At 34.0% G+C, this 144,179-nt stretch overlaps 11 protein-coding genes and 2 pseudogenes across 19 annotated transcripts; 6 read left to right on the forward strand and 7 right to left on the reverse strand.

Annotated features, from left to right (window-relative positions):
- Nucleotides 1–10,429: 10,429 nt before the first annotated feature.
- LOC133301302 (pentatricopeptide repeat-containing protein At2g20710, mitochondrial-like) lies at nt 10,430–12,695 on the reverse strand. Its single transcript, XM_061500928.1, has 2 exons — nt 12,461–12,695; nt 10,430–11,819 (listed from the first exon to the last, which is right to left on the reverse strand). Exons 1-2 carry the CDS (start codon nt 12,572–12,574, stop codon nt 10,599–10,601), a joined length of 1,335 nt encoding a protein of 444 aa, XP_061356912.1. The 5' UTR covers nt 12,575–12,695; the 3' UTR covers nt 10,430–10,598.
- Nucleotides 12,696–28,373: 15,678 nt separating this feature from the next.
- On the reverse strand, nt 28,374–35,682 carry LOC133301293 (protein ENHANCED DOWNY MILDEW 2-like). The gene is made up of 12 exons (XM_061500919.1): nt 35,264–35,682; nt 35,060–35,156; nt 34,001–34,054; nt 33,723–33,868; nt 32,830–32,926; nt 32,632–32,730; nt 31,071–31,324; nt 30,895–30,978; nt 30,458–30,811; nt 30,168–30,309; nt 29,986–30,087; nt 28,374–29,900 (listed from the first exon to the last, which is right to left on the reverse strand). Exons 1-12 carry the CDS (start codon nt 35,680–35,682, stop codon nt 29,208–29,210), a joined length of 2,541 nt encoding a protein of 846 aa, XP_061356903.1. The 3' UTR covers nt 28,374–29,207.
- Nucleotides 35,683–39,902: 4,220 nt separating this feature from the next.
- On the forward strand, nt 39,903–41,534 carry LOC133301304 (uncharacterized). Of its 2 annotated transcripts, none has more exons than XM_061500931.1 (2): nt 39,903–40,443; nt 41,182–41,534. In XM_061500931.1, exons 1-2 carry the CDS (start codon nt 40,209–40,211, stop codon nt 41,448–41,450), a joined length of 504 nt encoding a protein of 167 aa, XP_061356915.1. In that variant the 5' UTR covers nt 39,903–40,208; the 3' UTR covers nt 41,451–41,534. The 2 variants fall into 2 exon arrangements, with proteins under 2 accessions (XP_061356915.1, XP_061356916.1); XM_061500932.1 differs by having other exon boundaries at nt 41,221–41,534.
- An 8,501-nt stretch (nt 41,535–50,035) lies between these two features.
- Nucleotides 50,036–54,795, forward strand: LOC133301298 (tetraspanin-19). The gene is made up of 6 exons (XM_061500923.1): nt 50,036–50,484; nt 51,089–51,188; nt 52,622–52,702; nt 52,832–52,936; nt 53,835–54,015; nt 54,454–54,795. The coding sequence occupies exons 1-6, from the start codon at nt 50,315–50,317 to the stop codon at nt 54,459–54,461; spliced, it is 645 nt and encodes a 214-aa protein (XP_061356907.1). The 5' UTR covers nt 50,036–50,314; the 3' UTR covers nt 54,462–54,795.
- Nucleotides 54,796–64,945: 10,150 nt separating this feature from the next.
- LOC133301301 (expansin-B3-like) lies at nt 64,946–67,865 on the forward strand. Its single transcript, XM_061500927.1, has 4 exons — nt 64,946–65,123; nt 65,280–65,580; nt 66,475–66,604; nt 67,599–67,865. Exons 1-4 carry the CDS (start codon nt 64,946–64,948, stop codon nt 67,791–67,793), a joined length of 804 nt encoding a protein of 267 aa, XP_061356911.1. The 3' UTR covers nt 67,794–67,865.
- Nucleotides 67,866–72,509: 4,644 nt separating this feature from the next.
- Nucleotides 72,510–73,469, forward strand: LOC133301306 (expansin-A20). The gene is made up of 3 exons (XM_061500933.1): nt 72,510–72,648; nt 72,745–73,063; nt 73,166–73,469. The coding sequence occupies exons 1-3, from the start codon at nt 72,516–72,518 to the stop codon at nt 73,467–73,469; spliced, it is 756 nt and encodes a 251-aa protein (XP_061356917.1). The 5' UTR covers nt 72,510–72,515.
- Nucleotides 73,470–74,441: 972 nt separating this feature from the next.
- LOC133301294 (clathrin light chain 1-like) lies at nt 74,442–76,714 on the reverse strand. Its single transcript, XM_061500921.1, has 3 exons — nt 76,368–76,714; nt 75,025–75,178; nt 74,442–74,882 (listed from the first exon to the last, which is right to left on the reverse strand). The coding sequence occupies exons 1-3, from the start codon at nt 76,712–76,714 to the stop codon at nt 74,442–74,444; spliced, it is 942 nt and encodes a 313-aa protein (XP_061356905.1).
- An 18,902-nt stretch (nt 76,715–95,616) lies between these two features.
- Nucleotides 95,617–99,831, reverse strand: LOC133301296 (coatomer subunit beta'-2-like; annotated as a pseudogene).
- A 1,390-nt stretch (nt 99,832–101,221) lies between these two features.
- LOC133301299 (lanC-like protein GCL2) lies at nt 101,222–103,928 on the forward strand. The gene is made up of 6 exons (XM_061500925.1): nt 101,222–101,556; nt 101,649–101,827; nt 101,935–102,046; nt 102,338–102,454; nt 102,562–102,879; nt 103,370–103,928. Exons 1-6 carry the CDS (start codon nt 101,371–101,373, stop codon nt 103,706–103,708), a joined length of 1,251 nt encoding a protein of 416 aa, XP_061356909.1. The 5' UTR covers nt 101,222–101,370; the 3' UTR covers nt 103,709–103,928.
- A 4,862-nt stretch (nt 103,929–108,790) lies between these two features.
- Nucleotides 108,791–111,830, forward strand: LOC133301289 (uncharacterized). Of its 4 annotated transcripts, none has more exons than XM_061500914.1 (3): nt 108,791–109,003; nt 109,168–109,848; nt 111,696–111,830. In XM_061500914.1, the coding sequence occupies exons 1-2, from the start codon at nt 108,814–108,816 to the stop codon at nt 109,836–109,838; spliced, it is 861 nt and encodes a 286-aa protein (XP_061356898.1). In that variant the 5' UTR covers nt 108,791–108,813; the 3' UTR covers nt 109,839–109,848; nt 111,696–111,830. The 4 variants fall into 4 exon arrangements, with proteins under 4 accessions (XP_061356898.1, XP_061356896.1, XP_061356897.1 ...); XM_061500912.1 differs by lacking the exon at nt 111,696–111,830 and adding an exon at nt 110,420–111,238; XM_061500913.1 differs by lacking the exon at nt 111,696–111,830 and adding an exon at nt 110,748–111,235.
- LOC133301288 (uncharacterized) lies at nt 110,811–112,464 on the reverse strand (annotated as a pseudogene).
- A 2,684-nt stretch (nt 112,465–115,148) lies between these two features.
- On the reverse strand, nt 115,149–117,694 carry LOC133301300 (probable polyol transporter 4). The gene is made up of 2 exons (XM_061500926.1): nt 117,224–117,694; nt 115,149–116,835 (listed from the first exon to the last, which is right to left on the reverse strand). The coding sequence occupies exons 1-2, from the start codon at nt 117,432–117,434 to the stop codon at nt 115,466–115,468; spliced, it is 1,581 nt and encodes a 526-aa protein (XP_061356910.1). The 5' UTR covers nt 117,435–117,694; the 3' UTR covers nt 115,149–115,465.
- Nucleotides 117,695–120,552: 2,858 nt separating this feature from the next.
- On the reverse strand, nt 120,553–131,296 carry LOC133301303 (pyrroline-5-carboxylate reductase-like). Of its 5 annotated transcripts, none has more exons than XM_061500930.1 (7): nt 131,015–131,296; nt 130,614–130,663; nt 130,260–130,371; nt 128,976–129,085; nt 128,289–128,361; nt 127,554–127,674; nt 120,553–120,855 (listed from the first exon to the last, which is right to left on the reverse strand). In XM_061500930.1, exons 4-7 carry the CDS (start codon nt 129,072–129,074, stop codon nt 120,759–120,761), a joined length of 390 nt encoding a protein of 129 aa, XP_061356914.1. In that variant the 5' UTR covers nt 129,075–129,085; nt 130,260–130,371; nt 130,614–130,663; nt 131,015–131,296; the 3' UTR covers nt 120,553–120,758. The 5 variants fall into 5 exon arrangements, 2 of the variants coding, with proteins under 2 accessions (XP_061356914.1, XP_061356913.1); XM_061500929.1 differs by lacking the exon at nt 120,553–120,855 and adding an exon at nt 126,605–126,856; XR_009750168.1 differs by lacking the exon at nt 120,553–120,855 and having other exon boundaries at nt 127,164–127,699.
- Nucleotides 131,297–144,179: the final 12,883 nt, after the last annotated feature.

Consider the following 144,179-nt stretch of genomic DNA (forward strand, 5'->3'; position numbering starts at 1 on the left):
AAGTGGATCAATAGTAAAAAAGAGGAGAGAGAAAAAAATGATAAAATAGGTAATTACGAAATCATAACCGTTGATTTACCTTTATATGGTTGTGATCTTCCCACATTACCATATCATGTTTTTTTGGCACATTAGAGGATCAATTTCCTAAAATTAATAACACCCTTGTCTATTTACCAATATAAATGTTTCTAAATATTAAAAATGTTGGTCCCAGATGAACTCAAGAGGTTATAAATCAAGATAAGGGTAGAGAGATATTAACACAATAGTTTTTACGTGGAAAACCCAAAAGGGAAGAAAAACCACGGGCCCTAAAATCGAATACTGAAATTCGACGGGCAACTCCACTATGAAACTTGTACTTGTGTACAAAGAGTTCTCTAGTATCCTAGTTTCCTAGTCTACCCCTTACACAAATTCCCAAACTGGTATCCTAGTTTCCCAGTACGAAACCCTAAACCTTTAGGATTCTGAAACCCTATCACACAAGGGTTCTCAACTTACTCTCAATTTCCAAGAAAAAGAGACATGCTGCTATCCCAGTTTCCCAGCACAAGAACTGATATCCAAGTTTCCCAGTACAGACCTTCAAAAAGATCAAGAAGAAATTTACAATTAAATGACTTCCTATGGAGAAATATTCACTTTGCCAAAGGATGAATATATGAATGAATGTTCTTGAGAAAGCTCTTCAATTGATGCACAAGAAAGAATCATAATCTTGAAAAACTAACTCTCTCTTTTCTTTCTTGTATATTCTTCTCTCTTTTCTCTCTTGTACTTTTTCCTCTCTTCTCTCTCTTGTTTTTTCTCCACACTGAAATAATATGCAATGAGCCCTATTTATAATAATAACATCTTAATCTATTATCCAATGCAATCCTAATCAAATCTTTGGCAAAGAATATTTTATTTCTCTTACATGAAATCTAAAAAGATAAAATCTTTCCTAATCTATACTTGATTCCATGCTTTTATATATCTTCATGATATCTTCCATATCTTCTTCGATCTGCATGCAATCTTTAATTATCTTGAATATTGATACCATGTTTTTTTCTCTCTTCATGATATCTTCCATATCTTTTTCAATCTTCATGCAATCTTCAATTATCTTGAATACTATTTCAAATCAGAATAAATATTATTCTGAAATCTCAAACAATCAGCTCATTAGTAATTTCAAGACAATAAAATATTATCAATTAAATTAACATTAAATTGATTGTAATCATCAAAACATATTTTAAATCAATTAAACAATTGGGGTATAAGAAATATCCAACAAAAAAGGCTAAGCATCATATAAGCATGAAATGTCTTGTCATGGCACTGCAGAAAGAGGACACGGTAATGTAATCTAAACGTGTAGAAGACTGATAAAAGAGTGGTAAGAGCTTGGTTTGAACATATAACTAGTATATTACCCGTGTGATGCACGGGGAAAAAAGATCAAAATTTTTGTCATCTGCCGTGGTTGGTTAATCGCATTGCAAATCTTATATTTACAAAAAAATTGTGTTGTTATTTTGTTCTATATTTCAGGTGAAAAAATTACAGCATTGACATAGAGCTTTGCAAATATCAACTACAAACAAAAATCTGTTATTCAGAGCGATAATTAATTTTGCATACAACTACATCATAATAAACCATAAAACGTTATAATACACCATGTTAACATGAGAAAGTGATATAAAAAGAAAAATGCGTACAAATCATTGCTAACTATAACATTCATCAACAAAATCAAGGTAACAATAACACCAAGCAAATATGGATTTAAAATATCAGTTTTTACCTATAATATGAAAACGCTATTCATTCAGTGTCATTTCTTAGCAATCATTGGAGGGATGAGTTCAACACTTACTAAATATGTCATTTCTTGTGTGATTTTCATTCCTTGTGCCTACGATACAGAAGGCAAAAACTCATTAAATAAGTAACACTAATATTTTAACACCCAAAAGTCATAGTATCAGCAAAAAAAAAAGATTGGATTAAATTTTTTTAAGGACAAAAAAAAATGTTGTCTGAACGGGATTTGAATGCAACTTAATCAAATAAGTATGTATAAGTCATATTTTTTGCTTACAATGCAACAAATGCATATGAACAAAATAAAAGCAACTACACTAATTTTGAGATAGACTTTCATTTATTGCAATCACATTTAGAAATTAATAATAAATAATTATTATTGCAAGGATTTGTATAGTTAGTATTTGGAATTTAACAAATTTGTATTTACAAAAATAAAAATCAGATTTAGGAATTTAATTATAAAAGAAGAAGGATGAAATTTTAATTTAATTATAAAAATGTGTTTGTGGGTCGGCCCTCCGGTCGAGTCCAGTTTGCCACCTCTAACTATCAGCATGTAAAAAGTTTTTATATTTATCCACAAAAAAAGATTTTTAAAGATGCATCTAGGTTTTTATATTTTATCTCAGAGATGAACTTTCATTTACTACAATAAGATTTATAAAATAATAATAAATAATTATTTTTTGCAAGAATTTGTGTCGTTAGTATTTGAAATTTCACAAATTTATATTTCCAAAAATTGAAATCAAATTTAGCAATTTAATTATAAAAGAAGAAGGATAAAATTTTAGTTGAATTATAAAAATATATTAGCGGCTAACTCCAGCATTTTATATAATTTTTTTTTTTGCAAGGATTAGTGCCATTAGACTTTGAAATTTCATAAATTTGTATTTACAAAAATTGAAATCAGATTTAGAAATTTAATTATAAAAGAAGAAGGATAAAATTTTAGTTGAATTATAAAAATATATTAGCGAGCCGGCCCTCCGGGCCGAGCCCAGATTTTCACCTCTAACTGTCAGCATTTTATATAAATAATTATTTTTTGCAAGGATTAGTGTCGTTAGTCTTTGGAATTTCACAAATTTGTATTTACAAAAATTGAAATCAGATTTAGTAATTTAATTATAAAAGAAGAAAAATAAAATTTCAATTGAATTATAAAAATATATTGGCGGGCCGGCCCTCCAAGTCGAGCCTAGTTTTTCACCTCTAACTGTCAGCATTTTATATAAGTAATTATTTTTTGCAATTATTTGTGTTAATTACACTCTTGCAATAAAAATTTGAAAGTTTAATTTCTTTCTTATATACTAAATTAAAATTTTCATTTTTATAGTTCTTAAATTTTTATAATTTTTTTTTACAGAATGGCAGACATAGTTTTTTTATTAAAATTTAAAATTTAAAACATTTTATATTAATTATACATAATTTTTATATAATTGTTTTCTATTTAAATTTATGATTTTTATATATTTTTTTAATTGGTTATACATGTATATTTAAAAAATTTATGTTATATATTTTTTAAAAAAATACATGTATATTATTTTAATTGGTTATACATATATATTTAAAAAATTATGTTAGAAAACATTTAAAAGAGCTGAGTAATTCTAATGTACAAATAAGTGGGACATTGAATGAGTTGTCTGTCACCATAAATGACTAACTTAGTTTTCTATTGATTTTTTATTTCGATTTTTAAAAGAAATTATTATTTATTTAATTTTTTATTTCCAAATCATTTCTCACCATTACAATTTAAAATTTAAAATTGAAATCCAAAATTTGAAATCAATTCAGAATTCGAATTTTAAAATAGTGAGGAAATACACAGAAGAATTAGCATTAAAAATCTTGTTCCTCTATCATTTCAACTTTCAAGGAATGAGAAGAAAATCGAAATGGAAAGTAAATGCGCATTTCCCCTTTTATTTCATTTGATAGTGGCTATCTCCTAATAACTTTTGGGAAGAACACTATCTTAGTGTGTGTGTGTGCATATATATAAGTGTGCATATATATATATATATATATATATATATATATATATATATACATATATATATATATATTCTATTAATTAATATGATAAATATTATTATTAATAAGTTAAGTTAGGCTATATACGTATACATTTGGTCTTAGCCAATTTCTCTATCGCTTTTTTATTTTTCGTATCCTCTTCAAATTTTGAGCGAAATATTTTGAATTATCTCTTTGGCTTTTGCACAATAATTCCCTATTTCTATTTTCATATTAATTGTTATCTTTTCATTGCTATCTTCATTCATTCATTAACATCATTTCTTAGGCTATGCGTGGATCATTGTAAAATGATGCAATTATTACAATACGCATACTTCATTCCATGCGTTGTTTAGTGTGTGTGCTTATAATAAATAGATTATATTTTCCATAGAAATAATGGTATCGTAATCTTCACGGAATTATTACATTATCTTTTATTTTTATTTTGTAGAAAAATTAAAAGATGGCCTTTCAATTTATGATTGAGAAAATAGTGGGAGTTACTAATGCAAGTTGATCATGAAAACGGTATACTTCAACAAATCTATGATTTATTACTGATATCATTATATTTTACGAGAATCTAAATAGTTTTTAAGTAAACTATGCATTTTATAAATTTTTAGTCTAAATATTTATAGGCTTCAATGTGTCTAAAGTGAATGTAGATAAGTTATCTACATTCACTCCCAAAACGACGTCGTTTTGAGTTGAAAAATTAAAAAATTATAATGAAAAAAACTATTATAACCCTAAAATAAATTACAATTACAAAAATACCTTAATTTTTGCCTTAAAACGACGTCGTTTTGGACTCACTGTAGATAAGTTATCTACCTTGACTGTAGAAAAAGCGAACCCATATTTATATGTGCTAATAGAGGGAAGTTTTTAAAAGTAGAGAAATTATCCCATGATTATTTATAGAAGTTTCAATTCAAGGTGGCCTTCTTTTTCATCAAGCAAATGTCAAATCAGCTATGATCAAATTAAAGTGTTGCCATGTTGGCTTTAATTATTTTTATTTTTTTATGTTTGAATATTTTTACACTTCACTGTTATTTTTTTTTTCCATTTTGCGTGGTTTAAATCACCATAAATATCAAGTACAAATATTGAATGGCAAATATCTTTTTTGCAATGCAGGAGCTGGATGGTCATTCATTTTTATAGTTATTAAATTTTAATAATTTATTTTTATAGAATCATAGATGTAAATTTTTAATTTTTTAATAAATTTTAAATTTTAAATTCTTTTATATTAATTATACATTTTTTTTTAAAGTAAGTTTTTTCTCTTTTAATTTAAAATTTTATATTTTTTAAATTGGTTATACATATAAATTAAAAATGTTTATATTACTTTTTTTTTTAAAAATACTCATACAAATTTTTTTCTGTTTTTGAATTATTTTTTAAGTTAAATTTTTAATTTATTTTCTTTTAAATTATAAATATGTCATTTCTTATTTTTTTCATTTAATTTCCAAATTTAAATTATTTTGTATCAACTATATTTAAATTTTTATAATTTTAAACATTTTTTTGTTTAATCTATAATTTTCTCTTTTAAATTTTAATTGTGTTTTGGTGAGAAATTGATTTAGTAATAAATGGCAGTTAATGGTGTGTTGTTATGTCTGGTTCTTTAATCAGTCTTTTAAAATTCCTTTCACGGTATGATTTATGACATTTGCAGAGAATTTTAAGTTACCATTCCTTTTATTATTACTTAAAGTTGGTGATTGTCAAAAAAATTTCGTTTCTTTAATCAGTCTTTTTTTTGTGGTAATCAATCAGTCTTTTAATATTTTTATGGATGTTAATATTGAGCTTTTATAAAAATTAAATGATATTTATTAGGCTTGACGTTTCCAATGCAAAAAGTTGTGTTTCTGTTCATGCAACACAATTCCAAGATTCATAATAATTGTATTTTAATAAAAATCATTTCTGCTTTCAGTTTAAACAAAAATCGAAAAAACTTGAAAACTTTTAACTTCTTCTGATATTGAAATCACGAATAAACAACTGAAAGATGAAGCGTTATATACTGGACAACGATTGAAATTTTATCTTATCTTACATCGTTTAAGTGCAGCCTTTATATTTATATTAATTAAACCTCAACGAAAATACCTAATACATGATTGTTAAGCATCAAAAAGATGTTCCATCCCAACGTTTAATTATAACACAGCCATCGTCCATAAAATTATGCAACTTATTCCAAAGCATCATTTATTCCTTCCAACAAATGGCTTTACAACAACATCAACAAATTCTAATATTTAGATTATAACAAATTCAAACATCATGCACCATAACTGAACACCACACAGATGCAGCATAATATCACACAAATTAAAAATATTCAAGAACAGCTTCAACGATTAATTTCTAAATATAGTTCAACAACAGCAAAAAATAATAATCTCAAATCGTCATCACAGACATTCTTAAATTATCAAGCACGAAGAAAATATATCTACAACTCGCAGAATACAAAAAATATCCCCAGGAAGCCTTAAAAAATCCTTGCAACTTTTGCAGTAGTATTGCAAAGATCGACAAACCCTTTCTTCCATCCTGGCACGTTTGCAGAAGAAGGACCCTCGATGCAGATAAATTTTAAACTCTTCACCCATTGACATTTTATTCCATTGATTACCATTCAATTTTTGTATCGGGTAGCAAAAAAAACGTAGGAAAGCAGTACGCAACATTGAGGGAGTTTACTACGTAAATAACTAATCACAGTAGTATGAAACCTTCAGCCTTGGAAAACGAAAAATAATAATAATATAACATTAGCTACACATATGAACGAAGAAAAAAAAATGTAGACAAGAACCACACAGCATGAAATACAATGAAACCTTCTGCCCTACAAAACGAAAAAAAGAGAATTAATATACAAAAAATGGAAACTAATTTATAGCAACTTGTTTATAAAGTAAACAAAAATAATAATAATATAACATTAGCTAAAAAATGTAGGCAAGAACCACACAACATAAAATTCAACGAAACCTTCCGCCCTACAAAACGAAAATAAGGGAATTAGTACACAAAAAACATAACACGAATTCATAGCAACTTGTTTATAAGGTAAACAAAAATAATAATCATACAACATCCGCTACACATACGAACGAAGGAAAAAAAACGTAGGCAAGAACCACACAGAATGAAATACGTTGAAAACTTCCGCCCTACAAAATGAAAAAAAGATAATTAGTATAAAAAAAAAAAAAAACGATTCGTAAAGATTATTTACGTCTTGTTTATAAGAAGATAGCATTGCAAAGATCAACAAACACTTTCCTCAATCCTGGCACGTTTGCAGAAGGACCTTCCATTAAAATATAAAACGAATCGGAGAAAGCCAAAGAAAACAAAAAATAATACCAACACAACAACCCCTACAAACAGAAATGAAGAAAGAAATCGTAGGCAAACTAAAAAAAAAATAAGAAACACAACTTCTCTATTTATACAAAATGAATGCCACCCAAAACTCTCCAAATCTTCTTCCACCATCCATATTTTAAATTCAAAATTTGAAACCATTTCAAAATTCGAATTTTAGATCAGATGAGCAATTCCAATGTAAAAAGCAATTAAAACAGCTGAGTCATTCCATTTCAAAATTTGAAATTTTTAGATCAGATGAGCAATTAAAACAGCTGAGTCATTCCATTTAAAAATTCAAATTTTAGATCAGATGAGTCATTCCAATTAAATGAAAAATCAAAATTTGAATTTCAAAATTCTAATGTAAAAAACAATTAAATCAGCTGACCAATTCCAATGTGATGGGCAGTGGGACATTCAATGCCTTGTCTGCCACAAATGGTCATTTATTTTTCGATTTAAAAAAAATTGATTTTTAAAAGAAATTCTTTTTCCAATTTACCAAAGAAGGAAAGTTCTTATATGCCATGTAACGTGAACACAATTTTCAGAATTAAGCAGGGAGTGACACATCAGCGAAGTTTCCAACATTGAACTCTCCTTTATTATATATATATATATATATATATATATATATATATATATATATATATATATATATATATATATATATATAGACACACACACACGATATGAGGAGCATACTCTTTTTCAATTACCCGAATTTCCTTTTTTTAAATCTTTTAATGATATATGTTACATTTACATTGCATAATATTCTGCATTGAGTATTGGATCTTTATTAATCTTATCTTCAGGAAAAAACAAAATTACATAAGAAGAAAAGAACAGAAACAAGAACAAAAACACTAACATAATGATTTTCTGTTTGAATCTCCTGCATGTTATTTTTCTGTTTGAATACATGGATCCTGCTTTCTTTTGCAGACTGCTCTATTGGGATAGATTCCTTACTAGTGTTGCATATGTAACCTCTCCATGGTTCCATTCATTTCCTATAAGTGCTGAATCAGATTATCTTCCCATTTTATTGGCAGATAAAAAGATATGCATGATCCAGCGTGCCATGTGGTTCATCATGTGCCTCTAAAAGGCTCAACTGAATTCGATAACTCTAAATTCTAATCCCTACCAAAAAAATGCTGCAAGGAAACATGCATAGATAGTTTTTTCTGCTTGCCAACTTCTGTTACAAGTTTCAATTTCTTTCCTTCAGTTACTTTCTTATAAAAAAACAGACAGCTGGGAAATCGAAAAAAAAAAATTACAGAAGCACAAAACAAGTTAAATCACCAAGTGTACAAAACCAACAACTGGTAAAAAAAAAAAAACCAAAATTTATCTTAACTTGGTCCGTTTTGGCATTCTACTACTTAGACTGGATTGTTTCCTTCTTGTCCTATATTTTTTGCTTTGCTGTCAGGCTCATTATCATCCATTGTTTGCATCTCTCTCCGGTTCTTCACGTCTTTCCCTTCTCTTCCTCTTAATCTTACTTCTCCTCATCCTGAGACTCAACAAGTGATTCTCCTCATCCTCTGTAAATAAGCCAAGATGGCCAAGTCTTATCACTGAGGTTTTTACAACTCCATCAAGTATGTTCAAGAGTAACACATATCCAAGAATCAGTATGATGCCAGGCTTTCTAATAAGCCAGCAACTTTTAGAAATTAAGCCAAGATGGGCAAGTCTTACACAAAGTGAAGAATGAAGATTAGTGCAGGATAAAGTCTCAAAACAGCGCTTTTTAATTTGACATTAATGTGCTAATTTTCTCAATCAACCAGGGCCCAATGTCAAGCTTAAAATGGGATCAGTCCTAGGCTAAGGTTTAGTGAAAAAGAAATTAAAAATTCCCTTCACCATCCCCAAACTCCAATCAAACCACAAGATAATACAATTAATGCACCCAACAACAATGAATAAGAACATTGCCAACACAAGCAAACAGAATTCTAGCAATGCAAATAAAAAGAAAAGATAAAATATGATGTTGATGTTATAGCACGAAAAAATTTCCAAAGAAATAGACAAACCAAAGATACATTCTCAATGTTTGTTCATGTATTGTAAGATGCGATTGAGTTATAGGTGTCTATTACCTTGTTTGAATAGTTGCATAAGATATTATGGTTTGGTTTAATTTCTCAAATTGAGAATTAGTGGAGTTTGGTTTAGTCTGAGTTTATACTCAAACCAGCCACCGAGTACCTACATCTGCTGAATATTACAAAATCAGTATCGAGTGGGATACCTTCATTCTGTCTAGGCTAAACACTGAATCGAAAGTTCATCTTTTTTGGTTTTGCTATTAATATTAGGAAGTGGAAAAAATCATAAAGGGCAACCTCAGAACACGAAGATCCATTTCTGGGCATAGATCGATTCTCAGTTAAACCACTTTTTCTTGCAGGAAAATGACTGGAAAGCCAAAAAAAAAAAATGTTTGAAGATAAGGAGAAAGAAAGATAAAGAGAACAAACCGAGAAGAAGTAGCACGGACAGAGAAGCGAAGAAAGCAGCGTGGGTTGGGTGAGAAAGAGAGTGAGCAGTGATTGGCACAAGACTATGAAGGGAGACTTTGTTCGTTTTTCAAAGAAGAAAACGAGTAGAAGGGAGATGTGAAGGATATACCTAATACATCATTTTCTTATTGGTCCTAATCTCACCCCTCTAGTCCTGATTAAGTTATACATCATTTTGATGTATAAAGGGATTCTGCTATATAAATTTATATTATACAATGATCACACCAAACAACTAAAACTGTCATAATGTATAGTATAAACTTATACTATCAGGTCTTATATATCATACCAAACATCCCTAAAGGTATTTTTGTCTATTAGGTAAAACTAATAGCACTTACCTCTAAATAAGTTTTCTACACTCCTCCTTAATACTCTAAACTTTTTATGTACCTTAGGAAAAAGAATTCCTCTTGACCGATGTTGACATTAATTTCCCCATTTTTCTATATGCCTTTCAACCCTACAAGCATCATCAAATCACTAAAAACAAGTCTTTCAGCATTCACACACATTTTATCATGCAGAGAATATCAGTATAAAGATAAAGATGATGCAAAGTTGCATTGACAATTGTGCTCGTACAGAAAACTTAAAATAAAAGGATAAAGATACTGCAAACTGCTAAGATATAACAGTATTTACAAATTGAACTAGACATCAAGAGCTTCATTTTTTATTTTTTTGGGAGAGGGGGGAAGGAGAATGAAATTTCATGTTAATCCGGTAGCTGACCTCTCCCTGGAGCTACATTTCATGCTACTTCTCTCCATCTGGAACTTCATCAGACTTCAGATCATAATCTCCTTTCATCAGATCTAAAGCTTTTGGTTCTGAGATTTCACCATTCACGTAACTTAATAATCTATCATAGGTAGCAGCAGAGAAATGACCTCGTTCCATACACATCCTAAGAAACTCCAGTGCCAACTCCAAATCTCCCTTGCCTTTCAAGTGCTCAATACATGCAGCCAAAGTAAACGGGTAAGGCTTCCATCCTGAACCACCCGTCAAGATTGCTTTCTTCATTGTTTGAACTGCTTTATCCATGTCACTACACTTGGAATAGCCACGTGCCAAACAATCCCATATTCTTCCGTCTAATTTTTTGTCATTTTTCTCAAGCCTCTCAATATATGCTTCAGCCTTTTCCAAAAGACCATTCTTACAATAAGCACTCACAATCACATTTGGAATTCTGAGGTCAAAGCATGTATTTCCAGATTCCCATTCCTCCAGAATCCTCTCAGCTCCTTCAATGTCATCCAGCTTCGCTAATGCGGTTAACATACAGATGTAACTTGAGTTGCGGGAATTATTTAAGTTTTTGCACATATTCCAAATGTGATACACATCATCTTTTTTCCCAATAGCAGCATACAGAGATAGAAGAGATTCATATGCAACCCTCCTCATGTTGCCTTTTATTAATTGCTCTGATTTCTTCAACATTGCCAATGACTTCTCAAATTGGCCAGCTTTAATATAGCCATTTGCTGCAGTAGAGAATGTTAACCAGTCCACATTTACCCGTGGATCAGCTTCCATCTGCGCTAGTAATTTCTCCATCCCATCTATGTCTTCAGTGGTCACATAAGCATTCAGCCGATTATTGAAAGTAACACTGTCATATATGTCCTTCTCTTTCATTTCTTGCATCAGAGCATCCATTTTCTCATATTCACCTACCCGAACATAGAGTTTCAACAAAGTATTATAACTCACTACTAGGTCTGTTGGATGCTTGGAAGCATACTCAATCATTTTCTTCATGATAGCCTCAGCTTTCTCCACATAGTTATGTTGTGCATAGCAATTCAAAAGAGCACCATAGACCTTGAAATCTCTTGAAGTGTCTGATATGCTGCCATAATATTTCTCTGCTTCATTGAGACCGTGGACTTTTGCTATCAAGTCGAGACGTACAGCAATGTCTCCAGTCGTTAAATGAAGGTTTTCCTTGCTCATCCATTCTGATACCTGACAACAAGCCAAACAATGATCCAATAATTATTGATCTTAAAAACTATCATATCAACCGAAATTTCTAGACTAAGCACAACTTGAACACATAGCCAAAACAGAAACAGTGCAGTTATAGTAGAGCAATTTTACACCTTTAATTATTTGCTAAATCACTAGTCTTAATACTTCTTCTTTTTTAATTAAAAAAGATCATACTTACTAATAAAATAGTTTAACAATGATATTGACCATTCAATCAAACAAAAAACAGGGCAACCTGGTACTATAGGGCTCCAACTGTGCACAGGTCTGTGGAAGATCTACGTGTCAAGGCTCACCTTACATAAATGAGGAAAATTATATCGAACTAAAATCTAATATTAAATCATTCATATAACATTAAATGGTCAAAATTAGCTCACTCACCTCTCAGTCTCACACCATATTCACACATTATTTAAAAAATATAAAATAAAATAATCCATAATCAAAATCAAGCACTTAACACATTCATCAAATTCAAATCCATCTCACTTTCAAAAATAAAAATATCAGAAATATAAAAATATTCACAAATGAACTCAGATTGAAACTGGAAACAATTTCTCTATATTGACCGAAACTTTAATTAGAAAAGAGAAAGAGAAGCATTGGACCTGAAGGGCGTGGTTGAAGCGACTATAGGCTCTGAGTTGTTTGACGAAAAACTGGAGTTGGGGATGCTTGATGTCTCTTCCCTCTTCAACCCATTGATCAAGGAGACGATTCATGAGAATGGTGGGTTCACCAGACCTCGAAATTCGAAGGAAGAGGGAATCGCTTGGAGTTGAATAACAACGAAAAAGACGTTGGGTGTTGATGTTGATGTTGATGTTGATGTTGTGAAGGTTCCATTTTGAGCCAATGAGCTTCAACATTTTGTTCGTTGCTGCTCCAAATGAAAAAGCAAAACCCAGCCTAGGGTAGTAGGGTTTAAGGGTTTGCAAACTTCAGAGTTTCAAGAAATGCCTTCTTTTTTCTTCTTCTTTTTCTATTTTCTTTTTCTCAATTACGCAGCACTGCACACTGCAATGACCAAAAGAAAAACAATGAATAATATTTGGTTTAATGTTTATAATATTGTAAGAAAAAAAATTTATCTATCTATATATATAAAAGTATGTGATTTATATTTTTTTTATTCTCTTTTTTCTCATCACATTTTTTATATCATTTTCCAATCTTATCGATGTCCCCAAAGGGACTTTTCTCATCACGTTAACTTATAGGTTTTATAAGAGTTATGTTGTAGGAAAGATGAGTGTGTTATGTTATAAAAATTCGTTTTGCGTGCCACAAAATATTGTGTGTGTAGAAAAAAATTTGTGATCATGTTAAATGATAGATGTAAACCCTTAACTTATATATGATTGTACACACTTTTATAATTTTTATATGTAGATAGAAAATAAATTTATCTCTTGTATCATAAAAAATATTAAACCTTTAGGGGGCGTTTGGTAGAAGAGAAATTTTTATTTATTCAGAAATCTCGATTTTAAAAAATATGATGAAAATATTCATTTTACAATAATATTCGAAAAATTAAAAATTTAAAAAAATTCAGTTTCTCAAAAATTCTACAAAAAGCCACTTACCAAACGCCCCTTAACATTTTATATAAAATTTGTATTCATTTATGCTCTTTATAGTTTATATAAAAAAAGGGGTATCATTTTCTCTCGGATAAGATTGATTTTTGCCGTTGACCCTCAAAATGCATAATTCTATTTTATTTTATTTTAAAAAAATGAGACCCACCATTACCTTCAATCTAAAGCATTTGTCTATTTTATTTTTAAAAAAATAATAATTCCGAAAAGATAGTTATACACACCCTAAAGCAATAAAAGAAAAACACATAATTTACGTTAAGCGCTAAAAAAGTTATTTCATAACTAATTATTTAACAAAAACAGTAAATAGTTTTCATTTTTCAACGAATATATCTCTTTCAAAAAATATTTATCATTTTAAAAAATATAATATATAATTTTAAGTAAAACAATCGTATTTTTGTATATATTTAATTTGTTGACATTCTCTTTCTTTAATCTTTTTTCTGTCATCCTAATTTTACAAAAAAGTAAGAATATAGAACATTATTAAATTTGTATCAAAACATAATTATTTCACTTAACATAACTTAAAATTGTATTTTTAAAATGAGAACCTTTTTTTATATCTTTAACACAGACGTTCAATAAGTTACTTTTATACTATTTTCATTATATTATCAATGAAGTATGTGAAGTAATACTTATTTAAAACTAGCGTTTATTTTTTGTTATTAGTAAAAAAATAACAACGTTTGGTTGAATTTTTAATTTATCTTCATATGTTTGAATGGATAAAAAAAATTGTATTTTTTAATATAGATTAGAAATAAGATATATTAAGATTTTATTTATTTTATATGTATATTTCAGTTTTAAAATAAGAAAAACATAATAAATTTAAAAATAATATTTTTAAAAGTGAACAAAAAAAATTAGATACATAGTGAACAATATATTTTTAATTTAAAAATTAAAATTTCTTCCATATTAAAGGTATCAAAATAGACGTTAGTCGTACAAACTTGACAAAATTTGTTGACTTGACTAATAAAATTGATGAAAAAAAATATTTTTTTTACTAAGATTTTGTTTTTATCTAATTTAAAGCAAGAGAACTCGCACACTAGGCAGATTCATTTGTTTAAAATTATTATAAGGTTTTATTGTTTTTCCTATTATAGATTTTAAAACGATGTTGTTTAAGGATTACGAATTTTTTTTAGGGAAATATTACTCTCCTTTTGCATAAGATTACTTCTCTCCTACTCTCTTACTCCGATTTCCGCACCTCACCTTTTTCTTTTTTTTTTCTTTTTTCTTGTAATGGTGGGACCCACCCATTTTATCTCTACAACATAAGATACCTATCTTATGTTGAAGGAGAATAATAAAACCCTTTTTTTTATAATTTTAATTTATGTTATATTTTTTTCTTCAACTTCAAAAGGATGATATTTTGAGATTATGAGAGATAAAATTATTTCAAAAAACAATAAATCTTTATTATAATTTTTCTAAGTTTATTTAATTTCTATTTTATGACGAGTATTTACTTATTTTAAATCTTGTTTGATTTTAAATATTTTAATCTAAATTAATTTAAGTATTATAATATAAAGTATTTAAATTTAATTTTTGTAGACTATAGTTATATAAAAAATGGGTTCATTTTTTCTGCAATAAATATAGATAAGTTATCTGTACTGAGTCTAAAATAATGCCGTTTTGGAGCGGAAATGAAAGTGTTTTTATAATTTTAATTTATTTCAAGATTATAATAGTCTTTATAATTATAATTTTTTAATATTTCAACACCAAAACAACGTCGTTTTAAGAGTAAATATAAATAACTTATCTGCAGTAACTGCAGAAATATTTTTCTATAAATAATTCAAAAATATAATGTGAGACAACGAATTACTTAATAATCAGGAGCTCGTGTAGGGCTGGGTTGGATAGATTACATCAGCCATTAACCAACTCAATACTTGATCCGTTACACTATTAGGCCCGACCCAAAAAGATTATACTAGCTCACACTCAAATTAGGGTTTTCAAGTTTGAATTTATTTATGAGTTTGTTTTTTCTGATGTTACTTTAGATAATTTTATCTAATGTTCATTAAAACGACGTCGTTTTGGGACGAAAATCATGATATTTTTGTAATTTTAATTTATTTCAGGGTTATAACAGTCTTTATCACTTTAATTTTTTAATTTTTCAACTCTAAAATGACGTCGTTTCGATGAACATTAGATAAAGTTATCTAAAGTAACATCGGAAACTTTTTTCCCTTTATTTATTTATTTATTTTGGGGGCTTTGAATTTTTCGAGGAGGGTCATTGAGAAATCTTAGATCTATTCAAACATTTGTCTTCTAAAGATTTTTATAGCTAAATTAGTCCCTTATCATATTGTTTTCGAACAAAAATTGCATTGAATTAATCCATAACAAGTTTAAAATAACCATCAAATTCATCTTTTTATATCACCATTAAAAAAGGGACAAATTTAAACACTATTTTGAATCTTTCAAACACAACATTAATGAAATTTTTTTAAAAAAATGAAATTACATTTTTTTAAGGAATAGTTCGTTAAGAAAATAAAACAATTTTAAAAACTAATTCGTGACTTTAAAAATTGAAACAAAAAATTTTAAAAATGAAATTAAAGGTTTATTCTAAAATATTTGCACTTATATCTTTTTACGTCAAACTAAAAACTGGATTTAAAAAAAAAAAATTAAGCCACGTGTTAGGTAAATTCAATCTTTTTTAAGTGAGTTTTGAAAGAGTTTAAAAATTTGGAAGTTGAGTTGAGTAATGAACTTTGTCATTTTGTACTCGGGTCCTTTCACGGGATATGATTTTGTGTCTATTTTTTTCATATCTATTCTATATATTTATCTCCACCACCATCATAATCTCAAGGAAGAGAGAAATGATGAATGTTAGTTGATATTTTAATCTAATGGTGCTAAAGAAAAATAGATAGAGTAGACATGAATAAGAATAGGTATAATCTTGGGGGTTTTTTATCCTTTTACTCCTCATTAATTAATTAATAATCATTTTGTCCTTTACTCAGAACTATCTACTAATCTGCCCTTCTTTAATCGATTAACTTGAATGTTTAATCGATTAAAGGGTAAAAATAGGCAAAAATGATTGAGTCGCGATTAAATCGATTAAATCACCCTATGCTTGAAGTTTGTATTGGTAACTTTCATAAATATTCTCAATTTGTGTTTTCCTCTCTCTCTCTCTCTCTCTCTCATATTACTAAAGGTTGTGATGCTTTACATGACAGGTGATGGTAATTCACTAAATGGCATGAAAGATGAATTGGCCATGGCATCTGTTGCTACAACTGATACACAGTCAAGTGGGAATGCTCCTACAAAGAATTTGGGATTTGATCTAGTTGGGTCAAGGAAAAGAACAGTTGTCCCTTCTTTTTTCCATGAAGAGGATGATGATGATGCACACAAGGACAAAAAAATGAGGCCTTTGGTTCCAATTGGTTATTCAACCGAGGAATTGCAGGCTGTTCAACCTACTACTTCTGGGCCAACTGCCCCAAATTTGGCTGCAGCTGCAGAATTTGCAAAGCGTATATCCGATACCAATTTGAAAGATATTGAAATATTAAAGAGAAAGAAAGAACTGTTGAATCTGAATGAATTGCATTGATTATTGCTTGACTAATTACGATAACACAATGACAGTATTTATACTGATATAGTCACTAACAGAAAGGCTAACTTATGACTAACTAACAGATTGGGCTTTTGGGCTTAGTTGGCCCAATAGGATATATATCCTTTCATCCCCCCACAAGCTGAGAAGGCTTGAATTCTAAGACTCGAAGCTTGAACTTAAAATCCAAATATTTGGTAGATGCAACAGCTTTGGTGAGCCCATCGGCTATTTGTTCAGAAGCTGGTATATGGTGAATGGAAACAGTGTTAGTGTTGACTTTTTCTCGGACAAAATGAAGATTGAGCTCAAAGTGTTTGGTCCTTGAGTGAAAAACTGGATTTGCTGAGAGCATCACAGCTGAGAGATTGTCACAATAAACAGTTGGAGATCGAGGTATGCGAACACTGAGCTCAAAGAGAAGTGATTGGATCCATGTAAGTTCAGCTATGGTTGCAGCTAAGCACCTGTACTCTGCTTCTGTGTTGGATCTGCTTACAACTGGTTGTTTCTTTGAAGACCAGAAGATGAGGTTGTTGCCAAAGAAGATGCAAAAGCCACTAGTGGAGCGACGATCATCGATATCAGAACCCCAGTCTGAATCACAATAAGCTGCAAGATGAAAATGCTTTGAAGGTTGAATAGTGAGTCCATATGATGCAGTTCCACTGAGGTAACGAAGGATCCTTTTGACAGCTTTTCAGTGAGTATCTAAGGGATGATGCATGTACTGACAAACCTTGTTGACAGATAAGGTGATGTATGGTCTGGTTATTGTTGCATATTGGAGAGCACTCATTACTGAGCGATATTGAGTAGGATCTGGATGTGGTGAGCCATGATGAGCTGAAAGTTTGCATGTTGATACCATTGGTGTGGGCATTGGCTTACATCCTTGCATGTTTGCTTTTTGGAGAAGATCCAGAATATATTTGGATTGACTAAGATGATATCCTCCTGTGGAAGTCTTCTGAGCTTCAATGCCTAAGAAGTAGTGTAGGTGGCCAAGATCTTTCAAAGGAAATTTCTGATTGAGAGTACGAATGAGAGTTGTAACTGTAGTTGGAGAGGAACCAGTGACTAAGATGTCATCTACATAGACTAGAACATAGAGGGTAGTGGTGTTGGTGGTTTGGATGAACAGGGAGCTGTCACGCTTGGCAGAAGTAAATCCAAGATGATGGAGAGTAGTGGAAAGCTTATCAAACCAAGCATGTGGAGCTTGTTTCAGGCCATAAATTGCCTTGCGGAGATGACAGACAAGAGCTTTATCTGTATGATGAAAGCCATGGGGTTGTTGCATAAATACTTCCTATGTGAGATCACCATTCAAAAAGGCATTGTTAATGTCTAATTGGTGAATTGGCCAATTTCTGGAGAGAGCTAGAGTTAGAATGATTCGGATGGTGGTAGATTTCACCACTGGACTGAAGGTTTCTTGGTAATCGAAGCCTTCTTGTTGATGATAGCCTTTTGCAACAAGGCGAGCTTTATGCTTCAGAATGGTGCCATCCAGATTGTACTTGGTTCTATAGACCCATTTGCAACCAATAGGGGTCCTTCCTGGTGGTAAAGGTACAAGCTTCTAAGTTTTGTTGTTGATCAGTGCCTGATGTTCTTGTTGCATAGCCTTGAACCAGTGAGGTTGAGCAAGAGCTTGTGAAACACTGCTGGGTTCAACAGTTGTATTGAGAGCCTTAGGTTTGTAAATGCTTGCTTTGCCTCTGGTTATCATGGAATGAGCATTTTGCAGTGGTGTTGCCCGAACAGTAGAAGAGTTGCTTGTGTGAGTTGGTAAAGGAGTGGTGGACCTGCAATCTGTGTTAGGAGAACTAGCAGTAGAGGAAACAGTAGAAACAGGTACAACAGTGCTAGGTGGAGTGTGACCAGCATGAGAGGGGTTAGAAATAATAGGAATATTGGGAGGTGGTGGAGGAGTGGTGTCAGGATCAATATGGGAGAGTCTTTCTTTGTAAGGGAAGTGTGTTTCATCAAAAAGAACATGCCTAGCAATAATAACTTGGTTGGTTGAGCTAAGGCATTTGTAACCTTTGTGTCTTGGACTATAACCAATAAAGATACATTGTGCAGATCGAAAATTGATTTTGTTTTTATTATAGGGTCTAAGATAAGGATAACAAGCACACCCAAATTTCTTGAGGAAGGTATAATCAGGAGTTTTATGATGGAGAACTTCAAAAGGTGATTTGTTGAGTAGGGTTGATGTAGGCAATTGATTGATGACATAGGCTGCTGTATGAAAAGCATTATCCCAAAATTCAGTAGGTAGATGAGAGCTAGCTAGAAGAGCTAATCCACATTCTACAATGTGCCTATGCTTTCTTTCAGGTTTTCCGTTCTGTTGGTGTGTGTAAGGACATGTAAGTCTATGTATGATGCCTTGTTCCTGCAAGTAGGTAGTAAACTTAAGAAATTCTTTGGCATTGTCAGTTTGTAAAGCTTTAATTTTGGTATTGAGTTGCAGTTCTGCCATAGATTTAAAGGCAAGAAATATATCAAAGGCTTGTGATTTGGCTGTCATGGGATAAAACCAAGTGAAATTGGAGAAGGCATCTACAAAGATAATATAGTATTTAGATCCAGTTCGACTATCCATGGGTGCTGGTCCCCAAATGTCAGTAAGAATAAGTTCAAGAGGAGATGTATACACAGTATCAGTAGCAGGTAAATGTAATTGATGCATTTTGGCCATACAGCAAGCACAACAAAGACTTTGATTATTTTTGTATACAAAGGGAATGTTACATTGCCTAAGTACCTTTGTAACAGTTGGAAAGGAAGCATGAGCAAGTCTAGAATGCCAAAGATTTAAGGTATTATTTTTGGAGAGAGTATTACATGAAATAATATTGCTAGAATATTGAGATGCAGTATCAACGTGTGATGGAGCTATATGAGTGTTGCAATTGGAGATTGGTGCTCCATCAAAAACATACAAGCCATTCCTAAGTGTCCCTTGGAGAAGGATCTCCTTGGTAACCTGAGATTTGACTTAGCAAGCATTAGCATCAAATTCAAATATAACATTGTATTCTCTAGCAAATTGTGAAACACTTAGTAAATTCTTGGATAGACCTGGAACATGTAAAATATTAGAAAGAGTAAAAGATAAAGATGATAATGATGAGTGTAGAGTGGAGTGTCCTGTGTTTGCAATTGGAAGACTAGTACCATTTCCAATTTGAACTGCTTCTGGACCATAATATGGTGTCTTGTGAATCAGGTTGTTGGAGTCAGGAGTGAAGTGATGAGTGGCTCCAGAATCTGGGTACCAACTTGAATCAATAGTGGAAAGATAGTCACTAGTTGCATCAGTAGGCTGTGAAGAGGCTCGAGTATTTCTGATGGCCATGTGCAGTTGTGGAGCATTAGCTGGAGAGGCAGTGCTGTTGGTGGTGGGATTATAGGGGCTTTGAAAGTTTTGTTAAACCTGTGATAACACTCCCAGCCCATGTGACCAAATTTGCCACAGACTTGGCATTGTTGTCTATTGCCATTGCTTCTTCCACCCCCTCTTTGTGATCTGCCTCCTCTGTAAGTATTAAATCTGCCTCTATTGTAGTTGAAGTTGCCTCTATTTGGGCCTGCAAAATTGGTGTTCTGCCTTCTGAAATTGGACTGTGTCATGTTGGCTTGTAGGGCAACAAATTTCGTAGTCTTTTTGTGTTTATCTAGCCTTTGTTCTTGAGCCATAAGCAAGGCTTCGATTTCCCCCACAGTATAGGGGTCTGTTCTGGAAAGAACTGATGTGACAAATGGATCATAATCCTTATTTAAGCCATCGAGGATTGCATCAATATGATCTTCGGAGCTAATAGGAGAACCTGATGCAACCAAGGAATCAATAATCTTCTTGATGTGCAACAGGTATTGGGAAACATTTGTTTCTTTCTTGATGTTCTTGAGTTGAATCTTTAATTGCTTGATTCTTGCTCTTGTTTGAGAGGCAAAGAATTCTTCAAGCTTCTGCCAAACTTGGAAGAAATTGGAACAACCTACCATGCGAGTATAGATGGTTTCTGACATTGATGAGAGAAGCCATGAAAGGAGAAGTTGATCTTGCTGAATGTTAGTGGAGACTTCTTCTGGTGCAGCTTTTGGATCTGTTTTTGCAGATGTGCCTGTCTTTTCTGCATCCTTTGAGGAGTCTTGGTTTGCTTCGTTAGAAGGATTTTCAGTGGAGGCTTGAGTTTCTTGGTTGATAAATCTGATCAAGTTGTATCCTTTGATCGTTGCCAGTGCTTGCTGCTTCCATGGCAAGAAATTGTCTTCATCAAGCTTAAAAAGATACTGGGTTGTTAAAGGATTGAACTGAGTTGCGCTTATCGGTCTCCATGGATCATAAGCTCTTGATACCATGAAAGATATTGAAATATTAAAGAGAAAGAAAGAACTGTTGAATCTGAATGAATTGCATTGATTATTCCTTGACTAATTACGATAACACAATGACAGTATTTATACTGATATAGTCACTAACATAATTAACAGATTGGCTAACTTATAACTCACTAACAGATTGGGCTTTTGGGCTTAGTTGGCCAATAGGATATATATCCTTTCACAATTTCGAGGAAGAGAAGTTGGATGGGGAATAGGATAGGAATAGGCGTTCAAATGAGACGTCTAACCACCGGGACAGGGACAGGGACAAGATTGACGAAGATGGCACTCACAAAAGAGATGAAAACAAGGAGAAAATTCCTGACCGTGACCGGGATCAGGATCATGGGTCTGAGAGACTTAAGACTTCTGATGAGGGATGGGATACCCATTAGCCTGTAAATTTTGAACAAATTTATGTGTAGAAGATTTAATCAATTAATTTGAATATTTAATTGATTAAATCGCAAGTCAATCATTTTTGTTTATTATGCTCATTTAATCAATTAAATATTTAAGTTAATCGATTAAAGAGAGGCAGATTGATAGATAGTTCTGGATAAGGGACAAAATAATTATTAATTAATTAATGAGGGGACAAAAAGCCTAAAGTCTTATCTCATCTTTTCCACTGTGATTCTTACAACTTTGATTTTGACAGTTGGATTGGTTAGTGCTTGTTTAGATCGGCTTTTTCTTTTAAAAAGTGTATTAAAAAAAAATTCCTTTTGAGAAATTATAAATGTTTGGATAACAATTTTTTTTTAAATCAGAATTTAAAATAAAAGTTAAAATACTAACTTTTTTTAGTCAACTATTGCTTGCTTTTTTAAAAAATAGAAACCAAAAGATAATACAATTTTTGAAAATATAATTTTAACCATATAATAATTTGAGTTCTCATAACAAGAAGGTCATCTAATAAAAATAATTAAGGGAAATTTAAAAAAAGAAGAAGAAGTCAAAACCCTAAACTCCACGCAACAGTGACATTGAAATATTATTATTGTTTCTATACATACATAAGTAACTGACTTTCAGTATCTTGTATAATAGAAATATATCGAAATCATGGTTCTACTATTTGAAATATTGCATTACGCATTAATATTTATAATGGTCTCAAATCACATTTACATAAATCCTAAATATTATGTTGAAAAAAAAAATTACATATCCTTTTTAATAATTTTATATGCAAAAATTACTTTTTTATTTTAACATCCAAATGAATTTTTTATCATATAAAAGTATTTTTTTTTTTATATATCCAGATGAAAAATAATTTTACCTTCAAAAAAAATTTCCAAACAGATCCTTAATAGATGAACACAAATATTTGAAATTGACAATTAATCCAGGAGAAAAATTTCTATGTTTCAAGACCATAGAGTATTTGGTGTTCCTTTTACCAAAAATAATATTTTTACACTACTCTTACTTTTATATTTATTTCAACTCATATCTCATTTTTTTTTTTTTTTAGGCAAGGACCATATGGTCCACCACCACATAAACTTTTCTCATAATCCTGAATATGTGCGCCAAAAGAAGGGTCCCCAAAATCAAATGAGAGCATCTAACAATTACCAATAATGTCAAAAGTAACTGAAATTTACTTCCTTTTTGCATTTTATAAGCGGCATAAATCAATCCTATATGCTTCCTATTCCTAGTTCCATCACCGTTACGTTTCTAGCGTGCATGTTTAGTTTAGAAAGCCAAAATTCATGATTTTGGGGGCAAAGCCTTGTCCCTATTCACTTGCCCCATGGTGAACCCCAAAAGGATAATTGCTTCAATAAACTTTCCCATACATCATCAAAATGAATAATTTCTTTGTTAATTGAAAAAGAAAAACAAATGAAGGAAAACAATGTTTACATCACAACCTTCAAAAACTTTTATATGATGTGGATTCAATCTAGAGTTGGTAAAAAAAAATTCTTCAATAAGTGGAATAAAATTTTAGTTCATCAGATACACCAATGCGTCTACCCATTATTGGCCGAATACACATAAAAAAAAATATTACATCATCTAAAAAAAGCTAACGATATGATATTTTTTGTTCATATATTACAAAATAATTAGGCCAATACACTAAGGAAGCGTTTGATACAAGATATTTTATAAGATTATCAAAAAATTAAATTTTTTTAAATTTTAAATTTTTGAATATCATTGTAAACTGAATATTTTCATCATATTTCTAAAAATCAAAATTCTTAAATAAAAAATAATAATTCCTCTACCAAACATCTCCTAAATTTTACATGATGCACTAAAAATTTATTTCAATACGTGATATAGAACTCGGTGAATAATACATTCAAATTCAAAATGAATCGTAGTAAATTTACAAGCCCATGATCATGGCCCTCTAAAGTTTCTCCTCATATAAGTTTCTCAAATGAACCACACATAAGACCTAACACAAAACGCAATTTGGGGGCTGCGCCTGGATCGTGTACCATATATGTTGTTCAAATTTCAAACGTTGTCCATAAAAAAAATGAAAATAAAAAAGGAACAAGAAGCGAGGGATAAAAATTAACTTGGCTCCTCAGTAAACTTTAAATAACAATCCATAGGAAACACATAAATAATATTAATAAACAAAATTTCAGTCTTAACAAAAAAGAGGACAAACGCAGACACTACATAAAAGGGGAGAGATGGACCAAATAAAACGAACGTAGACTAGGAATTTATTTTTTTGAGAAATATGTCTGCACACAAAAAAAAAGATAAATGAGATTCGTCTTTTTTTTTTTCTTTTTTTTTAAAGTGAATCTCATCTACTTTTTTTTATATTACAAAAAAAACATATTCCCCATTTTTGTATATGTAAACCAAACCTATGAAGAGACTATAATGATACCAAAAAAATCAACTGAATTTGAAAAAAAAAAAAGCCATGAAATTGCCTACAATCAGCGTTTGATATGTTTGACTTTGTTCCATCCCTTCTTGCATGAATCTCCCACAATCTTGACTCCTTTCTTGATCAAAATCTTGAGCTCCTTGGCTCTCTCCTTCATCTGCAGTTCAAAGCCAGCCATAGCAGCCATAGATAAAATAAAACTCTTGGAAGATAGAAATAGAGAGAAAGACAATGAAACTTGAATTTGAAACAAGGTACAAGAACCTATAAGAAGAGAAAAACCACTTTAAACCACGAGGCCCAGTGGGATCCAACGCATCATAGGACAGCTGGCGTTGATTGGTGAGTGTCACTGCCTCAAACTTTGATCTGAGTCGTCCATTCATGCCTACGTTGATTGCGGGATAAGCATAAAGTCCATATCCCAGTATTTGATTGGAATTAGTGTTTGTGGGGGCCACGTGAATGCACAGATACTCGCGTAAGTAAATTTTACTAGTGAAAAATAGTTGTCACATGATGTGAATGTAAAATGTCATCTTTAAAGAAGAGAGTTTTCATTTTCTAAATTAGGAGCCAATAATCTTCATTCACGTACCTAATTACAAGAGAGTGAAAAAAAAAGACAGCATTATGAAATAAACGCTTATTATAAAGCCAGCTATTGACACAAGTGATGTGTAAAGGGGGTGTATAGACTCCAGATTGATTCGCTAGCTGGAATGTGAGGGAACAAACGAATCAGAATGTTAGTGAAGCCAACAAAGGAAACATACATGGGAAAAATATCTAATTTTTTTAAAGGATATAATTATATGTAATTTTAAATTTTAATTGTTGATTTTGTTTATTATGGTTATAATTTATTGGATTAAATTTAATGGTCCAACTTATTATTAATTAATTAATAATTTTGATCCAATCAATTATAACCGTTAATTGACAGAAATCAACGATTAAAATCTAAATGACATATGATTATATCATTTTAAACGATAAATGTTTTTCCAACATATATTAATGTATAATAACAGAGTTGAATGCGGAGCATTCCTCTCAATTTGAATTTAAACAAAAGAAAGAATGATTACATCTCAAATAAAAAAAAATTGAATATTAATTTGAGGAGAATTAAGGATTGTATTTAGATACACAGGAACGTTAATCATCCAAATCATCACTCAAGTTAACATAATTAAGTGCATGCTTACATTTTTATAAACGATATTATAATATAACATTTTAGTTATAATTCGCTTTAAAAATATAATTTTTCGAATTTATGAAAAAATATTAAAATTATTTTTTTGAATTTCAAAATTTTTAATATTTATTTAATTTTTTTGAAATTTATTCTCTATTAAAATTATTAAAAATTACATTGGAAGATTTTTTTTCACTTTTTTCCCTTAATTCTGTATAAATATTAATTAGTATCATAAATAATAAGTAATATTTAATAATTATTATCGTAAATAGTGCAACTATTATTATTTTAAAATTTGGTATTAAATCCATTCATAATTAAGGGTTCACTTTTTCAATACTCACTGTCGAAGTTATCTCCAGTAAACCTAATATGACATTGTTTTGTGATGAAAATCATAATATTTTTTTAATTTTAATTTATTTCAGGGTTATTATAGTATTTATAATTATAATTTTTTTAATCTTTTTGTTCTGTCCTTGAGACAGAGATGTCTAGCCCAATAGGCTAGTATGTTAATCTTGAATCTGGTGCCCTCTTCAAGGTATCTATGGATGAGATACCTTTGAGTCAAGCAGATCACTGTGCACAGAATACTATAACGGTGTTAGCCAATGGGGTGTGTGTGCGCGCACAGTGACAGCGTAACAGTAAGAGAGAGAGAGCGTACGTACCTTTAGAGTTTACCTTTGTATTTATAGAGGTTACCTGTAGGTAGTGTGGATGGGCCTTTGGTTCCTACGGTGAGGGCCCAGGCCTGATAGCTATGTTGTCGCATTAGGATTAATATCCTTGATGGACATCTATCCTTTATTAGTATCAATCCATATCTTGGATTGCCCCTTGTTGGACTTGCTACTTAATGGGCCCATTATACGGGTCCATAACAGTTGCCCCCCAGCTCGGCTACCGGGGTGTCCGGGTAGTCGGGGTGAACTTATGTGTGTCTTCCAGGTTTGTGCCCCTGAATGGGTTTGCGTTTGTTGTAAATTTGCATGTTCTGCTTATGAGAGAATGTTCTTCTCGCGAGGTGTCCCTTGCCCCCTTGTGTCGACGGGTTGAGCATCAACTCGGTGAGATATTTTGCCTACCCCAGTGTTCGGGTCGAGGGCGATCTCGTTCTTTCGGGTTGCATCCTAATGTCAGCATGCGTGTTGATTTCGAGTTCTTGGCTTATGGTATGTGTTTCGCCATTTCCCTCTTGTTGCTTTATTGGTTGAGCATCAACCATATTGCGCGTCCGGGTTAGGAATACACTTGAGTTGTTTTGGTCCCACTTGCGGGTTACCCTCGAGCGGCATTCCTTATCTCGGACTTTATCTACATGTTTATATGGTGGACGGGTCGTTCATGAACCCGTCAATACTTTCATGGAGTAACCGGGTAGATGACGCGCGATTTAACTGCTTAATCTGCCCCCATTGTCGTCAAGTATCCGGGTTACTGGGCTATGCATGTATGACTGGTGATTTGTTGGTCGGGTTGCTGACGAACCCGTTTAAGTTTTTGTTGTGTGACCGGGTAGAAGCTGGGCTTGAATAATCGTGAGTTCACTATTATCCCAAGCATCAAGTTTAAGAGAGAGATAGACACAGAATAAATTTTTTTATTTAAATTTTAAATTAAAAAAAAACACTCACTTTCTCTCTCTCATGATTTTCGTTTTATGTGTCTATCTTTCTCCTAAAATGACATAACTTATGTCATTTAAAATGTCAAACACCCTAAAAACAATAATTGAAGAAATATAAATTTATGTGAATATATAAAAAATTATTTATTTTGCATCGACCTGAATATTTAAGCTTGGTAATTAGACAAAAAAAAATGCAGATCATGTAGTGGTCACATGTGCTCGGTTGGTTGTCTTTCGCGATGTCACGTGATCACAACGCGTGCGCTTTTGCGAAATATCATTCACCCACATGCCGAGTTAGAGCTTTGAGATTTATATTATTTTATTCCGAAGTGCAAAACGAGGGGAAAATAACAAATGTACAACCTTGCATTTAAACCGTAACAAACTAGAACATGATGGTTTACGAATAAAACAGAATAAAAACAGGTGAGATAAAATAAAATGAAATATGATAAATATGGTATAAATTTATTATGTTACTATTTAAATATTCTATGATAATATAAATTTTTATTTAATTATTTCATAAATACAAAAAAAGATAGTGAAATAAAATGAAAATAAATAGAATAAATTCTATCAAGTTTATTTTTTTTCAAAAATTTTAATTACATAACCCAATTTTATCACGGTTCAAAACAAACAAGTCACACCTAATCATTTCCAAAATAACGTGCCAGAAACATGACATATATGATGCGCTAAACCAATTTTTACAAGTTAAAACTCAATTGTCGCAATTTTGGTTTTTAGGTGCTCATTGTAGAGGCTTCTATAGCCTTTTGCTGTTATCTACGCCATTCCTCAAAAATTGAGGAAAGGCTAAATATCCATCAACTGTAATAATACTATAACCTCGTGCATCACTCCGGACTCAACCACAATTTTACCCTTACTTAAAGATGCTGTTTTGAGATTATGATCACAAAGAAGCAGATTTATCATGTTGCACAATAAAAATTATTTCAGTACTACTACCAAACATCATAAACTATTTATTTACCCTGTCAATTCAAAGGCTTCTTTCCTTTCCTTGATCAGATTACTATAATCAATGGTGAGATGCTCAGAACATTTAAGCCAGGACAAAGAAGCAATCTAATCATACCAAATCTGAAATGATAACTACAGGGTCCTGCATAACTAAATAAACCACCAAATAAACAACCTCCATCTTAAGATCATCTATGTATCATCTATGTACAACATGTAGCATCATTATGCAGAAGTAAAGGAAAAACAAAATTAATAAAACAATAGACGTTTTAACTACTCTTCGAGCCAACCAGTTGAATGCCTGCGTGAATACTCAATGTGAGGATCGGAAGCAAAACCCTTCAGCACACAACGATGTCCAGGTTAGGGCACAATACGTTCAAAAGTGCCACTTCTATTATTTGTAATCCCACTATTAGTTTTTACAACATCTGAGACGGGCATCAACTAGTAATTGTCATCACCAACCTCAACTTGTCATCCCACTATTGGCTATGGTCAGGTACTTCAATTCAAAGGCTTCTTTCCTTTCCTTGATCAGATTACTATAATCAATGGTGAGATGCTCAGAACATTTAAGCCAGGACAAAGAAGCAATCTAATCATACCAAATCTGAAATGATAACTACAGGGTCCTGCATAACTAAATAAACCACCAAATAAACAACCTCCATCTTAAGATCATCTATGTACAACATGTAGCATCATTATGCAGAAGTAAAGGAAAAAAAAATTAATAAAACAATAGACGTTTTAACCACTCTTCGAGCCAACCAGCTGAATGCCTGCGTGAATACTCAATGTGAGGATCGGAAGCAAAACCCTTCAGCACACAACGATGTCCAGGTTGGGGCACAATACGTTCAAAAGTGCCACTTCTATTATTTGTAATCCCACTATTAGTTTTTACAACATCTGAGACGGGCATCAACTAGTAATTGTCATCACCAACCTCAACTTGTCATCCCACTATTGGCTATGGTCAGGTACTTCTTCAGTCATTTCATTTACAGCCTGCCTTTTAGCTGGTGGGCCCACACCCTGTCCTCTTGTATCATTTTCCCTAATATGTTTTCTCTTTTGTGATGTCTTGTGAGACTTGCTCATCACCAACTGGTAACTGTCATCACCAACCTTGACTTGTGGAGAGGCCATATCGGATTTAGGCTGAAAACCTTCAACTGGGGATCTCTCATCAATAGGAATGGGTTGGCTATGGTCAGGTACCCCTTCAGTCATTTCATTTACAGCCTGCCTTTTGGCTGGTGAGCCCACACCCTGTCCTCTTGTATCATTTTCCCTAATATGTTTTCTCTTCCGTGATGTCTTGTCAGACTTGCTCATCCTACATTTTTGTCCCTGTTGACTCTCTTGGTTAACATTCCAATGATGTGAACTTCTTTTCTGACCTTCATTCATAATATCAATAGGAATGGGTTGGCTATGGTCAGGTACCCCTTCAGTCATTTCATTTACAGCCTGCCTCTTGGCTGGTGAGCCCACACCCTGTCCTCTTGTATCATTTTCCCTAATATGTTTTCTCTTCCGTGATGTCTTGTGAGACTTGCTCATCCTACATTTCTGTCCCTGTTGTCTCTCTTGGTTAACATTACCATGATGTGAACTTCTTTTCTGACCTTCATTTATAGATGCTTGAACTTCCTGATCATTAGTTGACTTTAAGAGATCATGACTTTAAGCAGCAATAATTAAAATTCTCAGAAGTAATCCGAAAATAGGTATGTACCTTGCACATAAATATCTGTTTCAGAACATCGGGGTCACAAACAGCTTCTACATCCTGAATGCTGCACTCACTCTCTAGCTTCCTTAGAGCTGTTTGAGCAGCCTGTATATACACAAGACAGAACACATAATCGTTCAAGAAAATCCACAAAGAGACACACATTAATAAAAATAGGTACATACATCGACTGATCCTTCCAGCTTCCCCATTGTAATGGTCTCCTCCAGAACATTTCTGAATGCGTGAGTATGAGTAGAAGCAAGCTTGCGCTTTACACTCTCCAACGTAACTGATGATCTAGCTTCTTTAAACAAAGCCAACAAACTGCATGGGAGGAAATAATGTCAGCATTCAAGTTTCAGACAAGAATCAAAGGAATTACATCATAATGCCAACCATTAAAGAAATACTCTGAAAGAACAAAAAGAATCAATAGCAAGAAAATAAGCAACTCAGAAGTCAGATTAGACACCTCTTCTTTGAATCAGCATCTGATAGAGGCAGTGAACAACTCAACTTTCTAATGGGCTCAACCAACGGGGTCTCATTATCAACCTGATTGACAGGCTTGATTCGCTCATAACCCTTATTCATTTCATTTGACTTTGGTTTGTTCTTCTTACTAAGTTCCCCAGATGACTGTCTTCCAATCAAATTAGGTCCCTTATCTTTGCCAACATTGTTCTTCTTCAATATAACTCTCCCTTTGTCCGCAGGTTTTGTCCTCTCATCAGCAGCATTAATTTCTGGAACAATGCTTTTAACATTGGGGAATTTTAAATGATCTCTTTTGGGAGTCCCAAGTTCATCATCAATCTCATGATTTCTGTTCCAAGTAACAGTAAAAAAACTTAAGTAGCGGTCTAAAAGGGCTAATTGAAAAAACAAAAACACCCATATAACACTTACAAACAATATATAAGAATGCGATTGTGTGATAGAAGACCTTCCCAAGCCCTTGGTAAATTATCTTCATCATCAAAAGAGATTTGTCTGATAAAAGCAACTTGAGAGTCAATTGTCTGGACAATATCAATTAAAATATTAAAATGAAGACAAGAAACATAGAAAAGGAGAGAAATAACCTTGGCAAACATTTGCGATGATAGGACTTTGGACAACGCCTACAAACAGCCAGTTGCAACTCAGGTTCCATCTTATTTTCCAATTCTTTACAGACACAACAATAATGAACGGGACAAATAAAAGGATGACCATCAGCGATATTTTTCTCAAGTTCCTCTCCAACATGCTTAAACTTAACTACCATGGGAAGTAACTTCGCAACACAACGTGGATGATAAAAACGGCCACAGGTTGCAGAAGAACATTTAGTGACCTGAAAGAGGAATTCCCAAAATAACTTAGTTCCGTACAACAGAAGGAGGCTCCTGAAAAAAGCCTCTTGTTTCCAAAAGCCACTATCTTAACAAATCAATCGAAATCAAGACCAGATATTACAGAGTTTGAAGCAGGAGAACTAAGTCTTCAAATCAATATTTCACAGGAATGCATGATAGGAGAACAAGGATACATAAACAACTTAACTTGGCATGTGGAAGGTAAGCTTGGAAGCACAGCCAATATTACAAGGTTCACCAAAACCTCAATGTTTTCCTAACTTATCAAGGTTGTACGGAAAATAAGTAAAAGAAACTGTTGAGCAAAAATTTAATTTATCTTTTATAAACTAGGCGTTTTCCATTTAAACAGGTTGCCTCGTACTTTTGGATAGGGCTTAAATCATCATAATTCAAAGGAATCAAACAATGTACTACAAAGTCAAACACCAACATCATGGCAACTCAATCCCTGATAAAGGCAGCATGAACTCTTGAAATAAAGATTTAAAGCATCCATAAAGAAGGTTATTTTTGTGGATGTCAATATTTGTTGAAGAGAAAAATACAAAAAGCAAGTGAGAGATTCAAAGCGCATGTTGTGGAAAATATATGGGAATTGCCCTTCCCCTTCTCACATTTCAGGTCATAAGGTCTACAACATACAAGGTATTTCCCCCCAAAATCTGTTCAATAGGTAGGCTTGGGCTGGCTACAGAATGTGTAGCAAAAAAAAATAAAAAAATCAGCTCCAATCCTTTTCAGGGATTCTGTGCAAATCGTTTGACATCCAGCTCATCTGAACTGGAAGGCTTATAAAGAAAATAAAACATTGCATCTATAATATAAAATTAAATAAAAAATAGTATAAATACAGAAACATGTCTTTCAAATGAGGTATAGCTACTTCGTCCAAAACTTTTGAGATCTCTGGTTAGCCATTCCAGCCAGGAAACAACTCATTTACTGAATGATCCATGACTCAATAAACCCCAAAGAAACCAAAATATAAAGCAATAGAGATAATGAATTGCACAAGAGATCTTCAGTGGCCATTAGGACCTTCATTGATGTTTGCGTTTACAACAAGGTGCCACCACATACATCACCAAAACCTTTCATTAAAAGTATAAGCAAAGCCGAATATGCTAAAAGCTCTTTCTCCTCGATTAAAATTGTAACAAAGAATAATTTGTATTAAAAAGACTAACAAGGATTAGGTGGCACATCATCCAGCTATGGAAAAATATATAAATGAACTAATCAACAAGTAAAGAGGAAGCGATTTTATTTGCCATAGCCATACCTCAGCACCCTTAACTTTATCAGAAGATCCCAGCTTGCCACATTCAAAACATTGGTGCTGATTATATTTACAATTCTTACAATAATATCTCTGGATCACCTGCAAATTTTTTCCACAAGAAAACAAATTTCTACATGATTATATGAAGTGGAAAAGGACAGCTAAAATACATATAAAAAGAAAATAACATTATCATACATTGACTTCCTTCCGGGTAAAACCAAGAGAATCACAATTAGAGTCTCTACCATCCTCCTCAGTAGCATGAAATGACCTCATGCACGCTCCATCGCAACTGCATTATCATTCAATAAGTTAAAATTATGAATATAAACAAATACTATTCTACAACAAGGAGGCAAATGAGAAAATCATGTAATTCATTATAAGAAATTTGTTAGAATTTATTTAGAATAAGTTTAGACTCATGTAGAATTTCTTTAGATTATATTATATAATCAATTAGTCATCCAAAATAAATAAATAAATAAAACCACTCCCCATTAAACCTCAACTTGTTAGGGTAGGAGTAAGGGAATTGCCACAAGAATGATAAAGGAAAAGGCATTCATACTGATGAATAAGGTATAGGAGATGATGATAGTAAGACAAGGATTAATTATGTTAGATGATGACTCAACTCATCATTATAGTAATAATGCTAGACTTGATGATTGATAAGTAGGAGGATAACTACTTTTAGACTAGGTTACATATGCAGTTATGTATTATGATTTTTTTATTTATGAGCTTAGATATGTTTTGATGACAAGAATCAACTATATGACCTTATGACTAATGATTTTTTCTTTTATTCACACATTTAGCACCCCACGCGTGTCTTTAAATCTTAAACACACAATCACGATTTGATAACCTTGGTCATATGGTACTAGTACTTAAAGATTAGTATAAATAGAACCATTTTAATAGCATTTCATATATCATTATTACACACCATGTGAATATAATATATTACTATTCAGAGTTACTATTCCTATAATTCTTAGCAAAATTATCTATAGTCACAGATACACAAGACAGAAATAAAACATTATAATAAATTAACCCATATGAAAAAGAATTCATACCACAAAAGTTTATCACCATTGTCACAAAGCGCACAAATAGAATCAAACAAATCCTCCTCTGCTTCTGACTCTTCACTAGGTTCATCTATCATATCATTGTCATTATCATCAACTATACATTGAAGTTGAGCCAAATCTTTAACTTCCTGAAATCAAGCATTAAAATCTTAAGAAAATATTAAAAACAATAAATATGACTTGAATAAAAAGAAAAAAAAAGGAACAAAAATATCAGAGAAGATCATCTTCATGGAAGGAAAAATAAATATTTAACAAACCTCATTCGAAAGTTTCTGAATCCCCAACTTCTTCTCCAAAACCAAGAGCAAAAACTGCTGAAATCATCATGTAATTGTCATTAAAATGAAGCACATATGATGGGAACAACTACAATAAAGCCTTGTGACACCAAGCCTTTTATTGAAAGGAAAGTAGCATTCAAATTTTGTTAGTTGGTATAAGCAAAAATTTTAGCAAAAGAACCAAGTAAAAGGATTTTTAAGCCCTTAATAATAATAAATAATATAGAGTAAAAAATAATTAAACAATTTTGTTATGAGAGGGCACGTATTTTACAAGAGAAAAAAAAAGAGAGTTGCAAAACAAGGAGAAAATTAAAAGAAACAGAGACGTGAATCAACCAACACCCCGTCACATATATAAACTGCTAAAGGTAAGACAGTATCTGAGATCAAACAGCTTGTATAATTCGTGCACAATCCACTTCATGAACTCCATATTCTCAAACTAGAAATCTCAGATCCATCATCTAATTCCAAGTACAAAGAAGGTTTATGTAGCCTCCTTCAAATGAAATTCAAAGGATTCATTATGATACAAGCTATTTATTATTGCATATATTCATCCCCTCCTGCTAACAATGTAAACCTATGCTGTTAACAAGACTATTGACATTCACAAATTCCACCACTTAACATCCTCCTGAGTCTTGACAGACACTGCTCGATTAAAAATCTACTTCAAAATGTAATGCTCGTTTACCTATGAAACTAAAACCATTTAGTTGAACTACTCAAAAAATATGATAAAGTATAATCATATGATCTGTCATTCTAAGACTTGAAACCAAGAAGATAACCCAAAAACAGCTCTAAGTCTTGCATCAACTTACACACACCTCAAGGAAATTTTAATTAAGGAAAATATAAATTTTAGCTTCTAGCAACTAGCAGTTAGTTTAATTAATTTACTGAAAGTATAATGTTAAACTCAAACCATAATTAATCATTAGTTTCCAAAGGGGAGTAGAGGAAGGAGGAAAAAATGCTAGTTTTCTAGTTTAATACCAGAATGTCTTTGAAAAAGGAAATACAAACCTTGGATTTAGATAAGGCGGCATCCCTTTTGGCAGCTTCACCAATTAAAGGCATATGTTCCGATATATCATTTTGAGAAGGCTTAAAACCGTAAGAGCTAGAAATAATTTCCAAAAAAAAAAAATATATATGTCACGAAATGTACTTTGCAGAAATTAGTATCAGAAAATGAAAAAACCAGAAGTTTGGAAAAAAAAAACACACCTCAACTCCTTATTTTTACACAAGTTATCCCAGACAGATTTTGCAGATGTTTGGGGATTCAGCTTTACACGATGCAGGAAGTGAATGGTGACTAAAATGGTCCTTATAGTATCCATAAAGCTCTTCCTTGGTTTCTGAAGCTTGATCCACTTTCTATCCTTTGATAGCAAGGATATCTCGGGTTTCGCATTGGAAAGATCAAATCTCCACCCCATTACTTGCATGAAAATCCTCTGCCGCCCATTATCGGCCAAACCATGCAGGAATACCTGCTCTTTGTTGGCATCATCAGAATTCTCAGAATCACCCCATTGAACTGGCAACACAGAAAAAGATACCGGCATATCCTTTTCATCTTCAAGGTGGTAATTTGACACGCACAAAGACACGGCCTCAGCTTCGTCATCTGAATACGCCATATCCCTTCTCATCCCAAAAGACTTCTTCACACACTAAAAAAAAATCAAATAAAGGAGTGAGTAACCGATAAAATAAATGTACACAACAAAAAACCTTAACGGCTTAGGGTTTAAAATTAAATCCTTCCCAGATATCAACAATCGTAGCCATAGGTGAACGGGTGTAATCAATTGCAACATGCAACGATAGTGGAAATCAACAGAAACATAATTAATTGCAACATGCAACGGTAGTGGAAATCAACAGAAACAGAATAAACTTCGGAAAACAAGTAGAACCCTAAACCCTAAAATCGAAAAAGGAGAACGTTGAATAATTTAAAGAATAAAAAAGAATGACAATGCAGCAGCATCATGGAGTAGTGAAGCAACCTTGAATAGCAAGAAAGGCAGAAAGAAAGAGAGAACAGAGAAGAGAGTATAAGAAAACAATGAGAGAAGAAGAAGAAGAATAAGGATTAAAAGGAGTAACAACGCCTACATACAACTGTAATTGCTGAAATCCCTCACCAGATTTTCGCGCGATTATACATTGCATTGCTTTAGGCCTTTAATATAGGAAATTATCTTCACAGATTGTTTAAAGATTTGTTTTTTTACGAATAGTAATGAAATCTTCATATCAAAACAGAATCTTATACTTACTTTGGAAATTGGAATTGCTGGTCAATGGGCCTAATTGAAAATTTGCTTAGAACAGATATAAGAATCTAATCAAATTTGATTATAGATTTGATTTGGCTTTTATTTTAACGTTTTAACGGTTATTATTCACATCTTAATTGATTAAAACAAATTGTAAATTATAAATGGAACTTTATACTTATTATCTTTTTTTTTTATTTCTCATTATTAAATCTTAGTCATTAATTTTTGTTAATTTTATGGTTATAATTTACTGGGTCATACTTATTAATTAATTAAGGAAATAACATCGGTCATTTTAAAAAATATAAGCTTATATCATTTTAGATCCTAATCATTGATTTTCGTCCATCAACGGTTATAATTTATTAAATCAAAATTATTATTTAATTAATAATAAATTTAGCCCATTAAGTTTGATCCAATTGATTATAATCGTTGATGTACGAAAATTAACGGTTAGGATCTAAAATGATATAAGTTTATATATTTTAAAAGGATATATGTTTTTCTTATTAATTATTTATTAATTTTTAATAAATTATAATCATTCGATTATCAGAAATCAACGATTAAAATTTAACAATTTAACTGTGAAAACAAAAAATCACTATACCATAAAATACAGGACAATTGAAACAACTTTATCTATCAAGAGATCAAGAAGAGGAGAGAGGGAGAATGAACAATGCCTACAGCTATTATACTTCAACGCGTGGCTAAGAATTTACCGCTAATTATATTAACAAAAGAATCCCTTAGTCGTTACGATTGTGCTATTTATAATTATTTAATACTATATATTTTTGTAAAGATATCAATATTATTATCTCATATATTAATTATATTAAATTCATGACATTATTAAATGTTTTATTTCAAAAAGTTAATAGTTTTATAATAATTACAAGATTTTATGAACATATGAACTTTTTAAGTGTAGTAATTTTTTGAATCATTTTATTCTTCACATATTTAAAAAAAAACGAGAAAAGAAAAAGGAAAAACTTCATGTTGTAAAAGAATTGTACAAAAAAAAATTAAGTGAAAATAAAAAAATCTTAAAAAATCATAACATAATCACATTAAACGCTCATAAAAAGAAAATAAAATTTTTGTCTAAAATAAACCTAATTGATTACAAATCAATTGAACATCAAATATATCTAAAGTAATAAATAGCTCTAACAATTAAAATAAATTTTATAAAAGAAAACTTTGCAATTACTCATTAGTTTTAACTCCAAAGCACATCAAATTCATTTCATTTTGATAGCTACGGCCTACAGTTGGGGGTTGAATCCATTTGGGCATTGTGAGGGGAAACTAAGGGCTAGTTCTTCCAAACGAAGATAGCAATGTAAATTTAGAATTATATTCAATAGAGCAAAAGTCAATGTAATTTCTCATATGTGTACTAATTAATATGTTGAATAAACTAGACTGAAAATAGTTTTACTATTTTGTTTATATTATTATTAGAAGAAAATTGATTAGCATTACCTTCCAAAAAAAAAAATTGATCAGCATTCAAGATATAACGGAAAAGTATATGTAACTGCCAAAAACAGAAAAAGGCTCATTAATTTGATAGAAAGAACTTTGCCACTCCTGTGATCTTAGCCGTTAACCATTAATGAAGGCCAACAATTTAAGACTTATTTCACTGATTAATATGGAATTATTTAAGATAGAATAAGACTATTGTCACAATAATAATCCATAACACATTCAATATTACCCTACTATAACTTGAGACGAGAGACATTCCTATGAGCCTAAAGCTTCTTATAATGAAGCATGAACATGAATAAGTAATGAATGAAAAAATACAAAAGACAATAGTGGAAGCTACCTAAAGAAGAACCCAGCAATAAGGGTGAAGTTGATTATATATACCCCTATAGATCAATTTTCATTTCCCTCTCTCTTCTTTATTCTGTTCCCTCTCATTTAGCATTATTCTCCAAAGAACAAGATATTTTTGTACAAACTATTCACATCTATTCTATAACTTTTTTTGGAGGTTGACACCTTGTAGGAGGTGCATCTTGAGCTTTGCTACATTTTGTTGCTCTAACAAAAACATTTCAGACTCATCTCATGTCGTGTAAAGCTTTACAAACTAGACTCATAATAGCTCATCTCTTGCAGGAACACCATCAGACTCAAGTTGTGAAGAGACTGTTGTGTCAGAGGTGGCATCATCAACACTGAAGTTGGAGAATTCACCACCAAGTGAGGAAATTTCATCTTCACCACAAACTGAAGGGGATGGGGATGCTTCAGTTGTGGTGGCAGTAGCAGTATCAGCAGGTGAAGGAAATGAATCTGCATCTTCACTTTGTTGTTGCAAGCACCAATACATTATGCTAGCTGCAAGAGTGAGAATCATCTTCTGATTAACCTGCCATAAGATCAACAAAGTCAACCAGGAATTGTCAACTCAATTTTGACATGTTTTGATATTAAATAATATTTTTAATTTATGTAGCGTATATTATATTTTTTTTTATAAAAGTATATATTATATTTAATATTCAATAATTTAACAAAAAAATGAAGTTAAACTTATAATACTTATCAATTTTGTAAAGAAACATAAGATATTACAAATATTTATATTAAACTCAATAAAATAGTAATCGTAATACAACAAATCTAATAATTGGAACTAAAAATACTACACAACACAATCTTTGTTATTGGATAATGACGTTTCAATTGGATTTTCCATTGTTGGCTGTCATTATTCATTTCTGAAGTTGGTAGAGTGGTATCATGTATTTTGGTGAAATAAGTTGATGTAAGAAAATTATATCTTGGAGTTTATCACTATATAAAGAAAATAACTGATGAGAGGGGGAAATCATTCATGCAACTCTCGAACTTCTTATGTACATTCTGTAGAAAATAATTGATGGCGGGTGACATTCTTCTTTCCCCTGAAGGGTGACAGAGTGGTATGTGCAATAATGCATGAGATCATAATAACAATATAATAATAGGTCATTTTCTATGGACACAAAACACATCATTGCATTTCAAGACATTAATTCTAATTTTTTTTAGATTTTTACACGTTAGTACACGTTTTGATATTAAATAAAAATTTTAATATATATAATATAATTTATATTTAATACATATAAGAGTCCATAATAAGTCATATAACCAATCAAATATTTAAATTTCATATAAATATAAATATAAATAATTATTCGTACTTTGTTAATTTTTCATGTCAAATTTTATAACAAAAAAAATTAATTTATAAATTATTTCTTTTATATTTAGTTAACAAAATAAAATTAAAATTAAAAAAAAAACGTGTCCGAGCTTGTCCGAACGACTGCGTGTCGGAAAAATGTGTCATAACGTGTCGGAGAGTTGACCGCATGTTCCCAAATATTGACTGCGTGTTGGATGCGTGTCAGTGTCGGACACTTGTCCGACATGTAAATTTTTCTAAAATCAACGTGTCTGTGCTTATCAAGAGAGAAAATGTAGTGCTCCCGACTCATTGCTCCTTCAAGAGAGAAAAAAAATAGAGAGAGAAAGAGGAAAGAGGAGAGAGAGGGAGAAAAAAAAGAAAATAAAGACCAGGCAATAAATTTCCGCTCATCAGATCACCAATGTATAGGAATAGAATCAAAATAGGGTTAAATACATCTTTTGTTAGTGCAAAATGACTCTTCTTATGTCGTAGACACAAGAGTGAAGTGGATGAGAAAAGAAAAAAATGTTAGCGAGTCCCACCTACAATTGGAGTCAGCTGCAAAGTCTCTCCTCTCCTATTAAATAAGAGATACAAAGCCCATCAAAATATATAGTTTTTAACTTACAAGGCCATCCGGTAATAGTTGGTTCAGTCACTAGTAATGGCGAATGTGGCGATTGTTGAGCTTGACAAAAACTGTGCTAAGACAGTGGAAGAGATAGTGAAATTGGAGAGAAAGATCTTTCCCAAGCACGAATCACTCGCTTCATTCTTTGAAGATGAACTGAGAAAGAAGAACAGTGGTTTGCTTTATCTTCACGCGGATGGCGAACTTGTTGGCTATGTCATGTATTCTTGGCCTTCTTCCTTGTACGCCTCTATCACCAAGCTCGCAGGTTCCAACCCCACTTCGTTTTCTTGCTTACATCTTAACCACGAACTAAGGGTTGCATTCAAAATTTCAAATTTCGTCTTTCCAATGTTAATTTTTGTGTTGTCGTTCTAAGTTTAAGTTTAAGTTATGACCGCAAGCTGTTTGATGAAATTGTCCAATTAAAAAGATCGAAGCTTTTTTTTTTTTTTTTTTTGATATCATAAAGATCGAAGCTTTTTTACTGCTTGCAAAGATGACACTAATTTCGTCTTTTGGGTCGCCCTCATGACCCCCAGCTACTGAAATGTTTGTATTGAATCTTCAATTTTTTGGTTATTTACAACATGGGTATGTGTTGTGCACCAGCCCAATTGTAAAGAGCCTAAACGCAATAGGATAACTGGGCTTGTAGTTACTTAGGAGTTGTCCCATTTGAAGTTTACTTTTGGGTTTGTTTTATCTACGTCAATGGGGATTTTAGTGTAAAAATAAAAGTATTTTTGTATTTAAGATTTATTCTAAAATTATAATAATTTTTATCATTATAATTTTTTAATCTTTCATCTCAAAACAACGACGTTATTCACTGTATAAACATTAAAGTCAAATTGTTGTTTAGCTGGTCTGTTTTTTCTTGAACGATTGTTGTTGAACTGATGATAGTTAAATAGCCCTTTGAGGCAGAAAAAAAGGTGAGAAAACTGATGAATATTTTCCCTCATCCTTCGTTTCTAAATTCTCCTTCCCCCCTAATTCCCAGAAGCTTCTGCCTCAGTATGTCATATTTTGGTTTTACTAGTGAAGGAGCAATGGAGGAGGCAAGGCCATGGAGAGGCACTTCTAAAAGCGGCAATTCAGAAATGCAGGGCAAGGAAAGTTTCGCGCCTAATGCTTCACGTGGATCCCTTGAGGACCCCTGCACTGAATCTTTACAAGAAACATGGTTTCCAAGTTGACAGTTTGATTGAAGGCTACTACTCCTCAGATAGAAATGCCTATAGAATGTATTTGGACTTCGATTCCAATTGAAGGAGAGATTGAATAAACATTTTATGTATGTTGTATGGCCAATTTAAACGACAATTTTGAGTAATGATTGACAAGCGTTTAATATAAGAGGACTTGTGCTTTTTACTTTTGTTTTTCAAGAAGGGAAGTTGATATGATTCTCAAGAAACAAGTTCTTCGATTGTGTGTACCATTGTTACCTGATTTGTCTTTTGCAAGTCACAATGTGAAAACGTCAAAAGATTAAAAATATGGAAAGACTGATGATTACAGGAAATGCATTGTGATGGAATCAATTCTCCTCAAAGCATAACTATTGGATAAAGGGAGAATTTATATTTATAAATTTTTTTTTTTACAAACTCTTATGAATTATACCATGTATTAGGGGTAGTATATTTTAGCACATAGTATACTACTCCTAGTACATAGTGTAGTTTGTAAAAAAAAAAGTTTGTAAATATACTTCTCTCTTTGATAAAAGTATATGAATTATTTTATATATTATATTATGTTTTTAAGTTTATTGGACTTCAAAAGTGTACAATTTACATGTCCACCAACAAATGTTAATATATTCCACAATATTTATTAAAATGATCATGGGAAAAATGAGATTTCATAGGCTCTGATACTATACAATTAACTCTCATTTAGGTAAAAACTAGGGGTGTTCGAGGGTCTGGATTAGATTGATTTTGGAAAAAAAAATTATCAGATTCAATCTTTTCGGTTTGATCATTAATCATCCATTCAGTTTGAATTTTTTTTCAAATCTGATCTGATCCAATCCAATTTTTTTCGGTTTGAATTGGATCGGCTTTCGAATTTTTGAAATGCCTAAAATTTATTTCATGATTATTGTGCAAATAACATATCTTTTGTATATATTTGCTTTGTAAAGTTTTTTTTTTTTTGAAAAACAGAAGCATCTATAAACGATAATACAGTTTTTTTTGGGGCAATGAGATATGAAGCTCTACACAGATAAAATTTTGCTGATAGAATGTGGCTAGGTTTTTTCTTGGGTTTAGTTTATAGGTTAATGGGTCTTGGGTTTAGAATTTTTTTGGCTATGATTGGGGAAAAGTCCAGGTAGGAAGAGGGGAATTAATGTATTGGATCAGTTTGGATTGGATCGATTTTCATCAACCAATCCGAAAACCGATCCAATCCAATTAAAATTTGTGGTTTTTTTTCGGTTTTCGATTTATTCAGTTATCGATTTTTTGGTTCGACTGTTTGAATCGGTTTGGATTGGTTGATGAACACCCCTAGTAAAAACCAATAAATAATTTTATATATTATGTTATGAGTTTTAATTTTTTTTCATGCAATAGGAGAAATTTTTCTTATGCTATAGACACATTTTGTGTGTGGGATTCACATTTATTAAAAAAATAAAATAAAAAAAATGCTGCACAAAAATTGAAAGATCACTTGTAGAAAAAAAAAATTGCACAGTGGGTGGAAACCCTAGCGCCGATTGACTTCTACCTTTTGTGATTGACTTCTATCTTTTGTGACGGTGCGATCTTCTCCTTTCTGAAGTGCAACCGATTAGTATCATATAAAAAGGCACAGTGGGTGATGGGAGAAAACCCTAGCACCGTAATCCTATAGGAAACACCGAAGGAGCTGTCCAAAGAAGAAGCAGATAACCTGCAACGGAGTAAAAAGAAGCCAAAGTCAATAGATGATGTTTTCAGTAATGATTATTTTTTGGTTCAAAGAGAGGAAGAGTGGATGGGGGAGAAGATGTCCTTTAAAGAAATGCTAATACGGCATAATGGTGAATGGGAGATGCATGTTGCAGACAAGGAGGAAGGCTCAGAGCAAGAGGAGGATCACTTCCAGGATGCGCAAACCGAAACAGAAAAGCCTTCTGAAATCCAGTGTGAAACTGATGAGGAAGGTATGACTAATTTTAAATTGTCAAATTCTTTTAAAAACAAAGCATGGAGACCATGGAGGAAGGCGATTTTTGTGAAGCTATTGGGGAAAAAATTGGCTCTTCCTGTAATGAAAAAGAGGCTTGAAAATATGTGGGCTCGGGAAGGGCAAATTTTTGTTACTGATGTGGAGAATGGATTTTTTCTTGTGAGGTTTGCTATTCAGAAAGATATGGATTTTGCCCTCACGGCAAGCCCGTGGGTTTTGTTTGATCACTATCATGTTATCAGGTTATGGGAACCTGATTTTAATCCCTATTCAAGTTCTATTGGTAGAATCATGGCTTGGGTCAAACTTCCTAGTTTCCCAGTAGAGTATGTGAACACAGATTTGCTCAAGGAGGTAGGTAATTGGCTGGGTAAATTCATAAAGATGGATGGTGCCACAAATTGTTTGGCTAGAGGGAAATTCGCGAGAATATGTGTTGAACTGGACCTGAGTAAACCGCTTCAAGCAGAATACAAAATTAAGAGGAGACTGAAAAAAGTTGAATACGAGGGACTGCATTTGATTTGTTACGGGTGTGGAGTGTAAGGTCATCGCACAAAAAATTGTAATGTGAAGGTTAATTCTATTGTTCAGGTAACCGCGGAGCTAAACATGGAACAGGGACAAGATGACAATGAAACAAAGAAGGAAAATAGGTTTGGACCATGGATGTTGGTGAATAAACAAAGGAGAAATAATAGAAGTGGTTTTGATCAGATGCCGAAGGCAGATTTTTCTAATATGAATTCAAGCAAACAGGGAGATGGGAGTGTATCAAGATTCAGTATTTTGTGGCAAGAAAAGGAAAATGGGGAAATGATCAGATACAAAAAGAGCTGAATGATCATGCTATGGATCAGCAGGAAGTGGGAGAGTATCAATCAAAAATGGAGGTGGAAGCAGTAAAAGAAGTTAGGAAAAGAGGGAAATCTCCAACCAAAGTTATTGAAACCTCCTCTACTTTTATGGTGGTAGGGGACGAACATGAATAGGTTAATGAAGCTGATGTGAGGAATAATATGATTGTTGATAAGCCCACAGGAGAGGTGAACAAGAGTCAAGAGGAGGACCAAACCAGTCAGTTGATAGTTGATGAGTAGTTAAATATGGAGAAAGAGTCTCCAGATGGAGCCCAAGGATCTACTAAAGGAGGCCAAGGTGAGGTCCCTTCAATCCAAAACAAGTTATCTTCTGTGAATATGTCTCACTCTGCTCAAAAAGGACATAGGAGGATTGATTTTTCTAAAATGCCTGCACCAAAGCCTCCTGATGCCCAATTAGCTAGTGGAAAGGTATCGAATGGTCGTCAAAAGGTGAGTGCACTGCATCGAGTTAGAATGGATAATAATCCAGAGTTTAAGAAGAAACAAGGGTATTCTTTGCATGCCCAATCATCTCAATCTTTTTAATGTCTTTGCTATTTTGGATTGTAGAGGGGCGGCTAAGTCTAAATTAGGTCGCACCCTTAAACAATTGGTAGATAAACATGATCTGTGTATGGTTGTTCTCATGGAAACTGGAACAAGGGGAGATATCAGTAGCAAATTGATGAGAAGAATAGGATTTGATAAGGCTATTGTGGAAGAAGCAATTGGTTTTTATGGAGGAATTTGGGTGTTATGGGATTCTAGGAAAGTTAAAGTTCAACTCATAGGGCAATCAAGACAATTTATTCATATGAAAGTGGATATTGGTGACTGCTACAGTTTCTTATGCACAACTGTTTATGCCAATCCTAATGAGGATATAAGACATGCTATGTGGGAGGAAGTTGTTCAAACGAGCCATTCTATTTTTGAGCCTTGGATCTTGGCAGGGGATTTTAATGATATTAGGTGTAGTAGTGAGAAAAAAGGAGGCTCTCCACCTGATATTGCTAAATGCCGTAGATTTCAAGATTTCCTGGACAGTTGTAATGTAGAGGATGTTGGTGGTATGGGGAATAAATTCACTTGGCAGGGCCCCAAATGGAATCATTTGGACAGAGTTTTTAAGAAGTTGGACACAGTCGTGCTAATGTGAATTGGAGAATTTCTTTTGAAGATGCTGAGGTCCAAGCTCTTCCCAGATTCTTATCTGATCATAATCCTATCATTCTTTCGTTGACAAAACGGCAGCAGAATTGGATTGATAGACCTTTCAGATTTTTGGCTACCTGGATGGATCACCCAAACTTTCAGGATCTGATGATGGAGAGATGGAGAGATGAGTCAGATGTTAATAGTATGTTATTTAGATTCATCCCTCATCTGAAGAAGTGGAACAAAGAAGTGTTTGGAGATATTAATAACAGGAAGGGGGTTTTGTTAAAAAAAATTGCTGATGTCCAGGCTCAAAGGGAGTCAATGGACTGTCATAGGTTGCAAGAAATTGAGGAGCATTTGCAGAATCTTCTGAATATAACTCTGCATCAGGAGGAACAAATATGGTTTCAAAAATCTAGACATAAATGGATAGTTGATGGAGACAAGAATACGAGGTTTTATCATCTTAAAACTGTGACTCGAAGGGCGCATAACAGAATTTCTAGACTGCGTAACAGTACGAATACATGGATTGAAGACCCTTTTGAATTAAAAGAGCATGTCTATAGTTTCTTTAAAGATCTTTTCACGGAGGAAGACTCCGATCGAAGATGGTTAGATTCGGAAAGCATGTGGACTAAATTGTCTCAGCAGAATCTTCAAGCTTTGGGGATTATTCCTAATGAGTATGAGATCAGAAAGAATCTTTTCTCAATGGGTGCTTATAAAGTCCCTGGTATTGATGGTTACCCAGCCATTTTCTTTCAAAGACAGTGGAATAGGTTAAAGGCACAAATTTGTAGTGCTATTAAAAGCATGTGGACAAATCCGGGATCAATAGGGGATGTTAATTCAACCTTGCTGGTTCTTATTCCTAAAACAAAGAGACCTGAGTCCATTGTTCAGTTCCGGCCAATATCGTTATGCTCAGTCATCTACAAGCTATTTACGAAAATCATTGTTTGCAGGCTCAAGCATTTGATGGAGAAAATTGTTTCTCCTTTTCAGGTCAGCTTTGTACCGAATAGGCAGATTCAAGACAATATAACTATTGTTCAAGAGCTTACTCATTCGATGACCAAAATGAGAGGTAAAAAGGATTTTATGGCAATTAAAATTGATCTTGTTAAAGCCTATGATAGAGTGAGCTGGCAATTTATGCGTAATACTTTGGAAGAGATTCATTTCCCTACTGCTTTCATTAATATTATAATGCATTGCTTATCTTCTACCCGTATTAATTTTCTCTGGAATGGGGGAAAACAGAGGATTTTTGTCCATCAAGGGGTCTTCGTCAAGGTGATCCACTTTCTCTGTATCTGTTTGTTTTGGCAATAGAAAAACTTTCGCATATCATCACTACTGCTGTCAATGGAGGCTTATGGAAACCAATGCATGCTGGCAAGGGTGGTCCAAAGATTTCACATTTAGCTTTTGCAGATGATCTAATGATGTTTATGGTGGCAAAAGAAGATCAAATTGCTATTTTGCTGAAATGCCTTAAGCTGTTTGAAGATATGTCAGGCCAGAGACTTAGTGTGGATAAAACTTGTGTGTATTTTTCGAAAAATACTGCGGCAGATGTGATGGCTAAAGTAGTTCAAATTAGCGAGTTTAAAGGGGTCAATTTGGGAAGATATCTTGGGGCTATGATGCAGCAAGGTAGAGTTTCTAAAAGCCTTTATGAAGGTCTAGTGGAGAAGGTGAAAGATAAGCTGAGCAGCTGGCAGCAAAATTGTTTATCTCAAGCAGGGAGGATCTCAATCAGTATTGGCTTCCATTCCTTCCTTTCAAATGCAAAGTTGTAAGTTGCCTTTAAGGGTTTGTAAAACAATTGAAAAATTGCAGAGAAATTTTATCTGGGGGGATAAGGATAATGTAAGAATGCACCATGCCATTAGCTAGAATGTCATTACTTATCCTAAGTTATCGGGTGGTTTGGGTTTGCGTAGATTGACTCAAATGAATGATGCCTTTTTAGCCAAAAAAGCTTGGAAAGTTTTCTCGGAACCAAATCATCTTTGGGTCCATGTTACTTCATGCAAAATATAAGAATGGAAATAGGAGGGATTCTCTGTTTGAATATCGAAAGGGAGATTCTAGCTTGTGGAGTAATCTCTGCAAAATTTGGAATGTCATGGAAGATAATTTGGTTTGGGAGCTTGGTGATGATAGGGAAATTTATTTTTGGAAGGACAAATGGCTTCCTTTTTCTTGCAACCTTGAGGAGTTCTTGTCACATGATAGTTGGCATTTGCTAGATAGCATGAAGGTTAATGAGGCTGTTTCTGCTTCAGGTGACTGGGATTTTGATAAGCTGAGAACATGGCTTCCAAGTAATATTCTTGATATAATTTGTGGCATTCCTCCTCCTATGATAGAAGATGGGATTGATAAAAGGGTGTGGATGCTTCCGGGGTCAAATGTTTTATTTGTTAATGCTCTTTATGATTATCTATCTTCTCCTGGAGAGGTAGATGAGTTTGTTAAAAAAAGGTGGAAACGGTTGTGGGAATGGAAGGGACCGCAAAAAATTAAATTTTTTTCCTGGAAGCTGTTTCACCATCGTCTTCTTACTAAAAGCACAATAGCTAGTTGGAATGGAGGAGATAATATTTGCCCTGTGTGTAAAGCTGATATAGAAACGATAGTTCATGCTTTAAGGGACTGCAATGGTGCTAGAGGAGTGGGGGATAGCCTCATTTTTTCTCATAACATTTCTGGGTTTTCTTTTGCAGATTTGAATCAGTGGATTAATATCAATCTGTTTAGTGAGCAGTCTCCATCAATGGTGCAAGGCTGGTTTTCAACTTTCTTGGTGGCTTGCTGTAAGATATGGCATTGGAGAAATATGACTAATTATGGAGAAGAAGTACCATCTACTGCAAATAAAGTAGTTTTCATTAACAATCTTGTGTTGGATATTGATAATGCTTTTAATAGGTCTGATTTATTGCACTAAAGCCGAGCTCTGCATATTTGAATATTATTTGGCAATTTCCAGACCATGGTTTTATGAAGGTGAATACTAATGGGGTTTCTAGAGGGAATCCTGGTTGGGAAGCTTGTGGAGGTGTTATTCGGAACTCGCAAGGAAAATGGTTAGGAGGTTTTGCTTTCAGGTTAGGCATTTGTTCCTCTTTCAAGGCTGAACTTTGGGGTATCTTGAAGGGTTTAGAACGGGCTTGGAGTGAGGGTTATAAAAGTATCATTACGGAGAGTGATTCGCTTTTGGCAATCACGGGGCTCACCAATTGTGGTGTAGCAGTCTGTGAGAGAAAACTTATCTCTCGTATACAGACAATGTTAGACAAGGACTGGCGGGTTTGTTTTCAACATACTTTCAGGGAGGGAAACATGTGTGCTGACTGGTTGGCCAATTTCTTGCTTGACTCTCCTGATCAAGCTGACCAGAGATATTTTCAGGAACCTCCAAGTGGTGTTTTGTTGATTTATCTAGGAGATCTGGCATCTGTGGGAAGGGAATGTTTTGTGTCTCTTGCTGGATAGTTTCTTTGTTTTGCTTTCTCTTTGTTTGGGTTTGTGCCCTTTTTTGTTTACAAAAAAAAAACAAAAAAATGTTTTCCCTTATATTATATCTCTAACATGCATAAAAATTTATGGGTGTTCGCGGTCTGGATTGGATCAGTTTTGAAGCAAAAAAACATCTGATCCAATTCCTTCGGTTTGGTCATTACATCATCCGATCGATTTGAATTTTTTTTCAAATCCGATCCAATCCGATCCAATTTTTTTCGGTTTGGATTGGATCGATTTTCGGTTTTTTGAAAAGCCAAAAAAACAGAACTTATAAGAATTAATTTTAGAAAAATGAGGAGTATTATTTGTCATGGATCCTTGGTAGTTTGTATTTCTACATTTATATTATCCGAGCTATTTAATGTTCTCATATGTAATTCAACTTTGACCTTTATATAACTAGCAATTGAGAAGGATTTCTACCTGAATCTAGTTATGATTAAGAATTGGTTTTAAAATACTTATACAATTATATATGTTGCTAGGCAAATGCCAAAATTTGTCATCACGTAGTGTTTTTGTTCTTTCCTTCTCTATTAGGTTTAGAATTTTTTTTGCCTTTCACTTCAAAGCTCATGGGCTGCTATTATTTGGGATAGGCCCAATTTGGTAGAAAATAAGTTTGGATCGATTTTCAACATCCAAACTGAAAACCGATTCAATTCAGTAAATATTTGCGGTTTTTTTCGGTTTTCGGTTATTTCGATTTTCGATTTTTCGGTTCAGTTTTTGGGGTTTGGATCGGTTTATGAACACTCCTACATAAAATAACTTTTCAATTAATATACATATTTGTCTTATCCTATCAGCTAACCAAATAATTTTTACGAATTCCTTGGATACAATACAAATCATCATTTTCCATTTGGAAAACTCATAAGGTCCTTGAACAAATTTCCAAATAGAGGTTCATGAAATTGGAACACAAAAATTAATTTCCCCGTAAGAGGTTCATACAGTTGGACTTACAAAAATTTCAAATTGATAGTGCTGTAAATACAATTGAAATAGAAATTACGAAACTTCAAAGCAAAAAACTCTGTTGCTGCCCAGGATCGAACCGGGACCTTTTATAACGAAATAGGAGCAGACGTCATAATGGTTTAAAAAATTCGGCCCCCTAATATAGTCAATAGAAGAAACCAATCTCCAATCCCTTCTGTTACCCCAAAAAAGAAAAAAAAGGAAAAAAAAAAAACAATTTCCTTGCTATCTTCGAATTGATTGATACGCGCTCGAGCCCTAGAGTTCAATCTAGGGTTTCTTGCATTTTATTTCTATCTTAAAATTTTGCTTTCATTCAGTTCAGGGGGTTAATTTTTTTTATTTTTTTCACTCAATTTTATTTTTTGTTTTGTGAATTGGAATTTGGTAAAGAAAATGGTGTGGGTGTTGAGAAGCTGCATCCAATCGATATTGAAGCTGGTGAACTCGGTGATTGGGATGGCTGGGTTAGCCATGATTCTATACTCCGCTTGGATGATTAGGGTTTGGCAGAGGCAGATGGGTGAGCTTCCATTTGCTCACGATTCTGATTACCCACCTCCGTGGTAAAAATCCCCTCTCTCTTTTTTTCCTAGCCCCTTTTTTAACCCTTGTGCGGATGGATGAGAAAATTCTGGACTTTGATTGACCCGTGAAAATAAGATGTGAATATCCTGAATGCGAAAGTTGTTAAGTAGAAGAGAAAAAAAAAATGATTTGGTTTTCTAAGATTAATGGATTTTTATTGTTTTTGTTATTAATTTGTTGAATGAAAGATCATATTTTAGAAACTAAAGGAAATAATGGCCTAAAAGAGAATTGTTTATTGGGAATTTATGTTTGACATGATAAAGCTATAAAATTCCTAATTTGCATTCTGTTCACTTCCAAGCTATTGATTGAATTAAGAGAACCGGTTATTTTAATGGAGTTATGTATAAGCTGGATTGTTTGAGCAGGGGTGCTGGTTTAGGATATGTTCATTTTGAGAGTTATACTGCGTTGGCACCTAAAATTTGTATGCTTTCTATGTTTGATCAGAATGGTGTTTGTTTCAAGACTCAGTATTTCCTGCATGTATGCTTCTTTTTTGTAAAATTATCAAGTTCTTCTGATCTGTATGGATAGATTGTGAACGAATTGCTTATTTTTTTATTTTTTTGCAATCAGGTTCATTTACACCTTTCTCGGCCTTGGAGTTACGTTCTGTGTGATCACTTGTTCCGGTCACATTGCTGCTGAAACTGCTAATGGTTGTTGCCTGTATTTGGTATCCTTTTCTTGAGTCTACCATTATATTTTCAATCTGTGCTGCACAAATACAGACACTGGTATGGGATATTACACCCATGCAACATGAGTTTATGACATTTCTTTGAATTTAGGATACTGAGTATAGCAGGATACAACAAAACATATATATTAAGCTATATATGTATCATATAAAATATCAAAATCATATGAACCATTATTATAATACTCTTATGATATCTTTAAGCAATTTTTTGACATCTAAATTAGAGAATTTTGATTTGAAGAGCTAAATGTATATTAGACAAATTTTATTTTTTATAAGCCGAATCTTGCAGCTTGGGGGTTCATGAATGAATCGAATCAACACCGGAAAGAGAGGGATTCCAGAGACTGTGCTGGTATGGGACGGTACAGTTAGGAATGACTTATAAGAATTAATTGGTACTACCTATACTAACAAGATGCATCTACTTTTCGGTAGCCCGGATCGGAAGAACTCCACAATTAAGCGTGCTTGACTTGGAGCAATTCTGGGATGAGTGACCTCCTGGGAAGTTTTCCCGGGAAGTGTGCGAGTGAAGACAAAGCACACTGAAAAGTCTCGTGTTAGTGTGTGGGGACAGTCATTGATTCTTGCTAGTTGTCAGGCGTTACAAGTGGTATCAGAGCAGGGCCTCTCGTCCAGTACGGTGTGGTTCGAGGACGAACCAGGCGGAAGCTGGTGGGCATGTAACATCCCAAGAGCTGGCAAAGGCAGGGAGTGATCGCCGGTGCGAAAGGGCACGGACAATGAGCGGCTCATGCCAAATCTTGTAGCTTGGGGGTTCATGAATGAATCGAATCAACACCGGAAAGAGAGGGATTCCAGAGACTGTGCTGGTATGGGACGGTACAGTTAGGAATGGCTTATAAGAATTAATTGGTACTACCTATACTAACAAGATGCATCTACTTTTCGGTAGCCCGGATCGGAAGAACTCCACAGTTAAGCGTGCTTGACTTGGAGCAATTCTGGGATGGGTGACCTCCTGGGAAGTTTTCCTGGGAAGTGTGCGAGTGAGGACAAAGCACACTGAAAAGTCTCGTGTTAATGTGTGGGGACAGTCATTGATTCTTGCAATTTGTCAGGCGTTACCAATAAAATAAATAATACAATATTTAGGGTAATTAGTATCAGTTAAACTTAAATAGGGAAATGTTTGCTGCTGAATGTATTCAGTGATCCCCTGTATAATGAATGATTTTGGCTCTTTTCACTTAATTTCACTTTTGGTATGTATGAAACAAACAACCACTAATAATTTTCAGTGATGAAAATTTTAATTTGCTGCTCTGAATAGAGCTTTCAAACAGCCCGAAACAGCAGTAGCATTGTTTTCAATTGGAGAAATATATCATTTGGCGGTCATTGTGTCTTTTAGGCACTGTTTATACCTTGACTGCTTAAAGTATATGTTGTTTGTGGTTTTGCTTCTCATGGTGGAGGCTGCAGTATCTGTTGATGTATTTCTAAACCGGGACTGGGAGAAGGTATACTGTATATAAAAACTGTTTCTCAGTAGTGTTTTTGCTAATTCAATGCTTTTGTAGCTTCTCTCTCTGTAAGACATTTGATGTAAGCCATTGTCTGATCCATTTTAACTTGAAAATTGGAATCAGGACTTCCCTAAGGATTCCTCGGGGAATTTCGATCAGTTCAAGAATTTCATCAAGTCAAACTATGAAATGTGCAAATGGATAGGCCTTTCACTTGTTTCTGTACAGGTAAAATCTCCCTCCTTCTTTCTCTGTGTGTGTGTGTGTGTTTGTGGGTGTGCATGTGGCATTTGTATAACAATTTATGAAACAATTACTGTTGAAGCCTAATCACCTAATGTCAAAATTTCTTACTATGGGTTCCAAGATGATTCCAAGTTATCGACTCAAGTAAGTTATTTCATCCAAGGGAACTATGTCTTCAGGTTTGCATCAGTGTCTCAGTAGCTTCGTCCTTCTCTTCTGCTAATAAAACATAGAAAACAGTGTCTTAAAAGATTTGAAAGTGCAAATTTTAAAAAATGTTACTGCTGCACAGGATCAAACTGGGGGACCTGTTGAGCCGAACAGTTCCATGATAAGCACTACACCACAGCAAAAGCAAAAATAAAAGAAGGGGCGGGACACTTTCTTTTAAACTTTTATTCTCCTTTGACCAAACATTCAAAAATGTATTTTATTATTTTTTTCAAGAAACAACACCCCATGCAATTTGTATGTTCTATGATATAAAAACTTAAGACTGTTATCTAATTGGCCTTAGGTCTTTGCTATTCTTAAAGCAAAGCAGCAGCGCGTGAAGAGCTTTTCCTTGAAATACTTTTTCACATTATCAAGATCAGCTTGTAACTTTTATTAAATAAAAAATTAAAAAAATAAGCTTTTATCATTTCTTCCTATCTGCATCTTATTATGTTTGTCTACAATTATCACTGTTTCCTTTATCCATTTCATCTGTCAGAGCAATACGTGATCATCTTGTGCATATTTCTTTTCGTGGTTGGTTACATATTTCTACTGACTACTGTTGGTTTAAAAAATTGAGGTTGAAGTTACTTTTGGAATTTAGAATTTTTGTCGATGAATGATGCATTGATGGATGGTTGCCTTTGCTCTTCACTATCAGGGACTTTCTTTATTATTGTCAATGATACTCAAAGCTCTTGGGCCCCTTCAATATTATGACAGTGATGATGAATATGCTCCAGACAGAGTGCCACTCTTGAAGAATGCCCCACCTCCTTATGTTGTTGTTGATCCAGTATATGGGCATGGGCCTAAAAATGATGCATGGATTAGGCGACAAGGTAAAAATGATTGGAATCATTTAATCGATCATAATTTTCTCTTTCAAGTCATCTTGGATTTTCTTCATCATTTAAAATGTACTTTGATCTATACTATAATTCATGAATTTGAAAATGGTTATTTATTAGATTGAATCCTTAGAATTTATATATTTTCTTCATTCCTTTTTTGTGGAACTAGTTCAGAACATAACTTTTACTAATGGTGCTTTTTTGCATGACTTTGATTTACTGCTTAATATTATTCATTCAGCGGTCAGATAATTTACGGGGTATCTATTTGATTTTATTTAGTTACTATATATGAGTTATGCTATTCCACCTAGTGGGATAAGGTTTGGTGGTGGTTGTTTTATTGTATATTAGTCAGATGTTAAACCTTAACTCTTGCTTGCACTTCCCTCTTTTTAACTGAAAGTTTCGTTCTTTCTTAATCAGAGAAATAGGTAAGGCCATTGCTTTCAGTTGAACCTTGACGTTTGGAAGCATGGAGAGGCAGGCGAGACAATTCTTTTTAATATTAGTTGGCGTAGTTGAGGATCTGTTAGCTGGAGATGGATTAGCTATTGAATTGATGGCATTGAGAGAAACAAGTGCTTATCATGACTGTTGCATCTGTTACACCAAACTCATGCAGTTATGAGCAAATGTTTGCATTACATGTTTGTAGATCGTATATAAAGTTCAGAATCTCTTGATGACCCCCTGCATCTTCTGTTGAAAGTATCTCAGGAAGCTGGATTAACATATATGAATAAATATTCTTTTGGTTAACCCGGTTACTCATCATTCTTCCTTTGTGGATACAAAATGATGTTTTAGTGCAAGGTGCATCCTCTCAAAAACATGATTTTTTTTTTGGTCTTTTTTTTGCCCCCCTCCTTTTTGAATTACTTCTCTCTATGGCAAATTATAAGCAATCTAAAAAAAGGGGCAAACCTAGGTGTATAAGGCTTCCCGCAAGACTTGCAAGGTTAGGTATGAGGATTGGTTGTGCGCAGTCTTATTATTATATTTTTACAAAAAGACTATTTACTAGTTAGAATCTATGACTTTTTGACTATAAGGAACAACCTTATTGCGACCCTAAAACTTGTCTGCAAGTTATACGAAGTCTCCAATATGAATACATTCTAGCATGTGCAGAATGGAAAGCTACGTAGAAAAGTAGTACTCTTGAGTTTTTCTTCCCAAAGGGGAAGGGAAATTATATATTTCCGGAATTTCTAGGTGCTATAAAGCCTGACCAGATCTGTAGCAAATCAAGCTAATCTTCTACACCGTACATGTGGTTTGGGACAACCCGTAAACTCTGTTGACAGCTTCTTTTACCTCACGCTAACAAATGTAGGACAAAAAAAAAATGAAACAAAACAGTACTAGCATTCACCACAATTCTTTCCTTTCCTTTCCTTTCCTTTACAATATTGCTTTTGTGAAAGCACTGTTCTTGTTTAGGTACTCGTGTCTGGGGAGGTCCATCATGTTACTCCATCCTTATCGTATTGAAACTTTTTTATCTTTGTAACTTGTTCAGTTATTTATAATAGGATATAATATAATGTGATTGAGAAAGATTTATGCTATGTGCTGAGTGCTGAATAAAATTCAGCCAATTCACATGGAACCGTAAAGCCTCTTTAACGACCACTTAATCATACTTTATTGAATGTGACCTGAGCCACCTTTTTAGTTGCATTAAGATTTATGCAATATATAATACATCGTGTTTCATGGGCATTTGTTATGTTATCATATTAAAATATTCTTTTGTTAAGAAAATATCTCGATGCACCTTGTCTGAAACCTCAAGAGTACAAGTGAGAATCTTTGACGTGGAGTAGCCTGGGGCCGTTGGGGACTTGGGGTGGCAAAAAGCCAAGTGGGAAGACTGTTTACACTTACGATATTTCACTTGGATGATGATTTTTATATGCTTGGTTTGCAGAACATGCTGTGAATCAAAGATCTTGTTTGCGTAACAGTCAAAAGAGAACATCACCGGTTCCCTTCCCCCTTTGAACTAAACCTTCTATTAAAAGCATTCCAATCCACCCATATCTTTGTTTGATTTGATGCTTTGTTTCTAAAAGCTCTGTGCTCTTACACGTGGTTTGCATATCCCATCATTCTCCGATAATCAAGGAATCAAAGAATTATATCACTACTGATTTTAATTAACTTTATCCGCCCTAACAAAAATTATGGAATACTAACTTTGGTTGTTAATTAATTTCTAGATGGTAAAATGTGCCAATGTGTTCAGGGCATATAGGTAAGGTAAAAAGGAAGAAAGAAAGAAAAAAAAGAAAAAGAACATAGAACTTTACAATATCTGTAATTTCTGTATGGGAAATACTAGTATTATAGGATATTAATATCTCATATCATAGACACAAAATATGTGAGGCGCATTCTTTTAAAAAAATAAAAAAAATAAATAAATGAGTGAATCTCACATACTGTGTCTATGACAGGAGATACTAATATCCTATAACATGATACTAATATTTTTCTTTCTGTATATACTCCAATAATTAATTATTAACTGTGAGTTTAGATTAACTTTTTTTTTTAAAGAAAAAAATTACTTTTTTACTTTTACATATTTTTGAAAGGAACGTTTTAGAAAATTATTTTCCAAAAAAAAAAAAAAGTGAACTCAAATAAACATACACTATATATATAACCAATGTTATAAAAACCGAACCGACCCGGCCGGGTCGACCCGGAAACCGGTGAACCGGTCATGTAATCGGTCTGGTTTTCATATTAGACCGGTCATGTTACAGAACTGATGTGATACGGTGCGACCCGGCCGATTTTCGTAAAAACCGTCAGGCGATTCAACCGGTGACCCAGCTCGGTCTATAAAAAAAAAACTATTTTATTTTCATAAATTAATGTCTTTTTTTTTTACTCTCAAACACAAATGATTTGTTTTCTTTTGAAATATTTGAGTGATTTGTAGCTTATTAACTTACATAGATTATGTACCTACAACACTTATATTATCTTGATTATGCAATATGCAGGAAATTTTAATTTGATTTATAGTTAGATATGTCGTTTACTGAACCTGAAACACTAGTATCACAAATATTACATGTTTGATTGATCTTTTGTTGGACAATGATGTGTAATTTATTATTTTCATATTAAAATATTTGAAATTGATATATTTTTTTACAAGTATTTAAGTATTTTATAGTTTTTTTAATATAAATTATATATTTACATATACTTACAGAGTCATGCAATTGAACCAGTAACTCACTAGTTGAACCAGTGACCCAATACCTTAACCGAGTCTAACCGTGGCGAGTTTAATAAAATTATATATAAGTACACCGATATGTTAATTAGACATAAGTAAAAATAGAATTGGAACCATCTTCAGATAGAGTTAATTGGTCAAGTTTGGAGACAAATGGAAAAGATTCTTATGCACAAATCACAAAAACCTTTTTGAAATTTTGTAGCAGTAGTACTGTAGTAGTAGTACTTGTTTTTAACCTTCCAAAATATCAATATTTTGCTACCTTGGTACTCAGCACCACCTTCCAGAATCCTGTCCTCGGATCTCTCACATTGTAGAAAGCAAACAATCCGCGGATTTGCTGGTAGACTTGAGCTCTTTGACGAATAATTAATGATAATACAATAAGCTAATTATAAGCAAGATAATAAAAGAGAATCATAATGCTAATTAAGTACAAACTACATGTTTCCCTTGCCTTAACTTTACGAATCAAGACTTAGAAACAGGGATTTTGCTCTCATAGTGTTCCAGGCACGTTTGCCAAATCACTCTAGTTTGAATGCTTATGGCGCTTAATTTGCTCCAGTGTAATAACACCTACATTCTACAGAAAATGCATGTGATTTTTTTTTTTTTTGTTTATAATTTATACCACAAGGATGGTCCACCGTTGTGGATAACAAATACAAAGACAATGATAATGATAATGATAATAGTTGCTTGATAGGGCCACAAAGGCCAATCAATCCCTGAACTAGTCCGCAAATTTCTCGACTAGTGACTACACAGACATGGTATCCACTACTCACACACTTCACTACCTACAAAATACAAAGCAAATCTTTCCTATTTTTGTCACCATATAATGAGAACAAATTAAAGAAAAGTAGTAGTCACATTCATCAAAAAAGAAGGGAAGAAAGGTTATATGCACTAATTTATTTTAATGTGAACAATTTCTTAGGTTCAACTTTCATTAACGTTCAAATAATTATAATATATAATATATTTTTTTTCAAGAAAAAATAATTCTTAAAAATTAAAAAATATAATTTAAATATATATTAAGAAAAGAGAGCCTAGTTTAAAGAAATTTCTTCAGTGCTATGGTACCACTGGATTTTCGGTATATCTTTCACGCACAATGTAACAGGCTTTTTAACCATTTTGCCCCTAATTAAATAATTAATAACCAATTTGCCCCTTCTCCAGAACTATCCACCATCCTGCCCCCATTTAGTCGATTAAGTTGCACTTTTAATCAACTAAATGGGCTAAACTCAGAAATTATGAAACGCGAATTTTAGTCGACTAAAAACTCACCTTAATCGACTAAATTGTTTGCACTTTTAGTCGACTAAGAGCATTATTTAGTCGACTAAATGTCGCAGATCAGGTTTTTTAAAAACCCCCCATTTCGCAAAGGGGGTTATTTTCAAACCCTAATTGACTAAATCGCTCAATTCCGTTCCCTCTCTCCAACCAAGTCCGAATCTCAACCCTTGAAGGTGCGATTGAAGCTTCCTTGGTTCACACTTGCGAAATCAACATTTAGGTAACGTATTCTGACTTGCATTTGGTTTTAAGTTTAGTTTTTTTTTTTTGGTTTTCTCCATGCATTTGATTTCTGTTTGTGGTTTAGTGGATTTAGGTTAGGGGTAGGGTGCTAAGTTTGTTGTGAGGGTGAGGGTTAGGGTTGATGTGGTGCCTGAGGCTTAGGGTTAGGGTTATGTTAGGGGTAGGGTTAGGGTTAGGGTTAGGGTTAATGTGTATGTTGCTGTTTTGTTTGGGTTGTAGTGTTTAGGGTTTAAAAATGGGGTTTTGTGTTCTGTTTTAGGGTTAGGGTTAGGGTTTAGGGTTAGGGTTTCTGTTTTAGGGTTAGGGATAGGGTTTCTGATTTATGTTTTATTTTAGGATTAGGTTTTGTTTTTTATATTGAATTTTAAATTTTTTGATATTGTTATTGTTCATTGAATTTTGTTTCCACTTGCATTGTAGGTACAGTTGTTCCCATGGCTGGCCGTAGAAGATCGTCTAGCACTGGAAATGAGAGACGACAGAAGCTACGACAAGACCGTCCGTCTTCGTCAAGGCCACAAGAGGAAGACCCCGCTGCTGTCGACCTCCCATTCGGATACTTGTTCGAGAATGACCCGGTGGTTCATGAATCTTTTGTCCGTGACTTTGTTAACCGACCGATTTGTGGGGCAAAATCACTTGATACAGCCTTTTTTGAACAAGAAGGTTTTAACATTGTGAGGTGGTTGGAGGAATCACATCTTAGGACCTTGGCTGAACTGTCGTGTTCATATTCTGAGCTGCATGTACGGGCCTTCTACCATAACCTCAGCTACCATCAGGGTGAGCTGAGGTCTAGGGTCTGCGGGGTGGACATCATCATGACGGCTCCGGTATGGTTGGAGTTACTGGGGTATGACTTTGATTCTGCGCAGACTGTGGAATATGACGCAGACAGCGGGACCATACTTCCAGGATATACACGCGGTGATGCCGTGCAGGAGCATAGGAGAGTCTGTGGGCAACACATTGCCTATACGGTGGGGTTGCTTACTGTGGAGTCCCGCATACTACACTATGTCATCACCCACATTTTGTTTCCGCGAGCGTTCAATCATTCCAGGGTGTTGGAGCATGACATTCCCATCATGTGGGCTATCCGACATGGTACTTCGGTGAACTGGAGGCACTACATCTGTTGGATGATGTATAAGGCCAAACACAAGGGTGCACTTCCATTTGCTTGTCTTGTTCAGAGGATATTGGAGCATTTTGATGTTCCCATGGGTAATGTGACCTTGAAGAAGACCACATGGTATAATCATAAGTTTGGAAAACGTCTACTGGAGCAGTGCAAGATGACAGAGAACCCCCAAACAGGAGTGTGGCAGTTCACAGGTGCGGCTGATGTTGAGGTTCCTGATGTTGCTCCAGTTGTAGACATGGTTGACCTCGAGGTGGAGGATGATGATGATGATGATGATGAGGGTGACCAGCAGGAGATAGCTGAGCCTGAGGGTGGGTTTTCATTACGTGATGTCATGAAGGGCATAAACGCCACGCTGAAGAAAATAGGAAAAATGGCGCTGAAACACAAAAAATGGAGGAAGAGTCACGTGCAGAAGGGAAATGAAAGATTTAGACATATACAGGGACGGTTTAAGGGTGTTGAAGATAGGCTTGCTCGTCTAGATCTTGGACGAGGACAGCAGATTGAGGATGTTGCAGGGCAGGGGGCTGATGTGTCAGATGAGGATGACGAGGAGACGGCGTCCAAGGAGGATGAGGATTAGATTTAGGGTTTATGTTTCTATTTTACGTTTGTAGTGTATGTTGTTATGTAATTGACTTCGGTCTTCCTATTTGACATTTGTAGTTTATGTAATATTATGGTTATGAAATGAACTATTTGATGTTCCCATCATGTTGTGAACCGTTTACGTAATTATTGCTGTTTTCTTGTTTACCAAATGAAGGAACAAATATCTTTTACCTTCTTGTTTTCAATTTGTGTCTAATCACAGTCCAACGGGTCTAAAATGTCCAATGAAATTCAGAACAGGTGACCTTAACAGAGTTAAAAGAAGAACACAACTTTCGGATACCCTAACTTGGAGCATTTATGCAGTACATGTACATTCGTGGTTTATCTCCTGTACAATACTATTTTGTACCTGAAAGTGTGTTCCCCAAGTCATTATATGCGTGTACATTGATATTCGATCGGTTCTGTGCCAAAAAAATGCGTGCAAAACAGAATGGGGTGTCAAAACCAGTTATTTAGTCGAGCAACCTGTACTGGTTTAGTCGACTAAACTGTGTAGGTTACCTAGTTTCATCAGCGTTTTCTTTAGTTCCACGTCCCTAAACTTAGTGTTGAAGTTGCTTCCAATGTGACAAAGACAAAACACGTGATATGCAAATGGAGGCTGCCAACCGACATGATCCTTCACAGCCCTGATAATGCTGGGGTGACGATCGGATATTAGACAGATACCATGCCTACGTGTGACATGGAAACGCATCTGGCTAAGAAACCACAACCAATCATCCAATCTCTCACCCGGTGGAACAATGGCAAACGCAATAGGCAGAATGAATCCATCACCATCCTGTGACGTAGCAATCAAGAGGGTACCTTTGTATTTCTCGTACAGGTGCGTGCCATCAATTTGGATTATGGGTTTACAATATTTGAAAGCCTCAATGCACTGGTGAAAAGTCCAAAATACCCTGCGAAAGACAGCCTTATCGGTGTAGACTCGTCGTTCGTCACAACACTGATCCGTATCAATCTTGAACACAGAACCAGGATTTATCTGTGTCATGTAGTTCAGCCAACCAGGTAAGATGGCATATGATTTTTCCCAGTCCCCAAACAACTTCACAATGGCCTTCATTTTAGCCTTCCAAGCCTTCCTATAAGATATGTTGTATCCATACAAACTTTGTACCCTCTCCTGAATAAGAACTGGTTTCGTGGATGGATCTTCTTTTAACATACCTATACAAAATTCGAAGTCAACACAATCAATAAATATACCGAAAAATTAAACCATAAACAAAAATGAATGTAATACATACTTATAATGGCTGCACAGATTACATCAGAATCCAGCTGTCTATGGTCCCGAGTAAGGCCTTGGTTTAGGCAAGTGTGTTTTTTACCCCACTTACTAACAACCCAACTATTTCCATTCTTGGGCAACATAGCCCGCACGTACCAGGGACAACCATCATTATGGTGTCGACACTTCATCACAAATCTATGGTCATCACTTTTTGCCACCACAGCAGTACGATGAGACTTCATACAATATAATTTGACAACATGTTGCATTTCAGATTTAGTTCGAAACTCCTGGTACAAATATAATGGATCTCCTAAATGCCAGCCACCGTGGATGTCATCGTCGCCATACAATATCTTCGTCTCATCATTAGGGTGAGCCCAATTAATGAACGAATAGTGTGGGCTGTCGTTCCAAAATGGCTCAATCTCAGACCCTACGTCCAAATTTAAACTTATCCGTCAGTACGAAAGAAAACACAAATATATATATGCAAAATTAAAACTCAGAAATTACAATCTTACCACTGCTATCAGGGTCAACACGGAGCGGTGGCATAACCTGGGAACTCAAATTTCCTGAACTAGTATCAGCGTCAAAATTCCCCTCTACGTCCGTATCTGAGGTGTCACCCAGCGGAATAACACTCTCGGGTTCACCATCGTCTTCACTGTCCATATCCTCGTCATGCCCATCCTCATCCTCGTTTATTTCCCTCAGTGGTATCTGACTTAAGACAGGTGCAGGTGCAGATAAACCGACCACTCTGTCTTCTTGACTTTGACTTCTTCCATGCACAGGTGCAGATGAAGATTGACCACAGTCTATTTCAACATATATCTCAATAAAGTTTTGAAATTTCTGGTCCACAATTGCATCTATGACACAGTCCACATCTTCATCGTCACATATATCATTACCAATGTAGAATATAGCATCATTACCAACTGTAGACTCTACCCTGGCGATCATCCGTTGAACGCCATGGCTGCCGTGTAGCCCCAATTTTTGGTTAATCCTCCCCTTCAGCTCATTGTACGTAGTGCCCCGTTTGATTTTCAACATTTTCGTTTTTCCTTCAAATTGAACACCGTTGGGGCCTTCATAATGCTTTCCATCATAGTAAATCATGGTAACATACATGTTTGGACTTGAGCTCATCTTTCACACGAATTTTGGAGGTAGGAATCAGATTTTAGGGGTTAGGGTTCAGATTTGGGGGAAACAATTGAGAAATAAAGGAAAATGACAATGATTTCACAATTACTATGCCTTAGAGGTGGTGGGATGAAATGGAAGGGTGATTGGAAGGTTCACATCTGACAAACAAGAGAAAGAGACCAAGAGAGGAGTTTTGATTTCGAATATAATGAAAATAAGGCCAAGAGAGGTCTGGATATAGGGTTTTTCGCGACATTTAGTCGACTAAATAATGCTCTTAGTCGACTAAAAGTGCAAACAATTTAGTCGATTAAGGTGAGTTTTTAGTCGACTAAAATTCGCGTTTCATAATTTCTGAGTTTAGCCCATTTAGTCGATTAAAAGTGCAACTTAATCGACTAAATGGGGGCAGGATGGTGGATAGTTCTGGGGGAAGGGCAAATTGGTTATTAATTTTTTAATTAGGGGCAAAAGGGTCAAAAAGCCCAATGTAACACGTGTCTTACTTTTTGTCAAATCACTATCTCACAATAATTTATTTATTAATAATTTGACAAAAATAAGACATATGTCATATTATGAGTGGAAGATGCACCGAAAATTTAGTGTTATCGTAGTACCAAAGATTTGTTCCTATTTTACATGGCAAAAAAAGTAAAAATTAAAAATTATGAAATTGTAGCAATTTGAAACCTATTTATGAATATGTAACAACCAGGTGTGCCCACAACTGATCGCATCTAAATTTAGGCACGATATGGGTGTAGTTGTTTCCAAATTTGACAGCAACTCACCCGAGGATGGCACCTGACACAAAATTTTGGAAGTTTTACCGCCAAATTTCAGAAGGCCGTAACTTTTGACTCAAATGATTTTTTTTATTCTATCCAACTTTTCATGATATAAGCGTTGACAAAAAGTTACGTGGATTAAAACAAAATATTCGATTCAGACAACCGAGTCAAAAGTTACAACTTTTCAAAATTTTGTGCCACGTGTCTTTCTCAGGTGAGTCGTATCCAAATTTGGGCGCGATCTATCATGCCTGAATTTGGGCACTATTGGTCATGTCAAAGATTTTGTGCCATATATAAATTTTGGATGAGTCGCGTTCAAATTTGAACACGATTGCACCCCTTTTGTGCCCAAATTTTAACCTGATGAATTGCACACTATTCTTAACACATCTGGTTGCTACACATTATTGCTAGAATTTCATAATTTTTTATTATATTATAATATTTTAAATTTTTTTTCCGTAACATTTATAATTTAAAACAAGGAAAAATATTTTTTCTTTTTAAAGGAATTTTTTTTTTTACTAGTGATTCATAGCATAAATAGATCTCACCTTGAATTTTTTTTTTCTCTATACTATTTTGTAAGCCACACTTATACTATGAATCTTTATTAGAAGAAAAATTTTCTCGTTTAAAATATTTTCCCTTAAAACAATGTTAGTATTATATAAGTCAACATAATCTCACTTACATAGTGTGAACTCTTCTGCAAACCGTTTGGTACGGCGGCTGAATCTCGGGTCGTAAAAGCAACGTCGTTTTCTAAGAGCGTTAGGACTTATTCACATCATAACCTCGCGTTTGTCATTTTTGTCTTTTCCGCACTGAAATGACCAAAACACCCTCCCTGCATTCTTCGCGCGCACATGTATACGGAATTAACGCCTTAACTACCAGTGGGACCCACCCTCAGTGGCACCATTCCGTAAATAAGTACTAAACCAACGGACAACAACGTAAAAACAGTCACGCCTTGTTGTACTATAAAGAAAACCCAAAAACCCCCATTTTAACGGTCTAACTAAACCCACACGCCAGATCCCCTCTGCCGCCACCAAACTGTCGGCAACGTTCCAAAACCCCCCACCGTATTTTTTCATCCGAACAGCGGTGGCACAATGCAGCGCCGCCGTGTCTCCGCCGTGTCGAATCTGACCCTCTTCTGCTTCTTGGCTTTGACACTCGTAATGTTGTCGGGCGCGGCGGAGGGACAACCTCAGCACCATCTCCCGGACCTACATTGGTATCCTGGAACCGCCACCTGGTACGGCGACCCCGAAGGGGACGGCAGCACCGGTAAGTCCCTTAACAAAATCTCTTATTTTCACACTTCACTCGCTCACAACTGACTCGCTGAGTTGACTCAGTGAGTACAAAATGTACAAAATTATAATATCATTATGTTAAGGAGTGATTATTATTATTAATAATAATGATGATGAATGTGTGAAGGAGGGGCATGTGGGTATGGTAATTTGGTGGATGTGAAGCCGTTGAGGGCTCGGGTAGGTGCGGTGGGTCCGGTGCTGTTCATGAACGGTGAAGGGTGCGGTGCGTGCTATAAGGTGAAGTGTTTGGATAAAAGCATATGTTCTAGGCGAGCCGTGACGGTGATCATAACAGATGAATGTCCAGGGTGCCCTTCAGACCAAACCCACTTTGACCTGAGTGGTTCTGCATTTGGACGCATGGCTATAGCCGGAGAGAATGGTCCACTCAGGAACCGTGGTCAAATCCCAGTCATTTACCGAAGGTATATATATATATCTTCATCATCGTTAAAAATAAATAAATAAGTTATGCTTTTCGTGTAAAACTGTGAAGGATTGGTCAATTAAATGTATATTGATAAGACGATTAATGTTTAAGAGATAATTTTATTATATATATATATATAAAGTGTATGGATCTTATGTGGAATATTTGAAGAGAATAGAGAAATAAAAAATATGGATATCGTATATTTTTATGTACATATGAGATAAATTTTTTTTCCTATAATCAGATAAACATCAATTTCATATATATAAGATTTTATGTATATATATAGGGTTTGATTTTTCTCATATTGCATTATGCAACACACAAAAAAGTGGGTGGAATCCACTAAAAAGGAGAGAGAAAAAGAAAAAAAACGAGTCATGTCCATTTTTTATGTGCTACATGAGACAAATTATCTCATGTAACATGATAAACACATTTCCCCCGTATATATATATATATATATATATATATATATATATATATATATATATATATTATATTGTTAAAAATATTCAATTGTTAAAAATATTCAATTGATTTGCTGATGGAAATATTAATAGGTTATTGGGGTTTGCTACTGAACTTTACCTGGGTCGTGTTGACTCTTTGACTAGTTCCTTTTATTTCTCTCTCTCTCTTTTTATTTAGTGCAGATTTGACGTTTGACTGTTTTTTTAAGGGAAAAATGTTAATCTCTGCTTCTGTTATCGAGTTTGTTTCTATATATTAGGATACTGCATTGGTGTGTATGTATCAATGTATGTACCCTAGTTGAATCCTGATTGATGTAGCCTTTTGTTTTGTGGATTAAAAGGAAAGGCGCCATTTTAAACATCAATTTCTAATCAATGGATTTTGTCCTATGTGATTGTATTTGTTTCAGAACCCCATGTAAATATCCGGGAAGAAAAATTGCCTTCCATGTTAATGAAGGTTCCACACCATTTTGGCTATCACTTCTGGTTGAGTTTGAGGATGCCGAGGGAGATATCGGCTCCATGCATATACGAGAAGTATGCATCTTTCTTCTTCTGTTGTTGATGTATATTTCCATATTTTTTTGCTGTTATTGCTTTTTCCTTAAGTATCCCAAATATATATCTCTATGAACGAGAATAAAAAAGAGAGTAAAATATAGTAGAAACAGAAAAAAAAAAAAAAAAAAAGTGAACAAGGAAGAAGAATCCTGAATTTCTGGTCTTCCCAGAGAATCAGATGCCATTACAGCTAACGGCTTCTAATATGAAATATAAGAAAATGGTGAGATTCTTAATATATTTTATAGCTAGAATGTGCACTTGATTTATTTAACTAATAAAGTCTAACAGGTAGTAGTTTATTGCATTTTGGAACACTGCTTCTTGAAAAGTGTGGCAGATTTGACTGAAAGTAACTGCCCTAAACGTGAAATAAAGCATTCTGGTTATTCGCATTTTTTTTAATCAAATAAAAGGAACGAGCATATCTAGTTTATCTTGGTCCATGTCCGGAGTTTATAACAATTCCAAATGTTGCGGACGTGTCTCCTTAGAACACGTGCCTCTGCTCAAAACACCACAATTTTTGCAGTTTAGGTTAGATTATCTGTCAAAGGTTGCAATTGGAAGACCCTTTTTCTCTCCTATTAAATATATTATCAGCGTGTTATTCCTCATGTAATGGTGCCCATTAGCAACTTCCTCTGGTGGTGCTTTTCCTGTATTTTCTGAGTTCAAATCATGTGACATGGGACCAATGTTGAAAGTAACATTCCTCACTTTTCCTCACTGTACGTAAACGTGTGGCAACTTAATTACCAAAACAGATTAAATAATTAATTTAGTGTTGATGTTTTCTCTGTTTACAAATAAATTATTAAATAATGCTTATTCTGTACATCCCTAGATATAATCTGTAAGGTAGGTGGGGTCAACCCCAATTCGTTTTATTTGCAAATTTTACAATTTAAATAATGAGACTAACTTTATTTTATTCTTTAAATTGTTTCTCATATTTTGTAATTTGCAGACAGGGTCTAGTGAGTGGCTGCAGATGAATCATGTGTGGGGTGCAAATTGGTGCATTATTGGGGGACCTTTAAGGGGACCATTCTCTGTGAAACTGAGCTCCTCCTCTGGGAGGAGCCTCTCTGCAAGAGATGTTATTCCTAGCAATTGGGTTTCAAAGGCCACTTACACCTCTCGCCTAAATTTCTACCCTTAACACAGCCTTTGCAACTGGTACAAGCACCAGTACATGGTACACCCAAGGATCCTTCCCATAGAGGGTAATTAATAAGCACCTTTTTTTACCTAGTTAAAGTTGATCAAGTCCCATTACGCAAAAATAGTCTTCATGGGATTCCAACTATGCTTCCCTTTTTTTTTTTTTTTGCTATATATATATATTAGTTTCTCTTCTTTTCACCCTCCTCCCTTTTTTCTAATTATGTATAAGAAAAGTAGCTATTGGAGTGCACAAGGGCATCCAATGGTTCTTCTCACTTCTTATTTGTCACTTGATTTTGCATACCTACTTTTCTGGTGTGTAACTGTTGGTAGTAAATGTCATTTAGCCCTCTCCAAAATTGGAGAGAGAGCGTGTAGTGTGGTATCCTTAATTCCTTATGGATCTGAAAATGTTGTACCAGGTCTGTTTGGCTCTTATAATGAATGTTTATTTTGGACCCTTGAATGTATTCCACTTTTATCTTGCTGGTCTTGAAACCCCAAATTGTGGGTCCTAGTGGCTACTTCCTTCTAACTTTCATTGCATTATTTAATGCTCATTTTGACCAAAAGAAAATGTTATCCCCCCTTCGGAAGTTGATTACAGGTAAGGTGTTCTGTTTCTATGCAAGATTTACCTTATCTATGAAATCATACTTTATGAAACTTATTTTTAACAGTAAAAAAAGCAGTACTAAAAATAACGTGACTTTTAAAATACACATTTTTCTATGTTATTTTTTCATCCAGCTCAAATTTATTTTTCCATACACCAAAGCAAAACGCAAGATATACACAATTTGAAAGGATTTTGGTAAGAGCTCGAGCTTAGTCTAACTTGATTAACTTAATTTTTAAAATTGAAAACGCTGTGATTTCTTATTTAGTTTGGGCCTTGAGCCCCAATATTCAACAAAATTTGAAAAGTAAAATAAAAAGTTAATATTTTCTTTAAAATTTATTGAATTATATTCATATTTTTTTTTACATGATTTGCATGTATATAGCTTAATAACTTATATATTAATTTTGTTTTTTACTTTTTAAAATTATTTTGCTAACATGAGCCATTATACTTATCTGTTTACAGTTGGTGTCTTGGTGGTCACATATGGAGTAAGAGATGTAAATAATTAATTCATATCATAACCATAAGCAGCATCTTTCTCTTTATAGAAACCAATTGACGCTTCCAAGTACGTAACACATTAATAACACTTCTTCAATTTTCGTAAGTATTATTCACAAATATAGTTCACGTGGTTCTTTCAAGTACAACATCAATTAACAAAGTGGAAAAATAAAAGCATGGGATTCCTTGGCTGCTAGCACAACCTGCCAAGTTAAGGCAAAGCAAAAGAAAAATAGAAGAATTGAACGGTTGATAAATTTAGGGAGTCCTATATATGTACGATGGATGCAGACAATTTTTATGAGAAATTTATGACTGTTGTACTTGATTTACTTCAGAGTAGGGTCCTCTGGATTGGGAGCTATAATTAATGAGTATATGATGATGAGGTTCGAATTCAAACATTATGCCTCTTGTAACACACTTAAATTCTAATGTAGCTTTCCATTGCTTCATTAAGAAGAAAAATGAAAGTATATGAAAAGATTAAATAAGGAATATGATAGGTAATTGAACTTGTTCGAGGCCTCAGTATGTCACGTAGCTCTCGTCGCAAATTGTTGAGTCTTCCTGAAGCAGCGACTATTACTATAGAGTGTGTAGCGACTATTATAAAGGCACTCCGTTAAAGTCAAAAAGTGAAGTATGAGAAGAAATATGTGTATGTGCTTAGTAGGTATAAACAGTATTTTAAATAGCAGTTGTGATTAAATATGTTCATAATCATTTTACGCCGTTTGGTACGCGGCATTTCATAGAATTTTTGTTAAATTGAATTTTTTTAAATTTTAAATTTTTAGATATTATCATAAATTGAATGTAAAAATTATATTTTTGAAATTTGAGATTTCCGGACAAATAAAAATTTCTCTTATACCAAACGCTCCCTAAAGTAAATTATGCTCTCAATCATATTGATTGATTTCATTTAAATTTAAGGAATCTAACTTTTTTTTAGATATACGAGTCATTTGATATAAGTAAATTAATGACCTAGAATTAATACAAGACTATTTATTTTTACACCAATTTAATAACAAGATGCTCCTGGGAGAGGTTATATTTATTATCTTTTTTTTTTTTTATTACCTCTCTTATTAAATTTTAACTGTTGATTTCCGTCAATCTAATGGTTATATTAATAAATATGACCCAATAAATTACAATCGTTACATTGATAGAAATCAACGGTTAAGATTTAGTAGTAAGAGGTAATAACTATAATCTCTCCCTTTTAATAATATTTATTTGCCAGCAAAAAATTTATTTGCACTTCTTCTTAATCATTCTTATTTGGATACATTTTCTAAGCAATTTTAATGTATATACATTTTCTTATAAGAGATTTATCTCCTGCACACACATATAAAATATGTAGGGCTCATATTTTCTCATTCTCTCTTCTCCTCACATTAGCTCATGTAAACCCCATGCACATTTATGTTTGGAGGATATTTCCTACAAAACGAGAAACATTAAACTCTATAATAAATTTATAATTGCAATTATTAATGATCAGCGTTATCGTGTTTTGGTTTAAGTTTATTAATTACTCAACTAATCTTGTTGGAATTAGATAGGACCATTAATGTGACAAAATTTTCTCTTTGCTAGATAAATTTTTAACACAATACCTGGAACTTAATTTAGAGACCACTAATTAAATCAAAATCTATATTAATTGATCACGTACTTGGTGTCGATGTTAGTAAAAGAGATTTAGAGTCCTTTTATGCATGCAATTTTGAGCTTTATTTTAGAAATCATGAGTATAAAAATAGGGAAAGGATCTATTTATATTTTTTTTTTACAAATTACACTAAGTATGACCGGTCATATTTAATATAGTTTGTAAACAAAATATTTGTAAAAATAACTTTCCCCACAAAAAAATACTGAAAGTGGACTATGCCTTCTTTGCATAAATGTATTAGGAGTGATAGCTGTCTGGATTGGATTGATTTTGAAGTAAAAATTATTTCATCCAATTTTTTCGGTTTGATCATTTAATCGTGCATTCAGTTTAATTTTTTTAAAAAAATTCAATCTAATTTTATTCGATTTGGATTGAATTGATTTTCGATTTTTCGAAAAACTTAAAATTTCATACATACAAATAAAGCCATACAAAGTAACAAACCATTAAAACATTCAAATCCTCAACCTAAAACAAGTCTTAAACTCATGAAGAATTAAAATAGATTAATAGACAATAAAAAATTAAAACAAGATAATTTGCTATCAATAACATCCAAGATTCCAAATCTACAAAGTTGCAAGATTTCAAGTAATCATTTTTCAAAAATAATAAATGCATAATGCATTGGATCAATTTGAATTGAATCGATTTTCACCAATTAAACTGAAAATGATTCAATTCAACTAAAATATACAAAAAAATTTCGATTATCAATTTTTCAATTTTCAGTTAATTCGATTATCAATTTTTTGATTCGTTCAACGCGATTTTAATATGTTGATGAATATCCTAATAACTTTATTTTAGATGGAGTTGAGTATTTATTGTGAGATTTTCACATGACTCGTGAAAATTTTGTATTTTTTTTTCTCATTTATAGATTTTTATAAATTTTAATAAGATTACACTTGTTTAATTTTTATCAGGAAGTGATAAGCACAACACAATAGGATCAATTTCTGAAATTATAACGATTTAGCTGATCTATGATTCTGGCAGCAACCACTACGGATTTTAAAATTTCAAAGAAGCTGAAAAAGCATTAAGGATTGAATTTGTATATAAGTTAGGGTTCTTTTGTTTAAATTTTTTTTTTTAAAAAAAATTATTTTAATAATTTCTTTTTTAAAAAAGATACTATTTTTTTTTTTTGATAACAAAAAGATACTATTTTAACTTCTAAAAAATGCGTAAATAACTTTTTTATGTTTTTACTTTTAGAAAACTTATTTAATCATTGTAATTTTTTTGAAATATGGTTTCAATTAAAAAATAAATTTTTCCTTTAAAAAACACAAACACACGGACACTTAATTTTATTTGATTGTTAATGAAATTATATTAACATATTATACATTTTCATATCATCAAAATTCATTTTAAATATAAAAAAGGGAGTAAAAGTGTAAATCAACTAATCAAAGCCCTTAAAACACTGCATGTCCTCTGAAACAAAATGATTAAAAAAAAAAAGTGTTCCTTTGGCAGTCAAAGTTCCACATTGAAGTGTTGTAGAGCTTTCTGCTTTGTCTGTCTGCCACAAGCACAAAGCCTGAAACCCTTCTATATCTCTATCCAATGCATCCAAATTGCAGGCTCCAAACACCTCTTTTGGGGTCTCCATTTCCTGCCTAAAAAGAAGAGACAATAGAAAAGCATGAAAGCAAACAAAAGAAGAGCACGCCCTTTGGAATAAGCAACAAATTACCTTATATCTCGGCTTATCTCAATGTCCCCACTATTTGGAATTTTAAGTATCTATTGGTAATAAATGTCAATGCTTCTTCTCTATCTTAGCCCCCACATATGACAAAAACATAATACAAATTAAAAGTAAAGTATTTCATTTTAAAGTAATAATCAGTTTCTAAACACTATTATCTCAGATGGGTGCTCTTCAGTCTTCACTTCTCTACTTGATTTTATTACATTCATGCAAGATTGTTGCTTACAAGGATGAGGAATGGAAGAAAGCCACTGCAACTTACACCAAAGACACAGAGGGATCTCTCATTACAGGTACTTTACTTGCTCATTTGGTCATTATAATTATATAATCCCAGCATAAGAAAATTAGTCTGTTTTGACAATGTGGGTTGTGTGCATGTGTTGCAGAAGGAGCTTGTGGTTATGGAGACCTTCACAAGGCCAGCTATGGAAAATACAGTGCTGGGTTAAGCACCATTTTGTTCAATAGAGGGAGTACTTGTGGTGCTTGCTATGAGATAAGATGTGTTGACCACATCTTGTGGTGCATGCTGGGAAGCCCTTCTATAATTGTTACTGCTACAGATTTCTGTGCTCCAAATTATGGTCTCTCAGTTGATTATGGTGGCTGGTGTAATTTTCCAAGAGAACATTTTGAGATGTCACAGGCTGCATTTACTGAAATTGCTAAAAGAATAGCTGATATAGTGCCGGTTCAGTATAGAAGGTAAAAAAAATGTTTCAGTGATAAAGATAGATTAAACCATGTTCTTAGTGTTTTTAAGTTTCTTGCTGATTAAAGGGAATTTTTTTATTTAATGTCTTGCAGAGTAAAGTGTCAAAGAAGTGGTGGTCTGAAATTCACAATGAGTGGAAGTTCTCACTTCTATCAAGTCCTGATTACCAATGTAGGGTTGGATGGTGAAGTGGTTGCTGTGAAAGTGAAGGGATCTAGAACAGGATGGATACCCATGGCAAGGAATTGGGGGCAAAACTGGCATTGCAATGTCAACCTTCAACATCAGCCTCTGTCCTTTGAGGTAACTATCAGCACTGGAAAAACACTCACATCTTACAATGTAGCCCCGGTAAACTGGCAGTTTGGACAGACATTTGAAGGGAAACAGTTTTAGCATGAGTAGATTCAGAACTCTAAATAGGAAAAGTTTTTGGAGACTTGAATTTTTAAGTTGCAAACTATGACTTATGAAATCGGTTGCCAAAGAGCACAAGCTTAATTGTATATTTGTTCATGAATCATGATCAAACATTAGTTCAAGTCTGTGGTAAAAAATGATGAAAAAAAGAACTTTATTTAATATAAAGTTGAACAAATGGCAATGCATGATCCCAACCAATCCTTACAATTCCATTAATCTAAAAGCAGTCATTGATGGGATATGTAATCATTCGAAATGTCCTGTATAAGGGGTCATATTAAGAACAAATCAGTTTCTTTTCAAACTTGCGATTATTTTTGTTGCTCGAGCCCTGTTTTTTTATCAAGCCCTTCCTATATAACAAATCCTCCCCTTTTTAGTGGTTAGGCATAGTTTGATTTGAAGTCACTGCGCTCAGTACAAGAAACTTCAGCAGTTAACAACGGCACTTTCATCTAATTCTATTCCTTCTTTCTTTATTTTATAAAGAGCAAAAATTCTGGATTGATATTTCCTGCAAAGCCTGATGATGGAATTGTCAGTAATTATAAAATCAATAATAATATTTGCACTCTATTCACCTTTCCCTTTTCTTCAATAATAATAAAAAATCCACATTGAGTTAATTTCAGTCGTAAGTATGTAGGACATAGCTAAGAAAAAGATTACATAAATTTGAGAAATCAATTCATGAAATTCTACTTTGATAACGAATGTCAAAACAAGATGACAGCAAAAAAGATTTGCATCTAAAGCCTACAAATCATGGACAATAGTTTGGACCAAGCTCTCCACAGGACATGCTGCAAAGCCTGAAGAATCATCATAATATCATATGCCCATAGCTTATTCTCCATGAATGTAAGCACCGAATTAAGTAAATTCAAAAGGATACAAATAATATGTATAAAAAAATAATTACTAACAAAAACAATATGGTCTTGATCACTGAGCAGCTTGCTCACCCTCAACTATAGCAGGGTCCTCTGTTGCGCCATTAGCAGCAGCATCTTTTGCTGCAGAACCCTCAACTGAAGTTGTTGTTGAGCTTATGCCACTCTTGGCATCCTTTCCTTCTTCTGCATCTTTGCTACCTTTTTCATTTTTGCTTTCTTTGGCATCTTTGTCTTCTTTGGGAGGGGGAGGCATCATGTGACATGGAGGGTTCTGTTTCAGCTTCAAAATCATTTGGCGCATTCTCGCAAGATCAGTAGGTTTCCCAGGCTTTGGACCTTGAATAACATGAACTGAAGGCTTATTATCTGCTTCTTTTCTACCTCTTCTCTTCTCGATATTAGGAACCTCACGAGGTATTATCTCTGCTATAGCTTTCCAGTAATGTTTGTCAGCTTCTTTGTGAAATTTCTCTTGGTTGGCCAAGTATATCTGCACATATACTCAATTGTCTTCAACTTGCGTATAAATTATATCAATGACAAATGGAATCATGTTGCTGAAAAGGGTAGAAGGGAAGAGCATAGAGAATTGATGTTCTGTGATAATTGTTGATGGACTTTACAATATATACCTTCTCTCTGTCTCTGTTATTAGCTTTGTTTGTCTCACAATTGACCTTCCTTTTTTCATAGAAAGCTTGCTTATACTCTTCAGCTTCATTCATAATCTGATTTCGTAACTCCTTCTCTCTTTTCTCCATTTCCTCAAGATGAATGGCATTTTGACTGCATCAACAGAAGTCGAGAAAATTGCAGTCAGAAAAGCAAATGCCAATATATAACGAAAAAAGATCAACTCATATGTATAAACGCATGAGAATTCAATCTGACACTAAAACAGGCACCATAATTATAAGAATTGAGCAACATAAGATAGCCAAAGTATCCCACTTTTCTACCGTTCAAATGACCCTATATTAAGTTACAAGAGTAAACATATATGTTCAATATACTTCATTTGTAAATATATCAAATTGAGGTAGGATCCTTTGACACCAGTATATAATTTGAAATTTGACAGCTCATCTGAGAGCCATTAGATCAAAAAAGATCAATGGTGTCACATGCTTACAAATCAGAGTCGTTGATCTTGTTTGATCTAATGACTCTCATATGAGGTGTCAAATTTCAAATTTGACACTGATGTCAAATGATCCCTAGCTCTATCAAATTAGTCTTTCAAAAATTACATCACATTAACTTTCAAATGTAGAAAGCGATGGAATTAATCATAGTGTAGAACAAATTTAATGTCACTAACAAATAAAGAATTACTAAGATATCATGTATATTTTAAAATGTCTAAAATCAAAAACTAGACTACTATAAACATTCACCTATAACTTTTCATTTTAGCAAATTGAAATGTAGCTTGTTCTAACAATTTGTTAGTAAGAAAGTTACGAAAAAATCCCAACAAGCATTCTAGTGAGAAGTGAAAGAAACTATCTTGAGTACAAATTTCCTAGTTTAGTTTAACATTGCAGAACAGCTAAAAATTACTTCAACTCTTTCTATCCTATTCCTACCCTACTCACAAGATACCTTCTGATTTGTTGAAAGTTCTTGGTACAACAAAAGAAATAAAAAAAAATATCATAAAGATAAATGGAAAAAGTATGTATGTTGCATAATTTTTTTCGTGCAATCAATGATTTAAAAGTGAGTGAGTTCATTGTAACTAGAAACGAGAGAAAATGTTACTGAAACTTATTTATTTTAATGTGAATACGAGGGAAACAATTTTTCTACAAAAATATTAAACCCAAGATAATATGACAAAATATATTCACATTCTCCCTGTATAAACCATGCAATTTTTAAAGATCATATAACAAATTACAAAGAAAAAAAAATTACACAGCAAAGAAAAAAAGAAAGAAAAAAGAAGTGATAGGATCCAAGAAAATCTCACCGTCGCCATTCACGTCTTGCAAAACCTTCCTCTTGCATTTGACTGGGGTCCGGAAGCACAGGACCGTCGGAGCTAAAGATTCCATCATCATCGTCGGCGGCGGCGACATTTCCGGCGCCATCTGATTCGAACGGTGACACGTGGTTCGGGTCGGGTGTGGAAACGCCAAACCCGTATACGGGGGGAGAATGCGGGTTCTCAGCGAAGTTATTGGGGCGGTGATCGGAGGTGGGGTCATGGTCGGCGTAATCATCGGAATGAGGGAACGTTGATTCGTAATGGTGAGAATGTTGGTAGCCCACGTAGCTATCGTCGTCGTCGTCGTCTCCGTCGACGAAGGAGGCCATTTTTGAAATATATGTTCTCTTAATATGTGTTTTTGTTTCAGAAAAGAAGTGAATTTTTCTCAGAGCGGAGAACGTTGGGTTCGGATCACAAAGCTTGTGTCTTTGACGAATGATTAATGTGAGTACTCTGTGTGTGAGTGTGTGTAGGATGCGATTGAAAAGATATAATGCAACTAATGCCGAAGCAGTACAAGTGCGAGAAAACATTATTTTTTTTAAAAAAATTATTTGATAAAAAAAAATCAAATAATAATAAGATTTTCCAATTTTAAATAGGCAAAATAAAACAGAATTAAAAAAAAAATTATGCTCAATCAAAGAAAATAATACACAAACAACACATATTCAATATATTCAAATATAATCTTAAAATAATAAAATAAAATAAAAATAACTAACAATTATTTAAAATTCGTACACTATAAAATAAATTATAAAAAACAACAACAAGATCGATATAAAATGAGAGCTTATTATCGTCCTTCCAAAAGGCAATTCGTTATGCGTGACCATTTATGGGATAGGTTGACAATTTTTTTTTGGAGTTACCCAACTCTAATTATCTCTTTGAGATGAGTTGGCTCCATTCGGTATTTCCACGAGCTTCGACTCTTTGAGCCGGCTACGAGACTAATCCGGAGTGCGGGGGAACAGTGATGGCTAAAGGTTCAGCCCCCTCCCCATTGATAAACATGTTATTTTTATTATAAGATTTATTATTTTTTATATTGTATGATATAAATTTATTTATTATGTATATAAAAAATGTAGGAGATCTATATTTTTTTCTTTATCTCTTTTCTCCTCACTTGGAGTTGGACCTATATAAGTTCTATCTACTTTTATATGTATTATGAGATAAATTTATATCTTACAATATAAAAAAGGGGCAGGTTATATTTATAAACTTTTTTGTTTACAAACTACACTATGTAGGACCGTTCCTACATTAATCACACAGTGTACGACCGGTTCTACATTAGTGTAATTGCAAAAGAAGTTTGTAAACGGATCATCCCTATAAAAAATATTAACCTTATTTTATAGACTATATTATATTTTAAATGTGGTATTTTTTTTTTTGAAATATTTACATCAAAATGAAAATGATGATGAATAATTTTTATTTGTTTTCTTGAAAGATTCAAAAGTTGTTTGTAGTTTACACTTTTATCATTTATCTTCTATGATTCTTTTTTTTCTTTGTTATCACTTATTTCCATTAAGATTTTTTCCATCCAAGTCAATTTTTAATGGGAAGGGTTATATTTATAATTTTTTTTTAACAAACTCATATAACTATTGAGAATTTGTAAATATATACTGTGTGCTAAAATATACCACCCGTAATACATAATGTAATTTGTAAATATAACTTTTTTCATCTTTAATACCATTAAAATTTGAATTAATTTGTACATTTTACCCATATTAAAGTGTCACTTATAACTTTGAAGCTGTACTTCTAAAACTCCCAAGTGACAAACACATCCGTCCAAGTCATGTAACTGCTTTTTATGTTCTTTTATCCTTTGTTTCGCTAACTAGTTAACTATTGAGAATTTGGATATGGCTGATGCTTTCTATTGCATTTGTTCTACATTTACCCAACCCTGGGGTATGGTGACTGAAGTTTCTCAACTTAAGCAGGAAGAATATTTGATGGGTTATGGATATTGGCACATACTATTTGTGGAGCTCAGTTAAATCATTAACTTAGTCGATTGAATAAACCATATTACGACTTAAAAGTCTTGATATTTTGTCATTTTGTCATTTTGATTCCTGGTTAAAATTTAAAAATACAACTCTAAGATCGATTATATTTATAAGATAAATTATGAATTGAACTAAACAATTATAAACGCGTTTGAGCAAATTCATGCCTATGCCAATAGAACTATTTGTGTGTGTGTGAACTATCTGTCCTTTGCTGCCTAGATTTAAAGCTTTTTATTAACAAAAAAAATTGATGTCTTATAATTAAATCTATGCCACAGCTAGAAAAGTCAAAATAATTTCAAGTTTCCAGCCTCAGATATCTATTATTTGTGGTCTACTCTCCCCTTATGTTATGCTTTGCTATCACCTCTTCTCTTTGCAACAAAAATAGTTAGTTAATTCTGATTCATCCTGTTATGGATATGAATATCATATCCCAACTACCTATTTAAGAATCTACTAAGAGATAGAGTCATAAACATTTCAACAGCTCTAAACAGCCAAGAGGCACAAGATAGGGATCACATCCCAATAGAAAAGGGAGTTAAATCCTACTGCAGTTGGGGGAGCTCAAAATGTCCAAGCCTAGTAAGGTAATCCTATAAATAAGAGCCTAAGGACCCCAGGTAAATACTTTTAACCTATTTATTGATACTTCCCACACTGTGCACACACCCACCCCTTGGTTATTAGCCTATTGCTTGTGCGCAGTGATTGGGACCTCGGCTATAAGCCTAGTATACACCTGATATACACTATCTTTGAGCGCATACCATACGGTATAGCAATACGGTCTACCCAGAATCTAACATTGGCGCCGTCTGTGGGAAACGATAAATTTCGACTCCCATTCCACGATGACGAACACTTGTTCGACGTCTAGCAACGTCCAAATACCGTTGCACCAGTCTGCAGTGGAACAGATCCAAGCGACTACAACTCCCGTGCTGGTAGATGTACAGGTCGAAGGGGTCGGCCTTCAGGGACCGACTCTCAAACCCCAGACCATCACAGCAGCGGCTATAGCTCGTCCGCCTCCACACAGTGAGCCACCGAACGTGACCACGATGGCCATGGGTGCAATCCTTCAAAGATTGCAAGAGATGGAAAACAGATTCTTGATTCAGCAACGAATGGATGCCCAAAGGATGGCGACATTTGAGGCCGAGTGAGAAATCTGAACGCGGAAGGCCGACCTATGGTAGCCGGACAGGTCGTAAACTCCGAACCTCAACAGCAAAATGCTGAAGGCGTCCAACATCAAAATGCTGAAGGCATCCAACATCAGAACGCCGAAGACCTCCGATGTCAAAACGCTGAAGGCCGACTTGGAAGGAACGGCCATGCTGCTGATGATGGCCCGCAACGTCAGAACGCGGCTACAGTCGAAGAAAACGCGCAGAATGTGCAGAACCCTAACTTCGGCAACAACCGGAATGATGGAGGTCCGAACGACAACAGGACGAAAATTATCTGGATGACGAAGAGGCTAATGATAGCCCATTCACTGGGAGGCTCATGAACTTGGCCATACCGCCGAGATTCAAGAGCACCAGTATACCTCCGTACGACGGAAGTCAGGACCCAGAAGCCCATTTAGAGGCTTTCAAAACCGAAATGTTGTTCAACGGAATCACTGGACCTATTGAGGCCAGGATCTTCGCGACGACATTGACTGGTCAAGCGATGACCTGGATAACCAGGCTCCCTAGGAACTCTATCGACTCGTTTGAGGACCTAGCCCAGACTTTCCGACTGAACTTTGCAACAAGCAAGGTGCATCCAATGCCGGCCTACGCACTGGGAAGAATTCGGCAGAAAGAGAGTGAATCGCTGAGGAAGTACCTCGACCGGTTCAAGGATGCCGCCCTCAAGGTTCGAGGTTTAAATAAAGCGGTGCACCTCCACTTAATTATCTCGGGATTAGATGGTGACTCTCCACTTGCGAGATCAATCTATAAGAACCTGGTGAATTATCTGGAAAAGGTCCGACGAAGGTCGGATAAATACATTGATGTGGAAGATATGCAAAAGGTCTACATCGAGTCTCGAGGACGAAGTCCGACACGTCGGAGCCCGAGTAAGAAAAACAACAAAGACCGAGACCAGAAGGGATCCAAAAAAGGGAAGGACTCTCACGATAAGAGGTCGGACGATCGGTCTCTAAGAAGGAAATATGACGATTATACACCCCTCAACATGTTCAGATCCAGGATATGGAAATAGGTGGCCCAGACCGAGATGCGCAACGTCGAGAGACCTCGACCACTCAAAGCCAAGAGCGGACTGGACGGAAACAAATATTGCGCTTTCCACGATCAAAACGGTCACATCACGGATGACTGCTGGGACCTTCGAGATGCTATTGAAAAACACGTCAGAGAGGGGAAGTTTCACGACAGAGAGGGGAAGTTGAAGCAATATATCATCCAAACACAGGGAAAGAAAAATAATAACTGAAGGCAAAGAAGCCGGAGCAGAGGTCGAAGCCCGAAGAGAGAAGATAGAAAGGATCAAAGACAAGACCGACATGCCAAAGGCAAAGAGGTCGACGATAAGGATGAGGCTTTTCCCGAAGTCGAATTCGAATGCAACGTGATAAGTGGAGCTCTAGGCGGGGGAAGAGACTCAGGAAGAACTAGTGATGGTCGTACCTGGACACACTGACGGATTGGTAATCACTGGAGTGCTAGTCAACTGTCGAGTCAAGAGAATCTTTATCGACCACGGAAGCTCGGCAGACATAATTCTCTGGGATGCTTTCCAGAGGATGAACCTGGATGAGAAGGACTTGAAACCATGCGTCACCGAGCTGGTCAGGTTCAACGGAGCGGCGATACCTCCAAAAGGTTATATCGACCTAAAGCTGACCCTAGGCACGAAGGACTCGTTCCGAGCTGGAAGGGTTCTGTTCGTTGTAGTAGACACCTCGTCTTCTTACAACGTGATCATTGGTCGGCCTATAATCCATGACTGGGATATGCTAATCTCCACTAAGCATCAAGCACTAAAAATGCCTGAGATGAACAACGAGATTGTCACCAAAAGAGGTGATCAAGAAGAGTCAAGAAAGTGCTATTATGAGACCCTGCGAGTCCATCAAGGAGGTCCATTATCTCCCCCCCGGCTTAAAGATGGAGGGGCTAATGACCAGCCATTAAGGGCATCAGGAAGCGAGATAAACTTGATCGAACTAGACATGAGAGAGGAGCTCCAAGCACCTCGTCCTGAACCCCAAGGGGAGTTGGACAACGTCGAAATCTGGAAGGATGGCAAAGGGCACACCAAGGTGGGAAGAGCCTAGATTCTGACTTCAAAGAGGAGCTGGTCTTCTTCTTAAAGGAGAACTCTGACGTATTCGCATGGAAGGCCTCGTAGATTCTAGGAATAGACCCAACCTTCTGCTGCCACAAGCTCTCCATGTACCCCGAAGCGCAGCCAATGTCCCAAAAGAAGAGGAAGATAGGATCTGACCGACGTCAAGCTTTAAGTGAACACGTCGACGAGTTGCTAGAAGCCGGGTTCATTTGGGAGATACAATACACCACGTGGCTGTCAAACGTGGTGATGGTAAAGAAACCAAGTGGGAAGTGGAGGATCTGCGTGGATTATACCGACCTCAATAAGGTCTTCCCAAAAGACTCGTACCCAATGTCAAGCATTGACCAGCTAGTTGACAATTCATCACGATTCCAGCTATTATCATTTATGGACGCGTACTCTGGATACAACCAAATCCCATTACACCCCGACGACAACGAAAAAACCGCCTTCATCTCAGAGAAGGGGAATTTTTGTTACAACGTCATGCCTTTTGGCCTCAAGAATGCAGGGGCGACCTATCAACGGATGATGAATCATGTTTTCCAAGCGCAAATTGGAAGAAACTTAGAGGTCTACATCGACGACATGATCGTCAAGTCAATGCGCGTATCGGCACATGTCGCCGACCTCAGGGAGACCTTCGAGCAACTTCGAGCTCGCAAGATCAGGTTGAACCCAGCCAAATGCGCTTTTGGGGTACCAGCTGGCAAATTCATGGGCTTCATGCTTACCAACCAGGGAATAGAAGTTAACCCCGACAAATGCAAGGCCGTCCTCGAGATGAAGCAGCCTGAGAGCAAGAAAGAAATCCAGCAACTCACAGGTCGACTTGCGGCCTTGACCAGATTCCTGCCTAGATCGGCAGAGAAGGCTTTGCCTTTCTTCAAGCTCCTCAAGAAAGAAGCAGAGTTCGGATGGGGGGAAGAATGCAAAAAGGCGTTCGAAAATATTAAGAATTGCCTATCAGTAGGGGAAGAGGCCATCAATGCCGCTCTGGTATGGGAGACCGACAAATCACAACAGTCGATCTACTTTGTAGGTCGGACATTACAAGGACCAGAACTTCGTTACCAGAAGCTCGAAAAGGTCACATTCGCCCTGCTTACCACGACAAGGAGGCTCCGATCTTATTTCCAAGGTCACCAAATCATCGTGCGAACAAATCAGCCCATCAGGCAAGTACTTCACAAGCCGGACCTAACAGGAAGGATGGACAACTGGGTCGTCGAGCTCTCCGAGTTCGATATATCATATGAACCTCGATAGGCAATTAAGTCGCAAGCGTTGGCAGATTTCATCCTGGAGCTAACCCCACCCAATGAAAAGGGAGAAGGGAATGAAGATCTCTGGACAATTTATGTCGACGGATCCTCGAACTCTAAGGGGAGCGAGCTGGGGTGATCGTTGAAAGCCCTGAAGGAGTGTCCATTGAACACTCACTCCATTTAGCGTTTCCGACCTCGAACTACCAAGCTGAATACGAGGCGTTCATTGCCGGGATTGTGCAAGCAAAAGAGCACGGGGCAAGGAAGATAAAAATAATGAGTGATTCACAGCTGGTTACTTCACAAGTTGAGGGAAAATACCAAGCCAATGCTCCTCTCATGATGAAGTACCTCCAACAGGTCAAGGAGCTATTAGCTGAGTTTGACGAGGTAATAATCCAGTACATACCTCGGAATGAGAATAATAAGGCCGGCATCCTATCTAAACTCGCCAGCTCGAAAGGCTCAGGAAACCACCGCACTGTAATACAACAGAGCATCCTAGAGCCGACCTGCGTAATGGTGATAACCGAGATTGAGGATTGGAGGAGGCCAATAGCGGCCTACCTGGAAAAAGGAATCCTGCCAGACGAAACGCAAGAAGCCAGAAAACTTGTAAGGAACTCGACCTGCTTCACCATAGTAGAGGGGCAACTCTACAAAAAGGGTTTCTATACACCCATGCTGAAATGGCTCAATAAGAATGAAGTGGAGTATGTGCTGGCTAAGATACATAAGGGCATAAATGGACACCACATGGGAGGAAAAGCTTTAGCCAGGAAAGCATTAAGGGTAGGATACTACTGGCCGACCATGGAGGTAGATGTGATGGACCACGTCAAAAGGTGCGAACAATGTCAGAAGCACGCGTTGATCTTTCGCGCACCCCCCGAAGAGCTGCAAACTATCACGGCACCATGACCGTTCTTCAAATGGGGAATGGACCTACTAGGACCTTTTACTGCAGCTGAAGGACAACTCAAGTGGTTGATAGTGGCTGTTGACTACTTCACCAAGTGGATCGAGGCTGAACCCCTCACCACCATTACCTCGGCAAGGATACAGAGATTCTTTGAAAGAAACCTGATTAGCCGATTTGGACTTCCTGTCGAGATCATCACAGACAACGGAACACAGTTTGCTGATAAAAAGTTCCAAGAGTTAATGGCCGACTTAAAAATCACACATCGGTTTGCATCAGTTGAACACCCTCAGACTAACGGACAAGCCGAGTCTGCCAACAAGGTGATCATCAACGGGCTAAAGAAAAGGCTCTTTGAAGCCAAAGGAAATTGGGTGCAGCAACTACACCTCGTCTTGTGGGGTTACAGGACAAGCGCCCAATCTACCACAGAAGAAACCCCCTTCAAACTGACATATGGGTGCGAGGCCATGATCCTGGTTGAGATCGGCGAACCATCCTGGAGGAGGGTACAAAGGTTACAAGGAACTGAAGGTCAAAACAAGGAGGCACTCCTTGTGGAACTCGACCTGCTGGATGAATGCCGGGAGAATGCCAGATACGAGAATATGCTGACGAAGCGTCTAGTAACTGCCAGATTCAATAAGAAGGTCAGACCTCGGTCATTCCAGGCCGGGGACTTAGTTTTAAGGAGAGCAGACATCGGCAACAAGAATGCCAGAGATGGGAAGCTCGCCGCAAACTGGGAAGGCCCCTATAAGATCAAGGATAATCTGGAAAAGGGAGACTACACCTTGGAAACTATCTCCAAGAAACCAGTAAAGAGGACTTGGAATGCGGACAAGCTGAAGGTTTCGACAATAAGACGAGCTCTTAAGCTCGGTCAATAGTTAGATTTACTTCTACGCCAATAAGACGAGCTATTAAGCCCAGTCAGTAGGTAGATTTATTTCGAAGCAAATAAAACGAGCTTCTAAGCTCGACCCTTGTAAATAGTTTTCGTTGAAATGCAAATGAAATGAACAGTTACATCCGTTCTAACATCAGTGCACATCGATATCTAAATAGGTAATTAAAGCCTTAAGAGCTTTACGATCGCACAAAAGGAGTGAAAATTTTGTTGACGAACAAAATATAATCCTAGATCGAACAAGCAAAAATCTCGACGAATCGCAAGTCGGGTAAATAAGATCAAAAGCGAACCTCGGACATGAAAAGTAAATGAGAAATAAAGCAACGATCTCAAGGAAATAAAATTAAAGCATAAGTCTTAAAAGCCGACCCAAAGCGGCAATTATGTTCAGACAAAATAAAAAAGGGGATCAAAGGCCCCGTAATCAAAATTTCATACTAAGGTCGGCATTCCGACCCCTTCATTCAGCAGCATGAGGCGAAGTGGCGTGAAACTCGGTCTCAACCTCTCCCTCATCAGTAGATCCAGATTCTGGAGTCCCAGGAACAATGATGCCATCTTTGACCTCATATGCCACGTCCATACCATCAACAACAATGCCGGGATTCAGAACTTGGGCCTGAGCAATAGCGTTGTCAAAAGCTTGGATGTCGGCCCTGGCCACCACGGCTCTAACCTCCTCGAAGTCGGTCTGCAGTTTTTCAAGCTGGGCATCCTTGTCAGCCGTGGATCTCGAGAAGGAATCTTTCTCGGCAATCAAACCATCTGCCTTGACTGTGGCCGACTCCAAGTCCCTCTTGGCCTTAGCCAGATCGGAAGACAACTCCTGAACCTTGACCTCCAGATCGGATCTAGACTTGTTGAGCTCCTCCACCTTAATGGTGAGTGAAGTATTGGAAGCAGCAGACAAATCGATCATTTGGTTGAGGTCTTGGAAAGTCTGAAGCAACGAGGCCGCCTTTAAAGTATCCTCCTCCAACCTTGCCAGCAAGGACCTCGCGGTCGCATTCAAACTTGAGCCTCTAATGAGCTCCGGGGGAGGTTTTAGGGCGGCCCTGAGACGATCTGAGATCCCCGACCTCCACAACTCCTCAGGCTCTAGGCTGATCAAATTCCCTTGAGAAGTGGTGGGGGGAGCTGGAAGTGGGGAAGAGGGGGAGTGGAAAAATTGATCATAACCACCTCAGCGCTGGCCGAGCTACCGCCGAGTATGGTGCCTATCCTCCTTTTCTTCGAAGAATCCGACTCAAGAGAGGTTGCGTCTTTCGACTTCTTGTATTCAGCGGAGGTCATGCTGACTGCAAAAGAAGAACAAAAATCATAATACAGTTCATAAGCTATGAGAAAGTTTATACCATAAAAACTCTGATTACATACCGAGCTCACAAAGAGCATCCTCCCCAAACTTATCTACAACTCGACTCAAGTCAATAATGCCGAATTCATCGACATATTTAATAAGAACTCGCACTGCCAGGAGTTTCGAGCTGGAAAGAGCAGCTAAGGGGGTCGCATAACCCTTAGGACGCCTTCGGTAATGTTTCTGCGTCCAGTACAATTCAAACCGAGAAGAGATGTCCCCATCTTCCAGCCACTGGTCGGCGAACCAAAGAAGGGTGTCTGAAAGAGATGCCACCTTAAAATAGGCGTCCTTGAAGCCCTTGAAGGACTGGGACTAAGAAATAAAAGTACCCCTACCAGGAGTACCTCGAAAGGTTACCCACCCCTTCTTTTCTTTAACCTCTGCAACAGTACGAAAGGTATATACGTCAAAGAAAAAGAAGAAAAGGGAAACTGTACAAGGCAAGCAAAGGTAGGAACACACTTGCTCAAAATCCCGGATGAAAGCCCATGAATTAGGGTGGAGTTGTGACGGTGCAACCTTAAGACGGCGAAGCACTGTCGTTTGAAAGTCGGTAAAGGGAAACCGAATCCCCAGCTTGGTGATAAGGTCCCTATAGAAATAAAAGAAATGAGGCTCGTCCAAAATAGGACCAGAGCACACAGGGTAGTCGCCGGGTGGAAGAAGATCAACCCCACTGGGAGCTGGGCCACGTCGGCAGGTGACATCACAGACCGCTTTTGAAAGACCTCGAGAATGGCCCAATCTTGCGCGTCAGACCCATCCATAGCTATATCCCTGGAATACGAAGGGCAAGGATCAGTCCACAAATCAACAAAATCTGACCTCGGACTTCCGAAGTAGGAAGGCAATGAACATGGGCTCCAGGAAAAAGGAATGGAGCTATCAGAGCTACTTACGAGGTCAACAAACGGTACCTGACTTGAAACAGCATCATTAAGAGAAGAAGGAATGACTGATTCACGGAAACCCATCTCAGATGAAGAAAGACTGGATGAGCTATCACTCAAACCAAGAGGAGGAATCCGATCCAGCACGGACCTCGGACCCGGAGTCACCTGGATGGACGACAAAATATAAGACAAAGGGACAGGATCGGGAGAAGAACTCGACCCAGGAATCGAAGGACTCGCCAAGGAAGGGCTGGTTGGGCCGGAATTAAGCTGACCCTGACGACCTCCTCCTCTCCGACCTCTCCCTCTCCTGCCGACGCCACCCTGAAATTTCCGACGACCTCCCCAATGACCGCAGAGAAGCTGTTGAAGCTTCTCCTCCTCAGTGTAATATTTATCAAAAAACCAGTACTGTACTGATCTAGGTAATTGCCTCACTACCTCTTCACTCATCTCATCACCTCGGCCAGAAGTCGGGCCAGAAGAGGAACCAGGGACACTCATTATGAATCCCCAATAACACTCCGAAGAAGGAAACGCAAAACTCAACACTTTGAAGAAAGGAATATAAACACCACATTCGCTTCAAACAAGGACAACTACTAAGTTCAACTCAAACCAGACGAAAAGGACTCGTAAAGTAAGGAACAAGAAGGTACCTGGATGTGGAAGCAAGGGCGATGAGGACTAGACTCAACGTGCGAAAACCTTCACTGGAAATGACAAAAGCTCCAAGAGAGTTTTGAAAGCACATAATCAGAACTGGAAATCGATTAACGACAATGCAAACCCAGGAAAAGCTTTCGTAAACAGCTGCAAACGGGGAGAAAAAGGATCACAACAAAACCAGACGAAAGTAAAAGTCCAATACCAGTTTGAAAACTAGTATTTAAAGGACGAAGAGCATGAGGCGCGAAGACGAAAAGGTTTTCCAAACGGTTGAGCAAAGGGGGGAAAAAAAGGAATTTCACCCTGGGTGCATTAAATGCGCTCAATCATGGCCCCTGTATGGCTCAATACGGCGCGCCCTGCACGACGCACGAACCCCCAACAAGAGGAAGGCACGTGGAAGCTTGCAACCGTTACAACAGATGTGAAGTGAAAGGTCAGGGGGATCTGATAAGATCAAAATCCGACCTCCTCGCCGCAATGTTGTCTTGAACCTCGGGGGTTAGGCATGAGCTTGACCATGAGGTCATATACGAAAGCTTCAACTCGACCCAACATGATGAAGCCGAATCTCGGACCAAACAATGCTCGCAGGCAGAAAACGAACTCAGGGAAAATCCGACATGTCAGAAGTTGACTTCACATATGCACATCAGGGAAGATCAAGAGGCGTTACGCAAACGATCTCGATAAGAGCAATCCGAGCTAGAACACAGACGACAAAAACTTGAAAGTTTAAATCTGAGACCAAGGAACTCGGGCGCGCAAGATCCGAGGTAACTCAACAGCACCCCGGCATTCCGAGCCTCGGAATACCGAGCTAGGGGGCAACTGTTATGGATATGAATATCATATCCCAACTACCCATTTAAGAATCTACTAAGAGATAGAGTCATAAACATCTCAACAGCTCTAAACAGCCAAGAGGAGCAAGATAGAGATTACATCCCAACAGAAAGGGAGTTAAATTCTACTGCAGTTGGGGGAGCTCAAAAGGCCCAAGCCTAGGAAGGTAATCCTATAAATAAGAGCCTAAGGACCCCAGGTAAATACTTTTAACCTATTTATTGATACTTACCACACTGTGCACACACCCACCTCTTGGCTATTAGCCTATTGCTTGTGGGCAGTTATTGGGACCTCAGCTATAAGCCTAGTATACACCTGATATACACTATGTCTGAGCGCATACCATACGGTATAGCAATACGGTCTACCCAGGACCTAACACATCCCAAATTCTGAATTAATTCATAAAAAAACTTATAGAATTATCGGGTATAATCTTAAAAAAACAGTTAGCTAATTATTGAAACAAAAGATAAAAGCACATAGAAAGCAGTTACATGACTACGAAGGATGTGCTTGTCACTTAGGCTCCGTTTGGATGAACTTTAAAAAATGACTTTTTATATATTATTTTTTTAAAAGAACTTTTTCTAAAAAATAAAGTTATTTTATGTTTGGATGTATGATTTGAAAATCACTTTTACATAAAAAAATTATTTAGATGTTAAAATAAAAAAAGCACTTTTTATATATAAAATTACAATAAAGAAGAGATAAGATAACATGATCGTGGGATAAGGAGAGATAAAATAGGTATGATAAGATAATGTTAAAATTGTATTTTAAAAATTTATATTATCTTATTTCCAAAAAAAAATTTATATCATCTTTTAATTTTTGCTTTTTTCAAAAGGAACCAACTACTGCCTATAAAAAAAGTAGCATTTTAACTTTTATTTTAAATTTTACTTTTTCAAAAAGTTGTTATCCAAACATCTAAAAATTCTCAAAAGGATTTTTATTTTAAAAAAAAATTCATCCAAACGGACACTTAAGAGGTTTAGAAGAACAGTTCCAAAGCTGTAAATGACACTTATAGGGGTGAAATTGATAAATTAATTCAAATTTTAATAGTATTAAAAGGTGAATTTGGATAAAAAAACAATTGGAAAGGTAAGTGATAAGAAAAATACCATAGAAAATAAGTAATAAAAGAAGGTAAAAGTGTGTATCATTTTAAAGGATGTAAAGTTGTGTCATTTTAAGTGACAAAAAGAGATAGATAAAGAGGAGATATAGTGGACAGAAAAATATAAAGGTGTGGGTCCCACCTTTTTGTGAGAGTGAAAAGATATAAGTTATGTCATTTGAAAAGACAAACACTTTTCCCATAAAAGAATAACGCCGGGGGGGGGGCAAATTAATTCGGTCAGAGAATAATTTTTGTTTTATACTCGTGCTTTTGTTGTTCTGTCCATTGCATATTTCAGTTTCGTCCTTGATATGAAAATTTATTTTTAAATAAGATTTTCGATATAATCAATATCATTTATATTTTGACCTATTTAATTGTATTCTGATTTTTTATTCTTAAAAATATTTTGTAGATCAATTTATAAGAATATGTTTTGTAGAATAAAAGAAGAAAGAACTTGTTTGATGACATTGTTTTGAAGCTAATTTTAATAATTGAAGAATGATAAAATCTGTTTGATAAATTTGTTTTTAAAATATATTTGTAAAGAATAAGATTATACTTACAATCTATTTTCGTTTATAACCTATTACAATTATATCTTAACCGTTGATTTCAGCCAATCAACAATTATCATAGTGAAATTTTTTAAATATGTTAAAATAATTAGCAAGAACAAAACCAGAAACAAGTGACAGCTTGCTGTTGGAAGAGACAATATCTATGACAATAAGAACTAAAATTTAAGAATAGTATAATGGAATGTTTTGACTATTGTGAAATAAAAATTCAATTTGAAGATATAGGATTAAGGGTTTTTGATCTAACAAATGCGAATTTTAAAAAAGTTCATTTGTTTAGTTCGTTGACTAAACATTTTACCGGACTAATGCAAGAAGACGCGTTTCAGGTGGCTATGCGTTTAGTCGGTGCACTCGACACATGTGCGTTTCTAACAAATTTGAACATGTCTGTACCAGGTATGTAACTGAACACGTCTGTACCAAGTGCACGTTTTTGACAAGTCTGAACACGTCTGTACCTGGTACGCATCTGAACGTGTCTGTACCAGGTGCGCATTTTTTATAAGTCTGACCAGCACAATACCAAGATGCATCATGTTCAGGCACACGTTTCGTGGCATAGTCGCTTCACAATCAGAAACACGCATCTGTCAGGTGCGCGACTAAATGCATAGTCACCTGAAATATGTCTTTCTGCATTAGTCCAGTAAAACGTTTGGTCAACGAACTAAACAAGTGATTTTTTTTTTACATTCACATTTCTTATGTCAAAAACCCTAGGATTAGTCTTCTTTACTGCTCAGATACATACATCCATTAATAATAAGCAAACTTAAAAAAAGATAGTTATTCTACCTATTTTTTTATTTTTTGTCTATCATTCTCCAACACTATTAGGGCCTATTTGGTGTGATGTATAAGGCCTAATAGTATAAGGTTATACTATACGTTATGATATTTTTAGTTGTTTGGTGTGACCTTTGTATTGTATAAGCTTATACAGCAAGATCTGTTTATACATCAAAATGATGTATAACTTAATCGGGCTAAGGTGGTAGGATTAGGCCTCATAAGGGGTTGATGTATTAACTAATGCAATTCTCAAAAATTAGTATATTATTTTAATATTAATATATCAATATAAAAAATAATTTTCAATATATAAAATTTTAAAATATAGGAGTTTTTTTAAATATTAATATATTTTTTGGACACACTGATCAACAGATTTCTATAAAAATTAATATCATCTGATATATTTGCAAGAATTATATAAATTCATTATTAAAAAGTATTTTTGTCAAAAGTATTTATTTTTATCTTATCTAGTATTATATAGTGTATTACTAAATGTTGGATGATATTATCTTATACAGTATATTATTTTATACAATATCGTTCCAAACACTAGATAATATTAAAATTTAATCAGGTCCTATACAATCAAGCCTTATACTATCAGGTCTTATACTATCATGTCTTATCCTATATTGTGTACCAAACATACCCTTATATTAAAATTTTAACTACTTTTGTAATTTCTTTCTCTCTCATATTGAGATTTTGATTTAATGGTATTGATGAGTGATACACAAAAATAAGCAAAAATAAATAAATAAAATAACCTATTTAACAAATAAACAATGAGTCATTCCAAGAAGCTTTCCAGACTAACACACATTTTATTTTGAAACAGTAGAAAATCATGTTTCATCAATGAAGCAGTTGCCTTCATAAGTTATCATGTAACTCCTCACATCTTTTCACTAATCAAAGTTATGCAAGTAATTCATTTTTTTTAGTTACCCAACCCTAATTTTTCTCCATGACAGATAATTTCTTATTGGTCATCCATAGATGGCTGAGGAAAGTCAAGTTTGCAAGAAACATACTAATCATACATGGACAGCAGCCGAAGACAAGGCTCTTGTTGATTGTCTTGTAGAAACTGGGCTTTCTTGGAAGGGCGATAACGGCTTCAGGCTGGGATTTGCTACACATCTAGAGAAGATGATGCAAGAACAAATTTCGGGCTGTACATTGAAGGCCACCCCGCACATTACATCACGTCTGAAGCTGCTTAAAAAACATTACAACGCCATTCATGAAATGGTAGGCATAGGAGGTAGCAGTGGCTTTGGGGGGAATGATAAGCTAAAGACAATTGATGTTGAAAAAGAGATATTCAACGAATGGATTAAGGTTAAATTTACCAATACCTTGTATATCTTTGTGTATTTCACCTTATAAAATTTCCAATACCTGATCATTGGAATATCATTAAATGTTTTGTAATTTACTGTTGGAAATTTATAGTTACATTAAATATGCATGAACTTGATCCTTATATTATATTTAATGTTAATTGCTTTCTAATTTTGTAGACCCACCTAAATGCTAAGGGCCTATACAAAAAACCATTCCCTTTATATGACGTCTTAGGTCCAATATTCAGAAGAAATGTAGCAACAGGACAATATGCAGAGGGACCTGAAGATGGAGTGGAAGGGTTGGAAAGAGAAGGTGATGTGGGATGCGACAGTGTGAACATATTTGATGACCTCATTAAACTAATGGGGGGCATTACACAATATCCTGATTATACTTCTATTACCAACCAAACAACTGAAGAGTGTCTGGACCGTTCTCCTGCATATACTTATGTCCCTAAACAGGGTAAGAAACGAGGCAGAAGTGAGGATGAGGTCATTGTGGTTGTTGCTGATGCATTTAAGGATTTGACACAGTCATACAGAAACACTATTGACAAAATAGACAAATTGGCATCTTATTTTCAACATAAAGTAAAATCAAGCAACCATATAATGTCTCTTGTGGAGGAATTAAAAAAATTGAAGGGTTAATTGTGGCTCAAAGGGTTAAGGCTACCATCATAATGGGCAAGGATAACAATCTAACTGATATTTTCATTCAATGTGATCACGAGGACAGACTTGCGTTTGTGGCCTCGTTGCTGGCAGGGCGACTATAAAATGAGTATTACACTTTTTTGGGTAAGGGAAAGAGTATTCAGGAAGTCTCTTTTTGGTTATAACAGATTGTACCTATATATTGTAATTTATGTTGAGGTTACTCTTTTGGGAGGACTGCCTTGGTGGAGTTGTTTCTTGGAAATTACATGACTGTATCTACACTATAGAGTTATGTTGTAGATACTTTTTTTGAAGGTCTGCCGCAGTGGATATGTTTAGTTCAAAATACATGACTATCTGTACACTTCATGTGGTATGTTCCTCTCCATTTCAACTATCAATCATTTATTAAACATTATAGTGGAGTTATTAGCACTACAAATGAATTATTCATATTGATCCTCTTCCTTAAAATCTGATGTAAATTAATTCATTATGTCCTGGGTTGTTTTTGTTTAATAATTTAATTGTATTATTTCATGGTCAATAATGAGATCTATTGTTGCTTGTGCAATTAATCATCTATTTGGTAGGGATGTCGTCTTGTGTTATTTTTAGTTTTCAGACTTTAGAACACAGGTACATAATTGTCTTATTCATTTCAGCACCCGGCAATATTGTAATAGCAATGAGCTTCGTTCTGGTTTGTACATCCTCTTTACTTGTTTTTCCATTCAGACATCTTCACTTTAACACACAAAAGCTTTTGCATTGAGTTATATAACCTATTTGCATGGGTCATCTTGCAGGTTAATTATTAGTAATTCATGGTTGACTCAAACTTGGCTTGTATACCTACTCATCTTTTTGGAATGTAGTATCAATCTATTTTGATTGTATGAAAGAGATAAGAATGCTTTTTTGTGTTGTTGATAATGAAACTAATGTTGTGTCCTGTATTTAGATGAGTGCGAATGATACAAGCTCCAGGGGATGACATCAGTGTGGACCTCATATCGATCAATATTGAGTTACCCCTTTAATGTATTAATCACACTTTGGCAGTGTGTGGATATGTCCATACTTATTAGGATTGTATCAATATGACAATGTGTACTGTTATCATATATTGGTAATTTCAAACTATATCATCAAACCCACACGCATTGAGAATTTTTTTTAATCAAAGACTTTCACTGGTTGCATGAATGTCATAATTTGTTGAAATGTACTGCACAATTAATGTGATATAATGTTCTTTGTAAGCATAACGGGCAGGATTAACCTCAGTTTAGTGTTGTCTCTAACTCCATTCAAACAGTGCATTAAGCTATGTGTTTGGTAGTATAGAAGATACCTAAAGGAGTAAGTGAGAATTGCAGAGATTTCTTGAGCAAATGTTTCATCAAGAATCCTAGTCAGAGATGGACTGCTACCAAGCTTCTCCACCATCCTTTTCTGTTTTCTCCATATGATTCTTTTAGAGGTTAGGAAAGATTTCATATGGTTAATTCGTCGTCCTTATTTTTCACTTATAATTGTAATTGGTTATCATTTACGACATAACTTTCTCTATGTGAATGACTTTCTGTTTCATTTTTTATGACAGATAAAGTTCTTAATGAAGAGAAGTATTGTATGTGTTATTTTTTTATTTCTATTCCGTTATTGGTTGATGGTTGGTTATGCATTTGTCACGTTGTTATTTCCTGTTCTGTTAATTGAATTCATGTTATGGCTACACAGAAGAATAAATAATGTAGCAAATAACAAATAAATGTATATAGAAGGGAAGGGTGGTAGTTGATCCTTGGGCTAAAATCAAATATGTAAAGTTTATCAGAAATATGAGAACAATCAAGTATTACATTTGTAAACATTACAAATGTCTTTGAAGGCGTGAAGTTGGGTAACAAGTATATGATCCTATTAGAAATACTGTAATTGTTGTTTATAAGGAATATACCAATAATGTTCAACAGAATGGAATTGGAAATCCAATGTATGGTCTGGTCCCTTACTGATTGTTAAGTTAGAACTTGTAAATATTCAGTTTGGTTTTTATAGGATCAGTGTTGATGGTTTGGTTTTCTTGCTGCAAGTGTTGATGCACCTACAAGTTCCATAAAATCAGTGCCTATCCTGAGAATGTCTTTGTATTTTTTCCTGATTGAGTTATCCTTCCTTCTCTAGTAATTAAAATAAATGGTAAGCAAGAGAGAATAACTAAGACAATAGAAAATTCTGATTTTTGAAAACAAGAGCGTGAAATCTATTAATCACTCACCAATATTAGAACAGTATCAGGTAAGAACTCTACTTGATGAGTTATGTATATTATAGTCTTTGTTTTCAAAAGGCCAAGCAAACACCCTTGAAACAGTATAGTAATAAATGTAAAACTAGATAACACCTTGTTCATCCAAATGCATTACAAAACTAGTGTAATATTAAAAACTGCTTAATCTTTCGGGTATCATTCTCCTTCTTCCACTGTGAATCATTTGTATATTTTTCATTTGCTGCATCAACTTGTCCATATTTGAAAATCTCATAGAAAACAAAACCAATAACAGTCTGACATTATGTTCCTCGTGTTGCTCGATATAGTCCTCTTCTCCATTTTGTTCAGTCAACTGCGACAAAAAGACATAAAAACAACATAAAGCAACAATCTGACATAAACACTAACAATAAACTGGGGTGATGGATTATTAGATTATTGGATTATTGTTTATGTAGCAGCTAAAAAACACAACACTATTTAACGTTTTGATAACTTCTGTTTGGTGTGAGCCCTATATTTAGTACACCTCATGGTTGTAGTCTCCATTCTCAAGAGGTTGTTCTCCTTCTTCGATCTGGATGTTTCTGAAAGCTTCAACAAGGGTGACATGTGATCTATGAGCTTGGTTGACTCCTCCGCAGGAGGGTAAACACCCCTATAAAAAATAAAAAAATAAGTTATTAAAACATTTGATGGAGATGTTCACTACACAAAACACTAATACACAATAAAGTTTCAAGATACATGTGAGAGAGTATGCATTTCCCTATTGACCTTGTTTTTGCAGCCCTAGATTCAACAGCAAGTGCAACTTGCCAACTCCTCGGGATCAGCCAATGATTCAGCAGCTTTTGGATTCACCTGTGCATATTAACAAATAAATATAAGAATTTAAACTATAAACATGATAAGCATCCCAGGACAAGGGAATGGAATGAGAAGTTCCTACCCATGATATCATGTGGACAACATAAATGTCAGGCAGTTCCATCATGAGTAAATAATATAATAATATATAGCTAAATAAGAAATTACCTTACTGAAATCTTTTTTCCAAATCACCACTATCTCTGAGACCTTGCTTGGGAGATAAGGTCGAGCCATTAAAATAGCCTCTGGAATCCGATTGCTGCCAAAAGCATAACTCATTTACATGTAATTTAAGTCTTCAATTTTACCCAACATAAATAAGCACTGGAATGCGACATTGTTCTTTCCTTTCTCTTTAGCAAGATTTGCAAGTTTTGATATTCCTTCAACATCTCCTAAAGAAGAATAGAGTAGTAAATATCCACTCAAATCTATTGCATGTTTCAAACATTCCTCAACCATTTGTAACTGCAAGAATAGATAATACAGTGAGCTGCATTTGTCACAATAATACCCATCAACAATCAACAACCACCAGAATCATTGTTGATCGTGAAAAGAATAAAATAAATATTCAACATCCTAATCATGCACTAGAATCAGCATCTTGAACTAAAGAATATGTTAGGGAATTTCCATGGGGATGGAGTGGAGTGATTCATAATGGACTGGTTTGTAATGGAATTGAGTAGAAAGGTAAAAGAATACTACCCTACTGTTTGAAAGTTTTAATGAAGCAATGTAAGGCAGCTCTACACCATTGTTTGGAAGTAACAATGGTGACTAATGGAGTGGCATAGATTACAAATTTATCTTCCAATCTTATCTTTTTAATCACATGTTTGCAACAAAAGAATACCGAGGGTATTGTTAAATACCATTTAAAAATAAGAGAGATTAATATTCCATTCTAAACCCGCAAATCAGAGGTTATGAAAATTTATGATTTTGAGTGGTAAGGAGTGGCTTAGGTTCCCTCCTTAACCATTCCATGCTAGTACTTGAAAATCTCCCGAACAATGTTTTGTCCCTTTTACCACACCACCCCACCCCACTCCATCCATCCAAACATAGCCCAAAGGATCTGAACACAACTTCTAAACAGAACAAATGTTTAACAAAATTATCTTGGTTTGGCAGTAATTAAAACCTCTTAATTCGCTTATGCATGGTCATATTCAGCAGCACATCATGATTTAGACATGAATACTTCCGAATGTAATACAACCTATTGCTTACAGAAATCACAAAAAATGAAGAATCATTTGATGGAGAAAAACACCTTTCTAGTAGACATAGCTAATTCTCCCAACTGCTTCCATTTAAACTCATTCTACACTTTTGTGGCAATATCCTGGAAAAAGAGAGAATGAATATTACTCACGATAAAAAATGAAAAATTCAACTTATTCAAACGAGAAATTAAGAAAATTAGAAACCCAAGTTATGAAATTTTATATATCAAATGATATCTCCTTGTTGGAACTTACTTTTGCAACCTCTAATCTTCCAAGCTGTATGGCTAGATCGACCCTGTAATCAGGGTCGGTAGCAACTTCAAGAGCATACTCTATCATCCCATGTGATTCCAGGAATTGAGCCACACTACCATAAAAACAAGTGCATAGTTGCAATTAGGATGCATATGACATCCAAACACCTGTAAACAACATATGACGATGAAAAACAATTCTAAATCAAGGAGATAGGCAAATGAACATGTACTGTATATTAATACAAGTTATACATTTAATATCATAAAACCATGCCAAGCAATTATAAAGAATGAACAACCAAGAAGACTAGATAGACTCCAAAATAACATATCAAAGTGAGCAAGAAGCAAAATGCAATTAATCAGCAAACAAACAACTTAAGAGGGTCAAAAGATTCTCTGGTCAGCCACAAAAGATCTACTTTCATTTCTTAGTAGGTTGGCGTTTATACTAAAAGGATTAGACAAGGGCATGTTGTGCATGATAATTTCTCAATAATGAAATGAAAAATCATTCTGATGCAAAGTAAACAAAAGTCTGCCTATTATGATGCTCTTTAGGAATTGATGGTAGAACTTCATTAGCCCTCTCCAAATCAACACGCATCACATCAGTCTTGTACTCAATCAAGCTTAAAAGCAGCGTGTATCCCATAACACTGAGAAAAACAATAAAGAAAAATAAAAATAATTAAGATAACTGCATTGAGAGATTTTGAACAACGCAAACTAATGGTCGACTTACTTGAACTCTTTGTCTATCAAATAGACCCTACTTTGGCTAGCAAGATATCCTAACAAGTACATTGGACGGTCCAAATGAAACATTGTAGTTACCTAAATTAATAATGTTATGCATCAAGAAACTTCTTATGATCCTTGTAGTTCAATTACTCCATTTTCAATAAAAGAAGAAAATCATGAAGACAGAGAGAGAAGATAATTACAAAGAGTTCAATAAATACATATGCAGTTCTTTTGAACCTAAAAGGAAAAAGAGTTAATACCTTACCACCAACACAATAATTAAGCCTCCAAGAGAAATTATTGTATATAAAACAATTTCCAACCCAGACCCCAATCTTGACATGTTCATTCATCTCGTTCAGGAGCTCAAAGGCATCTTTAACACCTTGCTCATCTGCAGGTCGTCCACTATCTAAATATGATGCAATAACATCACGCTGCAACAATGGAAATTAAAACATTTGCAGAGCTTCACCAGTAAACCACCAAATATTCATTTAACCAAAAACTTGGGGGGAAATAGAGCAAGTCAATAACTGACCCAAAAACTTATTAAAAAAATTGACAACACGTGCATGTACCCATTTGCAGAAGTTCTCCCACTTTTGATACAACTGACACTGTCACAAGTTCTCCACAACACGAGTTTTTTGGGGTTCCTATTTGCTAATACATGGAATTAGCCCTTGACGGACATGTCTGAGCAGTGGGAAAATGGAATTATCCCTTCACGGATACGAGTTTCAACTTAGTAATTAAATGTTTATACCTGCAAATTGTAAGCTCAATACTATCCATACTACCAACATTGCCAATTCAAAAAGTAGAAGGTACATCATAAACAAACTATAAGTCCAAACACGTGTCCATACTAAGTACATGGCTTCTACGTAATAGCAAGTTCGTACGTTCTACAGACAATTGAACATACCTTAAAATTAGAACTCAACAAGCATTTTTCATCGGATACACTACCATCCCAAATACTATTACAACAATATGCAAAACCATAGAAAGTTTGAACAAATTTTCCTTCTCTATGCACTTACGGCATGTGGGTTCATCAACCCACTCAAAAAATTACAGTTTGGATGACTTGTATTGAAATTGGGACATCTGAAGAACATCTTTCCTGGGTTCCTTGATGTCCAACTCTTCCGTACCACAGTCGTCACTCCATATTTGCACATTTTGAGGTTCGATGAGGATAAACATAAAAATTGCCCAGAAAATACACTTTGACACCCATCTCCACCCATTATACATTTCATCACAGTTGTGTGCGTCAGCCAAAGAGACCCACAATAATATAACCTACAATATTAGCTTCATTTTTTTATTACTTCAAAACTTCATACATACGGTGAAAAATACATGTTCTAAAAAAAAACTACAATTAATTTAAAGTAGAAAAATGAAATTACTGATCTCAAAAACACTAAATAATGCATATTTATGGAGGGTTACCAGAATGACAAATTCCAACTGTGGGATATCTGTAAACACGAAAAATATCAATTTCGCAAGGATGGATATGCAGGAAAAAGTGCAGCTTGCACCGTCGTTCACAATGCTGGTTGCAAAATGACAATGTTTGAGGGTTGGAGTTGGTGGGTTTCAAGCGCAAACGCTGTGAAGGAGTACCAGAGAGTGTGGACGACGGACGGCGAGGCGAGGCAGAAGTGTTTGGCGGTGTGTACGATATCTCCAGTAGCCCAGAACATGGATAAAAGAATACATGTGACATGATTTTTTCGGCTACAAACAAACGAAATTGGAGAGAGGGACACAAATGTTGTGTCCTAAATGAACGTTTCATGATAGAAAACATATTCAAAATTCAAAAGAATGGGTAATTTTGTCATTTTGTTAAGATTCTCATCAATATTTTATCACAAACCAAACATAACATCAGTAAAATTAACTCAACTTTTTCGGTAAAATTTTTGCCTACCAAACACTTTTTCTTAACTTACCTGGGTAAAAATTTTTCCCACCATATTCCGAGAAATATATTTTTTCAGTAAAAAAAAATATCTCTTATACCAAAGACATTAAGGCAAGTTGGCTACTCCAATATTTTCACAAATTTCGTTTCTTTGCACCAACTAACGAAACAGATCAAAAATACAATATTTGGGGCTGTTTGGTATGAGGAATTTTCCTAGAAATCCTAGGAAAATGGGATGAGGCAAATTTGTTTACAACGTTTGGTATGAGAAAACTGAAAATAATCTCAGGAAATCTTTTTTGCCATCATTTTATTTCACACATCATATTCCCAATCAAAAATATCATTTGATATATGGTATTTTTTATTTTTTCATAACATCATTAAAATTAATTCAATATTCCCAAAAGAAATTTAGACCTGTCAAACACCTTTTCGTAATTTATTCGAGAAAAAACTTTCCACTATATTCTCAATTTTTTTCCTATAAAGAAAATATCTCCTCCACCAAACGCGCATCAAACCCCTTTCTAGAATAATATGAGAGAGCATACTACCACATTTTAATAGTTATACAAGTAATTCTGATCATGCTGAAACTCACCTACATAATATTTCAGTACATAACTTCTAAACACGTGGCAGCTGGTCCTTGTGCACATTATCTAACTTTTCAGTGCAATGCCACGTTGATAGTTGAGGAGGAGGTGTAAGAATGGCTTGACAGCTCAAACTAAGAATCATAGCGTTTAGCGACGGCATCACCAACGGCGTCGCTTTATAATCAAAGCCGACATCCTTCTTCTTAGAAACTAGTCTCTTCGTTCATTCTAGTATTGCTGAGACCCGAAGTCATGGCGGATCGGTTCTTTCCCAACCCAATGCCCGAATTCGTACCCGAAGCGACGCCCTCAACTCCGGAGGAACAACAAGAAGCAGTGACAGTCATAGACGGAGACTCACTCACGAAGCTCCTCGCCATGCCTCACGCGCCACTCACCGAGCGTCTCAAACGCGCAGGCTTGGACCTCAAAGAAACTGTACGCTACCCATCTCTTTCTCGTTCTTCTCTTTGACACAAGCTCTTACATATAAATCCCAATCCCACCAAGTGTTTGTGGTTTTGTGTCAGATAGTGATAGAAACGTGGGGATTAACGGGGCAACACGTTCGGGACTTCACTCTCTATTGTGGCCTTCTGGGCACCGCTTTTCTTCTCTTCAAGTCTTACAATGTGACCCGCAACAGCAACGATCTCACTCTCTGCTCCCAGATTGTGAAGGCTTGCGATGCTGCTTCTGTTGATTCTAGGTTCTCTCTCTATCTCTCTCTCTAAATTCACTACCCCTTTACCATGTTTTATGTTCCTGTGTGGTTGTTAAGTGTAAAGGTTGAAACTTGGAATGAATGGATTACAGGGTCATCACCTTTATTTGTGGGCGTGCTGGTGTTTGCGCCCTTGGGGCTGTGGCTGCAAAACATGTTGGTGATGACGAGTCCTTGAGGTACTACCTAGCTCAGTTCGAAAAGGTATTGAAGTTGAATTGCATTTGTTCATTTATCTGGAGGTTATTATTGGGGTGGTGCTGGTTTGGGTTGAAGTGAAATAATTGGGAAAGCTATTAATTTACAACAGAATTGGAAAGATATATGATTGCAGGATTTTTATAAGTTGTAATCAATAGCTGAGTGGTACAAGATCATAACTTTTCTAACTATCTTAACTGTAGTGTACGAATAATTGATGTGAAAAACCAAGTTGACTAATTGATGATTCAGAAATAAGAACTAACAACTAAGCATTGTGGTTGTTGGGTGCAGATTAAGCTGCCAAAAGATCTTCCTGACGAGTTATTATACGGGAGAGTTGGTTTTCTATGGGCATGCTTGTTCATAAACAAGCACCTTGGTCAGGGGACAGTTCCTTCCAATTATACTGTGTGTTTGGTCTCCAACTCTTCTTGTCATTTTTGCCTTTGTTATGTGTTGAATTGGGAGAAGTGTCAATGAATACAATGGGGTTGTGTTTCTGAAATTCTTTTCAGGCTACTGTTGTGGATGAAATCATAAAAAGTGGAAGGGCGTTGGGTAGGAAGGGAAGATGCCCATTGATGTTTGAATTTTACGGAGAGAAGTACTGGGGTGCTGCACATGGATTGGCAGGGATTATGCATGTCCTGATGGATATGGAGTTGAAGCCAGATGAGCTTGAGGATGTAAGGGGAACTCTTAAATACATGATACATAACCGCTTTCCTAGTGGAAACTATCCTGCTAGCGAAGAAGATAGGAAGACGGACGTTCTTGTGCACTGGTGTCATGGAGCTCCTGGAATGGCCCTCACACTTGTCAAAGCAGCTAAGGTGAAAAATTATTCAAGAAATTCACTTGTTAACATGTGTTTTCTCAGATTAAATCTTTATGATCATTTGGGGAGTTTCAAAATTTTCATTTATGTATGTTTACATGATCCTTGAAAGAACCACTTTATTGCATTTATTGTCTAGGAGATTAAACAAAAATGCCTTTTATTGATCTATTTCACATCTTGCTTTTGTAAGATAGCAATATCGTAGAAGCATTTTTTTGTACTACCTATGCACCACGTATAATGTTGTAATGTCCATCTCATTCATTTTTAATATTGACATTTGTCAAATACATAGCATTGGAGATTCATATTTCAATGTAAACACACTGCATGCCGTGTTGAATTAGGACGAATGCATGTCTTTTTGTGTGTCATAAAGCAAAGGAGGTTATATTTTCCGCAAATTGAATTTTGTTTGTTAAATGTTTTTCCTATCATGGACCACTTGTAAGTTTTCTTCTTTTTTCAAAAAAAATCCTCAGGTTTTCGGAGATAAAGAATTCTTGGATGCAGCAATGGAAGCAGGAGAGGTGGTTTGGAATCGTGGTCTGCTTAGGCGAGTTGGGATTTGTCATGGTATTAGTGGGAATGCTTATGTCTTCCTCTCACTTTACCAACTTACCGGGAATGTGAAATATTTATACAGGGCCAAAGCTTTTGCTTGCTTTTTGCTAGATAGGGCTCATAAGCTTATATCTCGAGGTGAAATGCATGGAGGTGATAGACCATATTCATTGTTTGAAGGGCTGGGAGGCATGGCATATCTCTTTTTGGACATGGTTGATCCCTCTCAGTCTAAATTTCCAGCTTATGAACTCTGAGAAAATATACATATTTTGGAAGGGAGGCCTTATGTATAACCGTATCTTATATGATCAAGGTAAATGAAATAAAAATAAAATGAGAGCCTTAGTTACAATTTATACTTTTTATAAATTCGAGTTTGTGCTTGCTTTTCCTCGTGACAACATCTGTATAAAAGATTATATGCTATGTATGAGTTTGCCCTCTCATTATACCGTGAAATTAATGGCCTATGCTGGAGTTGCAGTGATGGTGGAGTTTGTCTTAGGCTTTGTTTGGGAATTGGTTTTTGGAGGAGAAGAAAGGGAAGGTGAGGGTGTTAGTAAGTCATTTCCTTGTTTGAGTTTAAAAAATTGGGGGAAGGGAATTGAGGATTTTTATTAAACTCTCCAAAACCGTCTTTCTTTTTAAAATTAAAGTTCCTCGAATTTGGGGGTTTAAGGGGAGAAATATTATGAATCATTTTTAAATGTGACATTATTAGAAAAGTTTCAAATATCGATGGAATTTATTGACGAAAATTATGTACGGCAAAAATTTCTGCCAAACCTAAAGATGAAATTAGAGATATATACAAAACAAAAGAAGATGAAATTAGAGACGGAATCAGATTTTGCCATAATTACTGACATAAATTTTTTACGAAAAAAATCAATCAAAATTATCGATAGAATCTAAATTCTATCGAAACTTTAAACAAAAATATTTTTGTCCAAAATTTTGACGAAACACATTTTCATTAAAATTTGTGACTAAAATCATTTCTGTAAAAATTTTGACGGAATTTTTTTTTGTCAAATATTTTTTACAGAATCTAAATTTCCTCAAAACATTTCTCTCAAAATATTTTAAAAAAAACATATTCATCGAAATTTTTGACGAAAAATATTTTCATCAAAATTTTCAACGAAACACATTTCCATCAAAAATTTGTGATGAAAAAAAGTTTCATCAAAATTCTTACAAAATTCAAATTTCGTAGAAAGTTTTCGATGGAAACATTTTTGTTAAACTTTTTGACAAAAAAAATTTTCGTCAAATTTTTTAACGGAACACATTTTCATCGAAAATTTTCGACAAAAAATATTGCTAGCAAAATTTTCAACGGAACATATTTCTGTTAAAAAATTTCAACAAAAAATATTTTCGTAAGAATTTTTGACGAAAAATATTTCGATAAAAAATTTTGACGGAAAAAACAATCTGTCAAAATTCTTTACAAAATTTAAATTTCGTCAAAAGTTTCGAATGAAACACTTCCCTCTGAATTTTTGACAAAGTAATTTCTGTCGAGATTTTTGTTAGAACATATTTTTATCGAATTTTGAACAAAAAGCATTCCATCAAAAATTTTGACGGAATTATTTTTTCGTTTAAAACATTTGATGGAGAAATTTTTTTTTCTCAAAACTTTTAACAGAAATTAAATTTTGTCAAAAATTCTGATAGAAAATTTATATTTGTAAAAATTTTTCAACGGAGAAAAAATTTGTCGCTTTTCGACGAAAAAAAAATTTGTGTTGAAATTTTTGTCATTTGTAACGTAGAAATTGCGTTGAAAATATATTATTTTTTAGTAGTGAGAAAAGTATATAAATAATATTTTTAAAAATTTTAAATTTAATTTAATTTGTATAGTATAATAATTATGTTAATTTAAAAAAAAAAAGGTAAAATGATAAAAATATCTCATTAATCCTCCATTTTCCGTCCATTTCGTTTTTTTGACTCCCAAACATGCGAAAGGGGATATCCTCCAATTTTCTTTCCTTCCTTCCCTTCCCTTCCTCTTGGATTTCCTTCATTTCTTTCCCCTCTAAACTCCCAAACAAAGCCTCTGTGATGAGTTTCAAGTAATTACTAATAGTATACACACCAAAAGAAAAAGCTCAAACATCAGGATATTGAAAAGAGTATTGAAATGTCGGTTGCCAAGTATCGAATAACTAACTACAAATCATTAAAAGTTAAATTTTATTGTAAATAAATGAAACAAAAAAGTATTCTTTATAAACTAAATCATTAAATATGTTAACGGCTGTCGTATGTTATAAAAAGAAAAATTACTAAATGATGAACAACTAAAAGAATTTATTAATGAAATTATGTCTTGATTTCCAATAATATCTTAGTTAAGGGCTGAAAATCAAATTTAAATAAAAAAATTAATTATGATAAAAAGGGAATAAAATAACTTAATTAAAGTAAAAAAATTAAAATTAGTTAACGAAGATGAAAAAAAAAAACTGAAGATATAAAAACATGCAATCACTATTAACCAAAGACTAAGAGAAAAATAATACAAGGTGTCATTTAAAAAAATTTGAAGTTCGACAAGATTAAATTATTGTTTAAAAAATATATATATATATTTAACGTGTTATTATTAAAATTGTTATATATTGTTTTTTTGGAAATCAATGCTCTAAAGATAGAGTAGATTTTCAAATTCATTCATAAGAAATGGCTTGAATACATTGTGTTTAGAATAAAAAAAATTCATAATGATCTAAGAACCATAAATATTGATTATACTAGTTATTCTTATATATTAATATAATTAACATCTGTGATTTTTAAATATTAAATTAAAGTTTTTGCATTCAGAAGAATTAGTGTGCCAAATTTCTCCAATATAATGTTTCTGTTGGACATGTTTTATTTTTATCTTCTATTTTTCTTAAAAGCAGAAATTTAATTAAACATAATTTTATAAAAGTTTTTCTCATGAAAAGAGCTTTTTTTTAATGATGAATGAAAAAGTTAAAGCTGCGAACAAAGGTAGATATAGTTAGCTAAGGATTTGGTTTGGTCCATATCCCACAAGGGTGTGGGTTCAAACTCCACGGCTAATGTGAGGACTTTTTTTTTGATAAACTAGAGGGCCAAGTCCAGAGACAACTAAACACTCATCTTACACAAGTTCAAACACAAATGCTCCACATTCAAATTGGAGCTAAACTCTAACCAAGAAGGAAAGATATTAACACCGGCGGGGCTCCGCACCCTTAAGCCTAAGTCCTAACTTAGCTAAAATATCAGCACAAACATTGAGGTCTCTTGGAACAAAATCCAATTGGAGCTGGTCCACATCTTGGCCAGCTTTTCTGATCCTACCGATTAAGGAAGAAAAACCGTAGTTCTCAGTTTCTTCTTCGAGACAAAGGATAGCTTCTTTGCTATCACACCCCAACCAAGCCCTGTTGAAATTCATGTCACCTGCCATCTTGAGACCATGATAAATGCTCCATAATTCAGCTTCCAAAACCGTGCACCTAACTATGTTATAAGAGAAGCCACCTAACCACTCACCACTGGCAGAACAAATAAACCCACCACAGGCTCCCACCCCAGTATTCAGACTGCAAGCACCATCAACATAAATTCTAACCGGAAAAATAAATCACTAGACTTCCTATTTGGAGCAGAAGTAATGTCACCATCTACTTCTGACCAAAAAGGCTCAGCAATGTGAGGACTTTATTAGTGGACGATATGTAATTTCTCTCAGAAATTTTCAAAGAGGTTAAGGGTCTTCTCTGACCCTAATGTGATACAGGTGTCTAACCTCACTTAAACTTTTAACTACCAAAAAAAAGAGTTAAAAGCTTAGAGGAGAATTGCTTTTTTTTTTAAGATGTATATCAATTTTTTGGAATTATTATATTTATTTTACAGTTTTATTCTTATTCTAAATTTGTATTTATAAATTTTATCTTTTACACTAATAATTCATCCGAAGAACAAATTATTTCTTCTTCTCTCCTTCAAATCCATTAAAATAGTTTTATTTATGGAAAAAATGTTTGTCCTTTTAAAGGATACAACTTTGTGTCATTTTAAATCCTAACCGTTGATTTACGGAAATCAACGATTAGAATTTATTGGATATTTTATGAATTACTAATTAATTAATAAATTTGACCTAATAAATCTTAACTGTTGATTGACAGAAATTAACTGTTAGGATCTAAAATGATACAAAATTATATCATTTAAAAGGACAAATATTTGGCTATAAAAAAAAGGATAAATATTTTTCTCTTTATGTAATTACCAAACAACTTTTGAGTTTACTTTTTAAACTGTTATTTCGAAATAGCTTTTTTTTTTTGGTAATCTATTTCAAAATAGCTTTTAACTTTAAAAAAAAATTGCGCCAATCTCAGAAGTTGGAACTTAAAACAAAATGATTGTAGTTTACACGAAAATAAAGGGTTGTGCTTAGAGGTATCTAACATTTAAACCTGATATAACTAATATAAACATTTTATATTTATAAACTTTTTATTTACAAACTCTAACAAACTACACTAAGTATGACCGGTCATACTTCAATCAAGAGTGTATGACTGGTTGTACTTAGTATAATTTGTAAAAAAAAATTGTAAACAGATTCTTCTCCAATTAATATTCGTGATACTTATGAATTAAAGTGAATTGAATAAATAACATTTTTGGGAATGGTTATTGGGTTCGCTTTTTCTGCTGTCACTGCAGATAAGTTATCTGCAGTAAGTCCAATACGACGTCGTTTTGGAGCGAAAATCATGGTGTTTTTGTAATTTTTTTATTTCAGGATTATTATAGTCTTTATAATTATAATTTTTTAATTTTTTAATCCTAAAACGTTGTCGTTTTGGGAGTAAATGCAGATAACTTATCTGTATTAATTGCAGAAATATTTTTCTGACTATTATTTTAGTTTTATTATTTTTTCTACCTAATTGGTTTTCATTGGATCAATTTAAAATTAACGACAATTAATTTTTCTCATTTTTTAACTATTAATTTTAAATTGATTTAACAATAATCAATCAAGTAATAACAGCAATAAGGTCAAAATGATAATAAGTAAAATGCCATCATTCTTTAAAGGAGAGAAATAATTTTTTTATATTGTAGGAAAATGAATAAAATCATAAGTGAAATCTATATATAAAAATAGAGAAAAAAGAGTAAAACCTACTCCTTTTTTATGTGCGTAGAAATTTTTTTTTTTTTTTCTCTAGAAAATGAAATAAATATAATTTTTTTTTAAAATACAAAGCTTCCTTTGATAAAAAGAAAAAAAGTGATTGTTGTTAAGGTGTGTGACAGTGAAGAAAGAGAGTTGTGAAGGATGGCAGAAACGAACAGCAGAGAAACCCGAAGAAGAAGAAGAATCCTCCAACAAGGATCCGACCGTCTCGCCTTCATTTCGGGTCGGATCCAAAATCTTCCTCCCCCGGATCCGGATCCGGATCCGGATGATTCATCTTCCCAATCCCAACCCTTAATTTCCGATGATCCAGACACCTCCCTTACTACCGGTACGTTTCTTCTCCCTTCTCTTTCTTTTCATTCTCCAATTTACTAATTACAATTTCATTTTCTAATTCCAAAACCTAGATTTCCATATCCATAGTTGCGTATGAAATTCAATAATTATAAATAATTCCAAACTCTCAATTTCAATTACGTTGCTCTTTTGCAGTTTTGCCTCATGGTGATGCCGAGAAGGACTCAGATTCCATTTTGCAAACTCATGATCCCTACCACTCTGATGCTTCCAAAAGCATAATCCAAACACCTCCTTTGCATGAACACGAGAGTGAAAGCGAGATTTCAATTGTCCCAACTTCTGAAATTGAACCTGAACCTGAAGCCGAACATGTACAACCACAATCACAACCACCACCACTTCAAGATTCATCTCTTGATATTTCCAATCGACAGTCACAGCCTGAGGAACCTAAAAATTTCATCAACCCAAGTGACATAAGTTCTGCTGTTAATGCCTCAAGGGTTACCCGTCTTTGTTGTTCCATTGCTGTGGCCTTATTAGTGGTTGCATCTTATTTGGGATTCTCTTTGACGGGTATCAAGTTGATTAAGAGAGTGATAAGCTTTAGGCCACTCTACTTGGTTTTGGTCACCAATTTAACTGTTGTGGTTGCAAGGCTTCTTTCTGGCAAACAGAAGGGTTTTGAAAGGTTTGAGAGAAGACAGAGTCAAACTTCTTCTGATGGAGATCAGTGGGATTCTCAACTTGCTAGGATATTGGAACTAGGCCTGGTGGTGCAGAACGTGATGGATGCTGTGTTCATGGATTGTGCTGTCTATGCAATTGTTCTCGTTTGTGGCCTTTCCCTTGTGCCCACATGACACCCTTTTGGTAAATCATTTTCCCTTTTGTTTCTATTTTGTTAGTGACTTTGGTATTTTGTGAATTAGCACTCAGCAAGGATGGTTAACTTTTTTTGCAATACTGATTGACATGTGTTTCTTTCAAATTTATGTAGAGTAGTGAAGGCGTAGTATCATTGATATTAACCCCACTGCAATTTGGAAAATTAGTTATTAGGCTCAAATAAGCATGTTTCTGACTTGTTAAGGAATGGTTGTCATTTTGGGCATTCATAATCTAGTTTTTACTGTTGGTGTATGGCAGAATTCGACTATTGAAAATGAGTATTGCATCGTATAAGTACTTGCAGACAGCAAGGGATTTGGGATTTCTGTTGTTCCTTTATTTTTGCCATATCCAATCTTGGGCAATTCCTAAAGTTTCGCTAGCTCGCTGAACTTGTGGCTTTTGAGGGCTGGGCCTAAAACTGATCAATGGCAACAGTTTTTTTTTTTTTTTTTTAATATCAACCAAGCTGTTTTCATAAATTGTAGTCACCGTCAAACTCAGTACAAAGTTTCAGACTTTATTTGATATGTAGTGCTGTTTTCATATTCAGGAGGCTTTGGAAAGCCAGAAACTCAACTTTTGTTTTTTTAAAGGAAGAGATTGGTTAGAATTAGACATTGCGCATAGAGTTAACTCAGACTTCACTGGATTTTTGGTTTCTCTACATTGAAGCCAATTAGCGATTTGTGCCCTTCTTTCTGGTGCTGCTGTCAGGTGTATATCCCTTTTGGTTTGATTTTGATTTGAGTTACCAGTATTTGTATGGTTTCCCGTGTATTCTTTCCTTGCGAATTAATGAAATATCTATCTTTGCCAAAATTCAAAAAGTTCCAGACTTTATAATATACTACCTTAATGAGCTGGATGTTTTAGAGCAGGATATTACATCTGTTGTCATATTAAGCAACCTAGAAATCACTCGAACTTAAGGAAACATGCTTTTAGCTTGATAGCAGACAATCAGATACTTTGTCAAGGAACTCAATGATGAGCTGGTTCACCTTCTCTGGAATTTGTTCGTGCACAAAATGGCTTCCTTCTACAATTTATATGATTTCCATCTCTGGCACAAGATGTTTCACTGCCTCACTTCTGATATAGTCCTCCATGCCTGGAAACTTGAAGACGTAATCTCTCTCACCCATGATCAGAAGTGCTGGAATTGTAACTTTCGGATCACTTTTGCCACTATCCACATTGAGACTCCTGCATGGATCATAAACAGTCTAAATTTAGAAGTCTGTACCCTGACTATTTTATAACATTTTAATTTTATTATTTGGAGTAGCATTTCACTCCATTAGATGCCAGTTTTGAAATTAACAAAAAACAAAATGAATTCCACTATTTTAGATTTGAAAGTGGGAAAGTGGAAGTCTGTTTACCTGGAAGAAACTTGCATTGCATATCTGAATCCAGATTTTTCATATAGAGATGCATAGGTTGCAAGGTCTTCAACAGAGAACTATGGTGGTAGGGGAGTAGATGGGTTAAACTAGTCCATGAATTCCTGATTTTCAGCTGCTACTGGCAGCTCACTTCTAGAGTAGAGAGTGTAGATGTTCCTTATAACTGATTTCACAACAAAGCGGCCAAAATCTGCTTCAGCCCTACCAGGCTCCTGAAATTAGTTAATAATTATTTCTAACACATTGTAAGGAATATAAATATTATGATGCCAGATGGAATTTGTTTCTGCCACCTAGTAATATTGAAAGCCTTTGGGCAGGTGTTAGAGATATAGTATATAAAATCATTAGTGTAACCTTTACTTAATAATTTAAACTTTTGAATTTATTTGATAATGTAGTGGTTTTGGATTGTAGAGGGACCGGAAGCATGAAAGGAATGCCTAAAGTTATGATAGCAGCTACTCTTTCGGGGTGCACAGCAGCTGCAAGATATCCTGGGATGGCTCCAAAGTCCTTGCCAACAGGGAAAGCCTGATATAAACATTTAGTCAACTTTTTGACCTTAATCAGAGGCTCTTTTCCTCCCACCCACCCTCACTCTTTTTTCCGCTAGAATTAGTTAAAGCTTACTTGCAATAAGCCAAAATATTGAACGAGATAAACCATCATTTAGTTTTGTATTTGTACTACCATCCCTTGGTTCAGAACTAGGACAGAAATTTTAGCGATAAATTTCATAATGGTTTATTAACACACACACACACTGAATCGATCCACATATAATTCTATATTCTAGAAACCTGTGCATGTTAACAAATTCAACTACATATGAACTGTTGCATGTCTAGCTCATTACCTTGCTTATGCTTAAAGAATCCAAAAGACCCACGATTTCATCAACCAGGTCATGCATGGTTTCCTTTTCTGGCTCTGCTGAATGCTCAGAAAGTCCATAGCCTCTGAAATCAGAGGCAATTGCCCGATAGCCAGCATTTGCCACAGCCCACAGCAATCATTTGGTGCCTCCATGTATACCAGATTTCTGGGAATCCATGCAATAATACCACTGCCTTCGTGCCTTCAAAAACAAAAAGGTAATCAAGGAATGACCACTTCCAATCTCTGCCACATGCACCTTCTGTACCTTCACTTCTACAAGACTGTGGTGGATGTTCTCCGTCATAGAAGGAGTGATTTACTGCAGAGCACAGTGTAAAGAGTTTGTGAGATAGAGTGAAAGGGGGAGAGTAGGAAATTGCAAGGCAAGAACAAAAGGAAGAGAACACTTAATGAATATAAAAGGAGACGTTTGGTACAAAGAGAAAATTTTTGTGTCCAGGAATTATGATTCCTAGGAATATCATGGGAAAATGACTTTTTCAGGAATGTTATCAAAAAGTTGTTGGGTAGGCTAAAATATTATTAGAAATGTTGGCTCAAGTTTATTGATTCTATGTTTAGTTGATTGTCAAATATTGCTAGGAATGTGGGGTGATTTTGCAAAGTTAATCTTTACCCATAATTTTCATATTTCTCTCTTCTACTGATTCCTCTCAACATTTCCACCTAAAACCAGTTATCACATTCACCGGAAAAGTTCACTCTATTTTGATTTTTTAAGTTAATGGGTCCTAAATTCTAGTACCTCATAGCCATCCTCATCAAGAACCTTGGCAAATGCTGTAGCCTCCTCTTGATTCTTGGAAAAACCCATTCTCTCACAAGTTTCAAGAAGCTCAATGTAGGGAATAACTTCCTCCCCTTCCATACCAAGCTTCATCTTAAGCAATTCCGCATTAACCAATCTCATAAGCTTCTTGCTCGAGATAATGATATGGACTCTTTTGTTCCCTTAACATCCCCAGAGGAGTTGGATGAAAGTACAGTGGAAGATGATATACCCCTCTTGATGTGGTTTCAACACTCCTCTTTCATCACACATCACTACAACAACACCCAATAAAGGAGGAACAAAAGGTTGAATCTTTTCCCCATAACCATCCCTCACATTAATAATTGCATATACGCTTTGCGTCAACAATCCAAAACTGCCACCACAACACCACCACCTACCCCACATTTTTCCGGTGAAACCAATGCGATCTAGTTTCTAGAACATTACTATGAGAGCAACAGTTGTCGGAAAAAGCTCACTCTGATAGGATTTTCCTGCAATTCATTTTCTAGAACCTCACTGTGAGTGTATTCTCTCTTTCGCTCTCTCTCTCATGCCAATTCCTTTGCTCTCCAACAATGTCACTCTTCAATGGAGCTTTCACGAACACAAAGTTCTTCAAGCATATCTCAATCTTTGGTCTCCGTCTCAGGTACAAAATATTCCCATCGCATGATATTCTCAAAATACCATCTATTTCGTGGGATTTTAAGTTGGTATTCCTCTTCCCGAGAATTTGATTTTTCCGAAAAAAATTTGCATTCCTTATACCAAGTGTGTAAATTAGAATCTGAATATCAGTTCTTCGGGATTCTAAAAAAGAAAACCCTATCAAACACCCCAAAAAGATCAAGTAAAGGAGCTGGCCCACGAAGTTATGCAATATTAAAGAGTACATGTTACAATGACAATAAATTTCAAATTTAATTATAAATTATACTTTATTTTATTTTTTACTTTTAATTATTTATTACTTAATATTATTAAATTTTTTTAACGAATTATATTGCTAAGAAATCACATTGATAAATTCGGTAAATAACCCTTTAGTATGTCAAAATTTGTCAAAATAAGAATAAAATCTAAACTTGGCCATAACCTTTTATTTTCTTATGTTTTATTACTAATAAAAATCGACGTACATATAAAAATTTATTAACTATTCCTAAAAAAATCTTTGAATTAATTCAAAAAATAAATTATAATAATTATTTATTAGACATTAAATTATCAATCACGTGTCAGTTTACTTGAAAATTTTATCTTAATTACCGAGAAAATATAATTATATTAATGATTTTCTTATTGCAACAAAATTTAATTTTAAAATTTAAAATTATATTTATAAAATTTTAATCTTTGTCTCCCATTCTAATGCCAAACTGCGGAATCAATTACTCGTTCAATTATCCGTCAGAGCACGCGATTACTAGGTGCAATCAATTACAAATTTAAGATAACATTGATGTAATTATTATAAAAACTTTATTGACTTTCTTATTATTATTTTAATTGATTATATCTAATACACACCGTATTCGTGCAATAAACATTAAAGTCTAGGTCAATGAATTGGAATTTGGAGGCTATTGGTTGGATTCAAGGAAATTCAATTTCCGATCATTATGACAAAACAATTTCAAGAACTTTGCTCTTGTCAGCCCAAGCGTATGTGCACTTGATTATTTTTGTCCTTTAGAAAAGAGAGGTTGAATAAATAAATAAAAACTTGCATTACCTGTCCTTTTTAAGAATGGATTGGAGATTATATAGATATTTTAAACATAGATGACGTTTTCAAGAAAATTGATGCAGGATATTATTATTAATCCCATTCTATTAATAATAATGGTGCTTTCAAATAATGTCATTAGGAGTTAGCAACAATACTAAACCCGGTTCTGCTCGTTAAGTCAACCTCTGAATTTGCAAAGATATTTACAAACTTTGGATATATTTTGACTGAGTATTAAACTGAACTTACACTTAAAATTATTTGATCAAAGAAGGACGAGAGCTTGTTATTAATCACTTTGACACCGAAGCATAAATTCTTTGATGATTAAAAACGATCATAATTCAGATACTAGAGTTGAAAAGAATATAATCTGTTAAAGAATGTTCATCTTAATTACATGCCTCGTGGATATATTGTAATGATGTTGCTATAAATTGTCTCAAAACATCTCAAAGGACCATATGGAGACAAGAGCATCTCCATCAAAAATCTCCTTCCATATACAATGCTATAATAAATTTAAATGTAACTAAAAGAAACAAGAATTATTGTACTAGGAAAAGTTTGCGTATACAATATGAATGCAATTTGTCTTCATGTTATCTTTCGTTCCTTACTCACACACAAGCTGCCAAACTCTCTGGTCGCAGAAGATCAATATCCATGCCAGTAAAGTGCTCTCCAGAATAGCCTTGGACATATCATGTGAAATATGTGTAGCCATGTAATGACAAATCCATCAGATTCATATAAAGGTGTATGGCTAATCAATTAATTTGTTAAACCAGTTTTGTTCTGCACAAGTTGTTCAACATCTCCTAGCTCCATTTCACTTCCTAGACTCTCATGTTCATTCTGAAACATCATCTCAATCTGCTCCAATGACTTCCCTTTGGTTTCAGGGACTAGTGTGAAGACAAAGACAATGGCAAGAGCAGAAATAGCAGAAAACAGGAAGAATGTTCCAGCAACAGTTATTGCTCTAGATACAGACAGAAAAGACATGGCTACAAGGCCACTGCAGACCCTATTACCCACAGCACCAAGTGCAGATGCTTGAGCACGCACCCTTAAAGGGAAGATTTCAGATGTCAAAACCCAGCACACGGGGCCTAATCCAACTGAAAAAAATGCTACATTCCCACAAACAAACAGAAGGGCTAATGCAATCACAAATGACCCTTTTCCAAAAAAATAAAGAGTAGCCCCCATGCTGAACAAACAAATTGTCATCCCAATTGTGCTTATCAAGAGAAGGGGCTTCCTACCTAGTCTATCAATAAGAATGATAGCTACCAAAATAAAAATGGTCTTTGTTACACCAACAGCAACAGTTGCAGCTAGAAGTTTAGAGTTATCCACAATACCAGCTGCTTGGAAAATTTCAGGGCTGTAATACACAGTTGCATCAATTCCTGAAATCTGTTGAAAACACTGAATCCCAAGTCCAGTAATCAGCATCCGGCGAAGAGCCGGAGATGGAAATAACAGTTCAAGCCACACCGGTTTCTCCTCAGAATTTCCATGTCCTGCAGCCTGTTGTATTTCTGCAAGTCTCTCCTCTACTTCTTTCTCATCTTCATTTGTTTTCAACAGCACTGATCTTGCTTCTTCAACTCGATTCTTCATTACCAACCACCTCGGTGACTCGGGAATAATGAAAAGAGCAAAGCCAATGAATACTGAAGGCAACATTCCCACAGCAAGCATCACTCTCCAATTTATGTGAGATGAAAGGCCAGAAAATGCATAGTTTGATACATAACCAAGCATAATTCCTACATTTATGAAAATCTCAGGGAAGGTAGTAAGAGAGCCTCTTGTGACATTTGGTGATATCTCAGCAATATATATAGGGGAGATCATAACTCCAAAACCTATTCCAATCCCAGCTAGAAACCTTCCAATCATTAACACTGCATATGAAGGAGCAACAGTCATTGTGAGCGCACCCATTTGGAATACAACTGCAGCTAAGGCCATTGTCCATTTTCTACCAATAATATCTGATGTTCTTCCACCACCCAGGCTACCCAGTAGAGAAACAATGCTCAGAATACCAACCAAAAATTCTACCTGAAACTCAGATATCTTCAGATCTTCTTTGATAAATATAACGGCTCCACTCATGACACCTACATCTGCAAATTTCACAAAATAAATCATGTAAACATTTATTCAATTCAAAATCAAAATTATCTCCGCAATAAAATCCCTATAATTGATAAATATACAGTTGACTTTTTTCCACTTTTCAGCCCTGAATCCAAAGTTTGGTAGATCTGTTTTCATAGATACTAGGAATGCAATGATAATTCAGATATGGAACAGAATTGGTCTAGATCGGCTACAGAACAAGGACATGGTGGCAAATGAATGGCTTGTCACAAAACATCAACAGCACAATCTAAATTGCATCATAGTCAATGAAATATGCAGTAACAGCAAGCGACAAATTCAAAGCGGGAACTGAGGATGGTTTCAATAAAACTGACAAAATCAGAGACTTTTCAAAGAAACCATACATACCATAGCCGAGAAGGACATTATTGAGAGAAGCAAAGATGGCACAGGCAAGAACATATTTCCTAATACCGTTCCTCTTATCTTCTTGTTGCTGTTGGATCAAAACATCATCGTTTTCCTCAAACTCGGAGTTCATCCTCTTGTACTTGTTCTTTGCTCCCAAGGGGATTCCAGACAACCCCATTTCCCCATTTCCGTTTTCTTGAAACCCCATCTCTTTTCTTTGACTTCAAATTGGAGGAGGACTTGTCTTTTTGTTGTTCAAACTTCAAAGTTGTAGCAAGCTGCAACCTTTGAGTTTGAGGTGGGAGTGTTTGTGTTTGGTTGGACTGTCCTATGACATATCAGAGACTACAAAAACTAAAATCATGGGATGATGGAGATTTGGCTTTTAGATCTGAAACTGAAACCAAAAGAATGAAAGAATGACCCTCCTAAATTCAAGGGAACAAGACTGGGCAACAAAGAGGGACCAACCCTGTTTTGTCAAGCAAGCAAAAGCTGAAGCAACACAACTTGCAAAATTTTTTCAATATTCTTCATATACATGTCTCATGTGCCATTGGAGGATCCATCACAAGGTATTAGGATTTGACCCCCTACTTTCACCAAGCTTAAATTGCGCTTTCAAGGCAACATGCGTGATTGTGTTATTTATTTGGAAAATTATAACTTCCTAAAATATTTAGTGTTGTAATATGATTTGAGAAAAAAAAATAAATTTTTAGGTGATATGGTTACCTCTTATTGATGTTGATTTTTCAAAATATATTGTGTTTGATAATTTTTTTTCTAAAGCATATTAGTAAGAGATCACCATCAATAGCAATCTCTCTTAATATCTTAAAATTTTGTATTATATAAAATTATGATTTTATCTATATTAAACATAATCATATTTAAAAAAAGAAAAAGAAAATTAAAGATCACAATTGAAGGAGAGGAAAAAAGAAAGAATGGAAAATTGAATTATTTCGTCATAATTGCCTAATCAAATTCATTGAAGAAGAGGAAAAAGAAATCTACTAATTAAATACTTGACGCGGAATCTATTAATTAAAAAAAGGGCATATAGCTTTCAAGTAGAAAATGCAATGGTGAAAGATTGGTATTCTTAGAGAAGACTCGTTTTAGTCACACACTTTGAACAAGTCCAACAAATTCGACTGTGTTAATGATAATTAAAATCTTGATTTATCATTATATTTTTATGATCTTTTTCACCAAAATATTTTTATCAATATTTTAAATATTTTTATGTTTTTATAATTTTTTTACGATATGATTTTATATTTTATGATTTTTTATTCTCTTTTAATTTTTATATAAAATCTTGTTTTTATATAAAATAAAAAATAAAATATCAAACAAAGGTTTTATAATTTACATCATAATAATGATAGTTGACTTCTGACTTATAATAAAATCTATAAAATATGATAAAAGAATTCTCAAAACAACAAAAGGTGAAAATAATTCCCTCAAAAACTAAAGAGGAAACCAAATACAAAAATTTACAAAAACACATGAATAGTTTGAATTAACACAAAATCCATTTATTCCCTTTTGTTTAAAAGATATTATGTGAAAATTAACTTGTTACTTTTTTCCTTATACATTACAATGATAATTTGAAAGTTGTTTTACGTCTAAAGAAATGTTTCTTTTACCAGGCTGTCGGTGAACTCTAATCTGTTTAATGGAATCTTCCCCTCCTCTGAACTGAATCTATGATTTATTCCTGTTAATTATCAAACCGTCACCGACAATATTATTGTCATGTAGCTTGGTCTTTTTACTGCAAACTGCCAGCTAATTTATTTTAATTTTTTAAAAAAATAAAATTTAAATTAAAACTTGATAATGATAAAGATTTCATTGTTAAACATGGATAATAATATAAAATTTTTATTATAGTATTTAACCAAACTTGTTAAACCCGTAATACGATTACGCTAACAGCTTTATAATTATATAAAAAAAAATTGAATGGCATCTCCTTATAAAATTATTAACATAATTTGTGTTTTATTGTTTGAAATAATTTTTATATTAATTCCAAAATGTTAAATTAAATGATGTATAAGCTTGATTTCAATGTCTCGGAAATCTCATAAAACAAAAACAAAATCCTTAAATCAAATATTTTTATATTATTAATTAGAGATATGTAATTCTATTTTTTTTATATTTACCTTATTTATTATTCTTCAACATCATCATATCAGAACTCATTCTAATCTAATGATATTAGATAATGGTACATAAAATAGACATAAAAAAAAAAAGTAAAATAACTTATCTTTATTAATTAATGTATTAGTATAGAAATATTTAAACGCAGGAGTTTCAATTGTAATGAGGTTTATTGCTTGAAGCATGTTTCAATTCTTGTGCAAAAGTAGTAAATAATTTTTTTTATATTCTTATTTTCTCTTACACTGGGATCTAAAATTATATTATGTGTTGAAATTTAATTTATTGTATGTGCAATTATATTTATTTAAATATCTTTTGTCATTATGAAGCAAATTTTGAGTACAATCAAACTGAAGTGGAACCCACATTACATGGCTTTGGATCCAATAAAGAAAGACAAAGTATGAGATATAAAAATACAAGTTGTCAGCGAGTACACCATGACCAATATACTCGCTTATTGATTTAACTTCTCAAAGGTCATCGGAACCAATTACGGCGAAAAGGACGGAAATATCATAAACAACAATGGCATAGATGACTTTCACACCTCCAATTTATTACCGCTCATATATATATATATATATATATATATATATACGAAAAACATTTTTTAAGCAGCTTGAGATAAGTTTATCTCCGGTTATCTCAAAATTACGTCGTTTTATTTATTTATTTCTTTATATTAATTGATTCACCTGTGAATGGTTATGATTCCATTTTTCTCTCTCTTCATTTATCACCATTGGTCCATCTTTGTACGGTTATAATTTAGTAGCCGGAGATAAGATTATCTCAAGCAGCTTGAGAAACGATAAGCTTTATATATATTTTGTGGGACCCACACTTTTTGAAGAAAAAAAGAAAATTACGGCACGCAAAACGAATCTCTATAACATCACACAATCACTTTTCCTGCAACATAACTTTTATAAAACCCATATATATATATATATATATATATATATATATATATATATATATATAGGGATAGGTTATTGTGCCTACTCCCATTTTGCCTACCTTTACCTACCTCTCTCAACATCGTTGGATTACAATCTTATCTAACGGTTCAGATTCAAAAGTTAAATAAAACTCTTTTACTCTTTATAACCAACCAATCTTATCATCGTTAGATTAGAATTAAATCTAACGATTCATAATTATCTCTTATAATCCTAATCTTTACTCTCTCGTCCCCCTCTTTCTAAGTTTGCAATATGCACATCTATCTCTAGTTTTGGGAATCACCTCTCTCATCCTATCTTCATCGTTACAATGCTTTGATGATCAGTTCCAGCAAAAATATCTCACCAAAGCGAATAATCGGACACGTGAGTTAATTCTTTCCATCGTCCGCTAAATAGTTTTGCGAAATCGCAATTCTTTTGAAACAATTTCTTTGCTTTCCCTTGGCTACTTGATGAATCTGTATGCTGAAAACAGGCAAAAAAAAATTGTGTCATTCAATAATTTTCAAGCTAAAAGTTTTCCTAATAAGTCTAAAACTGATGTAAAATGAACCTACCCAATACATACATATATATATCGTTATTAATCAATTTATATATAGTTATTAATCCTTTTATATCTAATGACTTACATAATAAAAAAAGTAGAGCAATAAGATATAATTGGGTTCTATTGGGAATTCAAATATGAGTAGTGAAGTTTTATATTTGTTAGAATTGAGTAGACTAAGTGAGATTCATATAAGTGAAAAGATCCATAAATTTAGGGCATGTTTGGTACACAATATAGAATAAGGCCTGATTGTAGGGGCGTTCATTAACCGAACCAAACCGATTCAAACCGCGGTGACTGAACCGAAAAAATCAATAACCAAATAAATCGAAAATCGAAAAACCGAAAAAAAAAAAACCCTCAAATTTTAATTGGATTGGATCAGATTTTGGTTTGGTTGATGAAAATCAATCCAATCCAAACCGATCCAATATATTAATTTTCCTCTACCTACATGGGTCTTTCCCCAATCATTATCCAAAAAATTCTAAAACCAAGACCCATTAACCCATCAACTAAACCCAAGAAAAGACCTAGCCACATTCTATCAGCAAAGTTTCATCTATGTAGAACTTCATATCTCATTGCCCAAAAAAATAACTATATTATCTTTTACTGATGCTTCTGTATTTCAAAAAAAAAAAAACTTTACAAAGCCAATATATACAAAATATATGTTATTTGCACAATAATCATGAAACAAATATCAGGCTTTTCAAAAAATCGAAAATCAATCAAATCCAAACCGAAAAAAATTGAATCGGATCAGATCAGATTTGAAAAAAAATATAAACCGAATGGATGATTACATGATCAAACCAAAGGGATTGGATCAGATGATTTTTGCTTCTAAAATCGATCCAATCCAGACCGCGAACACCCCTACCTGATTGTATAAGATCTAATTAAATTTTAATACTATTCAGCGTTTGACATGATATTGTATAAGATAATATATTGTAAAGATAATATCATTCAATGTTTGATAATGCATTGTATAATACTAGATAGGATAAAAATAAATATTTTTGACAAAAATACCTTTTAATAATAAATTTAAATAATTCTTCCAAATAAATCAGAGGATATTAATTTTTATAGAAATTTGTTGATTAGTGTGTCCAAAAAATATATTAATTTTTATAAAAATAAAAATCTCCAATATTTTAAAAATCTATATATTGAAAAATTGTTTTTTATTTTAATATATTAATATTAAAATAATATATTAATTCTTGAGAATTGCATTGGTTAATACTTCAATCCCTTATCAGGCCTGATCCTACCCTTCTAGGCCTGATTAATTAGTTATACATCATTTTGACGTATAAAGGAATTCTATTATATAAGCTTATAATATACGATGGTCATACCAAACAACTAAAAATGTCATAACGTATAATATAAGTTTATACTATCAGGATTTAAACATTACACCAAACTGTCCCTTAGGGCATGTTTGGTACTCAGTATAGGATAAGGCTTGATAGTATAAGATCTGATTGTATAAGACCAGATTAAATTTAAATACTATCTAGAGTTTGGTATGACATTATATAAGATAATATAATCCAATATTTGGTAATGCACTGTATAATACTACATAGGATAAAAATAAATATTTTTGACAAAAATACCTTTTAATAATGAATTTATATAATTCTTCCAAATATATTAGATGATATTAATTTTTGTAGAAATTTGTTGATCAGTGTGCCCAAACAATATATTAACTTTTATAAAATCAAAAATTTCCAAAATTTATATATTGAAAAAATATTTTTTATTTTAATATACTAATATTAAAATAATATATTAATTCTTGATAATTGCATTAGTTAATACATCAACCATTTATCAGGCCTAATTCTACCCTCCTATGCCTGATTAAGTTATACATCATTTTGATGTATAAAGAGATCCTGCTGTATAAGTTTATACTATACGATGGTCACACCAAACAACTAAAAATTTCATAACGTATAGTATAAGCTTATACTATAAGGCCTTATACATCATACCAAACAAGCCCTTAATGTCTTAAAGTTTTGGGTTAAGATATGATATCTGAACCCACTTATTCTAAAGAGTTTGTAGCTTAGCTTATTTGATGGTAAATCTCCCCCACCATGAATTTATCCAACAAGATCAATTACCAAGATTAAGAGCATAATTTATATTGATATATAAATTGATTTGACCTTATAATTAGGGGTGACAATTAATAATAACGGGTAGTGTTCGTGTCAGGTCACGATAACTTGTTGATTAAATATTGTTTTCCCCAATTTCATGTTAATATATACGATAAAAATAATTTGAAAGAAGATTAACGCGGACTAGTGTGATTTTTTACAAGTTCACAAGTGACACAACCCTAATTTTTTCATGTCAGGATCTACCCAATACAAACACAACAAGAATTAAAAAATTGGGTCAACATAGACACAAATTTCTCATGTCGTATTGAAAATTACCATGTCTACCTAAGCAGATGAGAAAGTGCAAGTTATTTAAAAAAAAAAAAATCTGTAATGAAATCCAATAAGATCAGTGCAAAGCAATCGGAATGTCATTTGGCAAAGAGTAAATTTTGCAATTAGCATGATAAACCCAATTGTAGCATCTAATAATTAAATGGACGAGTCTATATAAAATGCTTGTGCGTATCACGGCAAAAAAAAATTAAAATATTGTATTTAAATAAAATAATTACGCATTTAATGTTGTTTCGTAAAAAATTACACATCTACTGCACAATGTGACGCCCCATTGGGGCGTCTTATCCATGGGAGAGACGCCCCAATGGGGCGTCACATGTGACGCCCAAAACTAGCGTCACATGTGTGCTCTATATATTTCCTCACCCCCTCCATTCAATTCACACCTCTTCTCTCACTCTTCATATCTCTCTTCTCCACCAACATTCCTTTATCTTTAATTTAGTATTTGAATTTTAGTTGTAATTCTATTTAAAAATGAGTTCAAATCCTGATTTTGTTCGTGTTGTGTTATATTACAATGGTAGGAAGGTAGAAGGTCGACGAGGTGTCATATTCGAAGGTGAAAAAAGGCCGACACGTATCCAACACAACACAACCATTGGCGAATTGCATCAGAGAATTCGGCAGAAGTTAAGTCTTCAAGACAACCAATGTATCACTGAGATCACGACAAGGGTGTGGCAAGGTGATAAATACATTAGTTTGAAAGTGCTTGACGATGAAGACTTGGAGATGACAATGGAAGAATTTTGCAACCAGTCAAGGACAGATTTTCTAGAGTTGTATGTCGACATCGTTGCAACGGAGAATGCTCCCATACCGGTGAGGTCAATTTATTTAAATTCTCCCCGTCTTCCAGCTTCTCCTGCCGCTCATGCGTCTCCAGTTGGTATCTTTTCTGATGGAGATGAAAATGATCCAACTTGGGAAATGCACGACGAAGATGACGATGAAAATATGGCAATGGAAGAACATCTTCTGGCGGAGGATGCTAGTGCTTCAGAAGGAGATGAATCTCGTGAGATGGGTGCGTCTGAAATTCCAATATTCCATCAACCAGTCGTCGCGCAAATGCCGCAGTTGAATGACGTTGCGTCTGCTCCGTTTGGTATTCCACAAGAAGGTAATTGTTCCCATTTGTATACTGCGTGAATAAACCCGCCTGTCTGAGGTACTCTTCCACAACCTGTGGAATAGCACCGGTAGGTGGGCCCCCTTGTGGCTTCCCACGCCTCGTCTTAATCTTTCTTACATGCTCAGTATTCCACACACGCTGTGAAATATGACCTTTCTGCGTCCTCTGACGAAGGACCTCCCACCTGTAGGGTCCAGGTATGACCCACATGCTGGGATCGGTGGGCTCTACATCCGAATCAGATCCCGAAGAAGATGATGACTCAGCCATTATCCTTAACTAACTACAAAGTTATGCACTCCCGCATTAATAACATCATACATACGAAATTTACAAAGTTTCTAACACTATTTATAAATCACTAATTAATATGCTAAACCCTAATACATAATTAAAAATCAGTAATAATAATAACTACGTAATAATAATATTACTATATCATTACAACATTCATAGCATGACACAAAATTTCTAAGCGACTATCCTAATGTTCCAAGTCTCTAATATACAATCAATCCTAACATGTATTACTAACTAGCACTATAATTTAAATGTATACATATGAGGTATTATGACCTTACCTACGTTGGCAGAGCTTCGCTACGAACCGCGGTTAGAGAGAGGTTGGAGAGGTAAATGAGTAAGGAGTGAAAAAAGGAAAATGAGGTATATATAGGTTGCACATGAGACGCCCTCTTTGGGCGTCACATGTGACGCCCCACTGGGGCGTCTTCTCTAGGAGAGAGACGCCTCACTAAGGCGTCACATGTGACGCCCAAAGAGGGCGTCTCATTGTGCAACAGATGTGTAATTTTTAACAAAACAGCATTAAATACGTAATTATTTTAATTAATTACATTATTTTAATTTTTTTGCCTGCGTATCACCGAATTAAAGAGTAGGAAAGACAAAATAACGATCACGCAATAGAAAACAAACCAAGGAAATCAAACGCTGAAAACCTCGAACGATTGCACGCTCGAGTGTTTAACAGCAAAACTCTTATTAAATAGATATATTTACTTTCGTACACATTTGTTATGAATATTTCTGGGCTCTTACTCATATTATTTTAGTTTTCAACCATTGTGTTGGTGGCAACCACGTCCTGATTTGAACTTAATACCTAACATATGACCATTCGCATGCGATCACTATGTCGTGTTCTTCTTTTCCCGTTTCCACGCATCAGGGTTATGGTATGATAGTTCTGGCATGCATGGATCTCTAAAATGAGTGTCTTCTGTCTCTTTCGTCCTAATGATATAGTAGTGGTTGCAGCTAATTGTGCGTATTTATTAGTTTGGGAAGTAAAAAAAAGAAATTTGATTAATGTTTTAGTAGCATATTATAAACCAAAGATTGCAGTTAATTGTGCAAAATGGAAAGTATATACGTGCCTAACAATAATATCATTTTCTAATTGTGCATCGCTATTTATTGAAAGTTTCAAACTTTCTTGCCATATATTGATCAACATCGGTGGAAATAATGTAGCATTAATAATGAAGTTTCATATTTACCCGATAATTAAATTGAACATCCCCGTTTTATTAACTTATTCAAATAAATAGATTTGCGAACGTGTTAAATGACATTGTTAATTATTAAGGGCCCGTTTGTATTCACTTTTTAAAAAAGTCCTTTTATCACTTTCTTATTTTAAAAGTACTTTTTATAAAAGCTACAACTATTTAGATTTTTAGAAAAATATTTGACTTTTGACTTCTGCTTTTTTGAGAAGCTAAAATTTTTAGCTTTCGAAAAAAATAAGTTTTTGACTTTTTTTATGACTTCTGCTTTTATTAAAAGCAGACATACAACCAAACTTTTTTCAACAAGTGTTTTTTTTTCTTAAAAAAAATTTTTGAAAAAAAAAAGCTCATCCAAACGGGCTCTAAATATAAAACCAAACATAAAAGAGATAAATAATCAATGATATTATTAATTATCAAGTATACATATATACAACTTTCTTTATAATTTGAAGAGAAAATTTATCAAAAATAATTAAAGGTTCAATTACTCTTTACTCTAACCGTAGATTCTAGATACATATTCATAAATTTTGAATGTGTATGTACATTCTAGATCTCCGTGTATCATGCACCTTGAAAGACATATAGGAATAGGATCCCACATTTCTAAGGTAAGACTGGCATGACAGGAAATAAAGCATTGCAAGGATGGGCATGCGATTTATGACTTTTCAATTTGTTGCACGTTTCTTTCATTGCCCTTCGAAGAAATTTTAAACATATGAGAATCTTTCCCCTGGGATAGGTGTTAAATATATAAGGGCAATGTTTTTCTCCTTTATGGGATAAAAGTATTGTCTACTGTAGAGACAAATTCATAATGGATCCACCGTTTAAAAAAAAAAGAAAAAAAAAGAAAGGGGGTTGGCATGATTTTTTATATATGTGTAAGAGAAATTAATTCCCCAATATATAATATAAAAATATTAAATTATTTACATAATTTTATCTAAGAGTTTAAACTTTTAGGAGAGTTGATTATTTGATATGACTATGATATCAATTATGAAACAATAGGAGCTGTTTGTAACTTTTTTTTTTTTTTTTTTTTTGGAAATATTAGCTGTTTGTAACTTTGGTATATAGGGTTTTGTAAATGGGCCGTTGGGTTTTTTATTTAAGTTAAAACTCATTTCAGAAGTTGGGCCAAGCGGATCAAAATCTGGGTAAACGAATTTATTGAATTGGGTAAAAAAATTTGCAAGATCGAGCATCTCAAATGATGCATCATAGGTAAATGTGTTGAGCAGAGTATTCATCCCAGACACTCTTCTTTTGTTCTTTCAAATGTACATAGCCTAGAATTGCATGGCTTCATCTCTTAACTCTAAGAAAATTTTCGTCCATCATAGATAAAATGAAAATTTCTAGTGGATTTCTTAGATAATATCCAAATTTTATTATATCATTTTTATAAAATGAGATCTACATACCTCAGGCCAGTTATTGCATCAAAATACTTTTCATCAGCTTTCCATATTTTGCCAATTGACCCAAATAATTTGGCTATAAGGTTTCCATCTTCTTCTGTTGCAGCTCCCCCCAAGCTCATAACTGCCATAGTTTAACTTCAGTTAATCTGTTCAAGCAACTCTCTTAACAGTCAACAATGTGAATTGATAAAGAAAGAAACGCAATAAGGAATATCCATTGTTTTCAAGAATAATACACAAGACACAGAATTACCATAATGTGTAAGAGAAGGCATTCTTGCTCTTGTAATTTATGAAAAGAGTCCTCTTCATAATTGAGATTATTTACCACGCAATTCAAGCATCAAAAAAATAAATAAAAAGAAAAGAGAACCAAATGCTAACTGCATATGAGAGCCTTTCAACCCCACTCTATATAAAGTGAAGAACAAAACCGCTAAAGCAGACTATAATAATTTTATCATATTTGTTGTCACAAGTTAAAAGATTTTTGCAGTTAGAAAGTTAAAGAAACAAGTAAGTGATAGACTAATGGCATCAGAATCAAATTCAAAAACAAAACTATTGAAAAAAAAGCAATAATAATAAGTATAATTGACAGTTTAGAATTGAGAAAGTCAATTATGGAACTACTAAGTTATACAAAAAAGTCACACAACATATGTTCTCAACTCTCAGCATGAAGAAAGTAACTGAAGAACAAAACACAATATGCTCTTTTAAAAAAGGTAATACCTGATGCTGCCTCGCCAACACCAGCAGGAGTACGAGGCATTACCCTTATAAATCTGTCGTTCCCAGCCCATTCCTACATTTTAATCTCTATCTAAAACACATATACTTCAAAATGGTCTGCAAGTGATATTGAATAATAATAATAATAATAAAAAGAAAAATTAAAACCAATGGATTAGTGGGAGACAACAATAAGTAAAGAGTTTTATTGTGCATGCAAGAAGACAACCCAATTTCTTTAAAATCCTGTTTAAGCACGTTGTGAGCTGATGTATTCGGCCAAGAAGAAAAAAAAATATTCATCTTACATTGATATGGTGACAAACAACTCTATAATATTTGGAATCTAGACTAAGACAAAGTGGCCTACAAAAGCTAATCAACACAAAATAATATTAGGAATCTACATTAGCCACGTACAGGTTTTGGGTGAGATACATGTAACATATCAAAAGGATAACCAATAAAATAGAAAAGAAGTAAGCATGAATAAAAACTACATGGAAAAGTAAATAAACAGTGAGATGTGCATTTTACGATGCAAGGAAAAATAAATGAGGGATTTCAAGTTTTCTTTTTTCTAGTAACAAAGGGACTTTAAGTTTCTATTGACAAAGATGAAACAATGTAAGTAGTGCAGTAAACTCAAGCAAAATCTACACTGAAAGAGATAAATGTATTATGTACCTCAGGTGTTGCCCCAGCTGCCCAAACAGTTCCTACGGCTACAGATATTTCAGCAGCAGATAGTGGATCCAAAGGGTGGCACGTTTGAGCTCTCACCATGACTGTGATACCTATGCCACAGGAAACAGTTTTTTAACTTTGGATGGAAGAAGAAATTTTGTTAAATAAAGAAAAAAGAAGAAGTTAAACTAGGGGGAGGATAAGAAATCCCCTACAACAGAAAAGACAAAGAATAACAAAAAGGTCAGTAAAAAAAGGACATAAAACTCAGTACAAAGCAAGGCTTCCCAATCTCTCTGTAAATTCGATGTACCAACACAATTGAAGCAGCCATGAGTGGAACAACACAGAGAATTCTATCCATATCAAAATTGGGGGATTAAAAAAACACTTACAGATAGGAGTGTTCCTCACCAATCAAACACATAAAAGGACTGCATGAACTACAGATTACCAGAGAAGGTCTATCCCATTGGTCTCCAATTAAGAAGGAATACAAGATAATTATTAGAGAAAAACAAATCTCAACAGTTTTGAATCTTTCTTTATGCAATTAAAAGGAAACATGGCAATTCACTCAATTAAGTTATCATGCATGACAAGTTGAAACGTCTAATTATCCCACCAACAAGTACATAGAGAAGTTCAAAAAAAGAACAAGGCATGGAATTGAGAACACCCAAAAAGAAAAAGATTAAGACACATTATAAGAGAACATGCAGCGTGTATTTACCATGTATGCAACTGCAAGTAAGAAACGGAGTGTACTACTCTGTTTTATAGGCCAAGTATATGAGGGAAATGATAGAAAAATTGAAATGAAATTAGGAGTCAGATAATTATAATAGAGGAAGACAACTAAACGGACTCAATACAATACTACTCTTTAGAGAACATAGAGTGATTATCAAAAGTAATCAATCAAGCATGCAAATAACGAAAGGACTGTTAAACTGTGATTAGTAGCTGATAGTCAAATATAATAAAATTTGGATTCAGCAAATTAGCACGGAGGGAAAGACAAAAAGATATACTCAAATAAATTGACTCAAAATAAAACTATTTTTTTATACAATAGTGACATTGAGGTCTGAACTTACGATCTCATGCAGACTACTCAAATCCCTCACCGTTAAACCAATATCAGAAATAACAGATTGGAAATCCAAATGCAAAGGGATAACTATGAAGAGATTATAGAACAACTGAATATTGATAGCAGAGACGGAATTAAAAAAAATGAAAAAAGAGCAAAAACCAAAATCTACAGAAGCTTAAGCCTACTTGTGGGTGTTGTTGCTTCTTCTGAGATAGCTTCTTCTGTTGCTTCGGCATAGCCATATCCTTGTCCTTAATCGAAAAACGATGTCTCCAAATGTCGGCCCGAGGGCGAGAACTAAAAATAGGGTCGACACCAAGGAGCCATTACTAGAGTGACTAGTCAGGAGTTATAAATTCTTAAAATCAATAAACTCTTACTTTGCTCTTACAGATCCAAACCAATTTATGAAAAATCTCTTTTGGTTATCATGTATTATGATAATGTGGTGGAGCACCTTCGTTAATAAAATAAGCTTTTCCTTTCTTGAAGAGGAAAATTTCTTAATATCCATTTTATCATCAAGATAAAGAAATTACCTTTGATTATAACTACTTGCCACATATCTTCCATGCATCCACCAACCCACCTGCAAGAGCCAAAACAGATGTAATTTTGACAGATTTTTATTTACAAGATCAAGAGATACAACATTAAATGTCAAAATCAGATTTAAAAACAGTACAATTTATAATGCAACACTAAATTCATTTAAAAGAAAATAAAGGATACAATCCACCAATTCATATGTAAAGGAAGTAGAGCCATTATTAGTCAAATAACAAATTAAGTCAACTTACGCTAATCCACCATTAGAATAGTGTGTATAACAGTAATCTTTAGTCAAATAACAAAGTCGTTCCTTCACATTAACGTCTATGAAATCTAAATAAAAAAATTGAAGAGTTTGAAAGGCCAAACTTGCGATTGGTAAAAAAACCTGCAAATGGCGAAGGAGAGAAGCACAGGAGATTGAGAGATAATGAGACACGGTCATCATTTTTGCAAATGAAACACAGATCCAAAACCTAACAAAGAAAGAGGGAAAACAAGAAATTAGAACGAATCGTAAATTAGAATAAAACAAAGATGAAGAAATCTGAATAAAAAATGGCATGTGTTTATTATGAATGGAGTGCGAGACTAAGAATTTGGGAAAGAAAAAATTGGACTGAGAATTTGAAGGAAGAACAAGTGAGAGAAACAATGTTGTGGTGGCTTTTGGCGATAGATACTTTTTTTTTATTTGCATAGTAAAATTTATTATTTTATAACTTTTTAAAAAATATTAACTGACCTTGGTTGAAAAGTTATGGGTAAAAGCCGTTTTTCTTGTACTGAATGGATTAAGTAAAAATCCAACAAATAATAAGTTGGCTTGACATTCACCTTAACCCAAAACTTTAAGGGGATGAATTTATGGTTCTTTTATTTATATAATTTTTACATAGTCAGTTTTCTATTAATGTAAAATTTAATTACTATGTTATCAAAAAAAAAAAAAAAAAATTTAATTACTAATCACTCATACTTGTATTTTTAATTGTAAGCTTAAAATAACTTGTACATTAACTTGTGATTAGTTCCCAAGTTTAGAATAAATTATTCTTATTACCATTTTTTCACTAAAAAATTCTAATGTCTCTTATTAAATCCCGGATAAACCCTTTATTAGAGGATTTATAATATGAAAAAAAAAAATCTTAAAACTTCCTTCTAAGAAATTGAGAAAATTAAAATTTACACTTATAAGAAGCTCTACTCAGATATTGCTATTTTTCTCTTTTATTTTGAAATCACTGCACTACTAGCAAAAAAAATTAAATATTATTATTTAAATAAAAATTTACGAAAACATAGTATTTTGGAACTTATTTATGGATTTATAACAACCAGTCGCATCCAAAATTGGGTGGGACTAGTCGCGCCCTATACTAGGAGCAACTGGGGCTTAGTCGTGACTGATTTTGGGCTACAGAATTTACGGATCTATACCTTAGATATAATTAGATTACAGAATATTCATAATAGGGTGTAAGTATGAGCATTATGTCTTATGATGCTTAGTGGTTAAAAATGAGGTTACGATAGAAAGTAAAAACAAAGATCGGAAAATGGTGAAAAATATATATTTATTTAGTGTTGCCTTTTAAATTCTATGCAAATAAAAGTGTTTAAAAAAATATAAAAAATAGAAATGCTGAAAATGAAAAGGAGGAAAGAGGGAGAAAAAAGATTATATATTAAAATTGCTCACACTTATACCATGATCCTTCTGTGTTCTAATTCTTTAGCCACATTTTCCCTTGATTATCATACATTTAGTCAGGCCTCATTACAATCCAAATAAAGACATCTTGATCTTCTGTGCATGTTATTTGATTGTGGAGAGTGGGAATATGACCAAGTCTACAGTAGTACTAATTCAATGGAGGTTAGAGTGAAACATTTACCCCTTAGACACTTAAGTGATGAGTGACTTTAACATTCCAATGAGGGGTGTGTTTTGATTCTGTTTTTCTATGCTCTATTGATTGATCTCCTGTTGTGATTTTACGACCTGCTTGCATTCAAAACTGCTTAGTTGGATGTTTGTTCTTAAGACTCTGTTGTTTTTAACTAAGTCTGATCATTTATGAATTGATTTAATGTATGATTCTTATATTAATGATTCATTAAGCACAACTTCTATACTTTTGCATTTCCCCTCTATTTTTAAATTAGTTCATTGCTTGGGACATGATATACTTTCAGCATACTATGTTTTAAAGACCAAAACAAGCATGGATTTAATTTAAATTGATTCAAAAGACATACATATAACTGTGATAAAGATTGTTAATCCATTCTCAGGCTTACTCTTATTAAAAGTCTTGGGTTTTGTAGGAAAATTTACTTTGAAAATAGATCAAATAACAAGAGCAAAAGAAGGAAAGGTCCAGTACAGCCACACTATTAGCGCCACAGATGCAAGTACCTTTTGTTTCACCACGCTGGTAGCGCCAGAATGGCATTACAAGCGTCAGTTACATCAAAAACCTTTATTTTCCTGCATCGCTAGTGCGATAATGGCACTAGCAACGTCAGTACTTTGAGTTCTCCACGCCATTAGCGCGAGAGTGGCGCTAGAAGTGCCAGAGCATAAAATAGCTTCAGTTTTCTGGCGCTAGCAGCGCCAGATGTAAGTGACTCTTTTTATTTTCTAAATCTCAACCAAATTTGAGGAGATCTTAAGAAAATGTGATGCTGAATTTATACAAAGAGAGATGAATGATTTTGGGAGGAGAATTGGAAGATTGAGAAGCCAAGAAGATTTCAGAGTTTTCAGAGAGAGAGAAGATTGAAGGAGATTGAAGCAACATTGGATCATCTTCTTCCTTCATCTTCATGAATTCATCTATTTTCTTTTCTTTCTTTATTTTGTTTAAGCCAGCTATGTCTGACTAAGTTTTCTTTTGTAGTTAAGGATATGGACTCGACGTGAATTCTTATTTTGGGTTAATTCTTTTATTTATAAATTGTCTCTAATTGTTGTGTTTACTTCAAATTTTATGTTAAAATTATTTTATAAATTGATCACTTATATAAGAATAAAGAGGGTAAGGGTTCACAATAGACATATTGGAATTTTAGTTCTAACAAGGATAAAACATCAATTCTTACATGATCTAGACAGAGGCTTGTGGGAATTGCGAACTTTACAATTCACCTCACTTAAGGCTTAATTCGAAAGGGGTTTCTAAGACATTAGGATTCCAATTGAGTTAAAGGGCTAAAGAACTAAAACATTAGGATTTAACCAATTAATTCTTAGATGATGAATTTTTTGAATTAATTGAGATGAAATATAAATAAATTGAATTAATTCTTGTAAAGAGGATCTGAGGTGAAATAAACCCTACTGCAATTTTGATTATTGATTTTAAAATTCCAATTTTTAATTCTCTAATAAATCCTTGTTCTGCAGTTTGTTCTTAATTGCAATTGTCTTTTATTTTTTTCATAATTACTTCTTCAAAACCAACTTGATTTGTCTAAATTAAGGGGAATAATTAAAATAGTGTTTGGTGTCTCTAATCTTTGTGAGAATGATACTTTCTCATCACTTTATTACTTGTACAACCGGTATACTTTCCGTGAGCGCAACAGGACAACAATGAATAATGCAAGAAAAAACATCAAAAAATACATTCATCATAGAGATAGGAGTTCTTAACCATACCTAAATTCATTATCGCCTTTTTCAATTTTTCATTTCTGAACTTTTGATTAAAATTGCTAGCAATATGATGAAGGCAAAACATGTGATACACATGCAGTGGCTACCAACTAAGGTAATTCTCTACAACAGATAATATGCTTCAGTGCTGATCCAAAATGAAACATGTTTTTGACCTCTGTGTAACATACATCCGGATGTGAGCGGGAAAGTATGACCAAGCTTCCATAGTCTCACCCTCAACAACGACAAATGCAAGTGACAAACATTAATTATTTCCATCTTGAGTTGTGGCAATTAGATATTTTCCTTTGTACTTGCCATATAAATGAGTGTCATAAATTCGAATTACTAGTTTGCAAAAATTGAAAGCCTCGCAACACTATCTGAATGTCAAAAAAATGCGATTAAATATGCATTTTCCAAGAATCCGTCGATGACCCACAAAATAATCATTTGTTTGAAGTTGATTAACAAAACCTGGTGAAAAGCGAAGTATGTATTCACACCACCCGAGAAAAATGCATGAGATTCCTCCCAATCGCCATACATCATTGCAATTGCTTTATGTTTTGTATACCACTATGCCTTTCTATATAAAACTTTGAATCAAAAGTAATGGGTGACTCTCTCCTAAACCAATGCAATTGTGACCGATGATTCCTCCTTTATCATCCCTAACAATCAAATTGTAACATATACATTAAGACAAACAAAAATACCATACATTTTTCATAATTACAAACTTATCCAATAACATACCTGGTACAAGTGAAGCAATAACATCAGAATCAAGTTGTCCGTGATCCTGAGAAATGTGGTCCTTCAAGCAATTGTGATCTCCACCCCATTTAGTAACCATCTATTTTTCACCAAACTATTGTTTTATTACCTAACCTTCCACGGGAAATCCTACTCATGCGTGCAACATTTCAGGCTTAACTTTGTAGGCGTTCTCTCAACCATAATTGCTTCTTGGTGCTTCTTCACGAGGGAACGCTTGATTGCCATCTACGCCTCTTTTTTTAATGGAAATTCCTGCTTAGCAATTAACTTATCCCTTAATTTCCATGGACCCTCAATTGAACCCCCAATATAAGATTCTTATTCGCTCTAATGATCTCAATCAATGTATGTGGAATTCCATCCTAAAAAGGAGTACTGGCACCACCTACATGTACGAATTTATACAAGTAACCAAATAATATATATATATATATATATATATGTGTGTGTGTGTGTGTGTGTGTGTGTGTTGTTTACTGACATACCTTCAAAATGTGGTGAAAATTGAGTCGAGCACATGTCATGATCTTTTGGGATTTGAGTCTGCCCCATATCAATGATATTATTGGATTTGATCCACAGTCATATCACGATCCTCAGCATTGTCCGAAGCACTAGCTTCCCCTGCAAGAAGACGATCTTCCATTGTGATATTATCATCATCATAACCGTCGTCCATAACCCAAGTAGGGTCATTTCATCTTCCTCATACATGTTAACAACTGGAGCAGTAGATGGTGATGCATTATATAGAGAATTGAGAGCAACTAACCTCATGGGTAAAACAACATCCTCAGCTGCGACAATATCACATACAACTCTAAGAAGTCTTTCTTTGTCTGGTTAAAGATTTCCTCTATTACCATATCTTTATCTTCATCTTCCACAACTTGCAAATCCATGTATTGTTCTTTGGACCATAATCTTGTCGTGATCAGAGTGATAGATTAGTTACCTTGAAGACATAATTTTTTATGAATTTTTTGTTGTAGTTCTCGTCAATTGTTGAGTTGCGCTTAATACATGTTTGCATTTTCTCGCCTTCAAAAACTACACCATGTTGACCCTCCACTTTCCTACGATTATAATATAGAACAACATGAACAGAATCAGAATATGAACTTATTTTTTAATATATAAACAAAAAACACTAAATAGAGTATGAATAAGCAAGTGATAATGTATCAAAGAGTAGGGGGTTTATGATGGAGAAGAGTTGTGAGAAGTGTGGAGAGAAGAGGGATTTAAATAGGGAAAGAGGCTTGGTCGCACCTCCAGCAGGGCTTGAATGAGGCTAGGTCGCGCCCAAAATGGGGCGCGACCAAGCCCCGGTTGCTCCTAGTGTAGGACGAGACCAATTTTAGGCGCAACTAGTTGCTATAGATCAGTAAATTGATTTCAAAATACTACATTTTCATAAATTTTTATTTATTTAATATATTTAAATTTTTTTGCCTACACTTCTATCTTTTTTTAAAGAAATTTATGGAAAAATGTAAAATCGCATTGTTACTCACACATCTTCTAGAAAATTAATATGTTTTTAAATAGAGGAATAAAATAAATTAAAAAGAATCAAAATTATATTACTAACCGAGATTTTCCTTATCTTTGTCTTTTTTTAAAAAAATGAAAAATTAGCATACCATGTAATCTGACGGGTCTGGTCCGAACAATATAGCCCGACTCAAATTCTATCTTGATTGGGCTTAAAGATCTTTAATGAGCAAAGCAAGTACCCATATTCAAAGCATCTTTTTCTTTAAAAAAAAAATGAAAAATTAGCATACCCTGTAATCTGACGGGTCTGGTCCGAACCATATAGCCCGACTCAAATTCTATATTGATTGGGCTTAAAGATCTTTAATGAGCAAAGCAAGTACCCATATTCAAAGCATATTGATCCATCATCTTGGACTTTCATGTCCATCACCATTCTATCTTCTGAATAATAATAATAATAATAATAATAATAATAATAATAATAATAATAATAATAATAATGATGATGATGATGATGATGATGTAATAATGATATTATGATTATTAGAAAGCAGAAATAAGCATGCTTTTTTCAAACACAGGGGGCAGTGGCGGAGCTAGACTCCAACTGGAGCCCGGGTCAAAAAAATTATATGTGTATTTATTTTTTTTAATTTTAGTTAGTTTAAATCATAATATATTTAAATTATATTAAATACAAATCACATGAGCAGGAAGCATCGAAAAGAGTTATAATTTTATTAAATATTTTTTAGTTTTTTTATATAAGTGAAAATGGAACACATAACTTAATACAACTTATCCAAATCTCTCACCAAATATATTTTAATTTTTTTATAGGGCCAAATTATAAATTTTAGCCTGGGTCAAATTATAATTTTAGACTGGGCCAAATTATAATTCATTATATAATTATACATGATAAGTATAATTTGTTAAAATTTAACCCGGGCCGAGGCCACCCGTAGACAGGATGTGGCTCTACCACTGATAGGGGGATATACACGCCTTTGATTTTCATAAGCAAAAGGACAAAGAGAGAGAAATTAATATGGTCAAGAAGTTTTTGCGAAACTTGTGTAAATAAATTTTTATGTTTTGCTCTATGATAATCGAAAGAATTATTACAAAGATTAGTTAGGAATTTGTATAATTATTTATAATAAAATAGCTAAATAAGAGCATCGGTGAAATTCTTAAGTATTCAAAGAGGAAAAAAGAGAGTCTTACTTACGTACCATTAAATCTATATCACTTTTTTTTATAACAATCTATATCACTTTAGTCATACGAGTCATTACATTCTTACATTTTAATTATATTTTTAATATTATACTTGAAGTAGCACCAAACAAATTCTTGAATATGAATAATCAGACAAAAAGAAGGGATTATTAAATAAAAAAAATCATTTTCTCTAATATAATCTTCGGACCTTGATTTAAGACTAATATGAAGAATAATGATAGTTGAACAAAGTTAAACTCTTGTATATTTTTATGCATATTATTGGATATTATTTTGGTACCTAATAACCCTATCTTATAAGATTACTTTATTTCTATTTATAATATATATTGTTTATTTATGTAAATTTTCTGAATAAGAAGTGCATAATTTTTTATTGTGTTAATAATTGTAATGCTTTTTTGTGTGTGGAGAAAATCCATAACATTTGTACATAATTCATCTTTCAAGCAAATTTTCATATCAAACATGATGGATTTAAATCTTGAGCTCCAAGAGAAGTTATAGATCTTCCTATTAGTTTTTTAATGAGACCAAGATCACATGAATTGGATGCATATAGCCCAAATTACATTGAAAATATAAAAAGATATGCAGCTTCAGCTCTCTGTAGCGCCTGAGTGCATACTAGCCAGTGCCTGAATGCTCCAATCATAAAATATAATTTTTCTTAGGGATATGAGCGCCTAAGCACCAAGTATCTAGTGCTTATGCGCCTAACACCTAGCACTTAAGCACTAGACCTAGCACTCAGTAGCCAGTGACTAGGCGGCCAAATCACAGAAAAACTTTGTCTTAGGTATTATAACACCCAATAACTAAGCGTCTAAGTGCATAAACATTATAAAAATGACATTGCACGATTAACAAGTCATCTTTCACATACGGAACTACAACTGATAAGGATTAGCGAGAGAAGAATTTCTCTTGAGGTCAGAGACGAATGGAGACAATATTGAATCATCACTCAACCCTTGTCTCTTCCATCATCACTCGTCCTAGAAGGGGATAAGATTGAGGGTAAGTCATTTGACCGAGAAAAAGGGAATGTTCTTTCTTGCTTTCTTTCTTTAATCTTGTTTCAATGGCTTACATACAAAGTTTATTTTGTTGTTTCTTTTCTACCATGAACTAAACATTTTATTCTACGATTTCAATGTAGTCTAGTCACATAAACCATAGATCCATTTTATTCCCTTGTAATATATGAATTTAATCATTTATTTCAATCTCATTCTTAATGTTTCTTTGTGATTGATTGTTATAATAGATCTATTCATTGGATAAATCATATGATTCTTATAAGGAGTTGAATATGAGATGCTAATGAATTCAAAAGAAGGATTATGAATTAGTCATAGGTTGGAATAATAAATTTGTTGGATCGAGTGTTTACCAACCATTAAGTCAAAAGTTATAGTTAATAGTGAGGGCACAACTCTTTCTATAAACACTTACCAGCATAAGTGTCATGGTTAAGTATGACTCTGGCCCGCACTAGGCTTTACCAAGGCAGGATATTGGTCTCACCAACAATTCCTCCAACACTTATCTTCTACAAAGTGTCGTCTTGGGGAATCACACCCATGACCTTGGCTTTGATACGAAGCGATGGATTGAGCGCTTACCAGTAGTCAAAAGTTATAACTATTAGTCATGGCATAACTCTTTTTATTAACTCTTACAATCCCAAGTTCCATTATTTGATTTGACTTTTTCCCACACTAGGTCTTGCCAAGGCAGCATGTTGGCCTCACTACCAATAATGAGGTGGATGAGAGAAGTACCCATATGTTATGTAGTCATAGATAGACCTACACTTTTTGCATTTATTTAGTGAGCCTTGATTAGGAATATGATAGAAGGCTTGAACAAATAGACCTAATTGACATAAACATATGTTTTTAGTACTAAGAGTAGGTTAATAATCAAATCGATGGGGTTATAGTTCTAACTCTAGATGAATAACTTGTAGTTCCAAAGTTAATGTTAAGAATTAGGTAAAGTTGGAATCTTATATTTTATATCCATTCTAATAATCATATTTTTCTTTATTTTAGTTGCATTTTTTTATTTTATTTTATTTATCCTTCATTTAAGACTCAAACTTCTAGAAACTTATGATTCCAGTTTAAGTGAAAATTAATTAGCAAGGTAATAATCTTCAAAACATCAACACTCTACTTTACGTTGTTGTTTGACTTGCGATATAGGAGTCATATCTAGAATTTGCTCATTAGTGACAATGTAACTTTTCCTGTTTTTTTTCTCAGTTTTTTGAAATAATCAAAATTTTGTATATGCCTCATATAATTTGTGACATGATTTTTTTTTTTCTTTTACACAAATCTCCATCGAGTATGCGGAAACCGTTAGTGTAGTTGCTCTTGCACCTAGATTCACATATTTTTCTTTTTATTGAAACTCAGATATATTTTCATAAATTTATTAAGAAATAGTTTCTAAGATGTATTACTTTAGAGTTTATAAAGTATTTAAAAAATATAAAGGGAAAGATGGGTGTAAATATGTGATTTTCTCCGTCTAAGAATATAGAAAAGAAATAAGAGATAAACAAAGAGAACAAAAAAAGGTTGAAGATTAGGGGGGTAAAAAAGCCAGGTACGACTTGACCTTGCATATATAGTAAAATAAAATATGCTAAATCTTATTTTTTTTTAAAAAACAAGTCATAGGTCTATTTTAATAAGTTTTGACGCATAAGCCTATAAATTAACCTATATCATATTATTTGTTTTAAATAAAATAAAATAAAATAATCATTCAAATATTTTTAAATAATAAAATAATTTTATTTTAGCTATTTTTTCTACTTCTTAATAAGTGTTAAAGGCTCGATGACTTAAATAAGCTAATAGAGTTAGACGAGACCTACTATTTTTAAATATAAGTCAAATTAGATATTATAATTTAGCATTCATCAAATTAGTATATCAAATCAGATTTAGGGCCAGTTTGTATTCACTTTTTAAAAAAGTCCTTTTATCACTTCCTTATTTTAAAAGTACTTTTTATAAAAGCTACAACTATTTAGATTTTTAGAAAAAAAATTTGATTTTTGAAAAAAATATTTGGCTTTTGACTTCTGCTTTTTTGAGAAGCTAAAATTTTTAGCTTTCGAAAAAAATAAGTTTTTGACTTTTTTTATGACTTCTGCTTTTTTTAAAAGCAGGCATACAAACAGACTTTTTTCGAGAAGTGCTTTTTTTTTTCTTAAAAAAAGCAGCTTTTGAAGAAAAAAAGCTCATCCAAACGGGCACATAGAATATTTTACCTAATCAAAATTATTTAGGCCAAAGTTTGGCCAAATCCATCCATTTACAGCTCAAAGCAAGGGAGTTTAATTTTACTGCGCTTCTCGCTTCATTCTATCCTCTTGTGTTGATAGTCTTGGATTGCTAATGCCTCTTGCAGTTGGAGGCAATTATAGCTGCTTGTATTGATAGTCCTTAGTCCTTCACAATTCTAGCCTCTCAACTTTCTTTACATGTTCAAACTTCAAACACATGCTTCTCACTTATGAGTTTTATTTGAAAATGACTCAAATTCATAATCAATATGCTACCATCGGCCGAATAATTTCAAATGAGAAAAAAATATAGAAATTTAGGCCATGTTTGAATGTTGTTCTTAAAAATAGATTTTTGATTTTCAGAACAAAAAACACATAAAAACTCATTTGATAAGGTTTGTTTTGTATACAAAGTTTTAAAAACTGTAACTACTTTTTTTTTTATAATCAAATTTAAAAAACATATCTGAGTTATTTTTTTTTTTGTGTGTTGACTTTCAACTTTTAGAAATAAAAAAACACAGAAAACACTTGTTTTTAGAATTATTCTACAAAACAGTTTTAAGAAAAAAAAAATTAAAACACAATTAAACATACCTTTAGCTTCTGCCGGTGAAATAAATAAATAAAATCAATAATATGCAAAGTTGGTTGCTTGTATTTGTAAACCTTGAAACGAATGGCATAAATCTTCTCGCCTGCTCTTTTAACACAATTATATCATGGGATTATAAATTAATCATTATAAATGATTAATGATTAAATTAATAAATTTTTAATTTTTTAGTAATGTAATCATAAAAAGAAGAAAAGAAATGATCATTTCACTCAAACATGAAATAATTAAGTATACATATTCAGAATTTCGCAATCTTCTTTTCTAACTAAATATAAAATAAACCATCAATTTTAATTCTCAATTTTTTTTTTTAAAAAGAATTGACCTACACACTACTCTACTATAATACTTAAACATCGGATAATATATTAAAGTCAATGGCGGAACCAGCTCATTGAATGAGCTAGACCCAACAAAAATTTAGATGGGACTTAACACTAAATTTTATCCAGAAACTTAGCCCCGATTATTTAACCACGTTAAAAACGTGGCTAATTTTTGAATTTTAGTCTATGCCAAGGTCCCATCCTGCCTCTAAGTAGCTCCACCACTGACTAAAGTATTTCTACTTAGAATCCATCCAAGGAGGTGAAGATTTAAAAAACATTATGTCTTTATGTTTTGTTAATCTTAGAATTTTTTAAATAAAATTTAAATACAAATAAAAGTGAAGAGACACCTTAAAAAAGATATATCAATTTATATAAAAAAAAGAAATAAATAGAGTTTATTGAACTATTTAGTGATATGTAATTTAATTTCTTGTTTGAAAATAATGGATGGTTAAACATCTCTTATAATACAAAAAAAATTGCAACTTAAATAGTGTTTTATATCTCTTTGCAAAATAAATCTAAAACTTTTCCCTACCTCAAGATACAAGAAAACAAATAAAAGATATATTAAAAATGGAACATTTGAAGATTTCTAGGGTTGAAAAAAATAATAAAAAAATAAAAAATGGAACATCTAACCTCCTAAAAAAACCAAGAGAAAAATAAATTGAGGAATCCACTACATGAATTATTAAAATAACAAGAGAAAAACAAGGAATCTAAGATAAAGAGATACTTACAGTGAAATGACTTATTTTACCAAATCACACCCACCACTACGATCGATTTGCAAACCACATCTACTCAATACTGGACCAACAAAATGACTCCCACCACATAGACAACAACCAATACAGAGGTCAGAGAGAAAAACACTGACGACGGTAGAGTAAAGGTGTTTGGGGAGGCGACCCAGAACGAACTGCCACCTGAGCGGAATGGTGGCGACGAAGCAGAGAAGGAACCGAAGAACGATTGAAGCAGCCATGGAATCCAAGTGAAGCTCCATGACCTTGGCTATGGCGATTGAAATCATTGGTGTCTCTGTGTGTGGTGTGAGTCCGATCGAGTTTCATTGTCTTCAACATTGAACACAAACTTTGAAAAGGGGAAGAAGAAGAAATCGGGGTTACGGGGAAAAAAAGAAGAAATGGGGTGGAAGGGGTAATTAGGAAAGAGAAAGAGGGGAATGGATTAGCCAAATACATCAGCTCTTTATCAGGTCTAATCCTGCCCCCTTAGACATGATAAAGTTATACATATTTTGATGTATTAAGAAAGTCTGTAGTATAAGTTTATACAATACGGTGATCGCATTAAACAACTGAAAATGCCATAACATAAAGTATAAGCTTATATTATCAGGCTTTATACATCACACCAAACATGCCCTAAGCCACAATCATTAAGAATATGATATATGATAATGGTAGGATTTTCTCATATTCATTAAAGGGCTTTGATTTTCTCATATTACATGAGAATTATTTTATCATATTGTGACTCAAGTAGTGGTGGGCCCTATATTTATTTGAAAAAGGGAAAAATTCATAAACCCCCATGTGGTTTACTCTTTTATCAATTACATCCCATGCTTTTTTTATCAATTATCCTCTGTGATTTTTTTCATTCAAGATCCTTTTTAACACTATTAATAATTGAGTTAACTTATCAATTTTATCCTTACTTGTAGAAAAGATATTGTTTCTATAATAAAATGAGATTGGAAGCTCTTATTTGCAGATAGATAGATATATAATCTGTTTGATTACAAACTCCAATTAATATTAATCTTAAATATTTTTTACTTATTTTTCAAACACCATATCTACTTTATAGGCACAACAATGATTTATTGCCCTGCAAGTGTAACACCCGATTTTAGAATCGGTTTGTTAACATTTTATATAATTAGAGCTGATAAAATGGGCTTGGCGGGCTGAGTTTTACAACCCATCTAAAAAGCGGGGCGGGGCGAGGCAAACTCATTTTTTGGCGGGTTGATGGAGGGGAGGGGCAGGCCGAGGCTAGTAAGTGTAAAATATGTTCAGGCCTATGGGTCAACTAGCCCCGCCCACCAAA

This window comes from Gastrolobium bilobum, unplaced genomic scaffold (genome assembly GCF_033153095.1).
Source record: "Gastrolobium bilobum isolate Gb01-03AN ecotype WA unplaced genomic scaffold, APGP_CSIRO_Gbil_v1 utg14858, whole genome shotgun sequence".
Taxonomy (NCBI): Eukaryota; Viridiplantae; Streptophyta; class Magnoliopsida; order Fabales; family Fabaceae; genus Gastrolobium; species Gastrolobium bilobum.

Bases quoted from the DNA above. Each gene is read 5' to 3' on its own strand.
- LOC133301302 (XM_061500928.1), bottom strand. From the start codon at position 12,574: ATGAATCGTCTCCTTGATCAATGGGTTGAAGAGGGAAGAGACATCAAG. The intron at 11,820-12,460 runs GTCCAATGCTTC...GCTTGTTGTCAG, and splicing joins GCTTCAACCACGCCCTTCAG to GTATCAGAATGGATGAGCAA.
- LOC133301293 (XM_061500919.1), bottom strand. From the start codon at position 35,682: ATGGCGTATTCAGATGACGAAGCTGAGGCCGTGTCTTTGTGCGTGTCA. The intron at 32,927-33,722 runs GTATGAATTCTT...ATGATAATGCAG, and splicing joins AATGGTGATAAACTTTTGTG to TTGCGATGGAGCGTGCATGA. The intron at 31,325-32,631 runs GTATGGCTATGG...TTCCTCTTTCAG, and splicing joins ATAAAGTTAAGGGTGCTGAG to GTCACTAAATGTTCTTCTGC.
- LOC133301304 (XM_061500931.1), top strand. From the start codon at position 40,209: ATGGCGAATGTGGCGATTGTTGAGCTTGACAAAAACTGTGCTAAGACA. The intron at 40,444-41,181 runs GTTCCAACCCCA...CCTAATTCCCAG, and splicing joins CTCTATCACCAAGCTCGCAG to AAGCTTCTGCCTCAGTATGT.
- LOC133301298 (XM_061500923.1), top strand. From the start codon at position 50,315: ATGGTGTGGGTGTTGAGAAGCTGCATCCAATCGATATTGAAGCTGGTG. The intron at 52,703-52,831 runs GTATACTGTATA...AATTGGAATCAG, and splicing joins TAAACCGGGACTGGGAGAAG to GACTTCCCTAAGGATTCCTC. The intron at 52,937-53,834 runs GTAAAATCTCCC...CTTCACTATCAG, and splicing joins TTTCACTTGTTTCTGTACAG to GGACTTTCTTTATTATTGTC.
- LOC133301301 (XM_061500927.1), top strand. From the start codon at position 64,946: ATGCAGCGCCGCCGTGTCTCCGCCGTGTCGAATCTGACCCTCTTCTGC. The intron at 65,581-66,474 runs GTATATATATAT...TATTTGTTTCAG, and splicing joins ATCCCAGTCATTTACCGAAG to AACCCCATGTAAATATCCGG. The intron at 66,605-67,598 runs GTATGCATCTTT...TGTAATTTGCAG, and splicing joins GCTCCATGCATATACGAGAA to ACAGGGTCTAGTGAGTGGCT.
- LOC133301306 (XM_061500933.1), top strand. From the start codon at position 72,516: ATGGGTGCTCTTCAGTCTTCACTTCTCTACTTGATTTTATTACATTCA. The intron at 72,649-72,744 runs GTACTTTACTTG...CATGTGTTGCAG, and splicing joins AGAGGGATCTCTCATTACAG to AAGGAGCTTGTGGTTATGGA. The intron at 73,064-73,165 runs GTAAAAAAAATG...AATGTCTTGCAG, and splicing joins GTGCCGGTTCAGTATAGAAG to AGTAAAGTGTCAAAGAAGTG.
- LOC133301294 (XM_061500921.1), bottom strand. From the start codon at position 76,714: ATGGCCTCCTTCGTCGACGGAGACGACGACGACGACGATAGCTACGTG. The intron at 75,179-76,367 runs GTGAGATTTTCT...CTGTTGATGCAG, and splicing joins GCAAGACGTGAATGGCGACG to TCAAAATGCCATTCATCTTG. The intron at 74,883-75,024 runs GTATATATTGTA...GTATATGTGCAG, and splicing joins ATAACAGAGACAGAGAGAAG to ATATACTTGGCCAACCAAGA.
- LOC133301299 (XM_061500925.1), top strand. From the start codon at position 101,371: ATGGCGGATCGGTTCTTTCCCAACCCAATGCCCGAATTCGTACCCGAA. The intron at 102,455-102,561 runs GTGTGTTTGGTC...AATTCTTTTCAG, and splicing joins CAGTTCCTTCCAATTATACT to GCTACTGTTGTGGATGAAAT. The intron at 102,880-103,369 runs GTGAAAAATTAT...AAAAATCCTCAG, and splicing joins CACTTGTCAAAGCAGCTAAG to GTTTTCGGAGATAAAGAATT.
- LOC133301289 (XM_061500914.1), top strand. From the start codon at position 108,814: ATGGCAGAAACGAACAGCAGAGAAACCCGAAGAAGAAGAAGAATCCTC. The intron at 109,004-109,167 runs GTACGTTTCTTC...GCTCTTTTGCAG, and splicing joins AGACACCTCCCTTACTACCG to TTTTGCCTCATGGTGATGCC.
- LOC133301300 (XM_061500926.1), bottom strand. From the start codon at position 117,434: ATGGGGTTTCAAGAAAACGGAAATGGGGAAATGGGGTTGTCTGGAATC. The intron at 116,836-117,223 runs GTATGTATGGTT...TGAAATTTGCAG, and splicing joins TAATGTCCTTCTCGGCTATG to ATGTAGGTGTCATGAGTGGA.
- LOC133301303 (XM_061500929.1), bottom strand. From the start codon at position 129,074: ATGGTGAGAGCTCAAACGTGCCACCCTTTGGATCCACTATCTGCTGCT. The intron at 128,362-128,975 runs GTACATAATACA...ATTAAAATGTAG, and splicing joins CAGCTGGGGCAACACCTGAG to GAATGGGCTGGGAACGACAG. The intron at 126,857-127,553 runs GTATGTAGATCT...CACCTATCCCAG, and splicing joins GATGCAATAACTGGCCTGAG to GGGAAAGATTCTCATATGTT.